The sequence below is a fragment of the Xenopus laevis genome, chromosome 2S, assembly GCF_017654675.1.
Source record: "Xenopus laevis strain J_2021 chromosome 2S, Xenopus_laevis_v10.1, whole genome shotgun sequence".
Classification (NCBI taxonomy): Eukaryota; Metazoa; Chordata; class Amphibia; order Anura; family Pipidae; genus Xenopus; species Xenopus laevis.
The window spans coordinates 134,642,054-134,786,232 of NC_054374.1; the positions used below are offsets into that span (position 1 = coordinate 134,642,054).

The following is a 144,179-nucleotide window of genomic DNA, read 5'->3' on the forward strand; positions in this document are numbered from 1 at the left end:
CTAATGGAAGAATTATTTGGAACTTAGGAGAAAGGAGAGTCACGTGTCTTAAAAGTGACATAATACTGACCAGTTATGAGATGTGAGAGTCCATAAAAACTCATAGATACCTAACATACACCATACATACAGTAGATCATGTTAGCATCCCCTGTTGGTCCTATTAAGGGCCAGGCTCAATCACACACCTGCCCTCACAGTAGTTTTTCCACTGAAACTGCCGGTATGTTTTAGGAGCGTGGAAAGAAACCAGAGTACCCAGAGGAAACCAACACAGAAATAGAGAGAATATAGAGTATTTATGATAGTGTCCAGGTAGGAATCAGACCACACAGATGCAGCAAAGCAGAACTTCTAACCTATCAACAACCAGCATTCTTATGCATCAAGGGCACGGTTGGGTTCATAGTTCATTGTCCAGAGAGACAACCCCAAATTTGACAATCTACCTTCATAATTTAAGTCTTCCAGTCTAACCAGTTTAGTTGCTCTCAGTCTCTGCACTCTCTCCAGCTCATTTATATCCCTCTTAAAGGTGTGGTGCACCTTTCAGATAACTTTTAGTATGATGTAGAGAGTGATATTCTGAGACAATTTGCAATTGGTTTTCATTTTTTTTTTTTATTTAAGGTTTTTGAGTTATTTAGCTTTTTATTCAGCTGCTCTTCAATTTGCATTTTAAGCAATCTGGTAGCTAGGGTTCCAATTAACCTAGCAACCATGCACTGATTTAATTAAGAGACTGGAATATTCATAGGAGAGGCCTGAATAATAAAAAAATAATGAATAATGAAAATAAAAAAAGTAATAATAAGTAGCAAAAACAATTAATGTGAAGCCTTACAGAGCATTTGTTTTTTTAGAAGGGGACAGCGACGCCCATTTGAAAGCTGCAAAGAGTCAGAAGAAAAAGGCAAATAACTATGAAACTATAAAAAAAAAAACAATTGAAAAGTTGCTTAGAACTGGCCATTCTATAACATACTCAAAGTTACCTTAAAGGTGAACTACCCCATTTAAGGACTGGAGCCCAAAACTGCACTGTATACTCTAGTTGAGGCCTTACCAGGGACCTATAAAGAGGCAAAATTATGTTTATATCCCTTGAGTTAAAGAGATACTGACACCAGAAATTAAACTCTTTTTTTACATCTATCATAACATTGGATTTGAAAGCAACTTATAACTTTGCCATAAAGTATTTGCTTTCACATTACCTGTCTGATGCCCCATGTTCCTCTATGAGGGGGCTGCCATATTTGTGCAGTAAGAGTCCGTTAGCATTAGAAACTTTAACTGACAGGCTGAGGTGGGACAATCAGGTTGGCAAAACAGTCAGGTTTACTTCAACTAACAATTAATTACATGAACAAACAAATCAGCAACAAAATGATCAACATGACCTATAGGTAACTTTTAATGTACATTCATATTTTAAAAAGTAGTTTTTTAGTGTCAGTATCACTTTAATGCCCTTTTTTATGCAAGACAGAACTTTATTTGCTTTAGTAGCCACAGAATGACACTGCCCAGAATTCAACAACTTGTTATTTACAAAAAACCCCTAGATCCTTCTTAAATGAAGAAACCTTCAACACACTGCTATTTAGAGTAATTGCTGCATGTTGTGCATGATTTAACAATGCAGAGACAAACAAGTACAAATGATGAAAAATAAATATTAAAATTTTAGTGGTTGCGAGTAATTATTCCAATACATACATTTTAAAGCTAAAAAGGTAGATTTTGAATGTTAATAATAATCAACCCCTTAGTGTGCGAAGTGCAAAACCGCCATTTTTTTTTGTACTTGCCCCTTGGATCAAGAGAGCCGATAGGAATCTCCCCACTGTGTCATCTGATGCTGCTCTCTGCAATGAGGACTGGATTTTTGATCCAGTGCTTGTGCAGCCCTCCCTGGGGTGCAAGTACTCAGCAAGTTAGCACAAAGGGGCTCTTGCACTCCAGGGAAAAATAAATGACTTCATGGTGTCTCTTCTGGCATACCAACATGCACCACTTCAATAATAGTATGGGATTCACAAGACACAATTCAGTTGCACATGTAAGTGCAACAAAAGCAAGTAATTAGAAGGCGCACGCCCAAAACATAAATGTGAGGTGCAATACTTACTGGACTCCCCAGGAGAGTCACCAAGGTATCCCGAATACAGTGAAAAAAGCGAAGATTGCACACTTGAGATGTATAAGAAAATAATTTATTGCATCAAAAAACAAAATTACAAAAATGGCCCCAAAGCATAGACCCCTTGCGCGTTTCGACCTGCTTTTTTTTTTATTTATTTTGTTTTTCTTTGCCCCTTGAGTGTGCAATCTTAGCTTTTTCATTGCACATGTGCAACAGCCATAGGGAACCCGAGAAGTAACATCTGTTACATTTGATTTTTAGCCTCTGAATCCCTGCTTTTTTATAGAAACCACTGCAAAAATTCATCTAGAAAAAACCCATTTTAGCATTTGATTAAAGTTAACTGTTTTCAGAAGCGTTTTTTTTTAGTATAAAATAAACAGGCATGTGAGGAGGCTGGAGTGGTTCTGCAGAGTGAAAAAAGAGAATATAGAATTAAACACAATCAGCCAGTGCCACAGCTGTAGTTAGTGTTTTATTTGCATCTCTAAAATCAAATTGAAGGTGTAAACATACTGTACATTACCCATAGCAAAACCAACATCTTTTTGAATTGCTTGTGTGGGAAGGCATGAATGAATGCAAACTGCACTGTAATGCATCACTGCCATCTGCTGTCCATGATAGGCATTGCATGCTACATTGTGTTAGAATGCTAGGCAAAGTCAAGCTGTACATAGGGTAAAAAGTAATTTGTTTATAAATTGTAAAATATGGCAAAATGCATTACAGGTAAAAAAAAAAAAAAGCATATTAGTAGACACATATTTTAAGATCCTTTAAGATTATCTTATGGTGGGGAAGACAAAGATTAGAGGTATGGAAAGATGTACAGCACTGCGAAATATGTTGGCACTATATAAATACATTAACAAATAATAATGTTCCGCCACCCTTCTTATATGTCTAAAAGGTAACCTAGAACTTCCATATAAGGGTCAAGACTTACATTGAGTTATGATTAGTGATGAGCAATTTTTTTTTTTGCCATGTATGGTTTCCCAGCGAATTTCAGAGCTTTGTTGCTGGCAAAAAGTTTTGTGGAACGGAACAAACAAAAATAAGCCTTGTAGTAAGTTTGACATTTGACAAAACTTTTATGTGTTTTGCAAATTTTTCAATGTTTCATGAATTTTTTCATAGTTTTGAGAATTTTTCAGAAAAACTGGACAGATTCACTCATCACTAGTTATGATCTGTTGATATATAAAAAGCACTTTTATATTACAATTATAGTAAGTACTGAAGTGTAGCAGCATATGCAGTAGCATATTAATGACATGTGGGCCCCCTAGGTTACATAAACACAGACCCCCCTTTTAGACTTCTGCTGGGCCCAGATGTATGCAGATCCAGGCACATGTGCAATATAAAGGGCAACTATCACAGCCAAAATCAAACATATATTAACAATCTGACCAGTACAACATAAACACGTTTAATCAAACTACGTATACAGTTTTAAAAAAATCCCTTACTTTGTCAAATGGGTTCTTTCACTGAGGGAGGCCATACTGAGACTATAACAGAGACTATAATATGCAAATTTCAGGAGCATGCTCAGATTGTAACACTGCTTTGAGTATTCTACCCAGAATGCCTTGTTTTAGTAAACCCCTCCACTAGAAGTATCAGGAGATTTGCCTATCATGTCCCCTGCTGGTGATGTTATTATGCAAATGAAGGGCACACACTAACATCCAGCAGGTGGCAGCACTACTGAACAGCAGCTAACACACAGGTTTGGCTGATTTGAAAATAGCTTAGAAGGGTTGATAAGGAACAAGGAATTTAAACTGAGCATGTGGGAGATTTCAGAGCTGCAGTTGGCTGGAAAGATATAGGTATTGGCCAAATTATGTTGTTTGGGTATTCAATAATACTATATACGCCAGTACAGGTTGTTCTCAAACTTTCTGTTGTTTGGGCACAATGGAAGGTGTCCTGTGGAGATGATATTGCCTGAGTAACCTAGAGGGAGGCTGGAGCCTATGCAAAAAAGGAATGCTCACAGAAGCTCACATGTCGATGCAGTCAAAATGCAGCAGTACACACACACACACACACACACACACACACACACACACACACTGCAAAAAACAGAGAAGCGGTCACCTGCTATTGAGGTGGGTAACCATATGTTAATTGAAAGAGAAAACAACAGGCAGCTGAGGGCAGACATTCCTGTACACAAAGTAAAGCCTAGGTGTTGCAAAAAATGTGTCAAAACCTTACACAAGAATATGTGTAGGACCTGTGTTTCTCCTTCACAATCTCCTGCACAATTACAACCTGCTCCAGCAGCTAAGGAGACGTATTGGGTTGGCTTTCCATATAAACCAGTAATGGAGACAATTCAGAGTCAGAGCCAGCACCTCCAGAATCAGATGCTGAAAGTACTAGTGCAACTTCCACAAGAGAGACCCAGAATCACCAGAAATCACTCATCCAAAGGGACATCGCTAATTCACTAAAAGGCATATGTGTTCTTCGCACTCTATAGCCAGGCGACTTTTTGCTCTAAGATGCAAATTTTACTGAACGTTACCTCTTTCGCCAGAATTTACTTCGCCACCTCAGACCAGGCAAACTGATAAAATGAAGCTACATCTTCCTCAATTTTATGTCAGTGACATCATATCCTGTATGCCAGAAATGTATTAAAGTTGTAAAAAAAAACGCTGAAGACATTTTTTTTTCAAGTGGGATTGCCTTCAAAAGTTGAAGCTATTAAAGACTCCATTTGACTTGTAGGTACCCACCCAAATTAATCTAAGCGTGAGCGTGCAAAAACTTTCGCCAGGCAGAAATTAATGCTATCGAAAATTCGCTAGCAAATGCTTGCCCAGCTGAAAGTAACGCAAGCGAAAATTCACCAGCATTCGGCTGCTGAGAAGCAACGTTGTATATTAGTGAATTAGCGTAGTGTTAATGAATTTGCGCCTGGCGAAGTGGCGTGGATTGTGGCCAAGCGGTTGCTGACGAAAATTCACCCTTTAGTGAATTTGCCCCATTGTTAGTAAAGATCTTAGTAGTGCATAAAATCTTTTAAATTAAAATGAAGCGGATAATTTAAGACAGCTTTTCTTGGATTCTTGACTGTGATTTAGTTCTTCATAGTTCACACAAGGACTAAGGGGTATATTTATCAAAAAGTGAAGTTAGAGATCGGCATGGTCCTCTTAAGTGAAATTCCGCCACTCTCCATTCATTTCTATGGGATTTTGAAAGGCATATATATCAAAGGATGAACTTTCACTTTCACCCATTCATAAATATTCTTTTAAAAATCCCATAGAAATGAATGGAAAGTGACAGAATTTCACTCTAGAGGACTGTGATGATCTCTAACTTCACTTTTTGATAAATACTGTATACCCCATAGAGATCCAACTTTTTTCCAGAACAGAAAATGAAGTGCCAACAGGAGATTGTGCGGTGCAAATGAAGAAGTAGCCAAGTATTTTCTTCCAAGGAATGCTGTGCAGTCTGTATGTATATTACATTTTTAATATGGATTGTTTTTTTATTAAAATTGGTATCTTAGTATGGAATCATTTTTATTATGGGACACTCTCTTTTTAAAAAAAAAAAAAAAAAAAATGGCAGTAGACAGCAGAAACCAAAGATTCTTGTGCTGTTTCAGAACGAAAATTATTAGTATCAGCAATTATAATCTGATAAACAAGGCGAGCCTAGAATAACAGTAATTCATGGAGAAGAGATTAGAAAATATGAAAGACTTTCTCATGTTCAGATTCACTAAAAAACATGAAAAATTGTGTCTTGAGTCAGAGGTCCAAACAAAAGAAATATAAGAAATCGTGTAGCAGTCAAAACTAGAGAGGCTTAAAAAAGTAATCAAACATGTAGGTTTAAGATTATACAAAACCAAAGTAATAAGTAAATAGTTTGAACTTAAATAGGTTTTCAACACAGCGGTTTCTTTCTTACAGTGCTCTTATTGTCAAAAAGCAAGAAACTGCAAATTATGCTTCTTTATTACAAATTATGGCTAGGTTTCCTTTTTTTACATGGTTTGATTCACTCTTAAGAGAAGGGTGTTTCAGAAGAACAAACTAGAAGCATAAGTCTGTGGCAAAGGGTTGCAGAGTGGTTGTTTAAAATCCTTGATGCTCTGAGTTTCTTTTGAAAAAGGTCAATAGTCAATTTGAAGTTAACCTTGATAAAGTCCTTGATACACTCAATTTGAGTGCCCATTTGTGATACTTTGCAAGTGCCTAACAAAAGTGCAAGCACTGAGCACTTACCCACTTCCATAATTCAGCTATGATATCGGTAGATGTTTCCTTGCCCTGCTAGAAATGAATGAGGACTGTTTCAGCGGTGACACTACAATTCTATTAATTAAATAAGAGTCTTGTAGTGTCGAAAAATTCATGGAGGTTTTTAAAGGAGAACTAAATCTTAAAAAGCTTAAGAAGTAGCATAGAAATGTTGTACATTATGTTTTGGGCTTCTGTACCAGCCCAAGGCAACCACATCCCTTTAGAAGTGCAGATCTGTGTCTCCAAAGATGCCGCAGTAGCTCCCCATCTTCTTTTCTGCTGATTCACTGCACATGTTCTGTGCTGCTGTCACTTACTGAGCTTTGGGATCCACTCACAATATACAGTACAAATAGAATATAAATGTCACAATATAAGGCTGATTAGTAATTAATACAGATAATTACTACATGGCAGCACAGAAACTAGTGCAGTCAGCATCAGGATTTAATAATCAGCCCTGTAGCATCAGCTTATATTACAGGACAACCTCATTTTCTGCTTGATAATTTGCAACAACCCCTAGGCTAAGCTTCTCAACAGCTGCTCAGAGCTGCTCAGAGTGCCGCAGACACTTTCCAAGATGGCGACCCCCTGTGACAAGTTTGAAGTCCTGAATCATTGCTGCTATTGAGAAGCTGAAACTTTAGGCTGGTGCCAGAAGTTCAGTATATAAAATATGGCATTTTTAGCCACATTCATTTTTAGGGTTTAGTTCTCATTTAAGCATAAGGCTTTTCTGTTCTAAATAAGGGCAAGACTCAATATAATGCCTCCTCAATTAATAATTTAAATATAAATGGATTTTAAAGCTGAACATTGCTGGGAGTGAACGCAAAAATTCTCAGACAGTAATAATTGTAGTTGTGCCACTTGTTGGGTTAAAGCAGAATCACCTTAAGCTGGATTCATGATAGGGATGTGAGTGAACTGGTGGTCAGGCCAGTAAGGCTGGCTAGAAGCTGCTGAGAGCTGCAGTTCAGAAAATTCCCAAGTAACAGAGACCCAAGTTGCTAAGTAGGATGCAGGGAATTACAAGCTTCTAAAACTCAAAGGCTATGGAAGTCAGAATCGGGTTCAGTAAGAATTCAGGTTAGTGTACTACTGAGCAACCACAAGCTAGGCCAGAAAATACTAGGTACGGAACTGCACAGAGAAGTTTGAGCATGCAGTAAGGTAAGATACAGTATAAACTGAGCCAAGAAAGATTAAACAACGCTAGAAGTTTACATTTGAGCTAGATTCTATGTTTTGGCACAAAACAATAATTGAGGGTCGGATGATGGGAAAAGGTTGTGTAAAATAGGTTTTCCCAGGAGGTTATATATAGTGCAGGGGTTAATTTCTGTAGTACTATGTATATCAAGCCTGACCCATGTGCACCCAATAAAAAGGGATGAGCGGCATTTCATTTTGTTGTTTGGAAAAGGGACCACTACAGTATACAGGCTTAATAAGAATAACAAAACCTGTTCTTGGATCTAAAAAATAATGTACACTAATACTGTTTTTTAATATGCACAAAAGATACATTTGCACACTCCTAATATAGAAAATAGAGGGACACTGCTTACCATTGAGCAGGAATATAAAATAAACATATTAACATTACAATATTCTTTGGTAATAGCAAATTAAAAAGACATAATACAAACTCTGATTCCTTCCATCCTTGAAGAAAAGTAAACGAATGATGGAAAAATATTAGCAACACAAAAAACATCCTTGAATGGTAAATTTCAAAAGACTGATGTAAACGTACGTAAATTTAACATTCACAGAATATTTTACCAGGTAATATTAATGCGCTCTATTGTTGCCGATGAAAACCTGTGTTAAACAGACTTGTGTTATGAAAAAGAGACAAAGAATAGTGAACACAAACGACAACCTTTTCTTGTACAGTAAAAAGGCTAACTTTTATTTTTAATTTTGGCCTAATAGTAGTAATGTCAGTTATTTTTCCAGTTTGGGTACGATCAGCATGAATCACCATGCATTATTTTAACACATTATTTATTACTAGAGTTCTGTTACATGATTTAACACAGACACAAAATTTGAAAATGGCTAAAATATAAAAAATGCATGATAAACAAAGAGGAAGAGATGTCACCAAAGTAAAATACAAAGAGGAAAATTAAGAAAAGGATTTGGAAACAGAATAGTTGCCAATGAGAAAGTGTGGGAAAGAAAAGATAGATATGAGAGGAAGAATGAAAAACAATGAAAGAAAAACGTAATACATTATCGTTTCTTTCCATTAGTAAAAGATAAATCTCTCCCATACATGATTGAAAAAGCAAAACAACTTCCAATCTTGTGCACAACCTCATCATTCCATTCACTGATTGGCTCCTTTGGGAGTAACACAAACAATCAATCGACCAAAAAACTCTTGAGAAGAAGCTTTTCGGATCCGCAACTAGTGGACTTTGTATAAACATTGCATCAAAGACTACAAAATGCATTGGTACTTTTTATTTAGTGAAGCTTGATTTTTTCCATCATCCCTTCCCTTGCCCAAATGAAGGTAATACAAAAACACGTAGACATTGATTTCTCAGTACCTGTTACCTGCCATTGTACTGCTGGTGATGAGGTCACTCTGCTACCTATACTTCAAAAGGAATCACGCTATTATGTGGCTGAATGTTAAAAAAAAAAAGAAAAACAAAATTTGAGATTATTCAATTTGAGATAAATCCTTGTACAGTAGAAAAAACAAAAAACAAAACTGGAAAATGAAATTGGTTCGGAAATGCTGCAAAAAGTAGCATTGTGATATCACCAGCCTCAGAAATAAATTGTACCTAACAGTGATTATGAATTAACAATTTGTTCCCCATGTAGATGAAGGTCAGCCAAATTTTTGCATAGAAGTGGTCAGAATTTATTGCACATTGGAACAATAGACCATCGTAATATGGTTGGAGTTTATCTCCAAGGATATACATTTCTTCTAAATTCTTAAAAAATAAAAGATAAAGAGGACGATGGCATATGTCAGAAGCCATTCTATTTAATTTGTGTTCGTTTTCTTTGTATTTACAAAAAAAAAAAAGTCAATAAAATAAAATGGTATATTACAGCATTTATAATATCCTCTTAAAAAGTAGAACCACACTTTTTCAGCTTTTTTTTTTGTGCTGTTTACAACATAGCCTGTACATACATATGGAAGTTAATATAATACATTCTGTCGTAGCAGCAAATGAAAAAAAAAAACTATTCTATCGAGTTAGAAATCGTTCAACGGCCGCGAATCATTTTCCAATTTTCTCAGCTTCACTGATGCCACTGCAATAGTCTAGTAATCGAGCTAAGGAGTCTCACTTGGCACAGCGATATGGTTCTAAGGGATGTACAGTAAAACTGAAAAACTTGGACCTGAAGGTCTGCTAATGACAATGTACAGTAAAATGCCTCTTAATGCAAATTGTATTGATTTAATACGAAACCATGGTTTGGTCCACACACTCAGCATGTTGAATCCTCTTACACCATATATCCCTTTAGCATTTGCAAACATTTCATCACTTGGAACACAGAAGAAGGCATGCTTTTTTGTTTTTTTGTTTTTTTTGCATAAAATTTCCGCAGCACCAACAAGGTGTTCTCATCAGACCTTTTGAAATGAGCATGCTTCCAGATGTAGAAGACGGTTGCAAAAGATTGGACAGTAGTTTAAAGCTTTCTGAATTTCCAGGGTTCTCAAAAGCTACAGGCTAAATTATTACAAATATGTTTCATCCAAAACATTATAACGATGCAAGATACAGGGATTGTAATGCTGTTTGTTTAAAAATGTAAATAACCACATGTAAAGGAATACATATCCCATGACAGATAATGTCTAATACGAGGGCTGGTTTTAGGATAGGGCAGAGAGGGCATTAGCCCTGGGGTGGGTTGGTAAAAGTAGAAAGGATATATTATATTGTATAACTAATGTTACTAATGTGTATTATATAAATAAGGGAGGTCCAATCTACGGTTGTTCAAACACTGCTGGAGAACTGCAGGTTGCACATCCCTGATTTATGTATTCCCCACATTCATATGAGGTCCCCAGCATTTCCAGAGCCCCCCACCCTTCCTCTTTCGTCATCCCTGCCACTATAGAACAACTGGCATCAGGCAACATGGTTATAGATGATTAGGTGAAGTACACAGATATTTTTGCTTTGCACCATGTTGTCCTTTTTATAGTGAATCTGTGAAAATAACAGTTTTTTTTATGGCTAGAAAAGAGAAAACATGCAGTATTAAAGTGCCAAGATACAAATTACCCCGGTAGGGGACCGAATGAGCATATTTCCAATTATTATTTTCCATTATCCAAACATTGTTTATACAAAGAACAGTGATTTGCATAAACATTTGCAACAAAACATAATGGCATTTCCCAATATCCACCACAGAAAAAAAAAAAGTCTTTTTCCGAATAGCGTGGTTCTTCTGCCCTCTGTGCAATGGAGACTAATAAGATTGCAAATACAAAAGCAGAATTCAATAAGCCCTAAGTTTTGGTTTACAGTGACATAGTAGTAGAAGCTAGTCTTATTTTTAGTATCCCATACAACAACAAAAAAAATTCTTGAGCAGCAACTAGTTATCTCATTTGTTGGTATTGTGTGCAGCGGTGATGGTATTTAAAGAACCTTTTAATAAACATACACAAATCTTTCTGTTTGCTTTAATTACTAATCATGACGTGTAAAAGGCTTTGGTAAATATTGGTGACGGGTATATATTAAATTACCTCCAAATACAGTGTTCAGTATTCAGTGGAGTGCCTCAGACTTACAGCCTTCCCACTGCAGTGGACAGAGTACTGGTGTCCTGTGTTTTATGAGTCTTCATGCATGATTCCTGATCACAGCATGCCATCATGCAAGTCATTTCTATGCATTGAACGAGCACAAAATTTATTTATTTGGAATCGGCCTGAGCAAAATGCCCCTCAGCCAAAGTTTAACCTGATTTCCTATCTCCCGTACCACATGAAGCCCATGTAGAAAAAATATGCAGATATATCAAATAAACTGTGACAATTATATGGCATGGGCTTAATGTTTTTTGATTTTTTTTTGCCAGATTTTTGTTTCATTTTTTTTTTATTATGCTGCTTAACTAATGTAACAATTGCAAATACAGTTTTGCATGAACAAACCCCCTAAGTGGTGCTTTTTTTCATTTTCACAATAATATGAGAAAATAAACTCCATTTGGCCTCTCTGGGACTATACTGATCCCTGTGGCTCTGGTATCCCCTAAGTTGCATTGACTGATGTGGAACATGCAGTATTCACCTGTCCAAAAATATAAAATCCTTATTGAAGGCTCTTGTTACAGTCTTTTAAACAGGTGTGCCACTGCTGTTGATGCAACAAAGTCACAATAAGCAGACTGTTTGGTATTGATCTTTAGGTAAGTGTCTAAATAGCCGATCTGCATTGATAAATTTATTAAATTTGTAAACAATCTTTTGCTTGCAAATATGAAATGTTTACATGATACACTTTCATTCCCTGACAGATTTTTGTTTTTTAGCTCTCTCTCTAATTGCAACTTCTATTCTTTCTTGTTTCACTTTGTCAGGTTTAGTTACACTGTCATATGATGGAAGTGACGCAGTAGATGGTGTTCCCTCTTTTTTATCCATGTTGGTTCCACCATTCTCCATTCTGCCAGTTGACCGCTTTCTAGAAATAAATCCTCGTTTTACTAAATGGCGCCTGTAAGCTAACTGGATCACAACCGCAGATACATCCTCTTGCTTTCGCCTGAGTGTGGTGGTAATGGGCTCATAAGACACTTTTGAAGGATTGGAAGCCACAAATCTCTCTTCCATCTGCTGGCGCAATATATCCAGCTCTCCGCTCTCTCCAAGTACCCGTTTGGTAAAGGCAAAGAGAATATCCAGACAATGAATTCTGTCACCACTCACCATCGGCAAATCCATTGCAATTAGTTCAATGGTGTTTGGCTTGGGGACTCGCAGAGGATGCTCCAAGGCATCTGCGAAATCAGGCAGTTTGCTAAACTGGATAAACTGTGTTGCATCAGCATCAAATTTCTCCCAAATTTCATAAAAGGTTTCAAAGTCATCCTCACTTAAAGGATCAGCACTCTCTTCAGTTGCCACGCTGAAATTTTCCAGAATTATAGCAATGTACATGTTTATCACAATCAGGAAAGAGATAATAATGTAGCTGACAAAGAAAAAGATTCCAACAGAAGGATTTCCACAGTCACCTTTTACTTGAGTACCTGGATTTTCTTTGTGGGCATCACAATCTGGAGGGCGATTTAGGATAGGCAGCAACAAGCCATCCCAGCCAGCAGATGTGGTGACCTGAAATAAGCAGATCATACTATTGCCAAAGGTTTCAAAGTTGAACATGTCATCTATCCCTGCTTCCTTCTTCACATAAGCAAAGTTGGACATTCCAAATATTGAAAATATAAACATCACTAAAAACAGAAGAAGGCCGATGTTGAACAAAGCCGGCAATGACATCATTAAGGCAAATAACAGGGTCCGTATCCCTTTGGCTCCCTTGATTAAGCGAAGAATGCGGCCAATACGAGCCAGACGAATGACTCTGAACAGAGTGGGTGATACAAAGTATTTTGTGATCAAATCAGCCAGGAACATTCCTAGTGGAAGTAAGTGATAGTGTTAAATTATAGAATATCCATAACGAGATCATCAAGTGGAAAAAGTTATTTTTTTATACAAAGTTTCATATAATGTAATTTGTGACATCAGAAAAGCATTGCTGCTGTAGTGTTGTAATTTTTATTAGTATTATTCTATGGCACACATTATGAATTTAAAGTAATAAGACTCTGAGAGGGATACTAAAGATACCAGGTCAGATATTAATTAGGCCAGACAGATATATTTATCAGTTGAGGACCATACTGGCCTGTTGGAGTCGGCAGGTGACAGCTCTGCGCTGGCCTTGGATGGTGAAATCAGTAAAAAATAACAATTTTTGGTCAAATCTTTCATGTATGTCGAGATTTAGGCAACATAAATCTTCAACAATTAAGTATAAATAAAGCAAAGTATTCAAACTATTACACTGAGAAGTAGTAGTTAATTTTAGCAAAAATCCCTACCCACCTAGGGACATTACAGGCAAGTAGTAGGACCATTAATAAGCCTATGGTCAAGGCCACAAAACATGAATTAATTCAAAATAATTAATTCAGTATAGTAAAAGACAGATTATAGTTGATGATCAACACAATGTTTTCACTGCAGAATTTTCACTGTATAAAGTACACAAACCAAATTAAAAGTCTAGATATTATTTCATGCTACTAATGTCTATTAATAAAAGCGTTTGTTTTTTTCAATAAAAAACACTTCTGGTGTGTCAGATGCTGTACTTTGTGGAACTCTTTATTTCATATATAATATTATAATAATATAAATGTAATAATAATATAAATATACAATATTAAAATTATAATATACAATAAAAACATGTAAGTATAGAGAAAAAAACTTTGCCATTTCACTTACCAACAACTGAAAGGATTACAACAACAAAGTCAAAAATATTCCATCCGATGGTAAAGTAATAATGTCGCAGGGCACACAGCTTTAGCACACACTCGGTGGTAAAAAATATAATGAAAACCACATTGATCCAGTAGAGAACATTTTCTGCGTATTCAGTCTGGTCATCTGTTTCTACCATCATAGTCACCATGTTAAGACAAATCAGAATCATAATCACGATATCAAATGCTTGTTGCGTGATGAAATCAAAAATGGCTCCTTGGAATCTATTCTGTTTTAAAACAAAATTAAACACATATATGAAATTTGTGTGTCTTTTTTTAACATTATCCATAATTAAAGATTTGGAAAGGTGAGTTATGTATAGGAAATGTTCAATCTGCAATGTATAAGCTCATGTTAAACTAACAAACACACTTGAGTTCTTTCTAAATTATGCCACATAGCAAGTTTAAAAGGAAAATATTGTTAAGTAATCTGCACGAATAAGGATAAATATGACCCTAAACTAAGTGCTCTCAAATGTATGAATGAATTTATGACACATAGACTATAGAAAGCTAAAATCAGAGCAAAATTTTAGCGTTTAGAGTAGACAAACAAGAGTATCCGGAAACCCGTTATCAAGAAAGCTCAGAATTACGGAAAGGCTGTCTCCCATAGATTGCACTTTATCCAAATAATCCAAAATTTTAAAAATAATTTTCTTTTTTCTCTGCAATAATAATAAAACAGTACCAACTAAGATATAATTAATCCTTATTGGAGACAGAACCAGCCTATTGTGTTTATTTAATGTTTATATGATTTTCTAGTAGACTTAAGGTATGAAGATTCAAATTAAAGAAACATCCATTATCCAGAAAGCCCCATGTCCTGAGCATTCTGGGTAACAGGTCCCATACCAGTTCTTCGCAACCTTTCACTTGGTATTTTTTTTATAGTTTTGAATTATTTGCCATTTTCTTCTTCCTCTTTCCAGCTTTCAAATGGGGGTGATAATACATTTTTTTTAAAGGTAAAACTTTGATCTAGGGAAATAATGTGATTCCTAAATTAGGGGGCCAGCAATTATATTTTTTCTCTTCTTCGACAACACTTTAAGGCTCATTGGGAACTAATATTTTCAAACTTGCAATCATCGTTTTGCCATTATTATCCCTAGCCATTATTATCCCTAGCCTATCCTAATTTATAGACGTATTAAATCCTAATATAGAATGATTGTTTAAATAAAGGCGGTCTAAAGCAATGGTATTTTCAAAAGTCAATGTTATCACTTACTAGCGGCCTGGGTATAGGTTTTTGTGGTTTCTTAGATCCCAATTTCTTCATAGCATTATAATACTTTTTTTGTTCTTCTGTCATGAAGATGTCTTGACCTCCAAAGTAAATGGAAAAACACAAAACTGGTTACAATTCATCTTCAAGTGTATGTTCATCCATATATATTGTATATAATTTTTAAGAACTTCTTGAAATGTGCAAGGTATAGGTAAATTCTCCTCCTATATTAAACCATGGGAGAATGTGTTCTTAAATAAACCACACTTGTGAACACTACACAGACAGCGAAACCTTAATTGAAATTCCAGCTGGTGCAAGCTGTCTAAAATAACCTGATAAAAGGTGGCCACGCACACCCTCCTGAAATGTTGAGTGCTCTACTACAAAGCAATAAACACAGGTTTGTATGCCCCTTTGGTTTTGTCAGGATCAGCCCGGGACTTGAACTCTGGTAGTGCTGTTTTGCTTATTTGCAGCACTTACCTGATGAGCCACTGGGGGCTCTCAGGGCTGATTCTGAACTCTGGTGTGTATTGTTTTCTGTTATCTGCCATTCACAGTCCGTTTTCCACCCACCTCGTTTACCCTCATGTGTTTCCCATTTCCTAATCACCTTCCCTTTATAAACCCCGCCCTGAGCTTTGCTCAGGGCTGAGTCATTGATTGTATTATGTTTGTTCCTGACCTGCAAATCTGAATCTGAATCTGAATCTGAATCTGAATCTGAATCTGAATCTGAATCTGAATCTGAATCTGAACCTTGAATACCTTGTATGTCTTGTTCCTGAAAACCTTGTTACCTTGTTTCCTGAGTGAGTACCTTTGTTCCTGTGTTCCCCATTTTTCCCTCACCATGTGGATTCCTCGATCTGCCATTTTGCTTGTTCCTGCCTTTTGTGTTTCTGTGTTCCGACTGCAATAAAACTACTATAACTTCATCACCATCATGACTTTGCCTACAATTACCTATGGCTACACCCCTGGGCGTCCACCATATCCACTCCCCTTGGAGTGGCTATCCTTGGTCACAACGGTTCCCCGTTGTGAACGTTACAGAATGACTCAGCCAAACTACAGGAAGCCTTTGGGAAAGCCCTCCATGCCTTCTGACTCCGTTGTTAAACTGCAACTCACTTGGGATGGAGAGGATAGGGCAGAAGACGCCATCCATTTCACTGATGATGTCTGGCAGGATTTTGTCTCTGATGATGACTGGGAGGATTCAGTCTTCGATGAGGACTGGGAGGATCTAGACTCTGATGAAGGTGAACTACAAACTGCTATTTGGCCTGTGTCAGATCGGCCACTTCCAGTTTTTGGGCCCTTGTCTCCTTCACAACCTTCTGCTCCTGTGGCAGCTGCCAAACCCAGGTCACCCTCTTTTTCTCTCAGACCTGAACCCCAGTTTATTAGTTTTTCTACGATTTCCCAGTATCCTCTCCAGTTACCTGCTCCCGTGCCGGCTCTCCAGTCACCTGCTCCCGTGCCGGCTCTCCAGTCATCTGCTCCGGTGCCGGCTCTCCAGTCACCTGTTCCGGTGCCGGCTCTCCAGTCACCTGTTCCGGTGCCGGCTCTCCAGTCACCTGCTCCGGTGCCGGCTCTCCAGTCACCTGCTCCGGTGCCGGCTCTCCAGTCACCTGCTCCGGTGCCGGCTCTCCAGTCACCTGCTCCGGTGCCGGCTCTCCAGTCACCTGCTCCGGTGCCGGCTCTCCAGTCACCTGCTCCGGTGCCGGCTCTCCAGTCACCTGCTCCGGTGCCGGCTCTCCAGTCACCTGCTCCGGTGCCGGCTCTCCAGTCACCTGCTCCGGTGCCGGCTCTCCAGTCTCCAGCTTTGGTGCCGGCTCTCCAGTCTCCAGCTTTGGTGCCGGCTCTCCAGTCTCCAGCTTTGGTGCCGGCTCTCCAGTCTCCAGCTTTGGTGCCGCTCTCCAGTCTCCCAGCTTTGGTGCCGGCTCTCCAGTCTCCAGCTTTGGTGCCGGCTCTCCCAGTCCTCCAGCTTTGGTGCCGGCTCTCCAGTCTCCAGCTTTGGTGCCGGCTCTCCAGTCTCCAGCTTTGGTGCCGGCTTCCCAGCCAGTCCTTGCTCCTGTGCCGGCTTCCCAGCCAGTCCTTGCTCCTGTGCCGGCTTCCCAGCCAGTCCTTGCTCCTGTGCCGGCTCCCCGAAAGCTGCCTGTGCCGGCTCCCCGAAAGCTGCCTGTGCCGGCTCCCCGAAAGCTGCCTGTGCCGGTTCCAGCCTCCGTATCTGCAGCCCAGCCGGTCCCAGTCTCCGTGCCCGCAGCCCAGCCGGTCCAGTCTCCGTGCCCGCAGCCCAGCCGGTCCCCATATCTCCGTGCCCGCACCAGCCCGGTCCAGTCTCCGTGCCCGCAGCCCAGCCGTTCCAGTCTCCGTGCCCGCAGCCCAGCCGGTTCCAGTCTCCGTGCCCGCAGCCCAGCCGGTTCCAGTCTCCGTGCCCGCAGCCCAGCCGGTTCCAGTCTCCGTGCCCGCAGCCCAGCCGGTTCCAGTCTCCGTGCCCGCAGCCCAGCCGGTTCCAGTCTCCGTGCCCGGCAGCCCAGCCGGTTCCAGTCTCCGTGCCCGCAGCCCAGCCGGTTCCAGTCTCCGTGCCCGCAGCCCAGCCGGTTCCAGTCTCCGTGCCCGCAGCCCAGCCGGTTCCAGTCTCCGTGCCCGCAGCCCAGCCGGTTCCAGTCTCCGTGCCCGCAGCCCAGCCGGTTCCAGTCTCCGTGCCCCCGCAGCCCCAGCCGGTTCCAGTCTCCGTGCCCGCAGCCCAGCCGGTTCCAGTCTCCGTGCCCGCAGCCCAGCCGGTTCCAGTCTCCGTGCCCGCAGCCCAGCCGTTCCAGTCTCCGTGCCCGCAGCCCAGCCGGTTCCAGTCTCCGTGCCCGCAGCCCAGCCGGTTCCAGTCTCCGTGCCCGCAGCCCAGCCGGTTCCAGTCTCCGTGCCCGCAGCCCAGCCGGTTCCAGTCTCCGTGCCCGCAGCCCAGCCGGTTCCCAGTCTCCGTGCCCGCAGCCCAGCCGGTTCCAGTCTCCGTGCCCGCAGCTCAGCCGGTTCCAGTCTCCGTGCCCGCAGCTCAGCCGGTTCCAGTCTCCGTGCCCGCAGCTCAGCCGGTTCCAGTCTCCGTGCCCGCAGCTCAGCCGGTTCCAGTCTCCGTGCCCGCAGCTCAGCCGGTTCCAGTCTCCGTGCCCGCAGCCCAGCCGGTTCCAGTCTCCGTGCCCGCAGCCCAGCCGGTTCCAGTCTCCGTGCCCCGCAGCCCAGCCGGTTCCAGTCTCCGTGCCCGCAGCCCAGCCGGTTCCAGTCCCCAGCCGGTTCCAGTCTCCGTGCCCGCAGCCCAGCCGGTTCCAGTCTCCGTGCCCGCAGCTCAGCCGGTTCCAGTCTCCGTGCCCGCAGCTCAGCCGGTTCCAGTCTCCGTGCCCGCAGCCCAGCCGGTTCCAGTCTCCGTGCCCGCAGCCCAGCCGGTTCCAGTCTCCGTGCCCGCAGCCCAGCCGGTTCCAGTCTCCGTGCCCGCAGCCCAGCCGGTTCCAGTCTCCGTGCCCGCAGCTCAGCCGGTTCCAGTCTCCGTGCCCGCAGCTCAGCCGGTTCCAGTCTCCGTGCCCGCAGCTCAGCCGGTTCCAGTCTCCGTGCCCGCAGCTCAGCCGGTTCCAGTCTCCGTGCCCGCAGCTCAGCCGGTTCCAGTCTCCGTGCCCGCAGCTCAGCCGGTTCCAGTCTCCGTGCCCGCAGCTCAGCCGGTTCCAGTCTCCGTGCCTGCAGCTCAGCCAGACTCCGTTCCCATGCCAGCTCCCAGACGATTGTTTCTTCCTAAACCAGTTCCTGTACTGGTTGCCCTGGCCTCCGGGCCTGAGGACCTGTTTGCCCTGGCCTCCGGGCCTGAGGACCTGTTTGCCCTGGCCTCCGGGCCTGAGGACCTGTTTGCCCTGGCCTCCGGGCCTGAGGACCTGTTTGCCCTGGCCTCCGGGCCTGAGGACCTGTTTGCCCTGGCCTCCGGGCCTGAGGACCTGTTTGCCCTGGCCTCCGGGCCTGAGGACCTGTTTGCCCTGGCCTCCGGGCCTGAGGACCTGTTTGCCTGCCCCCTGAGGACCTGCCTGCCTGGCCTCCGGGCCTGAGGACCTGCCTGCCCTGGCCTCCGGGCCTGAGGACCTGCCTGCCCTGGCCTCCGGGCCTGAGGACCTGCCTGCCCTGGCCTCCGGGCCTGAGGACCTGCCTGGCCTCCGGGCCTGAGGACCTGCCTGCCCTGGCCTCCGGGCCTGAGGACCTGCCTGCCCTGGCCTCCGGGCCTGAGGACCTGCCTGCCCTGGCCTCCGGGCCTGAGGACCTGCCTGCCCTGGCCTCCGGGCCTGAGGACCTGCCTGCCCTGGCCTCCGGGCCTGAGGACCTGCCTGCCCTGGCCTCCGGGCCTGAGGACCTGCCTGCCCTGGCCTCCGGGCCTGAGGACCTACCTGCCCTGGCCTCCGGGCCTGAGGACCTGCCTGCCCTGGATAGTTCCACTTTCCCTGCTACTGGACCTGGTAGGGCGGTTAACCCTGTCTCTATCAGGCCTATTGCTGTAAGTGGTGGTATTGCTGTCCTGGCTTGCCTCTTCCTGTTTCTGATGGGTGCCTGTGCTCCTGGTCCGCCACCTGTGATGGGTGCCTGTGCTCTTGGTCCGCCACCTGTGATGGGTGCCTGTGCTCTTGGTCCGCCACCTGTGATGGGTGCCTGTGCTCCTGGTCCGCCACCTGTGATGGGTGCCTGTGCTCCTGGTCCGCCACCTGTGATGGGTGCTCGTGCTCTTGGTCCGCCACCTGTGATGGGTGCCCGTGCTCCTGGTCCGACACCCGTGATGGGTGCTCCTGGTCCGACACCCGTGATGGGTGTCCAAACTCCTGATCCGCCACCCGTGATGGGTGCCTGTATTCCTGGTCTGCCACCCGTGATGGGTGTCCAAACTCCTGATCCGCCACCCGTGATGGGTGTCCAAACTCCTGGTCTGCCACCCGTGATGGGTGTCCAAGCTCCTGGTCCGCCACCTGTAATGGGTGCCTGTTTTGATCTTGTCTATCTTCATGTCCTGGCTTCCGACTCTGGCTGTGATGTCTTGGCTCCTAATTCTGATGTTCCTGATCTGGCTCCTGACCCCAGCGACTTCTTTGTTTTGTTTTCCCATCCTGGTGAAGCTCCTGTTCACGCTTCTGTTTCGGGTGAGGCTTTTGTCCATTTCCCCAGTGTTTGGACTAAGAAGGCTGGGGGACCATTTGATCCTGGAATCTCCCAGAGGTCGATCCTCAAGAAGCTCCTGTTCTCGTTTCTGGCGAGGCTTCTGTCCATTTCCCCAGTGTTTGGACTAAAAAGGATGGGGGACCATTTGATCCTGGGATCGCCCAGAGGTCGATCCTCAAGGGGGGGTAATGTCAGGATCAGCCCGGGACTTGAACTCTGGTAGTGCTGTTTTGCTTATTTGCAGCACTTACCTGATGAGCCACTGGGGGCTCTCAGGGCTGATTCTGAACTCTGGTGTGTATTGTTTTCTGTTATCTGCCAGTCACAGTCCGTTTTCCACCCACCTCGTTTACCCTCATGTGTTTCCCATTTCCTAATCACCTTCCCTTTATAAACCCCGCCCTGAGCTTTGCTCAGGGCTGAGTCATTGATTGTATTATGTTTGTTCCTGACATGCAAATCTGAATCTGAATCTGAACCTGAACCTGAACCTTGAATACCTTGTATGTCTTGTTCCTGAAAACCTTGTTACCTTGTTTCCTGAGTGAGTACCTTTGTTCCTGTGTTCCCCATTTTTCCCTCACCATGTGGATTCCTCGATCTGCCATTTTGCTTGTTCCTGCCTTTTGTGTTTCTGTGTTCCGACTGCAATAAAACTACTATAACTTCATCACCATCATGTCTTTGCCTACAATTACCTATGGCTACACCCCTGGGCGTCCACCATATCCACTCCCCTTGGAGTGGCTATCCTTGGTCACAACGGTTCCCTGTTGTGAACGTTACAGGTTTGCAGTCTGTGTGTGGTATAGTCTTTCCATACCATACGGCACCTGCTCAATGTCAACATTACAAATATGAATGCACCTTAAACAGAAAATATCTATATAGGTATGTACTTGCATCCTTTCTGATAGCAGTCTAAAAGGCAGATTCTACATCTTGTACAATATGCAGCACCAAAGGGCAAAACCCCTTTCTGGCTCATGTATTGGCAAAACTCAAATTTTTCTGCTCCTTGTCAAACTGTAATTGGGGCTTTATGGAGGCAGCAAAAGTTGCCAAATGACACTACATTTTTACAATACTAGACAGATAGATATATTTATATATAGATAAAACTTATCTTTTTCTTTTGTTGATTGAAGTTGTCAATAATAACACCAATAAATAGATTTAGAGTGAAGAATGAGCCAAAAATTATGAAGATTACAAAATAAATGTACATATAAATGTTGTCCTCATATTTTGGTTGCTGGTGAACCTATAATTAAACACAGTAGTCAATTTGAAAAAAACCTTATATATGTACACATATAAAGGCAAGCATATTCTGCAGAGAACAATAGGTGACCCTTTTGTTTGGTAAACACTATGAACCCTAGAACATTGTCAAGGGGTAAATTAAAATTAGTATTGGTTATAAAGTATAAATTATAATGCTCACCTTCCTGGAATCTACTGCTGCATACATTATGTCCATCCAGCCTTTAAAGGTAGCCTGAAATAATAAAAAAAAACAGCATTACAAATGTTTATTTACCAATAAACGTATGACAGTGTGGCAAATTTGCCACAGGGGTAGCCATGGGGGATTTGGGAAGCTATTTTAATAAAGGGAGTTATGCTTAAACATAATAAGGGTTATTATAACTGGATGCCAAATAAGCCTTTCTTTGAGCCCAGGAAAAGATGGAAATCACTGTTTTAATAAAGACCTTTTATCCTGAGAGGTATCAGAATATATAATATAATGTTACACATAAGTAAGGATTGCAGGTACAAATTTCACTCTGATCTCGGATCCTCAAAATGTATTGTTATAAAGAGAGCAAAGTGTCACGAACGCCGCCCGGAGCAGTTCCAGGAGCTCCGGGCGGCGCGTCTATTCCTTCCGGCGTCGCTCCCAAAATGGCGGCACCCATGGCCGCCACGTGGGTAGCGGCGCCGGCGCAAACACGCCAGCGCATCGATGCCGGCGTCAGGACGTCGGTGACGTCACTTTGGCGCAAATTCAAACATAAAAACGCTACCAAGACACCAGAATGGCGCCCAAGTATAGGAAACATTTCCTGTGTGTATCCTGGGTTCCCTGACATTTTGCTTTTGCTGTAATCTTGTTCCTGATTATTATCCTGACCCTTTGCCTGGACTTTGGACTTTGCTGTTATCTGCCTGCCCGTGAAACTCTTGCCTGGATTCTGACTACTCCTTTGATAATCCCTTTGGACACCGCGACCTTGCTCCCTCAAGAGGGCTTCCTCCTCGATCCTGACTACCTCCCTGGAGGGAGCTCCCAGCTCCCTGACATTATACTTGGGCCATGGATCCTACTGAGGAAGCTACGCCTGATGTTGGACGAGCGCTCCGCGGACTGGCAGTAATTTAACCTTTATGTAACATTATTAATTATGATGTTCACAACACGGTGTCCTCTCCATTAAAATGTCCTTTATTGATTTACACAACTATTAAGATCTAAACTTAACAAAATTTTAAAAAGCATCTCTAAAGATAGTAGTGATGTATTTATAGTAACAAAAACAAACTTTACTAAACTTTAAGGGGCAAGTCGATCTATATCTTACAGAGCCAAGAAATTCATTTATATTTATGGTACTGTGGGAAAGGGCCTAAACGACAGCATATTGTCTAGATTTTCAGCTGATTTTATGGCTCTAGGTAATGTTTCAAAAGTACTGAAAGCTTCTGCCTAACCACTGGTGCAATGTTGTTAAAGCCATGTCCTGCCAACTGTAAGGAGATATGACTGAAATATCATATGACTAGATCACACCTATCTTTAGGGGCCTTCAAAAAAATTCATTATTCAAAAGTATTTTAAAAAGCCTGGCTTTAATATTATTTTTAAATTCAAGGACTTACTTCAGACATCAATGTAACAGAAATGAAAACTTAGGCTGGAGAACATTTCTAAAAATAATAGTAGGGTCCCATCACAAACACTGGACACATTTGCACATGAACATCCAGTGGAGTAACTAGATATTGCTGGGCCCCACAGCAGATTATATTTCAGGCCCCCAGGTTGACCAGTTTTACCAATATTTATTGAAATTGTATATGAATTGGGACCTCATGGGGCCGCTGTACCTCCTGGGCCCCCCTGTAGCCACAGGGTCTGCTTCCTCTATAGTTACGCCCCTGTGGACATTAAACCAATAAGAGATCTGCTTTTATTATTTCTCCTGCAGTAGCTATGGATTACTGTTGGCAAGCAACAAATGGTCCTCCAAGTAATTATTATGAGCCTCAACCTGTTTAAAGGCCCCACAGATGTATCTGCATGATAAGTAATGATTACAGATGTCATAGTAAACACAAATGACAAGAAAGCAGACTTACTATTTGAAGCAATGCAAGATATCCAGCTCCAACATTGTCAAAGTTGATCTTTACATTTTTCCATCTAACTTCGGTAAAATTATTTGCAATAAGGTCAAAACATGTTGTTTCATTTTCCACATCTTCAATTTCAAACATGGCTTCTTCTGTTTCATTATAGCAGTAGTAGTACTTGCCCGCAAACAGGTTCACACCCATGATACTAAAAATCAGCCAAAATATAAGGCAGACCAGCAAGACATTCATAATGGAAGGGATGGCACCAACCAAGGCATTAACTACCACCTGTATTGGGAGCAGAACAAATGTAGTAAAACTGTGAGACAAAAATCCAAAAAAAGTGCTAGATGACAAAGAAATAGTTAAAGTTAAAGGCCACTAACAGGTATGTACAGGTCAAAAATAAAACCAGGGGTTTCTAAACTATGGCACATATATAATGTATGGTGCCCATGCTACAATAATATGGTACAATGCAAGTATATTCCGTTTATTTTGTATATAATTAAGTGTACCTGGCTTCTGCTATGCATATGTTGTCATTGTACTTCTATACCAATAAAGGTAACCTTGTTTTCAAAATATTATGCTATGTTATATGTGGGAAAAATACTGAAATCAATCGTTGAATAAAATTTTTGCATCATTGAAGCCTTATGTGACGAAAAGCAGTAGTCATATCGGCAAGTGGCCTTTAAGTCAACTTTTGCCATGATATTTGGTAAAATGTCGAAGATTATTTAACATGATATTTAACAATGGGTTAGTGTCCATATAGACTGTATTGGTGACTATGTATAACATGCGCCTCAGGCAAGGCGCTGAGCATGCAAATTATGCAAGCTCAAGTTGAAAAAAAGCCATATTCCCTCCTCTGAGCCACAGTGGGAAGATGAAAATTGCAGGTTGGCTCATGAATTTAGAAAACTGTACAGCTAGATATTTGAAAGCTTTTAAAAATCTTTCTCCTAATGTTATTTCAGTTGATTTTACCCGTTCTCTGGAAAGTTATATTCAGTGTAAATCCGTGCATAAATAGTATATTTTCAAATCGGTAATACTTAAAAGCAGAGTGGAATAAATGTTATCAATTTTACATGTTTGCAATATCCTGAATTTTAAAGCTGTGGTGGTTGGTTAAGATGTACCTTAAGCGCCTAGAGAAATGCATGGACATTTTAAAAATTAATTTGGAAAATATGTCCCATATTACCTATGCTTTAATAAATCACAGAACATGCACCAATGTAAAGGGATACTGTTGAAACATGTTTCTTTCAAAATGCATCAGATGTCAGATTTCAAAATTAAATATAAAAAAATCTGTTTGCTCTTTTGAGAAATAGATTTCAGTGCAGAATTCTGCTGCAGCAGCACTATTAACTGAGGTGTTTTGGAAAAAACATGTTTTCCCATGACAGTATCCCTTTAAGATAACTGAATAAATAAAATATATAGGTCAGGAATTAGGACAATTTGAAATGACACAAAGGGGGGCGGGGCCAAAATGGTTAGAGAGAAAGAGTGAAACATGAATAAAAATTTTTTTTAGCCAGGCTCTGACACTGTTTGTGAGTTAATAATAACTGCAATTTTATGTTAAGGTTGATTAAATTAATCTGCTGCTATTCTTGGGACTACAAGCTTTTATTGCAGAAAACTGTTGGTTAATTAGACATTAGTCGTCTTTATATATAGAGCCTATTTATTAAAGGAAAGCTTTACATACCGAACAATGTAGGTCTCTATAAATATATATTGCATTAAACAGATATGTAAAACCCTGCTTCATGTAAATTAACCATTTTAATAATTATATACTTTTTTTTGGGTAATCATTAATAGAAAATTGACATTAAAAAAAAAAAAAGGGCCGCCCCCCTGGGATCCTACAATTCACAGTGCACACAAACAAACTATACATGTTAGGTCTATTAGGTCATATGAACCTATTAACAGACAGAGTTCTGTCTTCCACGCTTCTTCCTGTTACAGTTAGAGCTGCAGTATTTCTGGTCAGGTGATCTCTGAGTCAGCACACAGACCATCACAAAATGGGCTCTCAAGGGAAAAGATGTAAAAGGGCAATATTTTCTTAAATATATATACAGTATACCAGTTTGGTAAGATTCTTTAATATGCCAATTCATTTTCTACATATATAAATCTGTTGCTTAAGTATTAATTTGGGGAGTATAGTTTTATTTTAAGCTTCAAATTTTCTGGTTGAGTTTTTAAGGGGAAAATTTTTTAAAGTGAAAGAACTCAATTTATTATGCTTCAAAGCTGTTAAAAATCAGAATCTGAAAATACTCTAGCTAAAACCTGTCGAAGTCATAAAAAAGTCAATTGCAGACATTCCATTTTAGATTTGGAAGATGTTTTTTGCCTTCATGATGTTTGAGGGTTTCAAGCTGTTTGATGCTGATTTTCGTTCGAAAACTCCAAAAAGTTTTTTCTGGTGTCAATTCGTAAAAGCCGGATGATTCAAATTGTCGCACAATTTAGTCGAGACATTTCCCATATGTACAATTTTTTGTTCAGATTTTTTAGTAAAATTACACACATTGTGATTGGGAGTTGCATCAATCTTTTATTTTTTATATAATGAGAAAAATTTTAGTTTTAAAAAATACCCCCCTTACTATTTGTTCCAAATCTCTAGGACAATTGCTTTCACAGCAAGGAAGGTCCTTCCACTAAAGATCATTTCTAGTGATGGGCGAATTTGCGGCGAATTTGCGCGTTTCGCCGCCAGCGAATAAATTAGCGAAACGCCCGCGAATATTCACGGCAAAAATTCGCCGGCGTCAAAAAAATATTCCGAAAAAACGGACGCCGGCGCCAAAAACGGGCGCCGGCATCGGAAAAACGGGCGCCGGCGTCAAAAACGGGCGCCGGCGTCAAAAACGAGACGCCGGCGCCGTTTCGCAAATTTTTCACCGTTTTGCGAATTTCTCGGCGAAGCGAAACGGCGCAAATTCGCCCATCACTAATCATTTCCCTGCAAAACGTCTAGACAAAATGCCACGTGTGCAGGGAAGTATTGAGAAAGGCTTCGGGAAGATAACTAGTACTACTCCAAGGTGCTCTAATCTTTTACCTTAAAGGGATAATGTCATGGGAAAAAAAATTTTTCAAAATGAATCAGTTAATAGTGCTGCTCCAGCAGAATTCTGCACTGAAATCCATTTCTCAAAAGAGCAAACAGATTTTTTATATTTAATTTTGAAATCTGACATGGGGCTAGACATTTTTCCCAGCTGCCCCAGTCATGTGACTTGTGTCTGCACTTTAGGATGGAATTACTTTCTGGCAGGTTGTTATTTCTCCTGCTCAATGTAACTTTTAATGAAAAAGAAACCTATCGCCAATATACTCTAATTAAAAAATGTGTACCGTTTTTATAAGAAACCTGACTGAATGCAGTGACATTCTCCATTCATTTACTGCTGTGGATAGGAATTGTCAGATGGTCTCTAACTGCTGAGCAGGGAAACAATCATACTTATGAACAGCAGGGGGAGCCCCCGCCTTACTTCCCAGCCATGCAGAACTCAAGCAGCTTTGTTTATGACGATCTCTAAGCAGCCCAGACCACACTGAGCATGTGCACAGTCTTAGTCTTGCAAAGATGTTTAACAAACTTACAAGATCGTGACCCCCGGTAGCCATCTTTGAAAGCCTAAATTATTTTTTTGATTAGGCAGTAAGTTAACGTTTATATTTAGTATACAAAATACAGCATTTCTAGCCATATTCTATTTTAGACTTTACATGCCCTTTAAGCTAAAGGCAGGAGGGTCTGATACAGCAGCCCGTGTATACACAATAGAAGGACAGAAATGCAGTGTTTCTTTTGACAGAGGAATCAGAGCAACATTACTTTGAGGGTTTACTTGTATATTTAGGTGGACCTTTCTGATAAGGCTTACTTAATTTTAACCTTTCCTTCTCCTTTAAACTTAAAATACCCTTTTAAATTAAAAAGGGCCTCCAGAAATTTTTACTGCTTTCCCTAAGTAATGATGCGCACACTTTGTTATGCTGTCCTTGGTAATTTATTGTATTCACTAGCTTGAAAGAAATATATTTAAAAAAAACATTATTAGTATGCACACAGAATGCTGTGGTCTGTGCTAAATGTCATCTTATTCCACTCAGCGTTTAAATGTTAACAAAGGCCTGCTCACGTTAGCATATAATGCAAACTTAATATTACTTGATATTCAGTCTGATGCAAAGTAATGACAACTGCTTCTGATAAAGGAAGACCCTAAAGCAGGGGTCCCCAACCTTTTTCACCTGTGAGCAACATTCAGATTTAAAAAGAGTTGGGGAGCAACACAAGCAGGGAAAATGTTCCTAGGTGGCACTTAATAAGGGCTGTGATTGACTAGTGGTAGCCCCTATGTGGACTGGCAGTCTACAGGAGACTCTGTTTGGCAGTACAACTGGTTTTTAAGAAAACAAAACTTGCCTCCAAGCCTGGAATTAAAAAAAAAGCACCTGCTTTGAGGCCACTGAGAGCAACATCCAAGGGGTTGTAGAGCAATATGTTGCTCACAAGCTACTGGTTGGAGATCACTGCCCTAAAGAGTAAGAGATCGCGACCGTCCTGTCTTCCTATGGCATTAGATATTCTGCTGATTGTTTACCTACTTCGCTAAAAAGATCCACCATATGAAACAATTTTCAATTATCATTCATTCTTCACTTTTAAATCATGATTCCCCCAAACTAACTGAGGGAACATGGCTTTTATGTGATTTGTGCAGTTAATATGTTGCATGCAAGTTCAACAGCAGTACTGTCGGTTCCCATATTGATTGGAAACTGTATTTCTATTGTATTTGTGTCTGCATAAATAACTGCATGTAATAAACTTTCCAGAACCTATAGAAAGGCATCAATTCAAGTTACTTTGTAGGCAGACCCATTCCAAATAAATATTATTTTTTTACCTACTATGAGACAATGTCATCATAATTTGTCCCTGAAAACATGTCACATTAATTTAATTGCAGCTGTACAGTATATGGAAATGTAATCAGATATTCAAGTAATGGTTCTCATTAAAGTTAACTTTTAGTATAATGCAGGCAGCAATTTTCTAAGACAATTGCAATTGGTCTTTTGTTTTTGTGTGATGCCGAATGGTTAAAATAGAGCCCTCTCTTATTCATCTTCCATGCTGTTTTAAGGACTGTCTGGTTCCTAGGGTTAGTGGGACACAGTTTACATTCCAAATGGAGTGCTACCAAGCAAACTGTTATTCTGGAACTGGTCTTTTTCTTCATGGGTATTCAATAAATATTCAATAAAGATGTTTACATCATACTAAGGGGCCGATTCACTAAGGGTCGAATATCGAGGGTTAATTAACCCTCGATATTCGACTAGGAATTAAAATCCTTAGACTTCGAATATCGAAGTCGAAGGATTTAGCGCAGATAGTTTGATCGAACGATCGAAGGATAATTCCTTCGATCGAACGATTAAATCCTTCGATTCGAAGGATTTAAATCCAATGATCGAAGGAATATCCTTCGATCAAAAAAAGTTAGCCAAGCCTATGGGGACCTTCCCCATAGGCTAACATTGACTTCGGTAGCTTTAGATGGCGAACTAGGGGATTGAAGTTTTTTTTAAAAGAGACAGTACTTCGACTATCGAATGGTCGAACAATTTATACTTCGAATCCTTCGATTCGAAGTCGTAGTCGAAGTAGTCCATTCGATGTTCGAAGTAGCCCAAAAAAAACTTTGAAATTCGACGTTTTTTACCTTCGAATCCTTCACTCGAAGTTAGTGAATCGGCCCCTAAAAGTTAGTTTAAGGTGAACTGTCGATCATAAAGCAGCCAAAAACTGACTTGCTTATATCACTACATGATTTTGAGCCTTTAACAGGATTAATTTGACGTGTGAATAATACAATTTAAGATATGCTTTCATTTTAAAATAGTGTTTGATTCATCACCGGTAAACTAACCTGAAATAATTAGAAGTACATCAAAACAAAACAAATAAACATATAAATATCCGTGAAAAGGGGACATTCTAGGTTTATTCTATCCCTTAACCGTTTTAAACAGATAACATACAATCTATTAACAATTAAAAACTTTTATGATTATGTAATATCTAAGGGCCCTCTTATGTCCTCTCAACAGTAGAGGGTTCATTGACAATATACTGAAATACAGTGTATTAAACCAGTAACATTTAATACTTAATGGAGAACCAAACCCTTTTTATTAAAATCCCCTACCCTACATAGATCCCTCCCTGCTCCCCCCCAGCCTAGGTGTTACCCCAGGATCCTGCCCAGTTTAAGATTGCTCAGTGTGCACTTGAAAAATGCCATCAAAAAAGCCAAAGAGGAATACTCTAACAAGCTAGACAAGAGCTTTGCAGGTAACCCGCATCAACTTTGGCAAGTGTTTCAAAACATCACTAACTACAAAGGCAACAAAAGTAGCTGTACACACATGGATACCAACCTACCAGAGGACCTCAACAATTTATATGCACACTTTGAAACAAAAAAAAGGTTCCAGCTGGCAAATCTCACTACAGTCACTAATCTGCTGGCAGATCATCAGTCAACATAATCTGACCCTATTATACATGTCTCCAAGCAAGATCCTTCAAAATTGTCAATCCTCGAAAAGCAGATGGTTCTGATGGAGTCTCTCCTAAAGTACTTCAAATATGTGCAAATCTCCTGGCTGAAACCTACACTGACATTTTCAATGCTTCCCTCAAACAGGCTTTAATACCCCGCTTTTTTAAAACCTCCATGATTTTACCAGTACTAAAGAAGTCTAAAATCGAAGGCCTAAACGACTACAGACCGATTGCATTAGTTGCATCAGTTGCTATGAAGTGCCTTGAAAAAATGGTTCTTAATTATATCAACTCTATTATTCCAAACTCTCTGGATCTATTTGCATATAACCCAAACAGATCTACAGAAGATGCAGTTGCCCTAGCACTGCACTCTGCTTTATTACGCCTAGAAAAACCTAACACCTAGGTACGCATGCTGTTCCTAGATTACAGTTCTGCTTTCAATACCATAAACCCTCAAAAACTCATCAACAAACTTGTAACTATTACTCTGCCTCAGCACCTCTGTAACTGGATCTCTGATTTTCTCATTAATCAATATGTGTCTTACTGCACTGTGCTGCAAAAGGAACTCCTATGTACTCCTGGTAAAAATGGCAATAAATAACTACTTGACTTGACTTGAACTCTTAACTTACCCCTCGGTGCAGATTCAGGGCATGAGAGTTCATGGGCGCCATCTTATTTTCTTTGGTAATCTTCGGGAAGAGAGCAGCGTGTCGGAGTATGTGCAGTTGGCGCAATCTGCCAGTCCCGAACAACTGCGCATGCACCGAAAGCCACGGAAATTGCTGAAGCCCCGGAAGAAGACCCGAAGAACACCAAAGAGAAGAAGATGGCACCTGTGAACTCTGATGCCCTGAATCTGCAACGAGTGGTAAGTAAAGAGTTAGGGGCATTTACCCAGGATAACACCTAGACTGGGGGGGAGCAGGGAGGGGGTCTATGACATAGACTCTATGTAGGGTAGGGGGGTAGGGGATTTTATTAAACAAAGATTTGGATCTCCTTTAAAGTTCTTTAACAACATTAAAGGTGTTTCATTATCAGAGCTACATATAAAATATTTATATTATTTGGGCTGCCATAATGGTTGTCTATTTAAACATAGCACATCCGGGTGAGTCTTATGACTACCTCAATATTAAATGTGCAAAGACATTTATCACACTAAGAAATTGTGTCTACTCATACACTGTATATAATTAGTATTTTAATGTCATTTTTACGTGAGTAGAGAATTAGTGGCCAGATTTGCTAAAGGTTGTAATCTAGCACTAAGCACTAAAAATTTCTCTCAACTCAAAAAGTTGGCAGATTAGGAATGGTGAGAATCAATCAAACTAAAGGGCAACGGTCTTACAAATTTGAAAGCAATTGTACTAGTGGACTCAGCAAAAAGACAACCATTTTTTAACTTGAATGTGATAAATGTTCCGTTAGAAGCCTATAAAAACAAGTGCACAGAGAAAGTTGAGAAATTCTCTTAAAGGGATGGTTCACCTTTAAGGTAACTTTTAGTATGTTATAGAATGGCCAATGCTAAACAACTTTTTAATTGGTCTTTATTTTCTATTTTTTATACTTTTATAGTTATTTGCCTTTTTCTTCTAACTCTTTGCAGCTTTCAAATGGGCGTCGCTGACCCCATCTAAAAAAACAAATGCTCTGTAAGGCTACAAATGTATTGTTATTGCTACTTTTTATTCCTCATCTTTCTATTCAGGCCTCTCCTATTCATATTCCAGTCTCTTATTCACATCAGTGCATGGTTGCTAGGGTAATTTGCTCCCTAGCTTCCAGAATGCTTAAAATGCAAATTGAAGAGCTGCTGAATAAAAAGCTAAATAACTAAAAAAAAAAAATTAAAACCAATTGCAAATTCTCTGAGAATATTACGCTCTACATCATACTAAAAGTTATCTCAAAGGCGAACAACCCCTTTAAAAATAAAAGTCAAAAGTAAAAAATAAAATCTAAACTTAGTAAATGTGCCCATTGAAATACACGGACAGGTTTTAACTGACAAGCTTAAAAGCTCCCTGCTTTTTCACCAGAGCCTCTGAGTTAAGGGTAAGTGCACTTTTGGTCTTACTACTCAGTCACACTGTTTTCGGGGACTTGATTTAAAACGCACTACATACTTAGGGGGAAATTTACTTAAGGGCGAAGTGGCTAACGCTGGCGAAAATTCTCGAGTGTGAGTCATTTTGGCACTTCGCCGATTTACTTACGGTACCTGGTGTAATTTCGCCAAGGAGATAGACTCTGGCGCAACTCCGCACTCTAATGCCAGGCAAATTTTTGGTCTGGCGAAAGAGCGTTACTACGCAATTTCACTACGTTTCTATTTTTCATTTCGCTGGGGTAATTTCGTCAGCGTTCGGTACCCTGTGCGCAACTTCGGATCTTTGTGAATTAGCATTGTCCAGGCGAATTTATGCCTGGCGAAGTGTTGTGATGTGCGCAAAGCCAGCACTAGTGAATTTTCACCGGTTCATTTTTATTAGGACTCGCATACAATAAGGGGCCTTGCCGTGGCACGTGAGCTTACATATTTTGGCCAAAGTGTGGTACTAACATCTGATTTTTTGTAATAATTATATTTAAAAGCAAACTGCGTGCCAGCACTTTGTCTCTTTCTCTTTAGGTATTTACTTTTGATTGAAAGAAATAAGGAAAAATAGAATCTTGTGATTTAGAAAATGTGCCTCAACATTTCAACAACTACATTGAGATTTTTTTATTACCTTTGATATAAACCATGTAAAAAGAAATACCTTACTATTCAAAGCATTACAGTTACTCTAGTCTCTACTATAACTTGCTCTTAATTTATCTATCAAACACAAATACAGTAGAACAAGCAACATAGCTAAAGCAAATGTCATATTTGTGCAGTGTTTCTTCTCAACTTATGGTACAAAGGAGCTTTCAATTGTTTACAAATGTGTTCATAAAGGAAACCTAGACAGAAATATATTCTCAAATGCCATGCAAGAATTCTGGAATCTTATATAAAAAATGCATTCTGGAAAATAACAAGAAAGCAAAGCCTGTCCTGAAATATTTTCATAAGAAAAATGACAGCTAACTATTTTGAGGGTTAATTGAAAAAAAATTAATTGGTTTTCATGCAAAACTGTGCTTCCAAATTTTTCTTCAATTTCTATGAACATGAGCAAAGTTTGTGCCATGTGTTTACTATAGTCTACTTGGAAGCATCAGAGAGTATCGTTTGATGGTTTGTGTTTAGAGATGGGCGAATTTGACCCATTTTGTTTCGCCAAAAATTTGCCGCCGGCGTAATGTCACGACGCCCATTAAAGTCTATGGGCATCAAAAAAACTTTGTCGCGCGGCAAATTTTTTTTTGACACACAGCTCCATACAAGTCTTTGGTCGTCATTTCCACAGCGAAACAAGCCGAAAAAATTCGCCCATCCCTATTTGTGTTCATTTAGTTACAGTGATAGGTACCATAAAGCAAACAAATAAATAGGAGAGAGTAAAGCAGAATTGCTGTCAGACAAGCCTTCCAGTCTACAAAGGACTGGACTGAGAACAACAAGGTGCAACAAGATGAATTAAACCAAAGGGAGAAAGCATCAATTACTGTTTAGATTAATTCTTTCTTTAAACTACATTATCAAGATCATGCACTACAGTTTGCTTTGCATTCCCAGTTACCCACTCATATACAATGTTATTTTGTTGAATTAAAAAAGGGGGGGGTTCAAATTCCTCTTCTTTGCACCTGGTGATTCTCCCTACAGAGATATAGCAGGGGTACCCTCTGGGTGCTGGGGAGAAGCCAGGCCAGATGAGAACAGCCAATGTTACGATGTACTACAAACGGTATGTAGTTTTGGGCCAGTATTAATGTGATGAGGCAGCTGAATGCATCTCCCTTGTTTGTAGGAAAGGGTGCAGGGATAAGGAAGTCAGCAGCTGCATCATGAATTTTGAATTTTGATCCAGTTTGATCAGTTCTAGCATGCTTAAAACTGCTCCGTACGCATGCAGAAGGATCAGCTGCTTTCAGCATCTTACCCTCATCCCTTCAAATCGTGACAAGGCTCTTAGGGGTCTCAATGCTCTTAAGGTCTTAAGGGACTTAATGGCACCTAGTTCCGAGTAGCCCAGGGCATTAGCTACAAGGCTTACTAAAGAGACCTACACAGAAACAGAAAAGCAAAGAGAGGTTCCAGACTGTTAGAATCAAAGCCTATCACTGAATGTACAGACTGGATTCAAGGCTGGGACCCCAGCTGCCTAAATCACTGGACAGTATTGACCTGGAAGGAAACCTGGGAGAAAGGGATTAGAAAAGGAGGGAAAAAATATATGAGAGCAAAGCAGGACCACATACACAGATAGTGGGGTCTGTTCAAGGCAGATCTGACAAAGTTCTTACCCTGGCCCTTCACTGTCTCTCGGTAACAGCTGCTCCCATTAAATTAAGCCAGACAAAATAAACGTACCTGTGAGAAAGAATACAGATAAACATATACAGGACATGCCTCCTGTCACCATTTTAACTGGAATTCAATGATGCTGGGTTTTAACGCTGGTGCTATAGTTTGCTTTTCCTGTGTTGCTCCATTATTTTTAGAAATTTGCCCAAGTTCTTGCCCTCTGAAATGAAGATAAATACTATACTGCTATAATACTATTATGTCTTTTCCATAAAATTATATTGCGCATACAGTAGTTACATCTTACTGTAAGGGCACATTTATCAAGGGTTGAATTGAAAATATGAATTAGAATTTTCGATTTTTTTTATGGTCAAAACTGTTAAATTCGAATAGGAAGCTATCCAAATTCCGATTTTCAAGATTTATCATACTCTGGCTCTTTAAAGGAGAAACAAACCCTTAATAAATTTATAAATATAACATTTATTAGCAATGCAAGTGTGTGTTAAAAACAAAGTATGTGGTAATTAAACCTAGTTGCATTAGCGCTTATCTCTATTAAACACTACCCACTAAATTTTAAGCTCGGAATCAACTAGGAAATGCGAAAACAAGGGCAACTAGCTGGTTGCTATAGAGAAACAGTGGGGCCACATTTTACAAAGTTAAATCAAAAGAGTACCTAGACCTTCTAAAGTTCTAGACTATTGACGTGAGCAATGCTACCCTCCCTGCCTATATAAAAACAGGAGGGGGTGGATTAGCCCTGTGAACTCTTGTTGCTACTTAACGTTAGGATGTTGTTTTTTTTACTTGTCATGAATGAAGGAGGCATCATAGTATTGTGTTCTTGCAAGTATAAGTAATTTGTGAACCTCTATGTTAAAGCTATGGATTAGGACTGAAGAGATTTACAGTATATGTCAGGAAATGCAGATATCTTCCCTCACAAGATGGCTGCCTGTAAAAGAACAAAGAATTGGGATCACTGCACCATTAAATACTATCACAGTGTTAAATGTATGTAAGTACATGGCACGTGGTTTACGTGGCTTAGCAGGTCATATTTGCTTAATATAAGTCAAGTTATTTTTTCTATAAACCTTATGGTTATTCATTTAAGAGGCTTATAAGGCCTGTAGCATCAGTGACTGAGCTGTGTCATTAGATAACTCCATACTGAAACACTGGCACTTAAGTAAAGCCCCCATGCTTGCTAAGAGTCACCAGCAAACGAATGGACAGAGTTCTGTCTTTTCCCTCACACACTTCCTGTTACATGAAGGCTTGCATTTGTTTCCTGTCAGGCAATCTCTGAGGGAGCACACAGACTGACCCAAAATGGTGGCCCAAGGTAAAAGATGAAAGAGAGCAATATTTACTGATACTTTTTTACAAGATTCTTGACAGGGTCATTTATTAGGATATACATTATCTGGTGGTTATATTTTTTTCCAGAATATATAGTTCTCTCTTAAAGGAGAAACCCTTAATTAAAAAAAACCTTACCCCTCCTACCCTACATAGATCCCCCTCCCTCCTCCCTCCTCCCACCCAGCCTAGCTGCCACCCGGGCAAATGCCCCTAACGTTTTACTTACCCCTCCATGCAGATTCTGTCCAGCAGAGTACACAGGCGCCATCTTCAGGCACTTCGGTAATCTTCAGAATGAGACCAGCGCTTTGGCAGTTTTCATGATTTTCGGCGCATGTGCCAAAGAGAAGAAGATGGCACCCATGAACTCCGCTGGACAGAATCTGCATGGAGGGGTAAGTAATGAGTTAGGGCCATTTGCCCAGGGGGCAGCTAGGCTGGGGGGAGGAGGTAGGGGGTCTATGTAGGGTAGGGGGGTAGGGTTTTTTTTTATTAAGGGTTTATTTCTCCTTTAACCATTGACTGTTATAAAGCAGGTTGGTTGGATCCAGTCATAGCAGCATGCTGTTACACAGCAGACTAAGCATACTTGTACAAAACATGTAGGGGTTTACTTGCTAAACTCTGGTCTGGCTTTTTGGGGCAAAACTTTTTTAAACTTGAATCTTTCAGGATTTATTAAAGCCCAATGCTGCCAAAGTTTCTGTGGTCGGCGCTGGAATTACCCCGAAAATCTGACTATTTCAGGCAAAAATCTCAAAATTCGGCTTTTCCCAGAATAGCCAGAATTTTCAGATTTTAGCCAGTAAAACAATAGAGCGATTCAGGGAAAAAACTCACACAATTCGGGTTTTTCCCCAATCAGATCAAATCGAGCTTTTTTAATAATAAATAAGGTTAAATTGTGGATTCTAGTTTGGTCTGATTTTGATAAATAACTCCCCTAGTGTTAACTGTGCTAATGATTCCTATTCAAAATACAAATCATTGAAATGATCCCACTATAGGAAAGAACCAACTACCCTGATTTTAACTGACAGGATTGACCCAATCCTTTTTTTTTTTAAGTTTTTTGACAAGTTTTGCCAATAAATATTATACAAATAATATTATACAAATGTACTGATAAAGACTCATTTATATACTGTGCCAGGTTAATTAGCTTGTTAATGGCTGAAAATACTGCTGTATACTATTCTATTAAATTATTAGAACGTGACTAACCAGGGTAAGATTTTGCCTTATAGGCATAATATCCAAATTAACGTGGAGGTAACAAATTCCATATCATTTACATATATATCAACATTTAAAATTTATTATAGAAACTTTAACTACTCCTATTATTAAATCTATGTTCTGTCCACTGAAATCCATTTTACTACAATGACAAAACATTGTATTCCACACAATTGAATTCAGTTATGTCACCTTTACATTCATATGAACTCAACACGGGTTAGCACATTTCCTGAGGAATAAGACCTGAAGAAGAGTAATAAATAACATTTGCAGTCCTCTGAAACTGAAAATTTGGTGGTTATTGCATTAGATTATACAGTGTTAGGGCATTATCATGTACAATTTCTGTGTTATATAAAAATATGGCATGCTTGAGCGAATTAGCAGCTTTATTTGCAGTGCAATTTAATAACAGTTTTTAATCACAGAAGCAGGTGTGCTACCTTTGTTAGCCAGTTTTTTCTGACACTCTAATGGGGGAACATAATAAAAATGGAGATAATGGGGATCATTTATAAACACTGGGCAAATTTGCACCTGGGCAGTAACCCATAGCAACCAATCATTGATTAGCTTTTTTTTCAGTCAGCTGTAGGTTGAAAACTGAAATCAATTCTCTGATTGGTTGCCATGGGTAGCTGCCCAGGAGCAAATTTGCCCAGTGTTTATAAATGAGTCCCAATGAAAATAATTGTCTTTTCTTTTGTTATACTTAAATTTTCTTTTATTAATTTTCAATTTACAAATTAGAAAAGGGGAAAAACAAGAATTCCTGTACACAATAATGTAAAAAATAGAAACCATTAAAGATAAAACAATTAAACAAAAAAACAAAACTAGTAAGTGTATAGGTGTATAGAAGGGCTAAATTCCATCGTCTTATGCAAATTCCCTTTCCCTGGTGTAGTGATATTAAGGGACGGTGTGAGTGTTGTTATAGAACCCCAGTACCAATAATATTATGAGAAACAAATACCTTTGAAAATATATGGGGCAGTGCCTGTGCTATTGTAAGGGACAGGTGCTGGTGTTATTATAGGAAACAAGTGTCCGTGTTGTGATAAGGGATTTGTGTTAGTGTTATTCTTATTCTGGGGGTCTCATGCCAGTGCCCTTATTAGGGGCATGTGCCAACATTACTATATTGAGCAAGCTTCAGTGCTATTATAGGGGACCAGGCCAGTGTTATGTAAAAATATTATTAAAAAATATTATTACAATTTTTGTAAAAATAATTTTGTCTTTGTGCAAATTTAGCAAAGCAGTGAACTGTGTGTGATAAACCTTTTAAAGAACAAGTAAACTTTTGAAATAAGTGAATGTAAAATGAATGAGGGTGCTATTCTAAGTACTTTTGTAATTTACATTTATTATGACTATGGTTTTCATAGTCATAATGAATGTAGATTTACCTTTAGATTTACCTATACTAGATTTACATTCATTATGTATTATTTTTTGTTCCAATATCCAATATTAGGGGATACATGTACCGTTAAATGTGAATGAATTATTTTCCAACAGCGCCACCTACTGGTCAGTTTCTGACCACCAGGTAGTCAAGGAAATAGTCAGCAGTGAGAAAGAGGCTGCTCTGATGTTCTTCTGCTTAGGAAAGATTTGAGAGGTTTCTATTTTTTTCCTAAGCAAAAGAACATTAGAGCAGCCTCTTTCTCTCTCCTGACAACTTCCTTGACTGCTTGGTGGTCAGAATGGTGGGAAAATGACCAGCAGGTGGCGCTGTTAATACAAAATTCATTCATATTAACAGTACATGTATTCCTTAATATCTTGGAATTAAAAATATATAAATAATGAATGTAAATTACAATACTGCTTAGAATAGCACCCTCACTAATTTTACAATTACTTATACGGAACATAATTCTAACAATGCTTTCATGGATGTAGATCATCATAATCATATGTAATCATACAAGACATTTTTTTCTTATTTATATTGTTGTACAGTTATTCAGGTCCCATGCTGTCTTTCTGTAACTTGTAAATTTCCATAAATTAAGTCTGCTAAAAAAAACATTTAAACATGAAATAAATCCTATAAGATTGTTTTGCTACCATTATGGTAGTTGGATAACGTACAAGATACTGTTTTATTTCTACAGAAATAAATTAAATCATATTTAAAAATGTTAATTATTTGAGATGGCCTTCCCATAATTTGGAGGATTCCGGATAATGGGTTTCCAGATAATGGATCCCATACCTGTGCCAAATTAATTTCCTTAAACAAATATATTAACGAAAACAATGAAAGGTTAGTAGAAAAACCAAGAACACATACATAATCTCAGTCAGCTAATTAAAATTGTTATTGTGCATTATCATACGATTAAAAAAAACTGTACTTTTTTTAAAAAAACAAATACCACTTTTCATTTTGGACAAAGATGATTTGCTGGAAAAAAGTTGTTTTCGTTACCAAATTGACATTTAAAACAAAGATAAAGAGATACATACATCAACAATGAGGAAGTCTAGCCAACACCAGGCATTGGTGAAGAACTTCACAAATCCGTACGCCAACCATTTCAGTAACATTTCCAATATGAAAATGTAAGTGAAAATTTTATCTGCATAGTCGAGAACCGTTCGAATGGTTTTCCGCTGTTCTATGTAAACATCCTCAAAGGCCTGTCAAAAGGGAAATTACATTTAAAATATACTACCAATTAAATGTGTAATATTTTAATGAATAATAAATGTATAGGGGGATTAATTGAGAAATATCTCAAAAGAAATTCAAAGCTCTGCATATGATTGTACATAGGAAAGCTACTTCTTAGCTGTCCTTAATGTTTTCATTCTGCTGTTGTATTTGCTTGACTAATGTATTCACTTATTTACCCAAAGTAACTTGCTGTAGAGTGCTACATACACTGACAATACAGTTTATATAGTACAAATTGATTAAAGACAATACATTGGAAGTTTGTGTTAACTATCAAGCATACTGTAGTTTTACTCATAATAGGCATAGGTTATTAATCAGTTCCTAACAGTTTATCATACGTGAATTTTCTAACTGTGGCCCTGGGATGCAATATTCTCAGTTAAAACTTAGGCCTTTTATTTGTTTACATTCTCAGGAGACATTTCTGTGCCTAAGCTTGTGGATACCACCATGATAATAACCCAGTCAGAAGAGATATGGGCTGTTGGCTAAGTAGCATCCCTGTCTTATGTTCCTGCAGGTCTACATAGGATCTCAGCTCATCATTACCTAATCACTCATTTAAATGATCTCCTAACCTCGTGAGACTTTATTCCTCAAGTTATGGAACTACATCTGCCTTTTATTCATAAAGGGTATCCAGGGGAAAGATAATGACTCTCCCTTTCCTTTTTTTTTTTTATTCATGGGGTGGCTGATGATAAAGCCTAATAAAAGGGCTGTCCTAATTCTCCTATTCTTCTATCCTAAGGAAACACTCGTGGCACATTAGATCTATAGTCTATATAAGGATATATATAAACATGTGGGTATTCCTGTAGAGATGACTATGTCTAAATTCCTACAAGCTGACATTTTTATGCCTACACATAAACAGAGGCATCATTAACAATATTCATCAACAGCAACAACCCTTTATTATTCACCAAAGGCACCCTCCATCTTTCTTGCAATACATAATTTATTTACTGGTTGACACAGGAGAAATAAAATAACTTATGCCAGCGAAAGACTATTATTTGGTTGCATAGAAATTATCATACAGTAAATCTTGGTCAAATGGTGGCTTACTGTTTAAATAAAGGCCTATAATGCCAAAGAATGAATATATGTAAAACTGCAGATTATGCTTATCTGCTGACAAAAAATCAGGCAGCATCATTTCTGTTTTGCTAAGGAAAGTTTACATTGTGTAAGATGATATTTGAGCCCTGTTTATGCCCTGTACTAAACTGATCATCTGTAAGGTCACTGCTGCTACAAAGGATATGCTTTACAACCAAGTTTAAAAATTATAATATTTCTAATATATAAACAAAAATAAGATATAAAAAGTGTGTGCACCCTAATATTGAGACTATGCCTATTTACATTTTTTTAACCACAGAAACAGAAACAGTCTGTAATCAAACATATATATATATTTATATATATTTAAAACAAAACTTACCAATGCTCCACTGCTTAACAATATCATAAAAATTATGAAGGTTTCAAACCAGTTGTGCTCCACGATAAGGAAACAGGTTTTCCTCAGTGTCCACCACTTTTTACCCAATCCATCTTCTACGCTAACTTGCAAAATCTTAAAACGCGCCACACAGCCTTAAGGAAAACAGACAGATCAGGCTATTTAAACAACCAAAGATTGTTGAACATAGAATGTCCTACTAACAAGCTAATTTAGTTAATAGAATAAAAATGTATACAAAGCTAAACATTTCCAGTTTGCAGATCATAATTAAAATGTCAGCTTTTCGCACAGCCTATGCTCTGCTTCTGAACTTCGCTTCTTTTCTCCTCTCTCTGGAACTCCCTACCAACTACCAAAACCTATTACACTCTACCTTTCTGTCTAAAGCCTCCCTAAAGACCCACGTAAGAAATCAACTTTCACAAATAAATCACATTTCACAAATAAATCACATTTTCTTCACTATATCAGAGTGCTGCTGAAATATATTTCTTGGAGTGTACATTGAACCTGAGTAGACTGAGTTACAGTCGGAACCCTACGCCACAAAATGCAGTAAGAGTGTTTGTCTAGCACTACTTCATATACTTTTACTATTTTTGTTTATTTAGACTAGATGTATGACTTATAAGAAATCAGAGTACCAATACCTTCAGTAAAGCAGTTATCCGGATCTAAATACTCTTCTGGCAATTCTACAGGAACCTCCTCAGCTTCTGGCTTTATATCAATTGTACTTCCTTCTGAAGAACTGGTGTCATCTAGTTTCTGAAACCACATGAATACAAGTACAGCTATAACATGTATTTACTGTATATATATATATATATATATATATATATATATATATATATATATATATATATATATAGTGAATAAAGTACCCCCTCTTGTAAATTAAAAGGATATTATAAGTTACCGAGGAGTTTCATGACAATATAAAAACACGAGGCCGAAGGCAACTGGGGGTACTTTATTTATTATAATACAAAAGTTTAGGTGAGTCATGTGACAGAAATCACATTAGAACTCACTGTTTATAACTGATGACATCAGAACTCACCATTTATAAGGATATCATTTACAAGATATTCATGGCTTTTGTGTATTATATATATATATATATATATATATATATATATATATATATATATATATATATATATATATATATATATATATATATATATATATATATATATATATATATATATATATATATATATATATATATATATATCTGTATTGCCAGATGAGATGACAATTCTAAGAAGTTGGTTTCTTATCACTTTGTTTTTGCCAGGATTACATAAGTGTTGCAATGGAGTTTTTTTTTAATAAAATATAAAAATATTATATAAATAAATCCTGTCTTAATGCATTCGTTGAATAAGGACAAAAGCACACTATTACCATTTTTAAATGCAATCAATATTTTAACATAATTTTTTTCTAACTATAGTATCACTTTAAAAATGTAATATTACCCACCCCCTTTCCCCCTTTAATACAATTGGAACAGGCTAGGTTTTATTAAATGTGATTAGCAATAAAAAAACATCCCTTGGAGGGCAATATGCAGTCTACTACACCAGTAAACAGACCTGTTTTAAACCTTTACACAATTTCCCTTCATTTTAAACATCTAAAATTGAAAGTGAGCATTGTTTCAATGTGAGCATTCATTCTTACATCTGTGTTGCCTTCTTCATCAGACGCATTGCTTAAATCCTCCGTGTTAAGATTTTCAAAATCTGATTCTCCAACCGCAATGGGCACTTTGACGGTGAGGTTAGGGTTATTTATGAAAGACATGTGATCCTCATCTATAATATATTTTTCTACGCTACTTCCAATACCACTTGTAGTTCCATTCCCATTCTTTGGGTAATCCATATCTCTGTGGATATCGGCACCTGCGTGCTTTGCCAAACAGTTCATCTTCTTCTCATACATTTCATCCAGAGGTTTAACCTCATTAGCATCGGTCTTTTTAAAATGCTTTTGCATAAAATCATGGGCTTTGGCCTTAAACCAAGCAATCCCTTTTTTGATTCGAATGGCAGATATCTGCAGGTTGTTCATTTCTCCATCATCATCTGTGGCTGCCAGGTTGTCTGCGCTAAATGAGCTCAGCAGTAAAGCCAGGAAAAGGTTCAGCACCTAATGACCGGTAAATGACAAATAAATAAATATATATATTTATATTATTATATATTTTATGACAACTGTTATGAACAGTGCATGTTTATATAAATTAAATGTATTATGGATTCCGGAGATAAAACACCACTTCAAATATATAATTTAAGTCAAAAATAGATTTCACTTAAACATTGTTACTTAAAAATGTTATTTAAAAAAAAGATTAACATAAAAATTGTAATTTTAACAGCCCTGTAATAAATGTCATTCTTAGACTACTCAGTAGTCCTAGAAACGTGTAGGCGGTGGTTATGAGCAAATAATCAAAATAATATAACTTTTTTAAAATATGTTTTGCTAACAAGTGTTAAAGAGAAATACTATGAGCGAAATAAAAAGCAGTGGTTTTATCCTAAACCTTCAGGGCTGATTTATAAAGAAATGTAGATTGGGTTCAGGCAATAAAAAGCAAAAACAAAAGGAGAGAGCTATATATATATATATATATATAATATATATATATATATATATATATATATATATATATATATATATATATATATATCTATATATATATATATATATATATATATATATATATATATATATATATATATATATATACACACTGCATATATTTTTCAGTGGCGTAACTACCGGGGGAGCAGGGGGTGCAATTGGGCCAGGGCCCGCACCCCCGCAGGGCCCCCCGGCAGTCACGCGCCCACTGGAGTCTGCTGCAGCCACACGGACTAGGGTGGGGGGCAGGCCCGGCTGCATGGCCCACACCAGGGCCCACCCCCACCTAGTTCCGTCACTGATATTTTTATGATCACAGATTACTATTCTTTCTCTTGCTTTTCCTTATTTGAATTACCTGAAACTCCCATTTGTTGGTGAGAATTTTAGCACAAAAACTGAACCTGGTACATTCTTAGAGACAATGGGGGCCATTTATCCACAAGTGCAGTTGCACCACCTGCACATTTCATCACAGTGAGTTGCACATAAAACCCCTTTCATTAAAGGTACTTTCGTCAAAATGAGCCCTTTGAAATTTCAAATAGTTGCACTCTTCTCCGTTCAGGCCTTCCTGCCTTCTGTGCCAAATCAGGTGCTACTAAACCTATTGACACAGGGGAACCCTGGAGATACCGTCTTTTCCTGATCAGCATCTATGCAAATGGGGTAGACATCAATCATGCAGCTGACAGATGGACTTCTATGCAATTGCATTCGATTTACAGCAAAATGTGTGCGCATTTGCCTTCATTTTGTTGAATCAGAAGCAACTGTGTCAGGTGAATTGCTCTTTTGCAAGCATAAAGTACTGCACTGCACAGCACTAGAACTTGCACGTTGCTCTCTTCACATAAATGAGCCCTACTAACTGCCTTACATGTTGGGAATAAGGTGAATATTTTACATGCGTTTCAAGCCGGCATTACTTTGCACATATTCTACAGTATAGCACAGTTGCTCCTAGCAAATAACCAGTAATAAGTTTAGATTAGGTTAGTAGTCAGTGAAAGCTAGATGTTACTTTGTTTTTGTGGGTTACTGCAATTATGCACCTTTGCAAGTAAATGAGCTTTTATCTTTTACAAATGCCAAAATATTAGAAGAAAATACTGACCACCAGGTTACCAATGACCATCACCATCATGAAGACAATAATACACATGCCTTGTCCAGCAACCTCCATACAGTCCCACATGGTTTCAATCCACTCTCCACATAATACCCGGAAAACGATAAGAAAGGAGTGAAAAAAATCATTCATGTGCCACCGTGGCAATACACACTCTGGATTTATTTTGCAGACACAGTCCTTATAGCTTTTTCCAAATAGCTGCATGCCCACCACAGCAAAAATGAAGACAATAATGGCAAGCACTAAGGTCAAGTTCCCCAAAGCACCAACAGAATTCCCAATGATTTTTATCAGCATGTTTAATGTCGGCCATGATTTAGCTAGTTTGAAGACTCTCAGCTGTGGAAGGACAAAAAAGATATATTATTTTCACTGCTTTATGAGCAAAACACACTCAACTAAAAAGTCAAATTCAAGTATGGGATCTACTATCCACAAATTCATTATCAGGAAATCTCAAATATAGGAATGATTTTATCCATGACCTTTAGCAAACAATTCCCTTTTTCTTTTTTTTTTTAAATAGCAAAACAGTACCTTGTGCTTGATGGTAACCAAGCTCATTGGCAGCAAAACAATCCTACTAGGTTTCTGTGAGGTTTAAAATTTTTGTAGGTAAAAAAAATGGGGTTATGGTGACCCAAATTATATGAAGGTTCCTTTTGCACACAGGCCCCAAGCATTCTGGATAACAGATCCCATAAAGTTTCTTTACATTAAAAGTAGTTATATTATTATTATTATTATTATATTATCCAGTGCTTAATAGCTATTGGTCTCTATCACAAATAACTTGACTTATTTAAGTCAAATTTAAAATATTCTATAACATTTCTTGCAGCATGTTAACATATTTCCTTTTAAAAACAATTATCTCAAAAAGCTTATGGAACTTTGTTATACCAAGCGGAAGGAGCGAAGTACAGAAAGCCCCTCAACATCTTGAAGTCCCAATTCCATTAAACTGAGGGAAACAATAAAGCTATCAAATATGTTCCAGCCCTCCTGAAAATAGTAAAATGGATCCATTGCAATCAGCTTCAAGAACATTTCTGCTGTAAAAATGCCAGTAAATACCTGGGGAGAAAAATGAAATAACCATGTATTACATTCACAACTAATAGTATTTTCACATAACCCATGAATAGAAGAGGAAAGGTATTTTGATACAGACAGAATCCCAAGTAAATACAACTAAAATGCTACAGAAGAACACGCATGCCATAAATACACAGATATGTACATATTTATTTGATCTTTCTGTTAGGAATTATAAAATTGTGACCTGTCCTTATAGAAAAGATTCTGAAATAAGGGCTATTTCTACAATGGGAGTATAGAATGATTTTTAAAGAGCCAATGATTAAGCCATATTCCTAACACATAAAAAAGAAAATCCCCTCTTTTTTACTTAATATTTTTATTAAAGCGTGTTGTGAAGATGTGCAGTTAAGCACAGACCTGAAGTACACGTTTCTTTGCATACTGACAGATATACGAAGGTTATGCTAATAGCATTATATCAGCCTTGCCCCTCAAATGGTTGGGGAAAAAATGTTTACACAAAAGTTTTCAATAGTTAGTACTATTGAAGGCAATCCCACTTTAAAAAATGAAAAAACGCCCGCGTTTTTTAGAACTTTTATGATTTTTCAACAGACAGGATATGATGTCACTGACATAAGATTGAGGAGGATGTAGCTTCATCTTATCAGTTCACGTTGTCTAAGGTGGCGAAGGAAACTCTGGCGAAAGAGGTAACGTTCTGTAAAATTCGCACTTAAGTGAATTTGCGGAGTAACGATTGTTCATCTGAGCAAAAATTCTCCTAGCCATAGGGCGTGAAACTGCCCTAGTGACGTTCTCTTACGCTAGTGAATCGTCGTCTATGCCTGCTAGTGACGGCCACTTAGCCCTTTAGTAAATCTGCGGTGCATATTCCATGTAATACCTGCAGGGCCGGTTCTTTGATGGCCACACAAAATCCATTGAGTTTTATACACTATAGGGAATGTAGTAGTCAAGTGGTTCTGTGCTAGCTGCAGCAATTACCACAGAATTTACTAAACTTTTCTTCCAAACAACAAGCTTTATAACTGGAATGCCAAAAATTAATGCGGAACAGTCATGAAGCAGACTGGCCTGCTGCTTTCTTTGGAAAAGGTGTTGAAATTTTAAGTATTTTTTTTTATTTATTTATTTAATTTGGTGGTTGTTGTATGCTTATTATCAAGGCAAAAATAATTGATAGGGTTTACTGGCAGGGTCAAGTCCTTCTGGTATCAACAAGACGGCAGTGTAAAATGAAGCACACCCAGTCTGTTGAGTGCACCACACTCAACAAGGAGAAACAAAAGAAGATTCAAGGCCTATCTGAGGAGGTGAAATAGAAAACTGTAAAAAAAAGCATTGACAATGTCAAGGTGTCAGGATATACTTCAATCTTGGCACTTTAGACAATGTCTCTGGACACGGGCACAAAAAGAATGATCAAAGATTATACAAGATTGTTTAAATTGTGGTGAAAGAACCTTCAAGAAATGTCAAGCACATTCAATCTGACATTCAGACACAAGGCACCATATGACACACTCAATGAAAGGAGGCTCTATGGTGAGAGTCCCAGGAAGCCACCACTGCTGACAACCAAAAATTAAAGGAACAGTAACCCCAAAAATGTATATAATGTGTTTGCTTCAGAAAGTCTGCTAAAGTTTATAAAAACAAGCTGCAGTGTAGCCATGGGGGCAGCCATTGAAAGTTGAAAAAGGAGAAAAGGCACAGGTTTATATAGCAGATAACACAGGCATAATACAATAAAAATGTTTCTGTTATCTACTATGCAGCCTGTGTCTTTTCTTCTTTTTTTCCAGCTTGTTTATATACATTACTGTAGTGTTTCTAAAGCAAACACACCCATTTTACCAGTGCAGGACAACATTATATTATATTTCAATTACTTTAAAGCATTTTTTTGGTGTTACTTTTCCTTTTAGAAAGAAGGACTGACGTCCAACATAACATACTGAACAATCCTGGAAGGATGGGCCATGAACAGATGAAAAATGTAAAGCACCAGTATTCTTTGTTTACAAGAAAAAATCGATGTCTTCAAAAAAGTGTACATGGCATAACGAAATCACTATATTGGAACTTAAAATGCAACATTGTTTGCTATGACCATGTCTAACAACCTACAAAGTTTAGACTAACAACCTAATTTACCCTCACAAAATTCAGTAGCTCTGTCATTCTTAACATTCTGACAAAGCACAGATCAGCTTGAAAACAATACAGCAAGCCAAACTCAATCAGAATATGTCAGTCTATGTATATGTCAACACAATTATGTCAAATACACTTGGATGTGCTTTGATTAGATTTTATTTGGGTTGTTATTATCATGCAGCTTTATCAAGCAACAAAAAAACAACAGTTAAAATAATTTCTTACCAGATTTCCCACAATCAAAACATTTTCAAAGTGTGGGGTCATTGGATAGTGCTCCATAGCCATAAATAATGTGTTAAGAATAATACAAATGGTGATGGCCAAGTCCACAAAAGGATCCATTACAATCATGTTCACAATGGTTTTAATACGAATCCACAAAGGACAGCAAGTCCATATTAAATAGGTGTCTGCAAATTTGTACCAACAAGGGGGGCACGCTCTTTGTGATTCTTCCAGCTCTTTGGATAGAAAAAAAAGAAAATTTATTACAAACATCTGTACTGCTTAATATCTTAAGAAACCTGACGTTATCGGAATATCTTCGAAACCTGATATTATATAAAAAAAATATGAATTGTAATAAAAATTATAATAACATTATTTAGTAACACTAACATTACACCCAGTCAAATCAATTTTTTTCAAAACTTAATTAACTAATTTTTTTTAGAAATCCTCTTGTAGCTAAAAACAAGACAACCGTTGTTTTTTAAAAGGGTTTGAAAAAATAAAACCCATTGGTTGCAGGAAATATGAGTGAACTCAGGAATTCCCCAGCCTTTTCTGCAACCACTTTGCCTGATCAGGGTCATTGATCGAAGATAAGCCCCCAAAAGTGTTGTATCCACAAAAACCTGTGGCACGGAAATTATAGTTTAAATATGTTACCTTCCACTAAAGTATGAGTTACAACACTCATAATACTATTGGCTCTCTTTCTTCCAAAAGCAGCAGTCAATTGTTCCATGGATACACGAAGAGATGCTGAAGGCTTCCTTTTTACTTCTACTTCAGTTGTAGGCTGCAGGACAGATACATTAACTTATACAAAGAACATACATTTTAAAGTCAATTTGTGTGTTATTGGGATTAGAATTCTAAGAAACCAAGTTGCTTTGTACATTTAAAAGTGGATCTGTAAGAGACAGTTGGAGCCTGGAACCATTCTACCATTCTTTAGTGATTTGATCAGCATACTGATCATACCTTTAAGAATTTCCATTCTTTCACTTGAATTAACCAAAGAACAACTGTACAATACTTGTCATACTGCTATAAAAAAAAAGCAACAAGGGTTTATGACATAACTATTAAAATCTTCAACATTTTCTGAAGATTATTAATTAAATGCCACAAAACAAAATCAAAATAAACAGGCACTAATAGTTTCTATAATTTCCAGATGTTTTACATAAAAAGTACACTATCACAGACTGTTATGATCTAAAATCTAAAAATATACAAAAATAATTTGTGATACTATATCAAGTGGTCTATGATTTGTCATAAACATCCACACTTTCCTTTAGACCTGAACTTTGCTCTTACAAACATAAGAAATCATATATTAATGGGCCAATATACACCCTTTTCAACTTTGGTTTAAAGAAAAGGGCTTTGGCTGAACACACTTTTTTCCTACCCTTTATGATTTATAAACCAATATTTATGGTTTTTGTTGCTCTAAACAGGGAAAATTTGAAACTAAACTAAAGGCACCAATGAGCAATGTCTAACCAGACTCTGCTGAGGGCCTGAGGTCTGCTTGTTTTTTTCCTACCACCCTTGAAAGCCTTCTGTCTGGATGGAGGGTTGTAGATAAAGAGACACCCCCATACTGGTCTGAAGACCCTTACTCCGTGCAGCCTTATCGCTGAGGGTCAGGGATAAAGGGAACCATCTTTGTCAGATTAAGATGAGCCAGATGATTGACTGTGGAGCTTTTGGCTGGGTGACATGGAGTATTGGCATTCTATATTTTACAAGAAATGCCGACCTGCACTCTTTCAGACTCTGTGTGTTTTAATGCACTTTTTGCACATTGTGTTACTAAAGCACTATTTTAAAAAGCATTGCTTTAATTAAAGAAAGAAAAATGTGTCTACTTTTGCTCTGGTGCAAGAGTAAGTAGCGCCAAAGTGCCAATTGCACCTGTGTTGCAGTTTTCAGTGCAAGAGGCAGCATGCTAGGGTGCATAGCAATACAGCACTTAACAGATGCCTTAGGGACAAGTGTATTACCACACATAGCACCCTTAAGTATTTTTTGGCTTAGGGAACTATGCACAAATATGGAGTGTACATGCCAATGGCCATATCCTTTCCCTTAAAACTAATGCTAGTATTCTGGTAAAGAATTCTGCATTGTGTACAAAATAGTTTTCACCCCAATCTCATCCTAACTGACCTTCAGGCTGAAAGATTTTATAGTTTTACAACACACTGCTCTAAAATTGCCTACCCATAGCTAAAATCTTCGTTCTAGAAGAAACCAGGATGCATGTTTGGACACTCTTGGTGTAATACAAAGAGCAATGTTTTGGGGGAGGGGGTTGAGTTGTGTAGTTTAACCTTTTAGTATATTGGTTAAAAATAGATAAATTACGCACATTTTGGTCCTCCAGCTGTTTTAAAACTTAATGGGCTTGATTTACAACAATAAAATATCAACTATCTTTATTCAGTTGGTATCTGAACATGCATCATGCCAAATATATAATCACCCATGCTAGGTTAGAAAGGGAAAACTGATTAATATAGAAAACTAACATGCTATCTAAACCAGGGTGTAACATGTAACTTAACTAACACAAAGCAGAAAATATAAGAAAAGAGAAAGTTAAAAACTTTTGTCCATGAGCCAAAAGCAAACTGGAATTTACTGTTAATGGAAAAATATTTAGTAGCTTGGCATCCCGATTTCATTATTCCAAAACGACTTACTATATAAAATACTCAATAAATGTAAAAATTTAGTTTACTCAATGAGCAACTGTATTTGAATCTTGTTCACGTACACACACTTATTGCAAATGAAAACATATTGTGTACCAAATGTAACATTTCAGACTGCTTTTGTCTCCAGGTTAATTAAAATTTGAGAAAACAAAAAGAACAATCAATCTCTTTACAAGTTTCCAGAAAGGTTAGCATCGGAGGTTAGGATAAACCAATACTCATTCCATCAGGGAGGGATCCATTTCAGACTTTGAGGGTGGCATACAGGAAAGCAGAAGGGTAGACCACGATGCCTATACTAAACTACTTATTGACTTCCTTACGCTGTCATCAGTAGCTGCCTTATCTATTTTCACCTCAGGCAGAAGACGTCCACCAGGACCACCAGTCAGAGAGACCACGCCGTTACAATCCACCGTGCTATTCCTTTTCGGATTTCTCTGCAGGTTCTGGAGGATGCGAGATGATCGACTGCCCTCACTGTAGCCGCTATTGTAGCTACTCCTTCTGTCATGCCCCCGGACTGGGATGAAAAGGGAATCACGTCTGCCTTCGCTCTCCTCTACTGTGCTATGTTCATCATCGGCAAATTCATTTTCAGAGACTGGATCCCTGAAACGTCCTCTAAAACTGAATATACTGCTCTTGCTGTTGTGTCTTGATAGGTATGGAGACCCTGGTATGCTCAGAAGAGACTGCAACAAACAATATGTATAGTCATTTATAAATGGAAAACATATTTAAAAGAGGAGCTGAGAAATGAATTAAGGAGCCATTGTGGTCCCTGCAATAGCACAAAGCCATAGGTCCCTATACATTTTACTAACTATAAAAAAGTTCAGTAAAAAAAACCTTAAAGGCGTATTTATCAACATGTATCTCATTATAGTGGTTTAAGAGGTTTTTGAAACCATGACAAAATTCAGGTTCTCAAAAACCATGAAAGTCGTGGAATCTATTAAAAAATTATGAACAAAAAAAGTGCTGAACAATGCACAAATAAATAAGAATACATTGAAAACCTCTAAAAATCAAGTATTTCAGACAATTCCTAGCAAAACTGTGAAAACCTCTAAAGTCCAAATTGATTAAAATCGGCCCAATAATATCAGCGCAGTTACAGCCGACATCTTTAGAATCTCAACAACATTTACTTGGCAAAGTTTTGCATAAGAGGTTTTCAAGGGTTTAATAAATCTCAAATGTTTAGAGCTTTTAAGAACACAGCAATTTGATTCTTAGTAAGTGGGCCCCTTAGAAAATTGCACTTCCCACCAATCAATCCTATCGTTACAGGATTATCACACAAATATATTGACAAGCCATTTTATAGAGAACATTTAGAGGATTATGGGACCAAAAAACATCCATGTACCTTGAGATGAATTCAGAATCAACATAATCCAAAACACCTTTATAGATTAAAGGGACCTTGCAATAGTAATATCTTTACAGTAATCCATAATTTCCTGTTATATTTGCTTTAGACGTGTACATAAATCTAAACAGTATACAAAAATAGATTTTATCTTTAAGGGTTTTCTGAAGCCTGGACTAATTTATATTTGCATAAAAAAAACATAATTCCTTTGTTAAGCAATGCATAATAAAATTAAAATCCTAACATAACACTGGTTATTTAAAAGTCTATTAATGGAATAGTAAACATCTTAAAAAAAAAATAAAGACATATACAGGTATTAGACATGTTATCCAGAATGCTCGGAACCTGGGGTTTTCCGGATAACTGATCTTTCCATAATTTGGATCTTCATACGTTAAGTCTACTATAATATCATGTAAACATTAAATTACCCAAATAGACCGGTGTTGTTTCCAATAAGCATTAATTATATCTTAGTTTGGCTCAAGTACAAGGTACTATTATTATTATTATTATTATTACAGAGAAAAAGGAAATCACTTTTCAAAAATTTGTATTATTTGGATAAAATTGAGTCTATGGGATAAAAATTAAATCTGTTTATTCTTTTAAAATGTTGATTTCAATGCAAAATTCTGCTGAGCAGCGCTATTAACTGATGCGTTTTGAAAAAAACATGTTTTCCTGGCAGTATCCCTAGAAAAGTTTACTAGAAAATTAACATAGATAAACATGAAATAAACCCAATAGGCTGGCTCTGCTTCCAATATGGTTTAATTATATATTAGTCAAGATAATGTACAAGTACAGTTTTCTTATTACAGAGAAAAGGGAAATCATTTTTTTAAAGATTGAAGTATTTGGATAAAATGGAGTCTATGGAAAGAGGCCTTTCCGTAATTTAAAAATTTCTAGATAACGGGTTTCTGGATAATGGGTCCCATACCAGTAATGTTATTTTTATATCTTAACTTAAAAACGGTCTCATTTTTAATACCTGGTTCATGATCGAAAACCTTCTTCCCAGTCTATTGTCAGGGTACCAGAAGCCCCTTCTTTTTACCCCATCTTCAGACTCAGACTTGTACACCTTTTCACTATCTCCTTTCTCTTCACCCTCAGATATTTCTTTTTGTTTCCGCTTCTTTCTGCGATTTCTCCTTTCCTTAGCACTCTTTGAGCTTGGTTTGGAGAACTCAGAAGAAGTGTGAGACATCCGAGCCTCACCATCTTCATCTTCCACAGCATCCTCAGTCACTGTGCCAGCAGATGTAGCATTTGCTTGAGCCTAATACAAACACAAAGCACATAGAGAAGTTCTGCACTCTAAAACAAATCCATTTTCTCGAAAGCTTCCATATTAAAAATATCAAGTGACTAAATACACTGCTTAGCATACAGTAAAAACTGTGAACATTTTAGGCCACAGTGTGCGCTTTTCGGACATGCAGTCATTACTGTATCCAGTTAACCAATATATAAATACCTTTTACCCATTTTAGGTATGTTGCACACAAAGAATTAAGTTTAAACTCTGAATAAACTTTTCACAACATAGATCTCTATGGTCCAAATTAAAGGGAATCTGCAGTCAAGAAAATAAATGAAAGTAAGCTTGTTCAGAACCCTTTTCTATTTTTGAATTTGATGTTAACTTGCTATTTTTCATTGGTTCAAAAATAGTAGTTTTGTACTGCTAATAGTCTGCTTTAACCCAGTAGCTCCCTGTAACAGTTTATGTGAAGGCAAGACAAAATGAATATGCTGGCAGCGCCTTGAAATAAACCCTTAACTCAGGATAAAAGTATTTGATAAACAGGAATTTGGAAAGCGGAGTTAAGTTAAAGGTAAGCAGGCCCTTCCAAGAAGACAGAAAGAATGTAAAGAAGAGAGCAGGATCCTACTGGAAATTCACTTGCATATTGAATTAATCCTAGGTCCAACTACATAGCAACTGTAAAAGCTAGAGTGGAATTTGATATTAGCAGTATGAAGCAGTTGACACCAATATAAAGAAAATTACTAATTTTATTTTAAATGTATTACTCCTGCTGTGCAGGACCCTTCCAGCTATCAGATTGTCCCTCCTGCTCCAGGAATGGTAAGTGGCCTTAATTTACACTTACACACACTTACATACATGTATACACTCTTACACACACATTTTAGTAAAGATTCTGTTTTTTTCCCATTTTTTTATTTTGCACACTTAAATAAACGTATATACACTTAGGGGCAGATGTATTAAGGGTCGAATATCGAGGGTTAATTAACCCTCGATATTCGACTAGGAACTAAAATCCTTCGACTTCGAATATCGAAGTCGAAGGATTTAGCGCAAATCCTACGATCGAACGATCGAAGGAATATTCCTTCGATCGAACGATTAAATCCTTCGAATCGAACGATTCGAAGGATTTTAATCCAACGATCGAAGGAATATCCTTCGATCAAAAAAAGTTAGGCAAGCCTATGGGGACCTTCCCCATAGGCTAACATTGACTTCGGTAGCTTTTAGCTGCCGAAGTAGGGGGTCGAAGTTTTTTTTAAAGAGGCAGTACTTCGACTATCGAATGGTCGAATAGTCGAACGATTTTTAGTTCGAATCGTTCGATTTGTAGTCGTAGTCGTAGTCAAAAGTCGAAGTAGCCCATTCGATGGTCGAAGTAGCCCAAAAAACACTTCGAAATTCGAAGTTTTTTTAATTCGAATCCTTCACTCGAGCGTCATGAATCGGCCCCTTAGGGTTTTTTTTTATCAAAGTCCGAATTTATCTCAATATTTTCTGCTACAAACTCCGATCAAATCCGATCGGGGTTTTTGTGGATGTTTTTTGAGCATGAAACCCTGCACACATCAAAAAATCATTGAAACTTCTCCCATTGACTTATATGCAACCTAAACAAGTTTGAGATGCCGGAATTTCTGATTCAGACTTTTCCATCCCTGGGGTTTAATCAATTCAGATAAATTCATGATTTTTTAAAAGCCCAATTTTATATAAAAAAAAATTCACAAATTTTTCGTTATTTTTGCATTCAGAGTTTAGTAAATAACCCCCCTATATACACACTTACACACTGTCACACAACTTTTAGAAGTGTACACACATGTATACACAAAAAACTGACAAAGAGGGGTTTTTTTACCCCTAAAAACTGTGTGACTATTGATTAATCTATTTTGGCCACTAATTACGTGGTCTGATCAGTTATTTTGTTATTTCATTGATTTACACAATTTCTGTGGTTATATTGCAATTTTATCCCTGCATTATTGTTCCTAATGTGTCTTTAGATAAGTTTTGCTGTTTGGTGCTTTGGTATAGATATATTTTACCTTGTTTGATCTGTCAGAATATGTACTTTTCAGAAATATATGTTTCTCTGGTGGTCTTTTTACTGTTAAAAAACAAACTATTCAGTAGACCTCTGACGTCCATATTTATGTTCATTTTTCTTTGTACGTAAAACATTGTGTGAGATAAATGAGGCAAACTGCAGCATTTTTAGGCAATTTTCAGAAATGTAGTAAAAAATTGTTTAGAAAAGCTTTGCAGTTTGGTAGTTTTGTGTAGAAAGACGTCTTTATCTTTGTTAGATTCATCAGCATGTGTTCTTTGCAAAAATATATGGTTTTGGGGGTCTATGTGCTGATATGTGATATGATATGTGTCATAATACGCAGTCTGGGGCTTTGTTCACAGAAGGCGAATCGGCAGCCGAGAAAATTCCTATTTACTATTTTAATTTGGGGTCAGTATATGCTACCTGCTTTGATATATTTATGCATGTTGGGCATCAAACTGTTCAGTAGACACTTGGCCTCAATATTTAGGGTGTTTTACAATTGTATGTAAGAAATTGGGTGAGATAAATGTGGCCAATTGCAATATTTTTAGGCTATTTTCATAAATGTCATAAAAACCACTGCCTATAGCATAGCTCTGCGTATGGTAGTTTTGAGTAGAAACTTATTTAGATACCTATTTTGGATTTGTCAGAATGTGTACTTTACAAAAATATATGGTTTTGGGGGGTCTTTATACTGTTAGAGGGTCTTATGGCACATAATACACAATTGGGGGCTTTGTTTACAGAAGGCGAATCGGCAGCGGAGAAAATTCATATGCACTATTTTTATTTGGGGTCCGCACGTCAGCAGCTTTGGTTTATATATACATATTGGCCATAAAACTGTTCCGCAGACCCTTTTATGTCAATATTTAAGGTGTTTTCCAATTGTATGTAAGAAATAGGGTGAGATAAATGCAATATTTTGCAATATTTTTAGACGATTTTCAGAAATGTCGTAAAAAATCGCTGCCTTTAGTACAGCTTTGCAGTCGTTTGAAGTGAAAAACATAATTACTTATTTCAGATTCTTTAAAAATATATGGTTCTGGGGGGTCTTTGTACTGTTAGGAGGGTCTTGTGGCACATAATAGGCAGTCAGGGTCTTTGTTCACAGAAGGTGATTTGGCAGCGGAGAAAATGAATATGCACTATTTTTATTTGGGGACGCACACGCCAGCTGCTTTGGTTTATATATACATATTGGACATCAAACTGTTCCGTAGACCCTTGGCATTGATATTTAGGGTGTTTTCTAATTGTATGCAAGAAATGGCATTGATATTTAGGGTGTTTTCTAATTGTATGCAAGAAATTGGGTGAGATAAATGTGGCCAATTGCAGTATTTTTAGGCGATTTTCATAATTATCATCAAAAACCACTGACTTTAGTGTAGCTTTGCAGCTGAGTAGCTTGGAGAAGAAAGACATAAGTAACCATTTTGGATTCGTCAGAATCTGTACCTTCCAAAGATATTTGGTTTTCAGGGGTCACCATCTTTTTTTGTACCTTTTATCCCACATAAAACTGGCAGTGTTTTTAAATTAGTGTAAATGTAAGCCATCAAATAAGAATGCACAAGGTAGATTCTGGGGTCTTTACATGCCATGTACTTCGATAAACCTATGTACATTGGGTACCAAACTGTTTAGTGGACCCCAGGCTTTCATATTTAGGGTGATTTATCTTGATACCTAATAGTATATGGAGATAAGATGCTGCACGCTGGAAGTATTGAGTTGATTTTTGGAAACCACCAAATTTAGGAAAGGTTTGTGGCTTGGTGCTTTGGAGTATAAAAAAACATGCATACCCAATTTGGATTGGGGGGGAATGTGTATTTTCCAAAAATATATGGTTTACTGGGGTGGACATACTTTTTTCTACCTTGCCCCCCCCCAAATGATGTAAATGTGTCGATTTGAAATGACAGACCATACGGGGTCTTCATTTTTGGGGCCCTATATGCCACATGTTTAAAACTGTTCAGCGAAGCCCAGGATTTCATATTTAGAGTGATTTATCTTGATACATAATAGAATGTGGGAGATAAAATGCTGCAGGCTGAAGGTTTTGAGGTGATTTTTGGAAATGTCACCAAATTTGCCAAATTTAGGAAAGGTTTGCGGCTTGGTGCTTTAGAGTAAAAAGACATGCATACCCAATTTGGATTCAGGGGAATATGTGCTTTCCAAAAATATATGGTTTTCTTGGGTAAACTTACTTTTTTTTACCTTTGCCCCCCAACAATGATGTAAATGTGTTGATTTTGCAGTATCTGGAATTACAGAACTGATAGCTCAAATTAGGTAAAACTATACATATTGGGCATCAAACTGTTCAGTGGACTCCTTGCATTCATATTTAGGGTATTCTACATTGGTACCTAATGATGTGTGGGAGATATGATGCTGTAGATTTGAAGCTTTGAGGTAATTTTCAAAAAATTCACCAATTTCTATAAAAAATATAACTTTAAGAAAGAATTGCAACTTGGTAGTTTGGAGCACAAAGATTTATTTACCCATTTTTGATTTACCAGAATCTGCCCTTTCTAATAAGGCATCGTTTTCTAGGGTAAACCTACTGTTAGTGGAATGTTTGGCCTTGAAATCAGAAGTATGCAGTTTTGTGGAGCAGTGCTTTGGAAATTTGGTAGTGTACTGCTTGGAGATTTTGATCTATACAAGTGAGAAATCTCCATAAAACTATATATATTTGGTATTGGTGTGTTCAGAAGACATAGACCTTACTAAATAGGCTGTGTTCTCATACATAAAATAAACTAAGTTTCTCATATATGTGATTGTACTATGTGAAACATGATTTTTTTATTTTATTGGGCACTTAGAAGCCTATATTTTTTTACACAAGTGGAATTACAACAAAATGCTAGCATATTTTGAAAGATCAGGTTGTCCTGACAAAAACAATATATTGTTTGCCTGGGTAAACAAAAAGGCCTTCCCGGGAAATGCCCTTAAAGTGAAAGAGTACAAAATGTTCAAAAATGGTCTGGCAATAAAAGTACTAAATCAGCTGGCAGTGTAGGGTTAATACGTTTTTGTAAATTGTATAAATAAGTGGCATACAGGTGCAAGCCACATTTTACTAAAACAACATCAGACCTGAGCTTCTTCTTGCATCCTTTTCATCTGTTCCAGCATTGCCTTAAATTCAATTTCCTTCTGCTCTGCTTCCTCCAAGGTGGCTTGGTTTTGTTCTTCATAAGCCATGGCCACTACAGCCAGAATTAAATTTACCAGGTAAAATGACCCCACAAAGATCACCAAGATAAAGAAGATCAAATAAGTTTTTCCAGAAGCACGCAATGTCTGAAATAAAAAAGTATAAAAAACTGGTGACCATTGGACTAAATGACCATTAGAGCAAAATATTTTGTACAAGGAAGTCTGGTTAACAAATCATCACATTTTTAGAGATCGTTACTTTAATACATATTTCTAGTAGTACTAAGCTGATTTAAAAAAAATATTGCAATGTCCCACACTCTTTGGCTTAATTATTTTGAATGTACTATATGCATTTTGTTTTCATAAACTTGTTAATGCTAGTCATAAATATCAGTTTTAAACATACATATTTCATTATTATATATATATATATATATATATATATATATATATATATACATACATTAAAACATAATTGTATATGGGACCTGTTATCCAGAATGCTTGGGGCCTGGGTTTTTTTTGCTAAGGGTCTTCCTGTCTGTAATTTGGATCACCATACCTTAATTCTACTAAAAATAATTTAAACATGAATTAAACCTAGTAGGATTGGTTTGCCTCTAATCTGGATAACAGACCCTATATACATATATTTATATAAAGAGAGAGAGAGAGAGAGAGAGAGAGAGAGAGAGAGAGAGAGAGAGAGAGAGAGAGAGAGAGAGAGAGAGAGAGAGAGAGAGAGAGAGAGAGAGAGAGAGAGAGAGAGAGAGAGAGAGAGAGAGAGAGATTTAGCAGCTGTACGCCAATTACTTTGTGGCCTAGGTATTCAGGTACTATCTAATACTGCTCACTCCACAAAACCACAAGGATTGGTGCACACCAGGAAGCTTTTTAGAAATGTTAAAAATCCTATACCGGTATACATTATTTCATTTATAATAAAATGACATTCATTTCAATCTCATTCTTATAATTCTTCATAACAAAACTAGATCATATACAAATATACAGAAGACGAACGTTACAAATTAAGTAAAATTTAAGAAAAGAATTTAATAGAAAAATGGGAAAAGAAGAACTAACTGAGGAGCACCGAAGCACCTTCAGATATTTATACTGCGCAGAAGAAAGGGAGGAACTGACAAAGCAAGAATGGGCCAAGATCAATTTTAGAAGGGTAGACTACCAACCAAAATGGAATTTAGAATAATAGCAAAAATATAAGCTTAGCCAAGTTCATTTTTCCTAAAATTAATAACTGGAATGTTTTCCCAGGTCAGTCTCAGACATGCTCTCTGCTCTGTCAGTCACCTGTCATTGTTGACGTGGACCTTGGTGACCCAGCATGCAATGCAGGAACATTGGTCACAATAGAGCATTTAAAGTGGCTGAATTCTGCAGCATCAATAGCTATGCTGCAACATTTCTCTAAACCTTGTCTGATTGACACCTTGGGTCTAACCTCTGCCTGTAGATTTCCACCAGTCACCTGCTCTGACCTTGGAACTCCTTTAGCTTGTCAATGGTTTGTGTTGCTAGCGACCTTACCCCTTGATCTGACTCTCAGCTACTCTCTAGCCCACATACATGCTGTGCCACAGGTTTGGCAAGTGTGCTTCCTGCATGAGACCATGGAGAAAGATCAAGCGCCCAAAAGGGTTGTTGGCTAATTCCAGTATCTGCATGCCATTCCAGTTTCACACCTGTTTACTCAAACAATGTGCCTAAGAAACCAGGACTACCTCCCCATGATTGGCCAGCAGTGGACTCCAGTGCTACTGGTACAAGAGGGGTTAACAATTTTTCACTTTAATAGGCAAAGTACTGTGGACAGTATGACATACCGCAAAGGAATAAAGACAGGCATGCATGCATGCATATATAAAGGCAAGCATGCAAACTTACTAACTGGTACAAGTTTTCCCAAAAATCCTGAGTCATAAGGCGAAATAAAGCCAAGAAGGCCCAGCTAAAAGTATCAAAGCTAGTATAGCCATAATTTGGATTCCTCCCTGCTTTCATACATGTATATCCCTCTGGACATTGCCTGAAATACAAAAATGTCACTCCCCATTAGAACATTGCACTACTACTACTACAATTGCTTTATTTGTATAAACATGTTTCACAGTATTTTAGTAGGCCCTGCCACATGTAGCGGGGTATTTATATTATACATAGCTTTTCACAAAAGCACTAAACAATTAAATATGAAAGCATAATTAAAGGATATGTAAACCTTTAAAATAAGTGAATATAAAATTGATACAGAGAGTGCTATTCTTAGAACTTTTGTAATTTACATTCATTTTTTTTTTCTTTTTATTCCAAGATATTAAGGCATACATGTACTGTTAATATGAAGAAGAATATCAGAGCAGCCTCTGTCTTTCTCATGACAACTTCCTTGACTACTTGGTGGTCAGACTAGTCGGAAACTGACCAGCAGGTGGCGATGTTGTGACAGAATTAATTCATATTAACAGTACATCTACCCCTTAATATCTTGGAATAAAAAGAAAATAAATTATGAATTCAAATTACAAAAGTGCTTAGAATAGCACTCTCTTCAATTTTACATTCACTTATTTTAAAGGTTTACTTATCCTTTAATAACAGGACTGAAATCATCATGTTATAACCTCCACAGTAAAAAACAAAGTGTGTGGAGAGAGTGCATGAAATCTCATTATTCCATTAGAAATGGGGGTTCAGACGGTTCTGCAGAATCACTTGTTCAGATCTAGTGAGTGGGACTTGTGGCGGTTTTGATGCTTTTTTGCTTTCTCAACCTCCATACACCTTGTGAGTTTTAAACTCAGAAATCAAGTTTTATTCCCTTCAGCTATTTACATCTCCTCTCCCAGTACTATTTTTCATTCTCAGCTATTCTCAATTATCTTTTTTTTCTATAGTTTTCTGGTTTTGCATGTCCAAGTTTTCCAATTTAACTGTCCAAATGTCCCCTCCAAAAAAATTCTTCATTTGTTCTTATATGAGCCAAGGAGATGTGTTAAATAGTCTTCCTTTACAGTTTTTAAATACGTTTTGGCAGTTGTGAGACATATTGCTGGTAAAAAAAAAAGGTAGGTACTTTAAGCCCCAATATGTCTATTTATCCCTAGGGAAAGAAGAACATATCTGACAAGGAAACTGTAAGAATTTTAGTTTGTATGTCCAAAAAGACCAATAAGTTCTCTCTTGTCGGACCAGATACAAATTATGTCAGTATTTTATAAACCAATAAACATTTTATATAGTAACTGCAATTTTCATTATATACTGTATAAACATTTCTATATCAATATAAAAGAGTATTTACAATTAGGGGCATATATCCAAAAGGCAATTCTCCACAAAATTCTCCAAAAAACACACCAACATCCAACAGCTAGTGTGAGCTGGCAGAATATTTTTATGCTTTGAGAAATATTCCTCATGATATATATGCATTTTTTTTCTCTGTTGAAAAATCTGGTCAATAAATAAATAAAATAAATGTTTTTTCTCTACAAACATATTCCATAGTTATGTGTGCGTCATATAATAATTAAGGCCATTCTGTATGTTTAATACAGGAAAATAAAACCAACAGATGGGTCATATCCGGTATCAAAATACAAAAAAGGGGGGTTGTGGGTGCACTCCAAAGCTAATTTAAAATGTTTTAAATACAATGAAGTGCTACGGATTTGGCCAATTAATCAATGCACATTCCCATGTCCCCTGTCTCATAAGTAATTCAGCATATATGCAAGCGCATGTGTTTACAAAAGCAGGGGTTTTTAGTTACAAAGTTATGATCATAAATTTGATAAGCCACCATACCACGTCAAGGTAAACCCCATACGGTGGTCCCTAACTTGTTTACCTCCAGTCATAGTATAAAAAAAAGGCTTGTACCTCTCTGCATAGTAGCATTACTTGGAATAAAAACTTTGGTTTGAATCTGAGGGCTAAATCCTCTCCTGCCACTAGCTTTTGCAGCTTTTAAGAGAAAGAGACTACCAAAACCAATGGCCATTTTTTAAAAGCATAGGACCACCATTTGTTTAATGGGGTGGTACCATATGAAGCTTAGCCGTAGCTTCTGGCTACTTTCCAAAATACAAAAAAGGGGGGTTGTGGGTGCTTTGCAAGGCTAAGTTAAAATGTGTTTAAATACCGGTCTCACCCTGTTGTGGCCTGCTATATCCCTTTCTCCCTTATTACCCTATGATGTGATTGCTGCAGTCCCACAGACATCAATCAGCATTCAGCATTTCTTTCATTGCAAATCCAAAATCTATTTTTGCATAGTGCAAGACCATGCAATGCTAAGCAACTTACCAATGCACGTTAATTACAATTTTTGTTTCTTTTCATTTTCCATGAAACCCACAAAATAAAATAAAAACATTCAACAAAAAAGCAGATGGTACAAATAAGGGAGCAATTCCAACAGAGTATACATAAACAGAGATCTGCGTATTTAATTTGACAAACCAGTTTTAGAGGGTATTCCAGTTAATATTCTCCAGCAGATAGCCAGACATCAATTAGGACTAGCTTTCCAGACCCATTTCCTACCAGGAAGACTATACCCAATTACATTTTTCCTGCAAGTAGCTTACATCAATTTTCCTTTCCCTTGTCTCAAGAGGCAGTGAGCGGCCAGTTACCACACACCTCTGGTAATTTTAAGAAGCGAACTGTTGCTTTTTAAAATGGAAATTCAGCTCTTCTATTCCAGAGAGTGCAATTGTGGCAGCAGCCCAGAAATGCCACTGGTAATTGCTGTTGAATGTAGTATCAGCCATATGATTAAAGCTGGCCAAAGGACTTACAAGAGACCTGGCTCTGATTTGTTTCAAGAGCCACACCCAGAAGAAAAGGGGATGAACAAATACTGATTTACTGCAAATACATTACCAAATAACTTCAAATTCCATGGGATGTATGTATTCCGAAGTGTATATGGGAACATTGATATTTTCTTTCATCATGCAAAAATCAGTTTTTGGTACATGACCCATTAAATACAAGGAAACACGTGGTTCAAAAGATACACACTGGTGTGTTGAAAATAGATAAAGAAAGAAAGAAAACAAGATATCTTACCCAGCGTCTGAGCCATTACCACAGAGTAAGGGATCCAATGCTCCATGGACTTTAAAAAAGTTTGCTGAAAAGGTTTTAAGAGAATAAAACAGCATTTTAAGGACATACATGAATGAACATCATTAAGAAAACAAAACAAAGACTAAGACAATAAGACAAAGCCTTCTTCATATTTAAGAAGAGTGCTGTGGTGTATTTCCAAAAAACAAAATGACATGGCTTTGTCAAATAGAATTACAGAGAAATAGTTACTGATGTATGCTAAAAAGTGTTGGTTGGGATCTTCTGCAGATGACATATTTTCAACTTCTAAAAAATTTTCTTTATCCTCATATGGCTGATTATATGTACATTAGTCTAATTTTTATAATACTTTTTTTTTTGCCTTAATCAAAACATGTAAGCACAGATACAATTAGGTTAAAGGGAGGCTGTGTAACATACTGTCATTCATGATGTACTCATCAAAATCAAATCCTTTGCTGCCATTGGCCAAGTACATCTGGTCCATGTCCACAGGCCAAGCAACACATTTGCGCCTTAGATGGCCCATGAAAAGCTGTAGACCGATTAAAGCAAAGACACTCAGGCAAAACACTGTCAAAATCATTACATCGGACAGCTTCTTCACAGACTGAATTAGGGCACCCACAATGGTCTTCAGGCCTGTGGTAGGAAAAAGGTAGCAAATTATTTATCAGAAAAACTCTTTAATAAATCCTCTTTGCACTGCCAAAATTACATAAGGGATAACTAGAAGTAATGTAGTTATAATTATTTTGCTTCTACATAAATGTGAGTAAACAAATAACTCTTATTTTATTTATTTATAATTAACTGCATAAATCAAAAGAAAAGCACCGTACAGGATAAGAGGCACTGTCTAATCTGTATAAAGGCACTATTTAATTTGTAATGTTAAGAAGAGTCTTTGGTGAAACTGCATCACACTGCAGTTAAGTTCTGCTGTACTTGTCCAATCAGAGGCTCAATGGGAAGAAATCCTAGCATTCTAGATGTCTCCTCTACAGATCTAACTTCATAAATTAATTTTCAGATAAGGTACAAAGGTGGAAAGTCTTGTCTCATAATCGTAAAGTATTTAAAGCATCTGCCACCCAAATTGGAACCAGTAATAGCAGACTATAGGTCCCCATAGACGCAAAGATTTCTATTGCTGAACTACCGATTTTAGTGAAGTCCGACCAATCCTTAGAAATTATCGTGCGTTTAGTGGGATTCGAACAATCAAACATCTTACAATTTTTCGTCCGACATCTGTCAGGAAATTGATCGGCCAGGTTAAAAAATCTTTGTCGGTCCCAGTGCAATCTATCTATGTTTGCAGGGCCAAGCAGGCAGCTACCCTTTGTATTCCTAGCAAACTGGTCTTTTTAGTTGATGGACAATTCGTACGATCTTTCCGAGATAATTGTGGTCTCACAATGACGATTGGATCTTTTAAAAATCTCAACATCTATGGCCAGCTTTAGTTAACACAGATTTATCATATCTCCCTGTGTGGAGCACGAGCAAACAAACTAGGAGAATTATGTTATTCTAGGAGAATTCCAGCTTATTCTAATTAAGACTGGATAAGGTTCTATTACATTATACTGCACCCAGTGGCTATTCGTCTACACCCCCACACGCTTCTTGTAATGGGATTGCCACACTCAAATTTCCTTTAGCTATATAAGAAGTGTACAGAAACACTAAAAGAGATGAAAAATTAAAAATCAGTAGAATTAATTTGAACTGATTTATTATATAAATGTATTATACGAATTATTATAGCCTAAGACATATAAACTTTTCTCCCATTGATGCTTTTTGTTCCGTTGTTGCAAAAACACTGGCCTGTTCTAGGCTGTGCTAGACTGAATACAAGTTAAATCAGGAAGGTTAATACCACAATTTCTAGAAACTTTGGAAAATGAACAAAGTAATGTTCATTAATTTTTACCTGGTAATGGTAATGATGTTTCATTCCAGCGAAGAGGAAACGGTTAGCCCCAGTCATTTTTTGCATGGGGCACTACCAATTCAGAGGGGTGATAGAGCTAAGGGGCCAATTCATTAACTTCGAGTGAAGGATTCGAAGTAAAAAAACTTAGAATTTCGAAGTGTTTTTTTGGCTACTTCGACCATCGAATGTGCTACTTCGACCTTCGACTACGACTTTGAATCGAATGATTCAAACTAAAAATCGTTCAACTATTCGACCATTCGATAGTCGAAGTACTGTCTCTTTAAGAAAAAACTTCGACCCCCTAGTTCGCCACCTAAAAGCTACCGAACCCAATGTTAGCCTATGGGGAAGGTCCCCATAGGCTTGGCTAAGTTTTTTTTGGTCGAAGGATAATCCTTCGATCGTTGAATAGAAATCCTTCGAATCGTTTGATTCGAAGGATTTAATCGATCGAACGATTATTCCTTCGATCGTACGATCGCAGTATTTGCGCAAAATCCTTCGACTTCGATAGTCGAAGGATTTTCATTCCCATTTGAATATCGAGGGTTAATTAACCCTCGATATTCGACCCTTGATGAATTTGCCCCTGAATGTTGTTCGACTGCTTAAAACAGTCAAACACTTTCAGACAAATAGGCAAATGTACTAAACACTAATTTAGTATATTATCTAAAATTCAAACTGGTGGGAATCCTAAAGGAAATTTGCCCCCAGTGTCAATCGTTTATAAATGCATATGTATGAATGTGCCTTAATTAAAATAATAAAAAATGAAAATAAGCAAGTAGGAAATGTAGTTATATAAAACTAGCAACAAAAGTTTATCTAGTTTGCTCCAACTGAACCCCTACATTAGTTTTTCAAAGCCCGACTTATCAAGTACACCAAATAACCTTCTGTGGACAGACGCTGTTACATATAATCTAAATCTAAAATACTGTATACAAAGACACAGTATGACAAATCCTGTACAAAAACAGTGGAAGAAAATGTAGAAGCAGAATAATTGAATGGTCTAAACTTTAGTTGGGGGATGTAATAAAACCTTCCAATGAAATTATAGCAATGGAAAGAATTTGTGCAAAGATTTTATAAAATTTTACTAAATAGTTTTGCAAATGCGCAAAAGTAGAAAAAAACGATGCAATTTTTTTGTGTGTGTGGGGGGGGGTGCCACTGCACAGTGTTTGTAATAAACAGAATTACTGAAAAATCATAATATTGGTGGCATACAAACTGCCACTTCAAAGTCTTTACAAAACTTTACAACATTGTTCGTATTTATCTTATATTTTTAGTTTGCAACTTATTACATTCCCCAATAAATGCTTTGAATATACTGAGATTGCCATTTTTTTTCTTTATTACACACATTATTTCAAGGCAAAGATGCAGATATTCTTTAAAGAGTTAATGTCAGGTTAATGGTCTCCCTAAAATATAGTGATATTGTTATCAGACAATAAGAGAATATTTTTGTTTAAAAGAGTCATCAAAGCAAATTTCATGCAAAGAATCCATTAACACAAAATAAACAAATTCATTTATGGATGGAAATCAGGCAGGGTTCAGAACATTTCCATGCAAATCATTTAAACTCCAAGGCTGAGCAGTTTTTCAAATTTTCAAATTTATGCATTCCAAAAAAATTGCTTCAGACTGAGACATGAAGATGCTTCATTGATTGGTTAAGAGGAGGGGAAATGCTTTCAGGTGCTGATTCTGCCATGCAATAGAACATCTGGAAATAAAATTGTAATGCTGACATATTAGAATTCAAATTTTAGCTTTTAGTAATCACATTTCTCTTTTGTTCCAGCACACGCTACTATTTGCCATGAAGCCAATTGACATTTTCTATTATAGTGAATGATAAATAATATAAATATAAATTAATACAGTTCAGTGCCCTATACTCTCCCATTTAAAGATTAATATAAGCTCCCTTTGATAAAAAATGCAAATATATATATATATATATATATATATATATAGATAGATAGATAGATAGATAGATAGATAGATAGACATACTGTATATTTTATACTTATTTTAATTGGTTGCATATTATACAATTGAGATCAAATTAACGGTTAACTTTGTGTAACAGTGCACCTAAATATCATCCCTACGCATGACTGTGACATTAGGTTATCATTTTATAAGGCATCCAAAATAATCAGTGATATAAACCACAATTCAGTCACTTATCTGAAGATTCACACTCCCAAAATGGCCTTTACACTGCTGGAGTGAAATCAACCTTTATAAATTATATATAATATATTCATTTTTGTGGTTCCCTGACATTGTAAAAGCAGACGGTATTGTGGTTTTCAAAACTTGGCCTTGGGGAAGACAACTAACATGTGGTCTTGGCATCCCACATCAGATCCCATTCTCATGGTATCTCAGACACAAATGGTAGAATGTAATATAGATTGCTTATGGAAAAATTGTCCGCAATACGAATAAACATTTTCATTGCGAACAATTTTGCCTTTGCCAACCTTTTTCCCCAACCTTAACAGTAGGATAGCGATTGTGAATTTTATAGTTAGTGGGATATCACACAGTGTATGTAATAAAGTTTCTTCATGAAAAAGTTGTTCGGTTTGCTCCAAAAGTTTACACTGCCTTCAAGCAGGTCTTAAAAGTTTGCAATGCACAATTAACATTTGCAATGGAAGAAAAGCCTTAAAAGGAATATTACTCTGCCACACGCAAATTTTTATTCTTATTCGTGCACAAATTTATTCTCTTTGTAAATTTTATTACATTTCCCCCAAAGTGCACAAAAGTCTGGTTTAAAGGTTTTGTGCCATATGTTAAAGGAACATTAACACCGAAAATTTAAAGCATTTTAAAATATAAGGGGTTATTTACTAAACTCCAAATGCAAAAATCACAAAAAATGTGTGATTTTTTTTTTTATAAAATCTGACTTTTGAAAAATCACAATTTTTTCGGAATTTATTAAACAATGTAAAGTCTGAAAATCCGGCATCTCAGACCTGTCGAGGTTGCATATAAGTCAATGGGAGAAGTCCCAATGATTTTTTGATGAGTGCTGGGTTTCGTGCAATACCCCAAAGTTTTTGGGTGAAAATTCCCGAAAAAATCATGAAATTCGTGAAAATCGGATCGGTTTTTGGGTGAAAACTCTGAAAAAATCATTAAAATCTGATTTTCGGGAAAATGTAATAATAAATAAGCGTAAAAACCCTGAGCGGATTTGATCGGAGTTTGTAGCAGAAATTATTGAGATAAATTCGGACCCCCATAGTGTATTGATGCCCTGCATTGCTAAAAGTAATGTGTTTGCCTTAGAAACACTACTATATTTTATATAAATAGGCTGCTGTGTAGCCAAGGGGACTGCCATTCAAGTTAAAAAAAGCACAGGTTACTTAGCAGATAACAGATAAGCTCTTTAACAGAATACAATGGCATTCTACAGAGTGTATATGTTACCTACTATATAACTTATGCCTCAAATGGCTTCCCCCCATAGCTACACAGTGACTTGTTTATATATATATAGTAGCGTTTCTAAAGCAAACACACCAGTTATACCAGTGCAGGGAAACAGAACGTTGTATTTTAATTACTTTATAACACTTTCATTTTTTGGTGTTACTGTTCCTTTAAGAAAACACATGTAGGACTTGCCAGAATGAGGTTGCCAAATCTCATGCTGCAATTTATGTAGTGTAGTAGTCACAAAGTATATTAATCATTATTTGTTTTCTATCATTGAGCAGGTAAATGCAAAAGCAGAATGTTCATTGTTCCACATGTAGCTTTGATGGAAACAGTCTGTCCTACTGGCAATAAAACTTGCTAGACTTCTACTACTACCTCTTAATCATGAATTTAATTAATTATTTGTAGAAAATATTTCAAAACAAATGGTGCCGTCTATCATAAAAAGATTCATGTTATCTTGAACCATATTAATTTAACACATTTGAATAAAGCTTTGGCTAAATAGTTGCAAGACCTTGATCGATCTAAGTTCTTTCAACATGGTCTCAAATGGAATGTTTTTGAGCGTCTAGTGTGCTAGTAACTAGAATTTTTGTAAGCAATGCAAGGTTTTTCAAGGCATCATCAGCATTTTGCAGCTCTTCTAAGTCTTAGAACAGGGATATGCAACTGGTGGCTCTCTTGCTGTTGCTAAATCATAACACACAGTTAGAGGGCCCACAGGTCAGAGATCTCTGTCTTAAGTAGAAGACAGTATTTATTTCATCAGAAGGTTTTATTTTGTCGTCATATTGTAAATGCACTGAGTATCATGCAAGACGTGTGTCTATAAATTAGGCTTGGCAGTCTTGGCAGGGAAAGAGATTTATAAGGCATTTTTTTTAACAAAGCTTGTATACACCTTTTTACCATTTGCAAAATAAATAGTCCTTGTGTTGAAAATTTGCTCTGCCAATTCCTTTAATCCATATTTTTTATGTTATACAGCACCAACAGATCGTTGTTTTACTTTTTACTCTTAGTACCACCCCATGTAATCAGGAGACTTTGTTTACATAGCAATAATGAGCACTGTATAAATAAGCCCCTCCCTTCCCCCAATTGCAGGCTTAAAGGTAAGGAGGAGTTTATTATACAGAGGGATTATGTGTGGGTTGGTAATTTAAATAACTACATTCTGCCTCCCCCCACAATTTCTCTGAAGAACCAATAATTACTTTCAGTGTAATTTTTTGACCTGTTTAGTGCACAAAACAACACAATACATAGATATTCCTTAATTAAAACAACAGGCAGAAATTATTTTCAGCACAAGCCTTTGTCATCGAACTCAGGTTGATCAAAGGGGAATACAACCCTTTTAATATTTTGAAGACTATTTTAATAATATTTCGGAAGACGTCATAAAGTGCTCTTAAAAAATGAATGCTGAAATCAAATCTTGGAAATGAATTTGAATCCACAAACGTTATGATCTTTGAAGAATTTCGTTTATGGTTTATGGTGCGGCGACAAAACCAATAACATAATTGGATTTTGATATAATAGTCTGTTGCTAAACATTAAATGTATGCATTTAAGTAGCACTTTTGACTTTTGCCTTTCACAGGATTCCAATGTATCTCACTAGCCTTTCAGCCTCATCCCATAGTAAAGCAGACCGCAAAGCCTGTCAAAAATGTGTTTTTACCATTTTTGAAAGAAATAAAAAAAAGAAGATTGAGGGGAGTGTTCAGCCTTAGTGTTTAAACTGTTTCTCACCTGGAATGACAGAGATAGTTTTCAAAGCTCGGAGAACTCTGAATGTTCTCAGCGCTGAGACATTCCCAAGGTCCACAAACTCTGTCACATATCTGTAATAAGGGAGGTCACTTACAAACACAATGACAAAACACAAAACAGCTACAACAGGAAGTACGTCACAGGGCCTACCCAACACCTAACATCGACTGCATACCACCTTACCTGGAATTACAGAAATAGTTTTCAAAGCTCTCAGAACTCTGAAAGTGCGCAGAGCTGAAACATTGCCTAGGTTTACAAACTCTGTTATATACCTGCAGAATCAAATCAGAGTTACTTGTAATGGCGTGGATGGTTTCAGAGGCAAAAGCAGCCCAACATTAACTACTTTTGTTACTGAAGGACTGTGGAAGTTGGTAGGGGACAGAGTAGTGAACAAGACTCCATGAAAAGAAGGACAGGAGAGAAGTACACTATGTGGGTCACTTGTGTTTTCAAAAAGTTATCTTTAGGGTTTGTGGTCCTACTCGGTGCATTAGGTTCCAAAAGGAAAACCCACTAGCATCTCTTACAAGCCCCCTGGAAGTTTCCTTAATATATTGTATTAGGCTCACTGGAAATGGAGATAAAGGGGTATATTTATCAAAGAGTGAAGTTAGAGATCGCCGCAGTCCGCTTAAAGGGATACTGTCATGGGAAAAAAAAATTTTTTCAAAATGAATCAGTTAATAGTGCTGCTCCAGCAGAATTCTGCACTGAAATCCATTTCTCAAAAGAGCAAGCAGATTTTTTTATATTCAATTTTGAAATCTGACATGGGGCTAGACATATTGTCAGTTTCCCAGCTGCCCCAAGTCATGTGACTTATGCTCTGATAAACTTCAATCTCTCTTTACTGCTGTACTGCAAGTTGGAGTGATATCACCCCCCTCCCTTTTCCCCCCAGCAGCCAAACAAAAGAATGGGAAGGTAACCAGATAGCAGCTCCCTAACACAAGATAACAGCTCCCTGGTATTCTAAGAACAACACTCAATAGTAAAAACCCATGTCTCACTGAGACACATTCAGTTACATTGAGAAGAAAAAACAGCAGCCTGCCAGAAAGCATTTCTCTAATAAAGTGCAGGCACAAGTCACATGACCAGGGGCAGCTGGAAAATTGACAAAATGTCTAGCCCCATGTCAGATTTCAAAATTAAATATAAAAAATCTGTTTGCTCTTTTGAGAAATGGATTTCAGTGCAGAATTCTGCTGGAGTAGCACTATTAACTGATTCATTTTGAAAAAAAACATGTTTTGCGATGACAGGATCCCTTTAAGTGAAATTCCGTCACTCTCCATTCATTTTGAAGGCACTTTTAAAGACGTATTTATTAAAGGGTGAACTTTCACCTTCATCCATTGATAAATACTCTTTTAAAACTCCCATAGAAATGAATGGAGAGTGGCGGAATTTCACTTTAGCGGACTGTGGCGATCTCTAACTTCACTCTTTGATAAGTATACCCCAATGACTTCTACCTAACACATGAGGGTTAAAACCCCAAACTCTAGATGAATTCTAGATTTTGCCTCAGCATTTCTAAAATCTCTAAAGTTATTCCTTCTTCGGCTGAGACAGGGTCTGCGCCAAGAAAAAGAATATATTCTGATGAGTATTTGTCACTATTTTAGTTAACAAAAGCTACCCCAGATCATGTACGGTTACCTAAGTTTTAATTGAACAACTACACAAAAAAAAGTAATTTTGTAGTCACAAGTAACCCTAATTTTAATTACAACACTAACATTTCAAAATGTTAAGAACAGGGTGTTGACTAAGGATAGTATATCTCTTTTGGCTACTGAGATACTGTGAAGCTCACTTATTAAAGGTAGCCAAGGGTTACTCACATATCTTTCACTAAAACAAAACTTAGTTAAAGATATTACCAAGTTGCATGTCATATATTTCTCTATGTAAGATTTGGTAGAGTGGAAACCTACATGTTCATAATTGACAAGCTTCACAAAGAAATCCACTTTATGCACATTATACATAACCATTTAAGATTTATGTGAGTATAGAGATAGTGGAGATTGGGGGAACAGCTCATCACACATGGCATATTTACTTTTTTGTTGATAGGGGCAAATTGCAATTTTCTTTATCATTTTTTTTAATCTCTTGTAATCTCTCTCAATACCACCTACCACCTTAATAACACCTACTAAATGTAATCACAAACAAATAGAGATTTTTGACCCAATTCACAGAAAAATAGCAACTCAATAGTCAATACATTTGACACAGTTGTTGAAGAAGTGACAATCACTGAGTTTATCTAATTGAAAAAGCCTTTATAGGTTAGTATCTGTCTCATTGATTTGTACATATCCTTTATTTAAAGTTTCCTTCTGCATTTTAAATCTCTGTGCTCCCCTTCACTTGTTTTACATTCTTTGTGCCTCCTGCTCTGCATATTCTAACCTTCCTACTCTTTAGCTGTGTTTCTTTTGCCAGCCATTGTATACACTCCAATTAAATTTTGCATTGTTATTCTCTTTTTTGACATTTTCCCTTTTTCATCTGCTCTCCTACATCACAGACTGCAATAAACATTTTAAAATATCCTAATGTGGCGTAGTTAAGACAAAGCATGGGTCACATATGTATAAGGTAAAATAAGCATTGCAGTTGCATAAAAAATGCTAGCCCAAGGGACAATGCAGTAGGTGAACACTTCCAGGAAGAAAGGTGCTAGAACAGGTAGCCATAGGTAGAAAGGCAACTCTACTGGAAAATAATCTATAATAAGATATTTCTTTACCTTACAGATGGAGAGGGTGTCTGAATAGATGAAGAAAGTTAGCGGTTATCCTTTCCCGTTTTGCAGTAACCTGAGTACTATCAATTTTGATATATACTGAGTAGAGTCTTGCATATGGCCTGGAAGTTATGTATTTTTTTTTTTTTAGTTAAGATTCTTTTTGTGTAATGAAATTTGAATTATATGACGACAATTAGTTAAGAACTTTTTGGATTGATATTTTATGGACTTGTATAGGACAATATAGTTATTGAGGATTCTTGTAATTGGACTATGCAATGAACTTGGATGGATTATACTGAACCCATGATTTCATTAATGCAATTGTTAGCCACTAGGGGGTGAGGATTTAGGCCTAAAATAGGAGGAGCTACGGTTAACTCACTAGCACTTAAATGGGACATTGTATTAAAAAAAACCAAAACACAAGAATACACTATTTGCATTATACTTTTTAAGTTGTGTTTCAGGCCGATATATTGAAAATCCCCCCACCCTACAACTCCCTACTATCTGTTCCATTTCCTGCTGGTTACATTTTCTGGATGTGTAACAATCCCAGCAGCACTCACCAGAATGCACTGTAGGAAAAGCAGCTATGCAGACCTAATAGGGAACTGAAGCCTGTACTGTAGTTGCCTGTTCAACTGAAGTGCTGTGATTGGCTATCCTTCTCCTACAATGCTTCTGGCAAGGGCAGTTAGGACACACCCATCTCTTTGGTCATGAACAGGGACCAAATAGGATCTATGGGGAGCTCTAATAAAGGGATCAGTTTTAAAGATAATGATAATGTTTAGCCCAAAGAGAAACCTGCACCATATATTATTCATTATTGCCTGCAAGATAAGGGGGGATTTCACTAATGCTTTAGGAAATGTAGGGTAAGTGAACAGAGCTGAACATTATGTCTTGTAATTCTGTCCAATATACTTCTGATGATTCATATATATCAGCTACTTGGCAGTAATGTGTGTGTGTATTTATCAAACATATAATAATACAGTAAGTGATCTGTAGACTCTTCTAGGATTCATTCAGTTTTCTCTAAAAATTATGAATGACCAAAATGTACTCAAGCATCTGAACTTTCCCAGTTTACTTTAGTACAAATATGGAACCGCTTATCCAGAATGCTCGGGACCTGGGGCTTTCTTGATAACCGATCTTTCCGTAATTTGGATCTTTGTACCTTAAGTTTAACATTAAATAAACCCAATAGGCTGGTTCTGCTTCCAATAAGGGTTCATTATATCTTAGTTTGGATTAAGTACAATGTCCTGTTTTATTATTACAGAGAAAAAGGAAACCATTTTTTAAAATTTGGATTATTTGGACAAAATGGAGTCTATGAGGACCTGGGGCAGATTTACAGCGTGACATCATTTCGTTAATTAGCCAATTTACTAACAGTCACTAGCTTAACTTTGCTAGCGAAAGAGATAGACTTTCTGTACTTCACTCCCTTACGCCTGGCGAAGTTGCGCTCTGGCGAATGGACGTAAATATGCAAATTCAAGATGCGGATTTTACTGAACTGAATTTTACCTCTTGCGCCAGACTTGCCTTCTCCACCTCAGACCAGGCGAAGTGCAATAGAGTAGATAGGACTTCCTCAAAAGTCCCAAAAAACGCTGGCGACCTTTAATTTTTCAGGGTGATAAAAGATTGTCATTTTTTTCTGGGTTACCCGGCTTCCCCCCTACATTTCCTAACATATGGCACATAAACTATACACTGGGCTCATGTGTAGGGCAATATAACAACTCTATTCTCTTTTATTAAGTTTCCTGGGCTTGTGTAGTTTAATATATTGGCTGCAACATATACGTCCATTGAACTTTAACTTCCCGCCATATGCAAATTGAGGCAACGCTATCGCAACTTAGCTTCGCTTGCTGCAGTAACACTAGCACTGCTTCGCCAGCGTTCGGCGCCCTGGACGCAACTCCGGATTTTAGTGAATTAGCGTTGTCCTGGCGAATCTACGGCTGGCAAAGTGTTGCTATGTGAGCAAAGCCGTTGCTGGCAAATTTCAGAGGATAGTAAATTTGCCCCATGGCCTTTCTGTAATTCGGATCTTTCTGGATAACGGATCCCATACCTGTATATAGATTCAAAGTCTTACACATATGGGAATATGGTTTTAGAAGTCAGTGCAAATCCTGCAGTTTTATCTTTCTTTATTTGTAATAATATATCTTTGCCATCATCCTTCGCTAAGATGAAAATATTTGGCAATATAATGACTGTAATCATTCAAAACAAATCTTTGTTAGATAAAATGTAGATAATGGGATGGCATTTCAATATAAACCATAACATAGTGACTGTGTAAATGTTATGAACTGTCATAACATCGGCCCCCAAACACACACACACTCAAACCAATGCAGTCTTATCCACTAACCCCCTGGTCCAAATGCCACACATACTTTGAGTGTTTTAATGTTTCAGTTTTCAAATGTTTATTCAGAACTGTGTTTTTATCCATCTATTCATTTTGTACTGAATTGTCCTTTTGTTTTTTTTTGACCTAATCAAGCATTTTTATTAATTACTGCTCCTATTACATTATACATTTTGTGGCTGGCAATGGTTAGCACCTGAGAAACAGGTGCCAAGGTCCCTCTAATTTGGGAGTTTTCAAGTGAAGAACTACACAGACGTTTTCGCGCTGCGACAAAATGCCAGCGTCCAATCGGATGTGACGGAGATAAGGTAAGTATTGGAAATGTCGGATGAAGTCGCAGCATTGATCCGGCACAACATGACTGTCGGATCGCCCGGAAGCCAAATTGGACCATTAGCACAGCTTTTTGGCTGCTGTAGTTTATCTGGCTTCAGTCTAAGGGGCAGATTCCCTAAAGGGCAAAGTGGCTAACGCTAGTGTCAATTCGCTAGCATTACCACCCGCAGGGACTTCTCTGGTTCGCTAACGGGCGCAGACGTCACTTCACTAGCAAAGGAGATCAATGCTAGTGTCGCTTCGCACTCTAACGCCAGGTGAATTTTTGCTGGTTAGGGAATTTGCCCCTAAGAGCTTTAAAGGCTACCATTTTAAAACTAAGCGGGATACATGACATTTATCATGATAGTCATCATATTGGCTATAAACCATGAGAGTAGAGCCAAATCCATGTCAATAAAAACCTCACATTATTTCAAAGATTAGCCCTTTCCACACCTGATGTCCACGATACCTGGTGTCTGGCCTCTAGCACTTATACTGTACAGAGCAGCATATCCTTCATTCCCACTGGCCTTGGGCAGGGGCAGGATTATATTTAGATAGGATGTTGTATAAACATAAACTGTATTCCAGCCTACTACTGAGCAACTCTGGCACCAAGATAAAGTAACGTATAACTCCCTAAGGTAGACAGACAAAATACCAGTCCCCAAAGAGCATCAAAGATTAATGTAAATTTTGCAAACTTACGCCATTGATATAACGCTGAAATCCAGCCAGTTCCATGGGTCCCGCAAAAATGTAAAGCCGTCTATGCAAAAACCTCTTGCAATAATTTTCACAAGTGATTCAAATGTATAAATGCCAGTGAATGTATATCTGTGGAAAAATGAAAGAATAACATAAAAGGTCTCTGGAATTTTCGCTTAAACTTTGGGGGCTGGTTTACTTCTTAGCTTCTGCATTGCTCTACTTCTTACTATACTAATAATAATCATTCTAATTGTACTATAAATGTTTGGTAGATACATTATACCTAATTACTTCACATAAAACCTCACCCAAACAACAACAAACCCATATGAGGTTAGAGGTTAAAGTGCATCAAGATATTGGGCAATAAGATAAAAACTGGTGGGGAAAGTTATGATCAATAGTTATATTTCTGAGTTAGACATTTTATTACTCTTTCTATTCCATTTTAGATCATAATCCTCTTCAGCCCAAACTTCATTCAGTTTCTGCATAGCTCCTGCCCTTTAAAGACTACAACAGGTGACTGTCCTGTGTAAATATGGACGATTAGAGGTATGATAATAGATCACCCATATGGAGCAGGGAAATTGTTCTACCAAAAACAGGATCATTAAATAACAAGGCAGTTCTTCAAACGATAAAAACACTGCAGTTAGTAAAACCTTAATGTGATTCAGTTACTCAGATTTCATACAATTCATATTAAAGGAAACAAGACTAATAGATGCGGTGGCAGTTAACGGAAAACTATACCCCCAAACAATACAGGCCTCAAAAAAAAAATATATTGCACAGCCCATATGTAAAACTGTGCTTCATCTAAATAAACCATTTTCATAAAATATACTTTTTCTAGCAGTATGTGCCACTGAGTAGTGATGGGCGAATTTGGCGCGTTTCGCTTTGCAGAAAAATTCTAGAAATTTGCAAAATGGAAAAAAAATCGCGAACCGGCGCTGATGTCTCGTTTTTGACACCGGCGTCCATTTTGTTTGACGCCGGTGAATTTATTCCCCCCAGCGGATTTGCGACTGACGAATAAATTCGCCGGTGAATAAATTTGCCCATCACTACCACTGAGTAATCCGAATAGAAAATTCCCGTTTGAAGTATAAATGGCCACGGGATCCTACCATTCACAGTGCACAAAAACAAACTGAGGGCATATGTACATGTTAGAAAGATAGAATTCCCCTTGATAAAAGCTTTATGCTGACACATTGGGGTAATTCTCATTCTCTGGCAACGGTGTCCGCTTCCCTGTATAGCTTGTATTTTCTGGTTACAAGGTCAGTTGGTAAAGTATTCATTCTGAGGATATAAGTTAACTTTAAGGCAAAAATTGCTGTATTATGGTTCTACCGGTATTTCCTTTATTTGTAACTTTAATTACATTTTTTGATTTAGAAGAAAAAAAAAAATGAAATGTACTTACTCTACTTGTTTGGACCATTCAGGAGGATTACTAAAAGTCATGAATACGCAGTTGGTCAAAATAGTGCACATAATGATCATGCTAAATACTGTACCAGGTGGTTAAGGAGAAACACATTGGTATAGATCACATGTCTACAAATTTCAAATAAAATATGTTAATACATTTTCATTTCCTCATCTTGTAATGTGTCAGCAGCAATATTCCCCATATTAGTTTCAGCAGCTCACGGGTTAGCCATTGGTAGCCGATTTATCAAGTCTAATCTTCTCTACTAATTTAATAATTTTCAATACAACAATAATTCTTCTATATCATTTTAATGCATTCCAAGGTTTGCCAGTGCCAATCTTGCAGTGTCTTGACTGGGTCATGGATCTGCTTGTTACTATTTTCAGGGGCAGATTTATTAAGGTTCGAATGGTAAATTAGAATTTTCACAAATTAGAATTTTAAATCACCAACTCAAATTTGAATTTGAATGTGAGATTTATCACACCTTGACCATGAAAACAGTTCTAATTTGAATATTCGCCACCTAAAACCTACCTACCGAGTTCATGTTCAAGCCAATCTCAGAGGTCCGTTGAAACATTTTAAGATGTTAATTGCCTTCCTGACATTCAGGTTTTTATCCAGAGGAAAACTCTGTTCGAATACGATTGAATTAGAATTTTCTGGTTGTTCGTATTTGATCGAATATTAGACGTTCAAGTTTTTTCCTAATTAACCTCCCATTCGAGTTGTGAGTATATTAGAATTTATTAGAGTTAGAAAAAATTCACATAACTTCGAAATTTGACCTTTGATAAATCTGCCCCTCAATGTCGTACTTGTAAAGAACATAAAAGTGATTATTGTGAATGGTGGTTATCAGTCTCTAACTGATTTATTAGACTGCTTCTAAATCAGTTACAATTTGTAGTGTAGCACTACAATTTTATTTAAATTTAAGTGACTGCTCAAACTGCTGCTAGAGACCTTTATAAATATACCCCTTTATGTAAGACATAGGTATTAGTATAGGTAAGGAGTCTATTATCTGGAAATGCATTATCCACAAGAAATAATGGTATTTTCCACAGAGTTCCATTTTGGTATCCAAACATTTTTTTTTTATTTAATGGTTTTGGGTAGCCATAAAGACTTTTTCTTATTCACAGTGTACAGATATGGGACTTGTTACGCACAATCCTCGGGACCTGGGGCGTTTCGGATTATGGATCTTTCCATAATTTGGATCTCCATACCTTAAGCCTACTAAAAATATTTTAAACACTGAACAAATTAGGGGTGCACTGAATCCACTATTTTAACTGAATTCCTAACCAAATCCAAACCCTCATTTGCATATGTAAATGAGGGAAAAGAGGGTGAAAAAAAACATTCATGCAGCACGTGGTTAAAATAGTTTTTGACATTCTTGCTTGAATGAAGAAAAGTCAAATCCAATTCCTGCTGAAAAAGGCCAAACCCTGAATGGAATCCTAGATTCGGCGCAAAATAAACCCAATAGGCTGGTTTTACTTCATACATTTGTTTGGATCAATACAATGTAATGTTTTATTATTACAGAGAAAACAATTGGATTATTTTGATAAAATGGAGTCTAGTAGAGACAGCCTCCCCATAATTCAGAGCTTTCTGGATAAAGGGTACAGATCCTATATATATGAAATAGAAAAATACCACACTTATTCAATGCTCAGCAGCTTTGTCCCTCTAAATGAACATGCAATTCTGCTATACAAAACGTATTCTTCAATCAAAAGGATATGAATGTATCAAAATTTTAATAGCAAATTTTCTTAGTGGGTTAAAAGGACTTAAAATATACATGGCAGGCGCGGCACTAAATCTGAAGATTGTTTTTCCTCTGTTTAGTACTATAAAGGTCTGTGGAAAAATAGAGAAATAAATTAGAGATTTAAGAAGACAGTTACAATGAAGAATAAAACAGTTGTAATTATATCTTTTACATTAAACTTTTATTGAAAACACCATTTTGAAATCTAGAGCCACAATGTACTCTTCTTTAACAGATTAATATATATATTATATATATATACATACACACACACACACAAAGAAGCGAAAAATGTTTTGTGCCAGTTATCTAATTTAGTTTAATTCCTCATGTGGTGCAAACTGGCAGCCAGTGTCCCACATGACAAAGAGGGATCAAGTATCCTTTATCAGAATGGTAAGGAAACACACAGGCACACCTTGGGATACTCTCTATTGAAAGTTTGGTGCACAGCAGTAAAAGGGAACAGCACCCCCATTAATTCACTGGTACAAAATAAACCAACACAGCATGCCCTCAATTGGGCACATCCCCAAAAAGTTCTGTTTATGTATCCGGTTGACAATAAATTACAGGTGATTTCCCCATGTTGAGCTGCATCCGTGTGCCAGATTGGTTTATATTGTGCCTGTATCTGAATGACCGATAACTATTTACTACACAGACTACCTGAAATGCCTGTAGGTGATTTAACAATGAAGTGAAATTGATCCTCTGTAAGAAAATAGGACAAGGTACTTACTTGCTCTCAGTGGCCTCAAAGCAGGTGCTTATTTTTAAATTACTGGCTTGGAGGCAAGTTTTGGTTGCATAAAAACCAGGTGCACTGCCAAACAGAGTCTCCTGAGGGCTACCAGTCCAGATAGGGGCTACCAAACAGCCAATATGCTTGTGTTGCTCTCCAACTCTTTTTTACATTTAAATGTGGCTCACGAGTAAAAAAGGTTGGGGATCCCTGGGTTAAAGGGAGCCAAATGACCCAAAGCCAATTACGCCAAAATTGCTCAGAGGATTCTTTTGAGAACTTTTGCAATTTACATAATTTTTTCCCTGTTTTCCCAGATATTACAATACTAATATAATGAATTTGAAACAGCAGTATCCCCTACTGTTCTGTCCAGCCAACTTACCGTCCATCAGAAAAATAAGATACTAAGCAGGAAGTCTTTACTCAGTTCTGTCGTTCAACTGACAATTTACTGAAAATTAACAATAAATGTGAGCTGTGTCACACCAGAAAACACCACTTTTGCTCAATATCTTAATTTTCTGATGGCTGGCCAACCAGTCAAACAGAGCCATGGGGCTGGAGGGCAGCCATTTCAAGTTTATTATATTAGAAGTAAAAGCCTAGGGCCAGACTATTGTAGACAATTGTGGATTTTGGCCTGTAGAAGGGTGAGATTTTGCTACTCCGCTGATCCTCCGCTACTGCTCTGTCTGCACCCAGAAATATTGTTTCCACTCCGGGGCAGGCAGACACAGTGGATAATATGCCACCAAAAAGTGGCATTTTGCATTTCATGCTAAAATCCACTCTGCCTGAAGAAACAAAGCAGTAATCGTCTGGCCCTAGCCTTTATGTTATTATCTTGTTAATGGGGGGGTTCGATTTCATATGTGCCCAGATGAGCACTTTTATCAGTTTAAATATTGAATTCAGGTGTTTAGCTCCACCTTAAAGAAATCCTGTGATCAAATATACAACGTTTATTACAAGTCATACTAGTCTTCCCCAGCAACCAGTTTCACAAGTACCAGGTATTAGATTTAGCATAAGACAGAAGCTCTAAACAGTGTCGGACTGGCCCACAGGGATACCAGGAAAACTCGCGGTAGGCCCAGGTGTTAGTGGGCCCTCCTGCTTCAAAACACTTGGCATATTTCATGGCCATTACCTATTTCTATGAGAACAAAGATACTAAATAGATTGAATAATAGATTATAGCATGTAAAGAATAGAGACTAGCAGAATAGAGGTTGCATGAGGAGAGTAGTGAGTGGGCCCCTGATCTAAGGTCTTTTGGTGGGCCCCTGGTCTAAGATTTTTGGGTGGGCCCCTGGTGTCACAGTCCGACACTGGCTCTAAAATAATTGATGCTTTGTTTTTCTTTGACTTTTAAATGTTTGCCACTGCCAGTGTATTATCTGCCTCTATTCAGATTGCCCAATACACACTTTAATCCAGAAGATAGATTGTTTATGGTTATTAACATTTTTTTTTTCTCGTGTATTTTTCTATTCAATGTGTCAGCAATCCAACTTCCAGTCTGTCCTTCACTGCCTGGTCCGACTTACAACAGCAACCACACAGATAAATGATAGTTTAAATGCTAAACTGCCCGACAAAAGTTTTAAACAATAAAAAAAAGTACAATTGTGATCTTAACATTACACTGTGTACAATATACCGAAGATGTTTTCAAGGTGAACTGTCCCTTTAAAGAAACAAGCCAGCAAAGCAGGAACTAAAAATCAATAACATTTTTGCTGACTGAATATCCAGTAAAGAAGCCTCTGTAATTCCCTTGAGCATAAATTTGACAAAAGGCTGTCTTTAATACTACTCTAGGCAGCATACATATCCTCAGAACAACACAAATGCTAAAACATTGAAAGCAAGCTACATGCGCAGACCATTCCAGACAACATTCATTTTCCAGTTTCAACGTAGTTACCTGATGAGACGCAATAATGCCTATTCTCCTGTTGAAAAGGAATTTATATTTGCTTTCTTTTGGGAAGCCAAGACTGGGGGAGCAGAGTTTGTCTAGCATAGTTACATAGTTAAAATGGGTTGGAAAAAAAACCTCCATCAAGTTCCAAATCAAATGAACCCCAGTCCACACATATTCACACTCATACATATCTATCTATACATTCAGATATATATATACACTATATACCATTATCTAAACTAACTTACTATACATCTTAAGATCTTGGATATTATGAAGAAATCATCCAAGCCACTCTTAAAGGCATTGATAGAATCAGCCATCATCAGGCAGGACATATCCTCACTACCATGAAATTCTTTACATGTAAATTAATTATAATAATGAATTTCATTTTAAGAACTCAAATCATTAAATTTAGCTTCCCCTTTCTCCTCTGACTCAACACAAAACTATTTTTCTGTATAATCAAGAAAATATAATTCTGCGCAACTTCCCAAATCCCATTGGTAATACACGTTAATGGTTTTGTAAATGTTGTTTCAATAGCAATTACATTTACAAATGGTTTTAAAACCATTAAATATTTTTTAGCAATGTATAGTGGAAAGTCGATTAGAATTACATTCTAATGCATGTAAAAATGTTTAATGTTACATATACATGTAGTGCTATATAAATATTAGAGATGCACTGAATCCATAAGTTTTGTTCTCGCCTGAACACCAAATCAACTCCAAAAGATTTGGCAGAATCAAAAACCAAAACGAAGCCCTAATTTGCATATTCAAATGTAAAAAAAAATATTTTGTTTTCCTCAATGAGAAAAAAAAGTCACTTATAGCTGTTGTATGTTTTTAGGTCACATGACATTCTGGCTGAACACTCGAGATTTGGCTGGATCTAAAAACTGCAAAAAATTCTAGAATGTGGCCATATCCCAAACCAAGTCCTAGATTTGATGCATGCACAGTGAATAAAGAAGTGGAAGTTGACAAAAAAAATCAAATTTTTAGGCACCAGATGGGAAGACCCTGAGAAAAAAATATATAGTAGCGGCAAATAAATTAGGAAAGTATTTGGAGTTTTCCCTTTATCACAAAGACTGTGTTTGGGGCGATGGGCAATGATGAGCTACTTATGTTATAGGACATTTAAATGGCTTCCAAAAAATAACACTCTTGATTTTCAACCACTCTAATTACACAAGAATTCTCCAGAGCTGTTTTAATATTTGAATTGCTTTACCATGGAAGTCTTTGGGAACCTTCCACAATGCAAAAATATTCTCAGGCATTTTTATCGTTGAGATAATTTAAGAGACAAATACCAGAAAAATAAAATAGTTTAACACCTCTTCAGCATGCCTTGCATCAGAGATTCTGCCAGAGAAATCAAGAAGATTTTTTTTAAAAAAAGATCTCCTACTTATGGGCAGATTTATTAAGGTTCAAATGGTAAATCCAAATTTTCAAAAAAAATTTTTGGTGAAAATTGCAAACAGTTCTAATTCAAACATTCGCCACCAAAAACTACCGAGTTCATTTACATGTCACTAGCAGAGTTCTGCTGAACCATTTGAAGATGTTAATTGCCTTCCTGACATTCAAGTTTTTTTTCTGAGCAAAACTCGATTCAAATCAATTAAAATTTTCAGGTCATTTGCATTCGATTGAATATTAGACATTTCGAGTTTAATCATAAATAACCTCCCATTCGAGATGTGAGTACATTCAAAAATTTTTAAAAAAAATTCACTTAACTTAGATATTCGACCTTTGATAAATCTGCCCCTTAGTTAGATATCGAAAATGGGGAAACCATAGTTGCATATACAACAAATAAAGAACAATACAAAATGCTAATTCTGTTTTTTATGCATGTGGCAGTGAATAGAATGGAGCTGTAACCAAAGTGGGTTATCTTTACAGAAAAGAAGATTAAACGAGCGTGTTCGCAGCCGTGCCAGTAAATACTAAAGCATTCTGAGAGGAGTATGAAAGAAATATGGCGCTAAAAAGGTAAAAAGAAATCTTAAAGGAAATTGTATGTTTTATATAAAAACGTGAAATATTTTCAGAACACGATTCCTTTCAAATCTGTATTTAAACACACTTATTTACCAAATATATTTTAACCAATGCCCAAAGTTAAGTTATGTGGCAGATTTATAAATTTTCACAACTGAGATTTTGCTGCGATACACTTCATACATTTTTTTCTCCCTAACTGAAACTTGTTTCTTGAGATTTATAACATTTGTAAAAATATAAAATGACCATCTTGTCACCTAAAAACAATTTGCCATAGAAGTCAAAGGGAAGCATTGTCCCCAGCATTTTAACAAGCTTTTTACTTTCTTTTTTCCTAAGTGCTTTTTTATTTTTCACTATAGAATTATTTACACAACTTATTGGAGTCAAGATTAAGGGGCAGATTTATCAAGGGTTGAATTTCTAGTTCATTTGAGTTATTTAAAACTCCCATGAACCCGAAATTCGACCAACTGCAATTTATTACAAATTCAAATTTTTAAACTCAGGTGAATGGGAATGACCCGTAAACTCGAATTGAATTCGTTTTTTCTCCAAAAAAAACTTGAATGTCAGGATGGTAGCAAACAACTCCAAATTGATCCTAGAACATCCCCCATAGGCTTAAACAGCAATTCGGCAGGTTTAAGGAGGCCAATAGTCAAATATGACTTGTTAAAGGACCAGTTTTTCAAAAATCTAATTCAATTTTTAAAAAAACTCAAATTTTAACAATTCCCTAGTCAAATTTGGCAGTTTTGGCCATAAAAAAACTAGAAAATTTGAATTTAAAATTCGAAAGTTCTAATTTTCACTTCGACCCTTGATAAATCTGCCCATAAGTCATTAGTACATTAGATATTTGTTAAAAAATAAAATGTGTTTACCAAAAAAATGCACAATTGCATGGAAAAAAAATCACTATGTTTACAGTGCACTGAATTCAAGGGGGAGGAACAGTTTTCTGTGCTCTATTTTTTATTTTATTTTTATTTTATTTTTTTTTTAAATCAAAGTAACTGCATGCTATAGCTTTCCATGTAACCAGGACCCTAAATTAACTTAGACCCTAATTAGATCATGGAAAACCCAGACCATCAATCATCCTCCAAACTGTACCATCAGGGTTATGTGCACAGGCAAGTAGTGGTCTTCTGGCATTTGCCAAATACGGGCATATTCGTCAGACTGTCAGATGTTGAGATGGCATTTATTATTACAAGCAATGTTTCCGTTGCTTTCAGATTCAATGATGTTGATTTTTTTGCTAATGCTTGACATTGCACACGTTCACTTTGGTTACCTGTGAACAACCACAAAAACCCCATGCTCCCTGTGTATAGTTCTTGTCCTGAACATGAATGTTCCAAAGGGTGGGGGAGTGTCATTTTAGACTGAGGGCAGTGGAGTAACTAGGCAAAGGCAGGCCCGGGTGTAGGATGCACACCCGGACCCCATGCCCCCCACATATGAACTACGCGTCGGCATGCTGCTGGTGCGTTTGGAAAAAATCTCTCTCCTGCCTGTGATAAAACTGTAGTTACGCCACTGACTGAGCATGTCCATATACTTTCATGATATAGTGTACCTCTAACTACTTCTCACTTGAACAACTGAAATCCAGCCTATCCCAATTCTTTATTTTCCATGGAAGAATACATTTTTTCAGCAAAATTAGATGGAACATTCCTACTTTGACTCTTATAGGGCCCAAAGCGTAACTGAAGGATACAGAAATGTACCTTGAAAGAAGCTAAGGAGTAGCAGTAAGGCTTGTGAGTTAATAAAACAGTTAACCACCTATCACTTACAATTGTTGTACAAGCTCACTTGACCAATATTTTGACTACCATGACAAGAGGGAGAATTGTTGACATTGAGACTATTATCTACTCTGGTGAAGAGTGCTCAGGTTGCTGAGGCTTATAAGTAACAGTGACTTACATGGGCCTCGACAAAGCTCAAGTGCATTCTAAGTTCAAGGCAACTGTCCAAGAATACTTCTCCAAATTGACTTTTGTCTACTTATTGGTTTGATGAGCCATACAAGGGGATGCTTTTGAGAGTATCATCATGGAAAGCTTGCTAGACAGTCATAGAGGGATACTAGAAGTGTGTTGAATATACCACTTAAAATACTTGAAGTGCATGCCTGTGATTAACGTGAATGAAACACAAGCAATCATCTGCTGTCACGATACCCAGAAAAATCTCTCTTCTGAAAGATCCCTTCATACTCACATTTGCTTTTCTTTATGACATGTGAGATGTTTGGCTGCTTTATTACACTGTTGAGTGCCTGCATTTGTATAATTCAGCTGCATCTACCCATTATCAGGAAGGAGTCACAGCCATGAATACTGCTCAGCTTGTTGATGCTTTGGAAGGGACAGTGAATGAGATGCTTTGTGTGGAAGCCTGAGGTTAAGGCTTTGTTTGCCTGGGGCAGTTAGAGTTGATGCTCCTTGATAATGTCAGTGGACAAGGTCTTATTTATATATGTATAAATGCTACCCATTGAGCCACCACAAATTTAGCATAGAGTATGGCCCCCTGAGAATGAGAACTCACACTCAACAACTAACACTTTTGAGAGGGACATATTCCACACATGACATAGCTCCAACATATTCTGCAGCACTTTACAGAGTATACATCAATCTGTGCCCCTCACATTGTCACTGCCCCAATGAAGCTTATATAATATTAGGGCACTATCACATTCACACACAATATGGCCAATTTTTATCATGAATTGATTAACCCATCTGTATTTTTGGAATGTTTTGTATGTGAGTGGGAACAAGAGTATCCTGACAAAACCCATGCAGATAGAGAGAACATATAAAATTGCATAAAGGGCACTAAGGGGGTTATTTATCAAAGGTCGAATTTCTAATTTATGTGAATTTTTTTTTTCACTCGAATGTACTCACAACTCAAATGGGAGGATATTTATGAAAAACAACTAATATTCGATCGAATAGTCCCGGCCTGAAAATTCAAATCAAATTTGAATCAAGTTATCCCCTGAAAAAAAACTTGAATGTCAGGAAGGCAATTAACATATTCAAATAGTTCAATGGACCTCTGCCACGGACTTGTAAATTAACTCAGAAGGTTTTTAGTGGCGAATGATCAAATTATAACAGTGTCCAGGGTCGAGGTGTGATGAATCTCACATTCAAATTTACATTTGAGTTGGTGCTTTTAAATTCAAATTTGTGAGTTTTGACACAAAAAATATTTGAAAATTTGAATTAGAATTTACCATTTGTACCTTAATAAATCTGCCTCCAACACACCAGCACTTCATTTCAATTCAATCAGTGGCTGTGAGCAATGACATTCCATGAATATTCTGATTCAATACTAAAGTAATTGATAAGGCAGTGCAGGCCAAAAGGGTTGGTAGTTAGGGCAGACCCTAACTGTGCTCTGCGTCTAGTGCTGGATTTCCAGTTCCATGCCAGGTGCAGAACACAGCCAGAGCCCAAACACAAGAGCTATAGTAGGAGCAGTAAGGGTCACACTTGTACCCTTACTGCTTTTGCACTTGAATTAGTGTTATTGTAAATGTTTCATGCAAAGCCCTGTAAACTACAATTCATGGAAAGGGTCAAATGTTTTCATGCAAACACCTGTAAACTACAATTCACACAAATGCCTAATGTTTTTCTTTATTTGATGAATAATGAATGATCATGAAAACGTGCAAACATCACTGATCCACACTGATCCACCAAACCGTAGACTATGCAAAACTCAATACTTCCCTGGGATTTTTTAACTATAAGGTTGCTGCCAGATGCGACGGTCATATGAGATATTTATTGTCTTAAACCTCATTAGGCCCACTTTGGGATATAGGATTATCAATATCTGAAAGTAAGGCCCAAACAGTCATAATGCTATAATTCCAGACATATTAAAAATATAATCTCAAATTATTCAGTATATGACTAGTCTTCAGATTGGACTGTCCCTTTCACTGCATTAGGCTCTCTAGGGGCAGTACCATATTTTGTAAACCACTGCTATATAGCATTTTAAGGACAAATCAGGTGGGTTTTACATGGGTTTTAGACTCCAAGTGATACTTGGGGATGCAACTTAGCTGGAGAATTCCTTCAGCTTCAATGGTGACATTAAGGGGTCGCCTAAAAAACACAACCCCTTCATACTATCAAAAACCAAACACTGAACTTTGTCTACCTTTGATGCGACTTATAGGGATGTAGCGAACGTCGGAAAAAAAGTTTGCGAACATATTCGCGAACTTGCGTCAAAAATGCGAACGGTTCGCGAACGTCGCGAACCCCATAGACTTCAATGGGAAGGCGAATTTTAAAAGCTAGAAAAGACATTTCTGGCCAGAAAAATGATTTTAAAGTTGTTTAAAGGGTGCAACGACCTGGACAGTGGCATGCCAGAGGGGGATCAAGGGCAAAAATGTATCTGAAAAATACATTGTTGACACAGCGCTGCGTTTTGTGCTGTAAAGGGCAGAAATCACACTACGTCACTCAGGTGATGTTTCTGGACACGGAATGTGTAAAAGCTCACACAGCTAGGTGGCACTTGGTTAAAGACTTGGCAAACAATGCCTGCAAGGGCAACGTATACAGTAGTGGATACGGAATATATTATTGCTGCTGTAAAAACATCACTCGGACACGGAATTATTATTGTTATTTAGACAGAATGTGAAAAAGCTCACACAGCTAGGTGGAACTTGCATACCTCCCAACTGTCCCTCTTTTGACCACTCAACCCCCTGTCCCTCTTTTGTACTGGAAAGTCCCTCTTTTCTCTGCACTGAACAGCCAGAAAAAAACCAGTTTCTAACTTAATTGGCTTTTGGCAGAGAGCTCAGAACAGCTAACAGGTGCAAATAAGATACTTTGTAACAATTTTTACTCTGGTTGGTGCTGGTGGTGGTGAACTACTAGGAGGAGCAGCACACCAGTCCCTCTTTTCTCTGCACTGAACAGCCAGAAAAAAAACAGTTTCTAACTTAATTAGCTTTTGGCAGAGAGCTCAGAACAGCTAACAGGTGCAAATAAGATACTTTGTAACAATTTTTACTCTGGTTGGTGCTGGTGGTGGTGAACTACTAGGAGGAGCAGCACACCAGTCCCTCTTTTCTCTGCACTGAACAGCCAGAAAAAAAACAGTTTCTAACTTAATTAGCTTTTGGCAGAGAGCTCAGAACAGCTAACAGGTGCAAATAAGATACTTTGTAACAATTTTGACTCTGGTTGGTGCTGGTAGTGGTGAACTACTAGGAGGAGCAGCACACCAGTCCCACTCCCCAACACAGCTAGACTAATAGCACTGGGCTCTTACAGTAGCAAAGTAAAAAAAACAAAAAAGAAAATAAAAGCAGTTCTTACAAGGACTATTGGGTTACAGGCAGCAGTCAGCAGATGAGAGATCAGCAGCAGGACAGCTGCCCACAGCAGCTACATACAGAGCACTGCAGTAGAAGGTAGATTACTAGTCAGCAAAGCTACCTAACCTAAAATGTCCCTCAAATCCCTGCAGAGTTCTGTCCCTACAATACAGAGCAGTATCAAGTAGATTACTAGCCAGCAAAGTTACTATCAACTGTCCCTCAAATCACTAACAGTTCTCTCCCTACACTAGCTCTTCCAAGCACACACAGGCAGAATGAAAAAACGCTGCAGGGCTTCAGTTTATATATGGAAGGGGAGTGGTCCAGGGGGTGTGGGGGTGGTCCAGGAGGGAGAGCTTCCTGATAGGCTGCCATGTATCTGCTGGTCTGGGGGAGAAATGGCAAAAAAAACGCCAGCTAAGGCGAACCCAAATTGGCCAACGTCGCGCGACGTTCGCGAACATTCGGCGAACGCGAACAGTCGATGTTCGCGCGAACAAGTTCGCAGGCGAACAGTCCGCGACATCCCTAGCGACTTATACTAAGTAACTCAAGTTACCTGCCCTAGTTTGCCAAACAAAAAGTGATCTAGACAGGTTTTTCAATTACCTTCAGTTGAATGTTCTGATCTGTGTATCATGGACACAGATGTTTAGACATTTCATTATCAAATCTTATTGGTTCACATTTCAGACATATAGGGGCATATTTATCAAGGGTTGAATTTGAAAAACTTCAAAATTCGAATTTAAAAAGACCAACCAAAATAAGTCAAAGTTTTTTAGCCGAATAGGTCCGTTTTCAATCTAATAAGTCCGTATTTGGCAGAATGCGAATCAAACAAATCGAAGTAATATCGAATTCGATTGATTTTCCCCAAAAACAACTTTGATTTTTCAAAGTCCACCAATTGACTCCAAATAGGTTCTAGGAGGTCCTCCATAGGCTAAAACAGCAATTTGGCAGGTTTTAGATGGTGAATGGTCAAAGTAGAACTTTTAAAGAGACAGTACATAATAATTTTCTTCAAAGTTTTTCAAATTCAAATCGAATTTGGACTATTCCCTAGTCGAAGTACACAAAAAATAGCTCGAAATCCAAATTTTTAAATTCAAAAATTCACCTTGACCTTCGATAAATCTGCCCCATAGCAAATCTGCCTCTAGCTTCCATTGTGAGTTGGTATGGTCATCAACTGAAGAATTAACGTGATAACAAAATCCCTCATTCAGCCCTTGGGGCAAAAGTTAGAATCCTGTACTCCATTTGATTTTTTTAAGCAATAAAAAAAAAATGGTTGTTGTGTGGTCACACTTAAGATGATTACTTAAATTATTTTGTTCCATGTATCCACCCTGTCCTCCAGCCACTATTTCTAACCAATATGTTGTTACTATATGTGAATATAATACGCAAGAACCACAAATATCATGTAAATTATATCCTTATGCTTAGTGATATGATTTGTGTCACGTGTTCCTGGAGTTCATGGAACTCCTCAGTGACTTTATTCTTACATCTTATAATGTGGGGTACATTACGCTTTTCAAGATGTTTCTGTTCTTTCTGTATAAGTTACTTGAATACCCATTTCCTTGCAGCCCCCAAACATACTCGTCTTAAGTTGTCTAAAAACAGGATTTTAGAAAGCATCCAAAGTGATTTTCTTGTAGATCTGTTGTCCAAGCTTAGAATTCCATGCACAGCACTTCTTAAATGTTGTCTTGGTAAAAGAGTTTAAGAGCAAGGTGGTTGTCTATGTTCACAGTGCACACTATAACTTGTGCCATGTTATACAATGTCACATGTTTAAAACATAAAAGGACTGGTGTCAAACTTTCTATTATTTGTTATTCACTTCCTTATGTAACACTTGGAGGCCGATTCACTAAGGGTCGAATTTCGAAGTTAAAAATACTTCGAAATTCGACCCTCGGATTGAAATCCTTCGACTTCGAATATCGAAGTCGAAGGATTTAGCGCTGATCCTGCGATCGATCGATCGAAGGATTTTCAGTTCGATCGAACGATTAAATCCTTCGAATCGAACGATTCGAAGGATTTTAATCCAACGATCGAAGGAAAATCCTTCGATCAAAAAATCACAGGCAAGCCTATGGGGACCTTCCCCATAGGCTAACATTGACTTCGGTAGCTTTTAGCTGCCGAAGTAGGGGGTCGAAGTTTTTTTTAAAGGGCAAGTACTTCGACTATCGAATGGTCGAATAGTCGAACGATTTTTCGTTCGATTCGTTCGATTTCGTTCGACTTCGAACGAATTTAACCAATTCGATGGTCGAAGTACCCAAAAAATACTTCGAAATTCGAAGTATTTTTCATTCGAATCCTTCACTCGAGCTTAGTGAATCAGCCCCTTAAAGGATTTTTTCAGTGTAAAAATAAAAATTAGGTAAATAGGCTGTGCAGAATATTGTATATATAATATAGTTAGTTAGCCAAAAATGTAATGTATAAAGGCTGGAGTGACTGTATGTCTAACATAATAGCCAGAACACTACTTCCTGCTTTACAGCTCTCTTGGTTTCATGAAACTGACAGTTATGTCCCATGTGCCCCCCCCCCCTTATAGTTGCTGACTAACTCAGAGTTAGAGCTGAAAAGCAGGAAGTAATGTTTTGTTATGTTAGACATCCAGTCAGTCCAGCCTTTATACATTACATTTTTGTAATGTATAAACTAACTATATTAGAAACATGTTTTATTTTGCACAGCCTATCTAATAAACCAGTTTTTATTTTTATAATGAACTGTTCCATTAATGATAAGGTGGTGCCCTGGTTTTGCATGAGTGTGTAATATATGAGATTGGGAGGGAGTAAAGCAATAATAGCCTGATATGATGTACCACTCTATGGCATCAAGGTGCGATGACATACAAAAAAAGTGTTAGAAAAAGCAAAATGTCTGCTTGATTCTTCTTATGGCATCATCATATATTTAGGGCAAATTATAACAATCTGTGGCTCCTCATTGCAGTCATACAACTAGATCAACTTACACAAAGCATTCTATTTAAAAAAAGTAACATAACAGAATTCATATCAAACTTATCAACAAACTGAGGGTTCCAATATCTTGAGGAATTCTCTCTTTCTCTGTAAGAATCCCCGACACTGCGGCAGTGCTCTGGTGCAAGATGCAAGCCTAAAACCATTCCCATTCACTTTATTTGTAAAATGAATTCCCAAGCAAAACCTTCAACCAAGGGCATCAACCTGTAATCCCACTGAAATATTTCTGTGAGACATAGACTCACTTTTGTGTTTAAATAAAAAGGGTCTAAGTCTTCGATTGGCTCGGCAACCAATTGTGAAGGACAATCGCCATAAATAAATGGCACGCTTTTCCCCGCTTCCAGATCACTGTTTGGACGGGGTTTATTTTCATCATCATCGTCTCTGTGGCTACTGTCTTGCTTTTGTGGCTTTTTATTCTTCTCCTCGGTTATGCGCTTTTCAATGGCAGCCAATGATTCACGAGTAAAAGCTTTGAAGCTATCAGGGCCAGGTGGTGCCATAAGCGGAGCTGCCATCTTTTCATCCTGCAGCAACTTCTCCTGTTAAGTAGCGCCTACGACAGGGTCAACTCTGTAAACAATAAGAAAAAGCTACATTAAAATTAATTGCTTGTTCAGTATATAATATAAAACCTTGCTAAGTAAATCTATACATTTAAAACACTGCATGAATCCATACTGGTGGAAAAACAACCCTACTGGGCTTCACTACATTATCTTTATTTTTAGTAGGTTTGAGGCAAATTACAGAAAGATCCCTTATTTGGAAAACCCCTAATCCCTAGCATTAGTTTTATAACGTCTTAGCTGTGGGTATCTTTGAATCCAGCATACTCCAAGCTTCATTTGGTTACGATTTAAGAAATATAAAGGTTTCCTACTGTATAGGTTTTGACCAATATAGAGGAGTTTGCTGTTGCTATGACTAGCCTGCCCCTTCCCTTGCTTGCTTATTGTAAGGAAGGATGCTATAAAGAGCTATAAAAACAACACAGGAACCAAAGACTGCTCCATCACTAATTAAAGTTCCCATTTGACAAAATCTGGCTTGTGAAAGCATGTGAAATAGTTACAAAAAGAACACTTATAAAAAGTAATAACAGTAATGCCATGGAAGGGACTCTTTAGCATAATATGGTAAAAACAAAGACCACAGTTGTAAGCCTCAACACAGTGTCCATGGGGCTCTCAAGAAGTATGTAGGAAGATAATGAAACATGCAAATTTTCTAGAACAACCTGCAGTTGAGCTACATGCTTGAATTGATTTTACGTATGAACTTATATGGGTTCAAGTATACCATAAGACACATGCACACTGTACCAGCCGGCTTGTCAACAAGTACTCTAAGCTAAGCACTATTCCTGTAGCTGGTTTAGTTTTTATACTAAAACATGCATACACCATTAGAGAGAGATGACAATTCTAAGGACTTCTGTTTGCAAGCTATAAGTATCTGATTGCCGTTTTACAAACCTCTACGTTTTTTAATTCTCTTGAATCGCTCGTGATTTTTAGCACTGACAATAGTAAATAGCAATAGCTCAGAAATATTATTTTGACTCAGTCTAGTGTGTATCTTCTTACAGCCCTGTACAGTAGCAAAATGTAATGCTTTAATATAAATAGTCAGAGCACTCCGATATGTAATTCATACAACTTCGGCAATTGGCAGAAACATACAGATTCTTTTTAAGCTTAAAGTAAATAAAAATTATTTAGCCACCAAGCTTTACAGGAAATAGTCTTAAACTGCAAAGCCAATTTACAAATAGCATCTCTGGTACGGACAACACCCTGCCAAGAATTCTTCCCATTATGACATCAGCTTCCTTGTGCTTTTACTTGGATACTATTTGCTACTCCACACTGCACCAATTCATTTGTGCCTAAACTGAAGCACTCTAAACTGTGCTATAATGATTTACAGGATATTCTGGATCGGCATCTTGTGAAAATGGTCAAAATGTAATTGATCAATCTGCTTTTGTACACACATATAAGATGCAGTGATTACCTATTTTTTATAATTCTTATCTGCTGTAGAACTGCCACTTAATTCTAGTTCAGTTGGACCCACATAAAAAAACATATAGTAAAAAAAAGGAAAGTCTTACATCAAGACTACAAGAACTGATGTAAGACAATTACAAAGCACAGTTACCTTTCTCAGCTCTCCTAATAATCATCTAACAAGTAGAAAGTCTAGCAGCCCAGAGGATGTGGCCTAACATCATTTGGGGCATGGTCTGTGACAGCATTTTGGTAGTTCTTAGTTCGAAGCACAACTTCAGATTATAAAATCCATCTCTTTATACAACAGTCTAACAATCCAAAATACATTCTGACCAGAGCTATCTAGGCAGAGACTGGCAAGAATATGTCATCATGACAATGAAGGTATACATAAATGCCACGTCATTAACAGAGGCGAAAATGAACCCATAACATAGCACTCAAATCAGAAATACAAAATACAGAAGAACCTAGTCTCCCCAAATTTCCTGAAAGTTTTAGGTCATCCAAGATGGCTCTTACAATGGACAATAAGTCTGTTCAGAGCAGGGCACCAATCATTTATCTTATCACAAATAGAGGATTTTAAGTTTGTATGATCACTACAAAGTTGATTATTCTGAATTTTTGGACAAGTTAAATCATTACAATATGATACGAGAACTGTGCCATTTCTTCAATAATCCACACAATCAATATGTATTTACAATAGGTTCTCATTCTGAATTTAAAAAAATAAATCAGGGACTGAGTTGGACCTAGTGGCATCAGTAGCACACAGGGCTGCCATCAGGGGGGTGACATAGTCCCTATGTCAGTATGGGTCCTCAACAGACACAGACAGTGAAACCTTGTAGAGGCCAGAAAAGGAGTGGTCTTCGGAATAATGTTTGGGTGATCGTGCATTTTATAAATTGGCGAGTATTTTTTTAAACTCAGACCCAGAATGCCCTGGTAGGCATTGGATAATAACTCAGGTCCCCTATGGGTTGATAGGCCTGCTAGATAAGTAGCATGGGAGCCCTGGTATATCATGAAAAGCAGTAGAATGCTTGCATGCCCTTTCCAAAAATAACTTTGAACTAAGAATCGGTCAGATGACAAAAGTAGTCAGCACTTAAAATCCATGCAAGTTGTTAGTTTTTAAATACATATATAAGCCACCTCTGGAGTCACTGGTTATCAGAAATCATTTTGGAGAACACAAAGCAATACTTGCTTCTTACAAAGAAGTTAACTTGTTAGAATGTAGAACACATGAGGGCACAAAAGCAAAATAGACTTTGAAGGTGTCTTACACTGTTTTCACAATTTGGTTGAAAGACTCCTGCTAGTGGCAAAACATAGCTCTACCAACAAATGGTGGGTATTTACATTAGTTTATGCAACATGTTAAGCATGAATAAGTGCTACATAGATTACATCCATTTTTCTTTTCTATTAACGCAATAGAAAGTCCAGCAACTGAACTAGCAGAACACACCAAGTGCTTAGTACAGCAACATTCAAAAACAGTGGAGACAGTCTTATTGGGCTATGGTAATAATCAATCATATCACAATGAGTAAATGATCTTCCTGAAAGCATCCTCGGTTGTTTCGGAAATACTTTACTGTCTAAGGCAATTCTATTTTAAGATACATTTTTTTGGGAATATGAGGTATACAGAGCAAATAATTATACTGAACTGAGCTCAGAAGGTTGAAGCACATATAGCAACATTATGTCCAGGCACTATGACACTGTACCCCTCAGTGGTTTAGACAAGTTGAAAACTCATTCCATAAAGACAAATTAGAAATTAGCTCTAAACAGTGTAGTGCAGTTAGAACAGCAGCCCAGCCTACAATAACCTTCTAAAATAAAATTAACATATTTTAAGAGTTATTGTGTAATCAAAAAAGGAGTAAATTAATGACGTCTTTTTAATCTCTAGAGGATACTTCACATTTTAAAGACATTTGGCCAAATAATTCTGAATAAAGAAGCTGTAATGCTTTTATATTGTTGCTAAGAAAAAATTATATAAAATAATTCTAAATAAAGAAGCTGTAATGCTTTTATATTGTTGCTAAGAAAAAATGATATCAAATAATTCTGAATAAAGAAGCTGAAATAATTTTATATTGTTGCTAAGAAAAAATGTTTTCAGATATGTCTGAACTTGTACCCAGTGTAGCATGCCAAACTGTGTTATATATGGGGAGCTAGACCTAAATGGGGTGTGTGGCAAAGACATTCCATGAGTGGGTTGGTTGCCGCCTTTGGATTCAATGTTTATACTGGTTTCCAAAACATATTTTGTCTAGATGCTGCTATTCAACAGATGTTGACATTTGTAATGAGGACACAGGTAGGGTTTCTGCCGATGACTTTTTGGTGCAGATCATATTTGTGCAAGTAATGCTGCACCATGGAACAGTACAACGGCCAAACCTTCCTCCTTTGCTCCTTTGCAGTCATATGTGTGCTGGCATTTGCCTTTCTGATCAGCATACAAGCTCTTCCAGATTTTGGTGTAAATAAATCCAGGTTTTCCAATTATTGTACTGGGCTAATTTTGTTGCTGCAACAGAAGTGTAGGCAGACTGAAATCTATTTAAGGCAAAGGCATGTATGCATCTAATCAATTTTGTGGTTAGTCTTCATTTTCACTTAATTGTTGCTTTTGAATTACAGGTATGGGACCTATTATCGAGAATGCTCTGGACCTGGGGATTTCAAGATAACGGATATTTCCATAATTTGGGTCTTCGTACCTTAAGGGGCAGATTTATCAAAGTTCGTAGTTAAAAAATGTAGAACTTCGAAATCAAAAAGACCAACCGAATGGTGGTCAAAGAAGGCCTACTTCGATCTACTTTGATTCAAAGTTTTTTTTTTAACTTCGAACTTCGATCGCCCAAACTCCCCCAATTGCCTCCATACAGGTTCTAGGAGGTCCTCCATAGGTTAAAACAGCAATTTGGCAGGTTTTAGATGGTGAATGGTCAAAGTAGAATTTTTAAAGAGACAGAACATAATAATTTTCTTCAAAGTTTTTCAAATTCAAATCGAATTTGGACTATTCCCTAGTTGAAGTACACAAAAAATAGCTCGAAGTCCAAATTTTTAAATTCAAAAATTCACCTTGACCTTCGATAAATCTGCCCCATAGCAAATCTGCCACTAGCTTCCATTGTGAGTTGGTACACTTTGACAGCTTTTAGGTGGTGAATGGTCGAAGTCTAAGCTTTACAGATGTTCGAATTTCGAAAAAAAAATTCAACTTCAAATCGAAGTTGGACTATTCGATGGTTGAAGTACTCAAAAATTACTTCGAAATTCGAAGTTTTTAACTTCGAACCTTCACTTTGACCTTTGATAAATCTGCCCCTAAATCTTCTAGAAAATCATGTAAATATTGTAAAGTTGTTGCACTACAGCTCTACTCTTCAGATCCCTGTTTATTGTATGTGTTTAATACACTCGCTGATCGTTGTGGCAGTGCACTCCAGTATCTTTTACAGAATCGCTTCTTCCCAAGCCATGGGTAAAAATAACAATCTTTATGAACACATCCGATTTATGGATAAAACAGCATCTGAGGTCTGATGCGTTTCGGGTTTACCCATGGCTTGGGAAGAAGCGAATCTGTAAAAAGATACCGGAGTGCAATGCCACAATGATCGGTATGTGCCTAATATGTTCCCCTTAGTGACGGACTCGGGGTGGCGCCACCTGGGTCACAGCTCTGACCACGTAAGATCCTTTTTCATCTGAACATACTTTGAACTTGTGGGGTGGCCGGATTAAGTGGAACCACTCCAGAGCTGTAGCATTGGGTCCAGGGCGGGATACACCCGGGCCATAAGATTTTAACAGTGAGCGGGGATTAAGGATCGGATTAGATTAGTGTCAATGTATAGGATACGGAATCAATAATGGAACCCCAGGTTTCCTGCTGGACATTTATGTTTTCATATACTTGTCCTACAATATGTGACATGTGTTTCACTTTAACCAGCAGAACTGGACACAATCCTTCACTTCACTAAAATCCGAAGTTGCGCTCAGGGAGGCGAGAGGTAGCGAAGTTGCGCTAGCATTAATTCGTCAAACAAATCGAAGTTACGCTAGCGATGCCTAATTAGCATACGGCGCCAAGTAAAGTACAATGGACGTATATGTAGCAGCAAATACATTACACTACACAAGCCTGGGAAAGCTTCATAAGATAAAATAGAGTTGTTATATTGCCCTATACATGTGCCCACTTTATAGTTTAGGTGCCATATGTTAGGAAATGTAGGGGGGAAGGAGGGTACCCCCAAAAAAATTTACGATCTTTTTCAGCCTCAAAAAAGTAAGACGCCAGCGTTTTTTTAAAAAAAAATAATAAAAAACTATTCTTGAAGCAAGCCCCATCTACTCTATTGCACTTTGCCTGGTCTGAGGTGGCGAAGGCAAGTCTGGCGCAAGAGGTAACGTTCATTTAAATGCACAAATTAGTGAATTAGCGTAGTCCCTTCTCCATATCGCAACTTCGTCTGGCGTAAGTGTGCGAAGTAGCGCTAGAGTAGGTCCACTTCGTTAGCGGATTTACACCAGCACCCATTAGTAAATCGGCGAACTAACGAAATTACGTCACCCTGGCGAATTTGAGCTAGCGTTAGCCGTTTCGCGCTTTAGTGAATTTGCCCCTATGTGAGACAATTATTGTTGTACTATCAGGGCAATACTTATGCATATAATACTGGAAAATACGGAATTTAAATCTTCTTGCTCCCACACAAATTATTGTTATTGAATATATTCAAACGCATTAAATAGTCCATTTAGGTAAAGATCATGAGCTGCCTAGTAGTGAGCTATGCTCATTTTAGGTTTTATACCCTAGAGACACAGTGTTTTATTTGCTTTCAATTGTGTCTACTGTAGTGTTGTATGAATGTCTATACTCAGGTCTTTTTTTACTAGCAAGTAAAACTGTTTGAATGAGATCTTCTTTGATGTAAACAGAATTAATTATTATTTTATTTTATAATCCAGCTTGCTACCACTAACCCACTTAGTCTTTTCTGTTTCGTTGTTTTGCTAAATATTTAAAAACATTTTTTTTGTGGTCTAGCTTTCTTGGCATTGAACCCTTTATTTTTTTGTTTTGCTCACTTGATTTGTGTTTTCTTTTCTTTCCGGGTAATCATTAAATGATACAACTTTGTTTTGTCATAAGCAATCAATATCTGCTTATTTCTACCAATTTTGTGGTTGGCTTTCTACTAGGCTGCAGTGGTTTTTATATGTTTCAGTGACTTTTTTGTATCTAGCTGTTCTGCTCTGCATTGTGTAGCACATATTTATGGTCATGTTCTCTATCCCATGTCCATTTTATCCCATTTTGTCTTTTTGAAGAGAGGATCTTGCTTTGATTTCTGTTCCCGTAGATATTGCAAGGTCTAAAAAAAAATCTTTTCACGAAAATTTTGTTCCCGTTCCTGTGGTTGTGTAATTCTTTAAATGAAACAAAATTCATTAATTTAAGATTTTAAACTTTGTATTATAGACTTATAGGTACTGCTCATCAAGAGACATATAGGCAAGAAAAAAATGTAATCATTTAGCTTCACTTAGTAAATATATTGGCCCATGTAAGAGGGCCCTCTGACAGGCTGGTATCTGGCTGAAAATCAGCCAAATTTGGATCGAGCAGGCTTAAAGATTCCATTGAGGTGAAAGCAGGTGTTTTTGTCAAATATTTAGCCAGCTTTAGTCATTATGTCCCTTGGCACTAAAGATATCTAAGCCTAATAACAACAAGAAGTTATGGTGGCAAAAGTCTATTTTGCACTAGTAATCTAGTTATCACAAAGACCAAATGTGGAGTAGCTATTATTTTCCAGTTTGTCTCAGGTTTAGCTCAAGAAATACCAAAAAAATGTAGATTTGTTTTGAGACTAAAATAGGCAAAACAAATATGTTCTGCACAAGCTGCCCTCCTATTTCTTTGTATTGACTTCTAACATCTTTGTACAGATTTATCATCTTGCTAAACAAGCACCTCCTTTCCAAAAATGGCAACCTCAACATGAATGGTCTTTCTATGCTTACTACCCTTGAAAAAATGTTCATTTTAAATATGATAATTTGCCTCTGGCTAGTGCACAATGCCATTAATGGTTGTGGAGTCTATTACCGCTAAATCAATTTCCATTAAAGGAAAACTATACCCCCCAAACAATGTAGGTCTCTATTAAAAGATACTGAGTAAAACAGCTCATGTGTAAAACCCTGCTTCATGTAAATGAACCATTATCATAATAATATACTTTTTTAGTAGTATGTGCCATTGGGTAATCTTAAATAGAAAATTGCCATTTTAAAAAATAAGGGCCGCCCCCTGAGATCGTAAGATTCACTGTGCTCACATACAAACCACATGTAAGGTCACATGAGCCAATTAACAGACAGAGTTCTGCCTTTTGCTTCCTCACTTCTTCCTGTTACAGTTAGTGTTGTAGTATTTCTGGTCAGGTGATCTCTGAGGCAGCACAGATAGAGTCATGAAATGGTGGTTCAAGGCAAGAGATGTAAAAGGGCAATATTTATGTAAATATATATTCCAGTTTGGTAAGATTCTTTAATATGTCATTCAATTTGATATAAACTATCTGTTGCTTAAGTATTCATTTTGGGGGTATAGTTTTCCTTTAAGGAATTCCTGATATATTCTAATTGTAATGCTTTCTTGGAATAAAAGTTGCCCACGTGCAGATCAGTGGATTTATCTACATGGAACCACATCTGGAATTCTGTTGTGCCATCTCTCAATTTTAACCTAGTCACTCTGAAAAATAGGCTACATTCTGTATAGCTGTCATCTTGCATCATCTAAAAAGACAGTGATGCTTCCTTCAATGTCATAGTCAAGGTCGTTCATGAATATATTATATGGAAGCGGCCCACTGGCTTATCCCCCAGGAACTCCACTTCCAGCAGTGTTCCAAGTAGGAAATGTCCAATTAATCACAACTCTGCATTCCATCATTCAGCCAGATTTCTGTCCAATTATAAATAGGTGGTCCCAGACCTACAGTCTTAATTTGCATTCTAATTCTAAAATGTTGTATCTAAATCAAATTATGCCATACTCAGCTCACAGATCAGAGTGTACACTTGTCTCTATGGTGTCTAAATGGTGTCTAAATGTGTAATGCATCAAATCAAGAATTCTGTTGTATCCCAGTACTTTCAGAGTTCTAATTTGGTTTAGCAGAACACCTTGGGGCCTATTTGTGAAACCGCATATTTTTCTGGTTGCGATTTAAAGGGGGAAAAAAATCTGAATTTTTCGAGGAAAAAAAACCTTGAATTTTTCAAGATTTATTATACTCCAAAGCTGCTAAAAATTCGAATTCAGAAATACTCCAGTTAAAACCCGTCAAAGTCATGTCAAAGTCAATGGCAGATGGTCCCTTTAACAATGGGAACATATTTATGTATTCTTGATTGTCAAAATTTCGGGCTGTTTGACACTGGTTTTCGTTCAATAATCTGATAAATTAGAGTTTTTCTGAATAATTCGAAAAAGTCACATGATTCTAATCATGCCATGTTTTTGTCGAGACTTTTCCAGCACTGACAATTTTGGATCTGAATTGCTAGTAAATAAAGCAAGATCGTGGATGGGAATTTGGTCGAATTTTTATTATTAAAATAATGGGAAAAAAACGGGTTTTAATAAACAGCCTTGTAAAACATCATCTAAACATATATATATATATATATATATATATATATATATATATATATATATATATATATATATATATATATATATATACAAATTAGGGTTTGCAATTTGTCATTCAGCTGAATGCAAAATGTTTTGATTCAGGGTATTCCTAATTTATATGCATCATTTTGCTCAAGTAGTTTTGCTTTTCAAAACTGTTCAAGGATATAATCTTGCAGATATAGATGTTATCATTACCATTTGGCATCCTTGATATTTTTAACATATTTTGAGCTACAAATATGTTAACTCCCTATGTATTAGGAGATCAGTTTGTTTCAGGTCCTTGTAGGTCCGGGTAAATGGCTTCATTTTTATTCTAATTCTATTTGGGAATAAAAGCTCATAATGGTGTAGCTATCCAATAGAACCCTTGCCTATCCCTGTATTCTATTAGAGCAAGCCTCCACACAGAGGTGATTATGACCTCAAAACCACCTACACTTTGTCTCACAGGGAATTCTTGCCTTGTACTGTATATGCAGGTATTTTTTCCTGGAAAAATATTTGCAGATTACAAAATGACAGAAAACGACTGCATTGCTCCTAGGAGACAATATTGGTCTGTGTATAGCAGAATAAGGTATTAATTAGAAACATTAATAGTGATATATAATAACAATAACATTGTAGACTCCCGTTTTTTCATTGGGAGTACAAACCTTGGTAACCAAATGGTATTTTGAATATGAAGATGGTCAAAAAAAGCAAATACAGGTTTGGAATCCGTTTTCCAAAAACTTTTTAACCAGAAACCTCTGTATTCAAATAATCCAAATTTTTAAAAACGATTTCCTTTTTCTCTGTAATAATAAAATGGTACCTTGATCCCAACTAAAATATAATTAATGCTTATTGGAAACAAACCCCGTTTTGGGTTTATTTAATATTTACATGATTTTCTCAATAGCAGCAACAATCCAAGACTTCAAACTTGTCACAGGGGGTCACCATCTTGGAAAGTGTCTGTGACACTCACATGCTCAGTGGGCTCTGAACAGCTGTTGAGAAGCTAAGCTTAGGGGTCGTCGCAAATTATCAAGCAGACAATGAGGTTGGCCTGTAATATAAACTGATGCTACAGGACTGATTATTAAATTCTGATGCTAATTGCACTGGTTTCTGTGCTGCCAAGTAGTAATTAATTACTAATCAGACTTACAGTATATAATGACATTTATATTTTCTGTGTACTGTATTTTGTGAGTGGGTCCCTATGCTCAGCAAGTGACAGCAGCACAGAACATGGGGAGCTACTGGAGCATAGGAGACACAGATCTTTACTGCTAAATAGATGTGGTTGCCTTGGGCTGGCACAGAAGCCAAAAATACAACATACAATGTACAACATTTCTAGCTGCTTCTTTAGTTAAACTTTACTTCTCCTTTAAAGACAGTCATAGTGCAAGGCTTTGTGGAAGTCATGGCTATTCAAATACAGTATTCTACTGCTTTTTTTTTAACTATACTTGAGTGCAGGACCTGATAGATACTGCTTTCAACAGCATTTCAATTTACAAATAACGTTAGAATGATTGAAATTGTCTAAATAGTGTGTTTCGGGAAGCTGTGGAGAATTATAGTTTTACAAAATGAAAGAAAAATGGGTTTTCAGAGAAGAACAGGAAGAGAATTTCGCCTACTTGGAAATCTTTGGCAAGAATTGACCTTGAATGATAAATGTTGCTTTGTGGATAAGATCTCAGAAAAGTATAATATTGAACTGGGCAAATTACAAACATATGCAACAAAAACAAAAGTTTTAATGAATGCATTCACCACCCCTTAAAAATGTCTATTTCTTGATAGGTTGGCTCTCTTTCTAGGCAGCTGTAAAAGGCTTTTCCAAATCTAAAATTTAATTCAAGGTCAATTCAAATAACACACTTAGGAATTCCTCTCCTCACATGGAAAAGCTAAGTACAAGGACTCATGTCTGATAATTAGAGGAGGAATGTTTCACCTTCAGCACAGGAATATTATTTCTGATATTGAGAGCAGTGGGATTATGGAATGCCTATAATAAATTCATAACCCGTTATTCAGAAAGCTCCTAATTATGATAGACTCCATTTTATCCAAATAATCCAAATTTTTAAAATTGATTTCCTTTTCCTCTGTAATAATAAAACAGTACTTGTTCCCAACTAAGATATAATTAATCTTTATTGGAAGCAAACCCAGCCTATTGGGTTAAAGTTTACATGATTGCCTAGTAGATTTAAGGTATAAAGATCCAAATTACGGAAATATCTGTTATACGGAAAACCCCAGGTCCCCAGCATTCTGGTCCTATGCATGTACTTCATTTTGAAAGCATTAGGATTCTTTTCTTGATATTCTTGGCTCTTGTGATTAAGAGCACGTTCACATGGATTCTTTCGTGCACATTTAAAAAGGTTTGAGCACACAAGAACATGAGCTGAGTATTTGTTTTCATCCTGGTTGCCCCTCTAACCTTCAGACCAAAATTGCTGCATTGAAGTAGAGGGCCATTGAATTTATTTATTTTTTTTTAGCAACATGCAACACTTTTATGCCTTTCGCATTAAAAGATGAAAGATATTTATGTGCAACTCAAAAAATGTACTTGAAAACCCTGTAAAACATGCACAATATGCATTGTGATGCTTTCATCATGTATTTCAATAGAGCAACATTCAAATGCCCTTAGGCTGGGGGGGGGGGGGTAGGCAGAAAAATACTTTATACGTCTTATATGAAATAGCCAAATTTTTGACTTTGTAAAAAAAATAATTTTTATTGCATCTTTGCTACAATAAACCACCTGCACAGCAACTGGCAGGTCTTGTGGTGTGATTAGCATCAGAACATGACACTCACTGTGTGGCTACATAGACATCCTTAGAAGAAGCTGCTGCTGCTGCAGTTTATAAGAGCGTGGAGTTTATAGTAGCAGCAGAATAAAATAAAAATGGCATGTTGACCACATTAATTTCTAGGGTTGTTTTTCAAGGGATTTGGAGAACCCTAAGCTACAGGAGGAATACTTATTTATTATCTGGTCGACTTAAAGAGGAGCTTCAACCAAAAAGTCTTTTTGCACAATATTAAAAAAAATGCAATTTCTATTACTAAAAATGTCACGTTTTTAAAGTTATTTGTTAATGGAACTGAAAGCAGTATGTGTTTATCCCATTTTGTTCTATGAGTCACTTGCCCTTTATTTAAATGGCCTTCCCCTTGGGCCTGTGCTGTTCCCTCATTGGCATAGGCGGAGGGTGATTTTATTTTTTTGTTTGGAGCGGCTAAAGATGGCCATTTACAATTTTGTACTTCTATAAAGAATGACCACCCCCCTACTGCCTCCTGTACCTCCTACTGACTTCAATAGGAATCACCAATAGTGCCCCACAATTTATAAAGTGGGAGACTGGACAAACACACCAGGCACATTATATGAAATAAGAGGCAGTAGAAAATTAGGGTTCGGATGTATCCAATTGAATTGCCAATTTCAATTATAATAACCCCTTTAAAAAGACAGGATAAATGCAGTACCAGTTTTATTAATACCATCAGAACAAACATTATGATAAATGAAGTGCTAATCTGACATACAATAGCCTCAGGGGAAATGGTAGGTCAAACACAAAACCAATGTCATGTATAAAACTCTCAGCACATATATCAGGATAATGCATTTTTATGAGGCTCCATCTGAATTGCCAGCAAATATTATCAAGTTAAAAAAATTCATTAATAAAAATCCTGAAATGAATGGGTTAAGTAATGTGCAGTGGTGACAAGGCTAAGACTAATGCTGCCTGGCAAAAAAACTATTTTTATTCCAGTAAGTTACCCTCAGCCCCCAGAATGTATGTAGTACCTATCCAGTGTGCATTGGATTTTGCTGCAAATACTCTCTGATAGCTTGGAGTAAATATTTCAGATACCTCTTACTAGCATCACTTCTGCGATTCCCAAGTCTGCAGTTTACCCAGCCCCGCCTGTTTCTGCCCCTGATTGGTACATTTTACTGTCTGTAAAGACAGCTGTGTTCTGATTGGATAAGATGCAGGCAGAACTATCCAATCAGAGGCTTTTCGGCAGAGAGCCCAGAACACTCAGCACATGCATTTAGATACATATGTAACAATTAAGATAATTTAAGATAAGCAAATATTCAACTGTTACTATTTAAGATAAGCAAGTCTCTTGGGAGAACTGAGTCTAGCAGCCTAAAGGGCAATTTCATCTTCATTAGCAAAACTGTTAACACATAAAATATTGGCCTAAAACGCTCCGAAATGGACTTTCGCAACCTGACAAATTTTGTAAAATGAACATGGCAATAGGGGATGTGGCCATAAAATGGGCCAGATCAAAAAATTCACCGCACTATGCGTGCCAGTACTTTTTGTCCCTCTCTCCATTTTTCAAATATTGGGAGAGATGCCCATACCCATGTTGTATAGTCCCTATGATTCCGTGAGACAATCTTACTGGCATGAAAACATAACAAAAAAATAGCTCCCCATACCGAAATGTTTTATAACAATGGGCACGTATTATGTTCATGTGATTTCATATTCTGAAATTTCTCCAAGAAATTTCTAGACCTTTGGAAACATGTTGATGAAACCTTTTTAAGGTGTGAGCGTTACAATTAAATGAATCCAAGACAGAAAATTAAGATTAACCACAGTATTTCTAATCTATGACAAATCTTTCTCTACCATATCCTGGAAACCTGTAATTAGGGATGCACTGAATCCACTATTTTGGATTCGGCCGAACCCCTGAATCTTTGCTAAAGATTCGGCTGAATACCAAACCGAATCCAAACCCTAATTTGCATATACAAATTAGGGGTGGGAAGTAGAAAACATTTTTGACTTCCTTGTTTTTTTTACAAAAAGTCCAGCAATATCCCTCCCCACACCTAATTTGAATATGCAAATTAGGATTCGGATTCGGCTCAGCTGGGCAGAAGAATTCGGCCGAATCCTGGCCGAATCCCGAACCGAATCCTGGATTCGGTGCATTCCTACCTGTAATTACTATCTGACCTCTTTGGTATCATCTTCAAGCAAAAAAACTTTGGAATTGTGAAAAAAAAAAATTATTATTTTCTTTTTTCAGTACACTAGTTTTCCATATAATTCTGACCTACTGTTTGGTTTATTAATCATGTGGCAAACTGCGGTGATTTGTGATATCAGTTTAGTGTTCTATGGTATTTTACTGCATCTATCCTTTTATTATAAGTTTCTTCTAAAATGATATATCTTTAGTGTGGATTTCATTGTCATTAACCATTGTTCCTCAACAATAAAGCAATTTTGAGGGTCAAGAACTTCCAAAACTATGTTTACTCATATGATCAACTGAATAAATTCTTTCCTTCATTTCCAAGTAATGCGGCTACTTTATCATTTACTGTGATCACTGGTCAACAATAGTGGAAACAAATAACAAGAAAAGTTACTTAACAGGTTATTTGCTTATTAAAGGACAAGACAACCCAGTATAAGATGGGTATAATAAGAAATGCCTACCTATACTCAGTTCAGATGCTCTAAAGCAGGGATACCCAACCTTTCGAACCTGTGAGCAACATTCAGAAGTAAAAGGAATTGGGGAGCAACACAAGCATGAAAAATGTTATTGGGGTGCCAAATAGTGCTGTGATTGGCCATTTGGGAGCCCCTATGTGGACTGTCAACCTACTTTGAGGACCTATTTGGCAGTGCACTTGGTTTTTATACAACCAAAACTTGCCTCCAAGCCTGGAATTCAAAAATAATCACCTGCTTTGAGGCCACTAAGAGCAACATCCAAGGGGTTGGAGAGCAACATGTTGCTCGCAAGCTACTGGTTGGGGATCACTGCTCTAAAGGCTCTCCTAAATAGGTTTACCTCTGGGATCCACTTTGATCTTTGAAAATGAAACTCATGCCACATGCTATATTCACTTTTGAGGCTATGCGTCAACCACTGTAAATTGCAACGCTTATTATTCTCCTATTTTTTTTTTACTGTAAGTAAGGGATCTTGCATCGGACATCAGAGCCTGAAAGCTCTAATATGATGTCATGTAAGATCTGTGTTAGGATTGGGGAAAGTTGGGAAAAAGTTTCCTTGACCTTTAACTCTGCAGGAAGTCATTCAGTGCAACAGTTTACCTACAAGAGTACACCCTATTTGTAACCAATTTTGCAACTATTGCAAAGAGCATGAATCCATGAAGCATCACTGGATCAGCCTGTATCAGAATGTATTCACAAATCTTAAGAAATGTTAAGATAATGTTTTACAATCCAACACTTTCAGAATAGTTTTAAGGGGTGGTTCACCTTTAAGTTAACTTTTAGTATTTTATAGAATGCCCAATTCTAAGCAACTTTTCAATTGGGGTCATTATTTATAATAATGCTATTTTATAGCTTTTTAATTATTTGCCTTTTTCTTCTTCCTCTTTCCAGCTTTCAAATCGGGGTCGCTGACCCAACAAATGGTCTATAAGACTACAAATGTTTTCATATTGCTAGTGTTTATTACTCGTCTTTCTAATTAGGCCCTGTACTATGTTCCAGTCTCTTATTCAAATCAATGCAGACTGCTGAAATTGCAAACTGGATTGCTGATGAATAAAAAGTTAAATAACTCAAAAAGCATGAAAAAAGACATTTGGCTGTGGTCATGTATATTTGCATCTGACATAAACTGTCAAATAAACTGACAGTTTATATAAGATCATAACTGCAGATGAAGAACATAGCAAGTAAATACATAAACAGCATGACAGCTGCCCAGTGAGTTTTTTATTCAATTCATTTTCCAAATAACATTGGTTAATTAATTATTCAGAAGTTGCCAATATATAAAAATTCATTTAGAAAAGGCTGAGGTTGGCAAGGAAAGTGTGGTAGTGGCATTATATACAAGAGGTCACAAGCGTAGCATTAAAAAAATCAAACTGGGTTACCTTATACAATTGAAATGCACCTAGTGGTTTGCATGACAACACCATAAACACAAGTTTATCTTTATATGCAAACCAAAGTTATATTTAGTCAAGTCAAGCTCTGCAGCCAAATTGCTACACCATCAATTTTAATTCAAAGGTAACTGTTTCACCTGCCATGAAACTAACTGCAGATCTACATACAATGGAACAGGTTATTGCTATTACATTCGGGTTCTCTCATTTAACGTGGTGGAATTCTTTAAGGGCTCTTACACGCGGTCGTTTACTTCTGCGTTTTTCAAACACACAATGAGCGTAAAACTGATATATTGCCTTTAAACGCTTTTTTTTTTTGCTGCAGCTAAGCACATTTTTTTCCATTTCCAAGCGCAACCCTCTATTTGTAGCTGAGCAAGCGTCAAGTGCAAGAAAATGCAACATGCTGCGTCTAAACAAATGCACTCAAACGCAAACAGAGTAAAATGCAACTCAGAATGCACATGAGGACAGCCTGGCAGAATATAATGGAATCAATTAGTGAATGTGTTTTTTTCCCACTCAAACCTGTATTTTAACATGCGTCAAATGCAAAAAAAAAAAAAAAAGCCTGCGTATAAAAGCCCTCACAGTAGTAAATGCAAAAGGTGCTGAAATCAACTATGGGCTTTACAAATGCATTAAAGATCTGTAAAGGAAGTTCACAGGTAGGCTAAAGGTGAAATCAAGGATAAAAATAATTTTGATGTTCATGGCATATAATATTTCAGGTAACCACAAGCCTATAAAATCTCTCCATCCTAGTTAAGACTTAACATCCTCACTTTACACCACATCTAAAGTAGATAATAACAAAAGTCCTTACCCCAATTCTGTGCACAACAATGCGCCTACACATATATTTGGATGGGTGTGAGTAATAGCTGAGAAAAGGGTAATTTTAGGTGGGAAATATATTTCCAAGTAGGAGGAACGGTCAATGTGACTATTTCTCTAATTATAATAGTTATAGGGATAGGTTCAGGATTGGAGGGTCAATGGCAACCACCCAGTTGTTCTTTCTAACCCACCACCAGAAGGTAACGGGGAAACAGATATGGCTCAGTGTGTCATGCTTCCATTAGCTCTGTTTCATCAGCGTATTAAAAAATACAAATGGCAGACTATTCTAGAATGGTATCTTTTATATCATGTTAAGTTACTGATTAGCGTACAGTTGCATTTCACCATTTTAATGCATTTTTCAGAACCCAATGGGGCAACATGACCTTGTGTTCTGTGCAGCAGTCCATCAACCTATATTAATAGACTTGGTCTTTAGATGCCCTTAAAAATATTTCAGACCCATTGGGTTTTCATGAATGGTTAAACAGAGATTGTCTTCTATTGCACAGATGTCTGTGTTATTTATCAGCTTAATGCCCTGCTGTTCTCTCTAATTACCTTACAACAGGAGCAACATTGTGTTCTGCAGAACAAGCCATAGGAGTAAATACAAAGGAAACTGTATTCCCAAAGATCATTGTTTTCTTCTAAGAAACACCAAACCCAATATAAAATATCTGATGTTCTTTTCATTTCTGGAAAAAAAGATATATGGGCAAAGAGAGGAACACGCTTTGACCATCTGAAAGTAGTCATCAGGCAGACACTTACTGCAATGAGGTTGTGTCAACTTGCTCTCATCTGTTCACCAAACACTGACATACAATAAGTATGTGCATGCTTATTTCCAACAAAAGTATTTTATGGATGGATGGATAGGTAGATATACACAAACACACAAAATATTGGGCATACACTTCTGCTGTGAAAAAGAATTATCTGTCTTAGCTGGTTTATATAGATCACAGATGGCTAAGGTGACTTTTAATATCTTAGATCTTATTAAATACGATAGGTATTCATTTTAAAATATATAAGACTTTCAGCTGTAACAATATACTGTGCAAAAGTGGTTAAAGAAACTGTTAGAACAGGAGACCATAGAGCTGCCTGTGTCCAACAGTTGTGCTCTAATGAATCAATGGCATGATCTGTGTTAGTGAGCATGTCACACTCATCAGTGATTGGCTGGTCTATGAAATGTGGATGACTTCTTAGCAATGACAATAAGGGAAATATGCAAAACTATAGGCCCATGGCATATAAACAGATCACAGATTATTTAACATGAGCCTAGTAGAGTATTGGGGTTAGTTCAGGCATGATTGTCTGTCTGGTCGGTGGGCAAGATACAAAAAAGCTTAAAATAACCAAGCCAGATACAAGTATAAAAAATAATACAAAAAGTCTATCCTGCATGCAAGACTAATATTTTGTTATAGTATCTTTACATAATACAAAATGCATTCTTATTGGAGCAACTTGTATCTATGCAAAGGAAAAATACAGACAAAAGCAACAGATTAGTGAATTCTGCTTACATAAAAGTAAAGAAATTTACACCTGCTTTTTTGCAAGGTAAGAAAACGAAACAAATCATAATATAGTATAAGGGAGGACAGAGCTGGGACAAACACTATGCAGTGACACACAGCTGCAGGGCAGTCAGCTGAGAGTTCCCCCACAACCTGCGACAATCTGGTGCTGGTGCCGGACTAAAATATGTTTAGCAAGAACGTCTGAAACTTACATTTTCAGCTTTGATACGAATAAGGGTAAGGCAACATGTGACCCTCCAAATGATGAGGATTGACTCCCAGCAAGGTCATCAATGGGATCCTGGGAGATGTAACACAACATATGGATGATCACAGGTGGGCCAAGACTAACACTTACATGACATCATATTAATCATTTAAATCTTTTGCTAACAAAATGGATGTACAATGCAAGATCCCGGTAACTTACAGTAAAAAAAAAAAGGAGAATAATATGCAATTTACAGTGGTTGACACATAGAATCAAAAGTGAATATAGCATGTGGCATGAGTTTAGTTTTCAAAGATCAAAGTGGATCCCAGAGGTAAATATCACACACAGGTATGAGCTCTATTACAGGCATGGGACCTGTTATCCAGAATGGTTGGGACCTAGGGTTTTCCAGTTGAGGGATCTTGCTTGGATCTCCATACCTCAAGTCTGTTAGAAAAATATTCTAAACATTAAATAAACCCAATAGGATTGTTATACCACCAATATGGATCCATGCAGCTATGGTACCAATAAGTACAAGGTACTGTTTTATAATTACAGAGAAAAAATAAATCATTTTAAAAATATACTGAAATTATCTCTATCGGCAATGCCATTCCAGTAATATGTATGGATAATTTGTATCCAGGTAAGGGATCTCAACCTGGCACTTTTATGTAATAAAAGGCACCAGGAACAGTAACTCATAATGTTTGCTTTTGAATGGTTACCGATTAGTTGCTATGGGGCAAATTCACAAAAATTCGCCAGCGACGGCTTCGCTCACAGCACAACACTTCGCCAGACGTAGATTTGCCAGGACAACGCTAATTCACTAATATCCGAAGCTGCGTCCAGGGCGTTGATCGCTGACGAAGTTGTGCTAGCATTACTGCACCATGCGAATCGAAGTTGCACTAGCGTTACCTAATTTGCATACGGCGGAAAGTTAAAGTCGAATGGACGTATATGTTGCAGCAAATACATAACACTACACAAGCCCGGGAAACCTTAATAAAAGAAATAAAGTTGTTATATTGTCCTACACATGAGCCCAGTGTATAGTTTATATGCCATATGTTAGGAAATGTAGGGGGGAAGCCAGTTACTCCAAAAAAAATATGCTCTTTTTCAGCCTATTATCCTGAAAAAGGCAAAGACGCTAGCGTTTTTTGGGACTTGGAAAATTTTTCAACAATTTTTTGAGGAACTCCTATCTACTTTATTGCACTTCGCCTGGTCTGAGGTGGCGAAGGCAAGTCAAGCGCAAAAGGTAATATTCAGTAAAATCTGCATCTTAGTGAATTTGCGTAGTTACGTCCATTCGCCAGAGTGCAAATTCGCCAGACGTTAGGGAGCAAAGTGCCGCTAGAGTCTATCTCCTTCGCTAGCGAAGTTACGCCAGCAACCGTTAGTAAACGCCAACGTTAGTCACTTCGCCCTTTAGTAGATTTGCCCATATGGGTTAGCAATTAGTGCCATTCATTACAAAACTGATTAAGAAGGATATCTCAACCTTGAAGATATGTCTCGTAAGGTTAGGATAGCACACTTAGTGCCAAGTTGTAGACCTCTCTGTGATATTTAAAATAAAGTGGTACTATAAGTCCAAATGTGATTTTTTTCAATAACATCACCTGAATTGTATTGATGGATGTGTTTCTGTACTACTGTATTTATATGAAACCATGCTAATATAAAGGCACAAGCTTGCAAAAAAGATATTAATGAGATCTATGAAACATCAATACTGCTCAATAACTACACACACCGTAAGTCAGTAATGCAAGTTAAAATGATTATTGTGCATCCTTTTATTGTCACTGGAATTTTTACGGAATCTCAACAATATTTAGGAGGCTGGAATATGCATGACCATGTCAGTACCATGGCAGGTGGCAAACAATAATGGTGATGATTTTATATATATATATATATATATATATATATATATATATATATATATATATATATATATATATATATATATAGAGTTCACCTTTAAATGCTATTCCGAGCCAGTAAGCATTTGGACTTTAGTATTTATTATTTGCGGGGGGTTTTTTTCCATTATTATTAATTAGCTTTTTGTTCAACAGCTCTCCAGTTTGGAATTTTGGAAGCTATCTGGTTGATCGGGTCCAATTTAACCTAGCAAACAAAAAAGTAGTGGTTTGAAAAAGAAATATGAATAGAGGAGGGCTGAAACAGAAAGATAAGTAATACTGTAGCAAAAATAGAATTGGAGTCTCACAGAGCAACAGTTTTTGGGTAAAGGGGTCAGTGACCCCCATTTGAAAGGTGGAAAGAGTCAAAAGAGGAAGGCAAATAATTGAAAAAAAACAAAAGACCAATTGAAACATTGCTAAGAATATGCAATTCTATAAAATACTAATATTGAATCCAAAGGTGAACCATCCTTTAAGGCCAGAAAACATCTGGAGCTCTACACCTCCATCTGAACCTGGCATTTCAAATAAACTGCACATTGTGTACCATATTGCAAGGCAGATAAGCAGAAATAATTTATTCACAACCATCTGAGGTCAGGCTAAACCATGTGTAAGCGCTGATCTATTCAGCACTTTGTAAGATGTTTACTCAGCAGTATCTAACTTATCAGAAATCACATCCATTATGTCCAGCTATGATCCTAGCCAGTATCGGACTGGTCTACTTAGCACCAAACATTTGAAGTCAGCAATAGAAAGGGGCCATATACTCAAAGCCATTCATCTGAGGCAAGGAATAGAATATTGCACACTACAGTATAAGTCAGGCAATCACAAGAAGCAGTCAGATTAGCAAAGTAGTCAAGAAAAGAAAAGGTAAAGATATTAAAAGCAATACAAAAATCTGTATATTTTGTTTACAGTTATCTGATATAAGAGAGATATATTGCTAGATACACATTGCCACAGTGTGAACACAGTATAAACCTCAGGAGATGCCCATTCAGCACTATGCTCTAAAGCCAGCATCTGGATTGATCTATAGCCATTCACTGTGATTAAGTCGAGCAGTCCTTATGAGCAGCCTTTTTTAGCACTACAAAAAAAGCAAGTTAACAGCAATTATCTATTCACTAATGCAATCTGGGGCAAGCAATATGCACAAGCTGCTTATTCAGTACTGTGACCTAAGGCCCAGTAAAGGACTAGCAATCATCAGGCGATCTACAAACAGAGCTGTAATCTGAAGCAGGTATTAGAAGATGTTGATTATTTTAACAGCTCAAGTCCTCCAGTAGCTCTTTCTCCCCTGCTAACAGCAAAACAAATAAACTCAAGGCCTATGGGCCAGGTATGTCCTCGCCATTTAACTTGCCGCCAACTTGGTGAAATTCTCTATCCTCATTCAGAATTTAAAACAAACCCACACTACCAAGGACTTGCCTATCAGTCAAGTGTAAAGACACAGCCAATTATGAAAATATTTTGAGGACCCCATTTCGAAAAATCTGTCCATTCTGCTCTGAAATAAATTGGTATTTTCAGAATTTAAAAAAAAAAAAACCACAGTCAACAATCCATGAGTGGTTAATGCAGTGTCTTGATCCAAAGCAGGAGTAAGGACAAATCTGCTGAGCCCACAACCTGCACCCAGCAAGCCTCATGAGCTGACAATTGAACACTGTACTCTACCAGGCATCAAGATTTTTTTTTTTTTTTATTAAAACAATATTATGAAGCCAATGATGCCCAGAGGTACTCCATGAATCAATAAATCAAAAATGTTGGATTAGTAACCCAAAGAATGCTATGGCACATATTTAGCACCTCCACGTGGGCCTAACCACCACCAAAAACTGTCAGTTCAGCACTTTAGCCCCAAGAAAGGCAGAATGACAGCATCCTAGCCCCATAATGCACGGTGGGTTTAAAGGGGTTGTTCACCTTTAAATTAACTTTTAGTATGATGTAGAGAGTGATACATGAATTCATTTTTGTTTATTTGTGATTTTTCAGCTACTTAAGTTTCTTATTCAGCAGCTCCCCAGTTTGCAATTTCAGCAACCTGGTTGTTAGGGTCCACATTAGCGTAGCAACATGCACTGATTTGAATATGAATAGGAGAGGCCTGAATAGAAAAAAAATGAGTAATAAAAAGCGGCAATAGCAATACATTTGTAGCCTTACAGTGCATTTTTTTAGATGTAGTCTCCATTTGAATTTCAAAAATGATGAAATAAAAATGAAGGCCAATTGAAAAGTTGCTTAGAATTAGCCACTGTTTAAAATACTAAAGGTTAACAAAAAGGTGAAGCTCTCCTTTAAGGACTAATCTCACTGCACAGCGCGAAGCGAAAAGCATAAAGCAACAGCGAGGAGCTGTCCATTCAGCACCACCTTCACTGGCAGCAAACCGCCGGAGCTGTCCATTCAGCACCATGAAAAGGAGGCCGACATGTGCGACAGTCGCTATCCATGCAGCACCTCTGCCAAGGGACCCGTGTAACAAACCTTACACCCTGCAAAATAAACCACTGCAACAGTATCAGCTGCAATGGTGCCTAGTGCTTGTGTCAGTGAGCTCTGTCCATGGAAACACTGCTCATCAAACTCTGCGCCAGGGATCATTTACTCTTTAATCGCCTATAGATGGACAGTCTAATAGGAGACTTCCCACATCAGGGGTGTCTGGGAGCAGCAAGATGAACCCTGGTCTGTGGCGGGGACACAACACTAGAAATAACCGGGGCTGTTGAACGTTACAAAGGAGGAATCTGCAGTGATATCAATGGTCCATGTGTGAATACTGCAAGATGAGCGGCCCTCCAGCACTACATGCCCCAAATAACAAGAGGGGGGTCGCCTGCACTCGTACCACTCACACACTGCACCCGGCAAGGCTCAGGGGCTTCCAATGTGTGTTTCATTGCAGGGCGTCAGGCCCATAGGCTTCACATGAAGAGGGGAAAAAATACTGCAGTGTAGCTTAGCCGGCTCCATCCAACATGCCGACTCAGATCGCAGCCCTACACTGCACAACTCGCCTCCCGGCACAATAATCCTTCCGTGTCATAAATAAATCCCCTTTGCAGAGGGATCCAGATTGCAGAGCATGCAGAAATAGCCACCTACCACACCCGCATTCCTCCAACACTCACCTACAGCTTTAAGAACATGACTTGGGAGGGGGGTCCCCGTTCCCTAAAGTGGAGCAAGCAAGGCAGGAGTGGGCTCCCCCTAGACAGGGCGGAATGTAGAGCTAATCCAAGCCCCAAAAAGCCTTATGCATAGGCTCCAGTGTAGAGCTGGCACCAGGCAAGGGAGGGGCTGGGACGGAAAGTGATGACACCTTGGGATTGTGTAGAGCCGCACTGTACTGCTACAGATATTGCTACTACTGATACTGCTACTACTGATACTGCTACTACTGATACTGCTACTACTGATACTGATACTACTGATACTGCTACTACTGATACTGATATTGCTACTACTGCTACAACTGCTACTACTAATGATACTGCTGCTACTACTACTGCTACTACTATTGATACTGCTACTACTACTGCTACTACTGCTACTACTACTTCTTCTACTGCTACTACTGATACTGTTACTACTGATACAACTGCAACTGCTGCTACTAATGATACTGCTACTGATACTACTACTGATACTGCTACTACTGATGCTACTAATACTACTGCTGCTGCTGCTGGGGGAAAACTGCATGGAGATTGGAGGGTGAGGGGGTCACTGTACAAACAGTAAAGGTCGGGGCCAGTGATGCACCATGGGCAGGTAAGGCAATGAATGGACGTGCGGCCCACCTGCATATCATGCCATTTGCCAGCTGTCGCAGGAGCCTGGGAGCTGTAGTTTAAGCATCAAGGAAAAGTGGGAAGTTGGTGTCCCTAAGCCTATGCCGGGCCCCTGCAGCACAGACATAAGTAGCAGAGAGTTGCCTGGAGAGAGGGCACTGCCTTTACCCCAGTGACATGTCGCTTTATGACCCCCAACTCCCCCTAACCCACTGCACAACTGAGGGATAAACGTGTCTCTGCGGCAAACACCCGTCGGATCTCCCCCTCCCCATCCCGGGCCCACAGCACCAGCACTCACTCTCATGCTCTCAATCTGTGCAATAATCATCCCGGCAACATATCCAATTCCCGACCCTCCACGTTCAGCGTCACACTGCGATTTTGTCGCCGCTTTATGTCCCCGCACACTTACTTGTCCGCAGCTTTAGCGCGAGTCCCCGCAGGCGCCGCCGGACTGCAGAGGTGGGGAGGCTGCAGCAGGAGGAACTGCGCTCGTCGCCATGCTGCCCGCTGCTGCTACTGCTACATTCTACTGGGGAGAAGGACCTCTGATGACATCACCTGGTCACGTGAAGGCGCTGCGAGTGGGAGGTGCCGGGGAGATGCGGGAAGGAAGCGAGTGGCGTGGGGCAGCCGCGCTGGGGGAGACAAGTTCGGAGTGCGGAGGGGAGGGCGAGCGTGGCTCCTAATTGCGCTGGGAACTCACGTTTCATTCACAGCTTCTCGTGAAAACAATGCAGTACAGACAGGTTGATTGGAAGGCGTAGGACTGGGAAGGGAAGTCCCCGACCCTGATTCCTGTGGAGAAACAATTCTCTTACTATCGTCTCAGGGGAATTTGATGTCTTTGGCAATGTCCCAGTTGCGCAAGAAACAGCGCTGTAATTGCGACTGATTGGATCCTGCAGTAACATTAGGCACATACTGGGGTTACATTATACACAGGCATGGGGTTACTTGTATACAAAAGCTTGGGGTTACATCTATACACTGGCATGGGGTTACATGTATACACACTGGCACTGGCATAGGGTTACTTGTATACACTGGCATGGGGTTACTTGTATACACTGGCATGGGGTTACTTGTATACACTGGCATGGGGTTACTTGTATACACTGGCATGGGGTTACTTGTATACACTGGCATGGGGTTACTTGTATACACTGGCATGGGGTTACTTGTATACACTGGCATGGGGTTACTTGTATACACTGGCATGGGGTTACTTGTATACACTGGCATGGGGTTACTTGTATACACTGGCATGGGGTTACTTGTATACACTGGCATGGGGTTACTTGTATACACTGGCATGGGGTTACATGCAGGCCCGGATTTGTGCCCAGGCCACATAGGCCCGGGCCTAGGGCGGCAAAAAATAGGGGCGGCATGCCGCCCAGCCGCATTACGTCCCCATTCAATTACACCAGCTGCACCGGCGCTTTTTCGCCGGCGCGCTGGGAAGGGGAAGTGTAGGCGGGCGCTAGGACGGGGCGGCCGGCGAACAAATCTGGCACTGGTTACATGTATATGCAGGTATGGGGTTACATGTATACACGGGTATGGGGTTACTTGTATACGCAGGTATGGGGTTACTTGTATACGCAGGTATGGGGTTACATGTATATACAAGCATGGGTTACATGTATACACAGGCATGGGGTTACTTGTATACACTGGCATGGGGTTACTTGTATACACAGGCATGGGGTTACTTGTATACACAGGCATGGGGTTACTTGTATACAATGGCATGGGGTTACTTGTATACACTGGCATGGGGTTACATGTATACACTGGCATGGGGTTACTTGTATACACAGGCATGGGGTTACATGTATACACTGGCATGGGGTTACTTGTATACACAGGCATGGGGTTACATGTATACACTGGCATTGGGTTACTTGTATACACAGGCATGGGGTTACTTGTATACACAGGCATGGGGTTACTTGTATACACAGGCATGGGGTTACATGTATACACTGGCATGGGGTTACTTGTATACACAGGCATGGGGTTACATGTATACACTGGCATGGGGTTACTTGTATACACAGGCATAGGGTTAAATGTATACACTGGCATGGGGTTACTTGTATACACTGGCATGCATGGGGTGCATTCACACCTACCTACCTGTGCAGATTCCTCCAGAGTTGCCTAGACTGGGGGTGGATTCTCTCTGCTAGCCTTGGCCACTAGTGTCCTGGTCTTGAGGCAGAGCCACCTGTTTGTCTTTTAGAGCAATTCTTTGTGTTTCTGTGCTGTGGAGTGATACATTTATGCTCTCCAACTGGTAACTCACTTTTTTTCTAGTTTATAAGAACTCTGTGATATTTGTTTAGGGTTCTGCCTCTTTGTGAGTTCAGAATCCACTGAGCTGGTGTCAAAAAAACTTTTCACTTCAAATGATCCCCAGTTCCTTAAAGGGGTTTTTCACCTTCCAAACACTTTTTTTCGGTTGAATTGTTTTCAGGTTGTTCACCAGAAATAAAGAAAAAAAAATTCAATTTCTTTCCATCTTTTATTTTTTACCATTTTCCCAACATGTAATTTTTACATTTGAATTTTCCTGTCTCTAGTGACTAAGTCTGGCAGCTCAGTCATCCAGGAGCAGATTCTGAACTGTTACAATTTGCTTCATTTATTGGATACAATTAGTTGATAGACTTCTCAGCAGCATCTGTGGAATATTAGCGACTATTGTATCAATTCTAACAGCTGCCTGTAATGAAACTCAGAGATTCTGCTCAGCAGGGACAAACATAACAAATGTATCAACTAAATGTATCAATTTAGAACAGAGCAAATTAAAAATAGAAACTAATTGGGAAAAGTCTTTATTTCTGGTGAACAATCTGAAACCATCTGAACGGGAAAGAGTGTATGAAAGTGAACACAACCGTCGCTACATCGGTAGCAAAATACTGATCAACTATGAAATGATATATGTGCCCTTTTAGCTTGTTATTGGGCTTTTGTTTTGCCTCTTGAGTGACAAACCGGCCAAATGTTTCAAGATATTATAAATTCTATATCACTGAACTACAAATCCACATACAGACCATGTAAATGGTTCTCCCTGTGAACTGTTATAGTTAGCAACCCTGGACAACGAGTAAATCCAGCTGATATAAACATTTCAGAGATTACCAAAACATTGATATTTAGGAATAGACATTTCTCTGCATGTTTGGTATATCACAAGGTTTATAGTGAAGGAAGATAGAAAGTCTCGCAGCTCTCTTCTTATTTATGTCGTACAACATGCGACTGGATCTGTATGCGTTACGTTTATTTTATAGGGGTTTAATGATTCCTTACCAATATCATTGAGAGGCCTTCGTGTATATATAATGACTAGTCCTGGGATTGAATGTTAGAGTTGAAAGTGATTCACTTTAGAATGCAAAAGAAGAGATTAATCAATGCACATTCCCAAATCCCCCGTTTAATTGGTAATTTAGTATATTGCAAGTGCATACGCTTTCAAAAAGAGGGTATTTTTAAAGGGGAACTATTGCGAAAATTTAAATTTAATAGCTTCATCATACTGAAATGAGAAACGTTCTAAATACAATCAATTAAAAATCGTTTCTGAAATAATCAAGTTTATCTTCATTATTCCTCTCTCAGCATCTGTTTCTCTTCATTCTGTCTTCATGCAGCAGTTGGGTGACAGATAGATCCAATATATCTTATAGGGGAGCTCCTTTCCTAGCAGATGTATTAGAGCTCACTCAAATAACTGATTCCAGTGGAAACAAAATCTTGCAAAATAACTGCCTTTTGAACAAATCCTGCATGTAGAGAGACATGATGTCTGGTGATTTTGTGTGTTTGTAGTAAAATTTACCAGATCAGTACATGTCCACTGTACTTAAAGGAATTGTTCAGTGTAAAAATAAAAACTGGTTAATAGATAGGCTGTGCAAAATAAAAAATGTTTCTAATATAGTTAGTTAGCCAAAAATGTAATGTATAAAGGCTGGAGTGATTTGATGTATAACATGTTAGTCAGAACACTACTTCCTGCTTTTCAGCTCTCTTGGTTTACACTGACTGGTTACCCTGGCTACCAGGCAGTAACCAATCAGAGACTTGAGGGGAGGGGCACATGGGTCATATCTGTTGCTTTTGAATCTGAGCTGAATGCTGAGGATCAATTACAAACTCACTGAATAGAAATGTACCATGTGGCCCCCCTTCAAGTCGCTGACTAACTCAGAGTTATAGAGCTGAAAAGCAGGAAGTTGGATTCTGGCTGTTTTATTAGACATCTGTTCACTCCAGTCTTTATATATTACATTTTTGGCTAACTAACTATATTAGAAACATTTTTTATTTTGTACAGCCTATCTATTTACACAGTTTTTATTTTCACACTGAACTATTCCTTTAACTTGTATTTTACTAAGCAGTGGAATGCTGCCACAACCCCCCTTTGGGTCACAGTAGCATGCTCCAGACTGAACTATATTACCAATAATATTTTAGATCCTGTAATAGGACAAGAGTGCCCATACTTTACTAATGCGAGGTCTACTTTTAGTGATGTTGTCCCATTATGATCTACATCCATAAAAGCATTGTTAGCATTCTGTTCCATGGAAATATTACTTAAATATTGCTTTATGAGAAAATTATATTGTTATATTTAAACATCTATTTCTTATTTTACCTTAACATATTAAATATCTGAATGAAAAGCATGAAACAGGAGGATGATATAGACAAGCTGTTGAGATCTACTGATCACCAGCTAAAGGTCTACTGGTAGATCCTGATCTAGGACAATGAGGCCTAACTGTTTCCATATAGCTGGATGATACAATACTATATGTATATAAATATTTTGGGCTACATCTGGTCTGGGCCCCCAGTTACATATACCCACTCTAGGATTAAGGTTAGTAAGGCACTAGTATTAGCAGGTAGGTAGTTTAGATAAGAAGCAAAAGGCCTGATCGCTGGAAATTGCCTCATAGCAGTAAGAATGGTTGATTAATAGATAAAAGAGGACATGCTTGGCCTTAACGATGCAAAGTGAAAAAAGCTGTACAAGTGTTTCCTTTAAATATGTTTATTTATTTAAAGTAATAAGCAGAAAAGAGAGGCAGTGAGAAAGAAAAGTAAATTGGTGGAACGCTAAACTAGCAGTGGACACAATAACAATACAGGACTTAAGCTAATGAAGTTTACAACACAATAACAATGTGGCATTTAGTTTGGAGTGACCATATCTTTCTTTACAAGCCTGGCCCCTTAGATTTTGTAGCGCCTACCTGAACAGCTTCTGTTTTTTTTTGTCAGACAATTATGGGAGTTTAGAAAATCCTGCTCCCTGTCACATGTAATAACACTTTACCCACTCACCCTGATGAAAATATGAAAGTAGCTGCACTATGTATTAATATAGCACCCCTCCTCAGTCTAGCATACCCATGAATTTAGGGAAGGTAGAATCAGGGATTGCAATACAAAGTCATCTATCTTCTTATTAAAGGGCAATTGTCGTTTGTCTAATGGAAATATTAAGTAGCAACTATACAGTTGTTTCCATTAGGTTTGGTTTGAGCTACTGACCCAGTTTGGCTTCATCATCTAAGTTGCCGTTATCCCTCTCACTATATCTTCATCAATACATAAGGCAGTGATCCTCAGCCAGTTGTTCACTGCTTATTTTTGAATTCCTGACTTTAGTATAAAACCATGTATACTGGCAAACACAGCCTCTTGTAGGCTGCCACTCCACATAGGGACTGCCAATATCAAATCACAGTGCATATTTGACACCCTAAAGAACATATTGCATGTTTATTTTGCACTCCAACTTCTTGTCATTACCCCCCTCCCTTCTCTCCCACTTCACACAGTGCCTAAGGGTAGGACTACATGGACGTTTTCGGCATGATCCAACGTGCTGCAACAAAACGCCGGCATCAAATCGCATGTAACGGAAATAAGGTAAGTGAATGCATTGTCGGATGGTGTCGCAGCGTTGATCCGACGCAACACAACTGTTGGATGAAGACGCTGCATGCTCATCTGCATCCGACAGTTGTGTCACTTTGGATCAATGATGCGACTTCATCAGACATTTCCGTTACTTACCTTATTTCCATCTCATGCGATTTGACGCCGGCGTTTTGTTGCAGGTTCGGCAGGTTTTAGATGGTGAATTGTCGAAGTCAAATTTTTAAAGAAACAGTACATTTTTTTTCAAATTCGAATTGAATTTGGACTATTCCCTAGTCGAAGTACACAAAAAATAGCTCGAAATTCTAATTTTTTTCATTCGAAAATTTCACCTCCAGATTTGATAAATCTGCCCCTCAATGTTGATAAATGTAAAGCCATGCACCTGGGATGTAAAAATATCCAAGCCACTTATACCCTTAAAGGGGTTGTTTATCTTTGATTAGAGAGTGATATTCTGAGACAAGTTGCAATTAGTTTTCATTTTTTATAATTTAAAGTTTTTGAGTTATTTAGCTTTTTATTCAGCTCTTCAATTTGCATTTTAAGCAATCTGGTAGCTAGGGTCCAAATTCCCCTAGCAACCATGCATTGATTTGAATAAGAGACGGGAATATGAATAGGAGAGGCCTGACTAGAAAGATGAGTAATAAAAAGTAACAATAACAATACATTTGTAGCTTTACAAAGCATTTGTTTTTTAGAAGGGGTCAGCGACGCCCATTTGAAAGCTGCAAAGAGTCAGAAGAAAAAGGCAAATAATTAAAAAGCTATAAAAACTAAATAATGAAAAACAATTGAATAGTTGCTTTGAATTGACCATTCTATAATGTGGTTCACATTGACCATTCTATAACATACTAAAAGTTACCTTAAAGGTGAACCACCCCCTTTGAGACTGCACTAGGTAAATCCATAATGGAAAAGGAGTTTGGAGTCCTTGTAGATAATAAACTTGGCTGTAGCATTAAATGCCAGTCAGCAGCATCAAGGTCTTGAGCTGTATTAAAAGGGGCATAGAGTCAAGGGAGGAGGGGGTCATTCTTCCACTGTATAGAGCACTGGTAAGGCCCCATCTAGAATATGCCGTACAGTTTTGGTCTCCATCACTCAAACAGGACATTATGGAATAAGAGAGGGTACAGAGAAGGGCAACTAAGCTGGTAAAAAGTTTGAAAAATATTAGCTATGGGGAAAGACTGGCCAAATTGGGGATGTTCACGCTGGAGAAGAGGTGTTTAAGGGGTGATATGAAAACTATGTATAAATATATAAGGGGATCATATAATAATCTGCTTTATTTACCAGTAGGTCTTACAAGGTCACCCATTAAAATCAGAAGAAAAGAAGTTCTGCCTAAATATTTGGAAGGGGTTTTTTTTACAGTGAGAGCTGTGAAGATGTGGAATTCTCTCCCTGAATCAGTTGTACAGGCTGATACATTAGATAGCTTTAATGGAACAGTAACACAAAAACATTAAAATGTTTTAAAGTAATGAAAATCTCATGTAGTGTTGAGAGTTCACAGGAGCAGTTACAAGCCGGCGGAGTGAGCCCATTAGCAGGGAATCTGCATGCCGGTGTGTCCTAAGGAACCGCTCTGGCCGTGGCAAACAGCAACTTGCAAAATTCAAAGACGGACTCCACCAGATCAGTAGACACTCGGAAACCAACGTTTAAAACTGTAAATGCTTTATTGGACATAGATTAAAATCACCAGCGGGCAGGGGATGTGCGCTCGACGCGTTTCGTGACCATTGTGTCACTTCATCAGAAGCATTCAGAAACACTACTATAGTTCATATAAACATGCTGCTGTGTCACAATGGCAGAAATTGAAAAAAGGTTATATGGCACAGGTTAAATAGTGGATAACAGATAACACCATTATGTTCTACAGAGCTTATCTGCAATCTGCTGTGTAACCTACTCCTATTCTCCTTTGAATGGCTCCCCCTATTGCTAAACAGCAGCTTAATGATATAAACAATAGTAGTGTTTCTGAAGCAAACACACCAGTTTTACCAGTGCAGGGCAACACTGCATTATATTTCTATTACTTTAAAAGGTTGAACTTGATGGGCGTGTGTCTTTTTTCAACCTAACTTATTGTGTAAATTCGCTCCAGCACATGACAACTAATTTTTCTAGAACCATTTCTGCGGAACTCAGGACTTGCAGTCCATGCAATTTGCATTACATGCAGCTTTCCAAAAACCTGAAGGCTGGGAACCTGGAGATATTCTGTGCAGCTCAGTAGCTTAACTGAAAATCTGTTCTGATACTTTTGTTTAAATAGTAAATACTGTATTGGAACAGAGATGGCCAACGTATTAAGGTCATAGGTTGTACTGTATATAAGTCAATGAGAGAGTTCCCCATCCTATTTGGGCATTTCTGTGGTCTTTGCAGGAATTAGCCCTAAAATTCTAACTATTTTGGGCTTTTCTGGCAAAAATCCGAAAAATTCAGGCTTTTTGGGGACAAAACAATTTGGGGAAAAAATCCAAGAAAATTGAACGATTAGAGTTTTTGCTTGATTTTATCAAGTTTTTGCCCAATCTTATTGAATCAAGCTTTTTTATTAATAAATAAGGTCAAATAGTGGATCCTAGTTTGGTCAAATTTTTTAAATTAAATAATCATAAATATTTGGATTTTGATAAATAACCCTAAGGAACAGGTGTATCAAGGGTCAAATTTCGAGTTTTATGGGAGTTTCTAAAAACTCCCATGAACTCAAAATTCTGAAAAAAAATAACAATAGAAATTTATTTAAAAAATTTTTACATTCGGGTGAATAGGATAGACCTGCAAACTCGAATCAAATTCTATCGAATTTGATTTGAGTTTTTTCAAAAGAGTCACCTTTTTTCAAAACTCCACCAAATTACTCCAAATTGATTGTAGGAGGTCCCCCAAATGCTAAAACACCAATTTGGCAGGTTTTAGATGGCAAATAGTCGAATTCTAATTCTTAAAGGGACAGTACATGAAAAATGTCAAAATTCAAATTTAGATTTTTTTTTTAAAACTCAAATCGAATTTGGACTATTCCCTAGTCAAATTACACTAAAATAAACTCAAAATTAGAATTTGAAAATTCTAATTTTCAATTCGATCCTTGATAAATCTGCCCCAGATTCATCAAGGGTTGAATTTCGAATTTGAAAAACTTCAAAATTTGAATTCAAAATGACCAACTGAAATTAAGTCAAAGTTTTTTTTGGTCAAATAGGTCCGTTTACAATAGAATAGGTTCATGTTCGGCCAAATTCGAATCGTACGAATCAAATTCGATTCAAAGTTTTCCCAAAAATACTTAGATTTTTCAAAGTCCACCAATTGACTCCAAATAGGTGGACCCCCCCCCCCCCACGACCGCGGGGTCTGCTTCCTCTATAGTTGCGCCACTGGGTCAGGGAAAAGGTAAGTAAAAGTGATAACATTAGAATTGCTGGGAAAATGTCAGGATATTTCCAGGAATCCCAGTTCGACCTTTGTTAACTACCCCCATAGCCTTTATAGGAAGGGGCTTTATAACAATATTTTCAAGAAATTTGAAATAATTGCACTCAAGCACAGTGAAAGGTTAATAATGTTTTTAAAGTAAAACCTACTGTATATAAGCAACTGATTTTATTGAGCTTTGATTTAATAAGACACTTTGGGGCAGATTTACTAAAGGGAGAAGTGGCCGTTGCTAGCGAAATTTTGCCAGAAATCCAATCAGCAGGGACATTGCCAATTTACTAATAGGCGTAGATGATAATTCGCTAGAGAAAGAGAACTATTTTTTCTCCGCTCAAGCGAATTTTACAGAATATTACCTTTTTGCCAGAGTTTTCTTCGCCACCTTAGACCTGGCGAACTGATAAGATGAAGCTGCATCCTCCTCAATCTTATGTCAGTGACATCATATCCTGTATGCCGGGAAAGTAATAAAAAAAATTATTATTTTTTTCATTTTTTAAAGTGGGATTGCCTTCAAAAGTCCAAACTTTTCATGTTTCCAGTCATGTGTGGGACATGCCACATTTGTTTTAGGGTGAGCTCATGTCTAGGGCATTAGAGAATCTCTTTTGTCTTTATTTTGCTTCCTTGGACATGTGTAATAATGAATGGCCACTTCAAGAACTTGCACCAACATTTCTAATAAAGATCTATACGACCTATATGTACCCGCCCTATTCAAATTGACCTAAGCATAAGAGTATTAACGAAGTTTTGCTAAGCAGAATTGAACGCTAGCGAAAGTTCACTATGAAATGCTTGTGCTGACAAATTAACACTAGCAAAACCTCCCCAGCATTCGGCTACAGAGACACAACTTTGCATTTTAGTGAATAAGCACAGTGTGGACGAGCGTTCGATGGCGAAAAATTTGCCCTTTAGTGAATTTGCCTCTGGGCTAACATTAAAAAAAGCAAATATGTTGGTGAATCTATATCAAACGGAAAAGCAATTGTCTGCATTTTTTCTAAAATGAATTCAAACCTCAATTCACTTGTGCCAATCTATTTTGGGAATATAAAAAAAGAGTCTAATCTCCCCACTCTTTGAGAAATATGCCCTTGCGTGAAATGATTTTAAGGTACAGTAAGAGAACACAACAGCCCTACAGCTGGCTTCCTGGGGATCGTAGTCTGCCGTCAGAAGACAAAGTGCAACTGATTCAGCAGAAATCCAACTGGAAGAATCTGAAAGGTTGGAGTGGTAATCCCAACAGGCACTTTGGTGATAATTAATGGTCTCAAATTCACACCCCCTGTCATAAAAAGATAAATGGAAGAATGGATAACCTGGATAAAAGAAATGATTTCACTCTCCACAGTTTCTCTACACCCATATAGGTAACACTTTTCCTCCACTTGGTGTCATTTTTCATTCTCATAAATTGTTGTAAGGTCTTTAAAAGGCTCTTTTTTTATTCTTTTAACTCTCTAGCACCCATTACCCTATATAACATATATAAAATACTCTACATAAGGCATATCAAAGGGGGGTGCATGCAGTGCTCCCCATTATACTGACTGTGTAACAGCATTAAAATTAAGTTGGCACTGCATTTAAACAACTAAACTGTATGCGCATTAATTGGACTAGCATATTTTTCTGTGGTTACCATGAAACATACCTTAGACATATTGCTAGTTGTATTACTGTTTTGCATTACTATCATAACTGCAGCCCCTGTGGGGAAATATACAGATAAATAAGAAATGTCCCATATTTGTCCCCAGATTTTACTTGCTATCAGGACTATTAAAAGGCAAATATACATCTGATCCTAACCAAAACACAAAAAAAAAAGCATACACACATTTTTGGAACCTCAAATAGTCAAGATTTAGGGGCCTATTTCCTAATTTTCAAAAAAACTAATGCTAGGAGCAAAACAAACTGTAACAAAGTTTTGCCTGGTCATGTGCTTTCAAAAAGAGCCAGCACTTCAGGATGGAACTGCTTTCAGGCAGGCTATTGTTTCTCCTATTTAGGGCAGAGACACACGGTCAGATTCGGGGAGATTAGTCACCCGGCGACAAATCTCCTCTTCTTTGGGGCGACTAATCTACCAGCCAGAATGAAAATTGCCAGTAAGATGGCACTCAGAACTGTTCGTTTTCCCAAGTCGCCCGAAGTTTCCTCGTGAGTCACCCCGAAAGAAGAGGATATTTGTCATTGGGCAACTAATCTAAATCTTCCCGAATCTGACCATGTGTCTCTGCCCTTAATGTAACTGAAGGTGTCTCAGTGGGACAAGGATTTTTACTATTGAGTGCTGTTTTTAGATCTACCAGGGAGCTGTTATCTGGTTTCCATCCCATTGTTCTGCTGATGGGCTGCTGGGGGAAGGGAGGGGGTGATATTACTCCAACTTGCAGTACAGCAGTAAAGAGTCTGAAGCACAAGTCACATGACTGGGGGCAGCTGGGAAACTGACAATATGTCAGATTTCAAAATTAAATATAAAAAATCTGTTTGCTCTTTTGAAAAATGGATTTCAGTGCAGAAGTCTGCTGGAGCAGCACTATTAACTTATACATTTTGAAAAAAACATGAAGCTTTAAGAAAAACCACAACAGTATATCCACATTATCCAGCTCATTTTTTTCTCAGAAAAAAGTCACATACCAGCAATTATCACATTGTTCCATTCATTTTCAATGAAGCCAAAAAAAAACTTGAATGTTTAAATGAACTGGGGAAATACTTGTATAATTAAAGCTGAGATAATTCAGTTGATTCCTAATGAACCTCATCATCTTTTACTTTTTATGGGGTGACTTTTTGTGGTTTTATTCTTTATTAAATCCTGACTATTCGAGGTTCCAAAGAATATATATAATATTAAGATTTAAAATATAAAGATTTTGAGTATATTCATTTCCTTTTGTACATTTGTACATTTTGTTTCTATTGAAGTCAACAGGGATTTTCTCAAGCAGCCTCATTGAAAATAAATGAAATGCAATTTTCACTGGCATGTCACTTTGTCTTTGATGCGTTTTTTGTCAAATAAGCTTGTGTAAAAAAAAGGTTTTTTTTTTTCGTAATCACATTTTTTTTCTCAACTTCGAAAATTAGTAACTAGGCCACTAAGTGACAATATATCATGTGAAGGCCTGCGTTTTTCAGACAATTACTAGCAAAAAAAAATCTGGAAACCTCTAAAGGGATTTATTTAAACTCTTTTTTTTTCTTATTTTATTTTTATTTTATTTGAGTTTTAATTCAAATTGCACGACTTTATAGAATTACCACTTAAAAAGCTAAACCAATTTAGAGAGGAAACACTCCAAAACGCCCCAAAATTCGTGAAGGTTAAAAACATTTTCAAACGTTTAATTTAACAGGTTTTACATAGAGTATTTTCGTATTCAGACTTTTAGCAGCTTTGGGGGATAATAAATCTTGAAAAATTTTAGTTTTTACTTGCCTACAAATTCAAGTTTTTTTCACTAAAAACTAGAAGAAATTGAGTTTTAATAATGAACCCCTAAAGGTCAGAATTGATTAAAAATGGTCAGCGCAACTCCTGTTGATTTCTATAGGATCTCGGTTTTTACAAAGAATAAATCTCAATTTTTTTGAAAAAAATATGATTCGTGCAAAAAATAGAAACCCAAAAATAGACGGTTTTTTTTTTTTTTTTTGTAGTTTCTGTTTCCGAATATTCACCAAATAGCATTGAAGTCTATGGGCCACAAGCTTTTTTTTGACTCACAACAAATTTTTTCACCATTAGAATCTGTGGTCTTCAGTTACACAATTTTTTTTACACAAAAAAAAAAACGCTCATCGCTACGTCTCTAACTCTTGTTAAATACAAAACCAAAGGAATTTTTCTAATACCAAATAATCCTGATAGGTACAGCAATGGGATTATTTAAAGTGTAAAGTGTCATGTAATAGAATTGGATTTGAGCTATGTAACAATAAGTGCAAAGCTCTAAATATTCCTCAAATGGGGAGTCCTTGCAGAGGTGCCAAATAGCCATCTGTATCAGAGTGAGGTTCTACAGGCTGACCAGTTGGGTCTGATTAGCCTCAGGTGGCTAATTAGTAGCCCTTAAAACCTAGACTGGTCAGTCTCTCAAGGAGCTTTACCTTAAAGAGACACAGGGCAAATTCACTAAGCGCCGAAGCGCCGAACGCTAGCGTTACTTCACTAGCGTTTGGCATTTTCGTTATTGCGCAAATTCACTAACGAACGCTGGCGTAGATTCGCTAGTGTTACTTCGCACCCTTACGCCTGGCGAATTTTCGCTACGGATGTAACTACGCAAATTCACTAACGCGCGCAGTGTACTGAACGCTACCTTTTACGCTAGACTTTCTTCGCCACCTCAGACCAGGCGAAGCGCAATAGAGTAGATAGGGATTGCTTCAAAAAAAGTCAAATTTTTTTCTAAGTCCCAAAAAACGCTGGCGTGTTTTCTACATTATGGGTGATAGGCTGAAAAAGATCGAAAAAATTTTTGGGGCTCCCCTCCTTCCCCCCTACATTTCCTGACTCATGGCAACTTACCTAGACAGTGGGCACATGTGTAGGGCAAAATAAAAAATTTATTTGATGTTTTGAAGGTTTCCCAGGCATTTGTAGTGATTCTACGTATTCCTCCATTGAAATTTGAATTTGGCGCCGTATGCAAATTAACCATTGCTAGCGTAACTTTGCTTCGCTTAGCGAATCAACGCTAGCGCAACTTCGCAACCTTACGCTACCCCTGAGTGCAACTTCGGATTTTAGTGAATTTGCGAAGCGCTGGCGAAACTACGCCTGGCGAAGTGTTGCGAAGTTACGCCTGGCGCAACTACGAATCTTAGTGAATTTGCCCCACAGAGAGAGGTCTGGCAACCAAACGTAGAGAAGTCTATGTATATATGCACACACACAGTTACCTGCTCAGAAGTCTGTAATTTTGCTGCCTTGTGTTTTTGCTGTATTTGTATTGCTGCTGGGATCTAGTGTTGTTTTTGTAAGAAAATGCATTATTTTGCAACCGGCTGCTGCCAGCTAAAAGAAAAGTCATTTTTATGAGACCTTTGCTATCCTGACACTTACTCTGTGGGAGTCTGCCATATGTGGTGTCAGAAGTGGGATATCAGTATCAGTAGCCCTTCCTTGTTAGAGGGGCCACAAAGCAAAAATTGCAGATTTTTTTCAAAGCCTGGTGCAGCAACAGGGTAAGCAGATCCAGTTGATCAGGCAGTTGCAGGAGCAGCTCTCCAACCTGCAGCAGCACTAACTCCAGGCCGCACAGTTCAGTCCGGAGACAGCACTGACAGCAGTGGCGGAACTACCGGGGGTGCAGTTGCACCAGGGCCTGTGCAGGAGAGTAGTCAGAACAGGGGTGAGGAGAAAATGTATTGCTGGGTTCTCCGAGGCCATGGTGAACTCTGCGGTGCACTCAATGGCATGCTGCGTCTGACGGCACTGGTGGTGTGTGCTTGTCGTGCAAACAGTTCTCTTTTGGGGCCAGTCTTCAACATACACACATACTCCCAATGAGTCCTAACCTTCCCAGCAATTCACAGTTGACATTTGCAGCCTCCTGGCTCAGACTGAGGCACAGGTCTCCAGCAACTTTCTCAACTTCCCGCCTACTAGGTAGGTAGGTAGGTTCCTTCCATTCCAAAAATATAGACCAATCAGAACGCAGGAGTTGGAGACTAACAGTGAAGCCACGCCTTATTAGGTTATGTGGGCGTAATTAGAGCAGGGAGCACCTTCTCCTAAAAGGGGCCGCTGAGATGCTGTATGTAGCAAACAGCCAGTTTGAGTCTGTGAGAAGCTCTAATGGTCTTGGCTTGAGTTTGTTTAAGTCAGTAATGCTGTGTTCCATTCCAATGTGAGGGTGACAGGGGTTAGGGGGGCCCAGTTGTAAATCTCTGTACCAGGGCCCTAAGGAGTCTAGTTACACCCCTTACTGACAGTCCGGTGATCCAGAGACATTTCTCATGACTTTTGAAAGGGTAGTCAGTGCAACTGGAATGAGGACCAGTTGGCGATTTTACTGGGACCACTTCTAACTGGTGAAGCGCAGTCCATTCCAGTCTGAGCCATATTCCACACAGGTCCAGCCCGGAGTTTTAGCCCAGCAGCTGATGGACTTTTGCACAAAGTGGATCCAGCTTGTACCAAAGACCATGGATCAGGTGATAGAGTCTGTGTTACTAGAAAACGTTCTGCTTGTCCTGCCTGTTGAGGTAAGTCGCTGAGTCCTAAAGCATCAAGATACTACCCTCCTGCTAGCTGTACAACTAGTGGAAAATTATCAGAAGAAGAGTGTGGTCCAGGCAAAGTTCTGTCCACAGAGCTAGCGTCCTCCCTCCAGTGACAGCTGTCTCCTTAAACAGCTGCAAAGTTTCACTTACGGAAAGGGGATTCACGCTTGTTAAATGGACAAGGCCATGGACAGGGGACAACGCAATCAGGTAACCCTCCATCCAACTTTATCAACTTTACATTCTACCCTAGGGGGATCAGCATCCTACAAAATCTCTTGGTGTTACATGGAGGATCAGATAAAATCTGACTCACAAAATCTGATGAAAAGCGCTCCAGATTATAAATCCTATACCTGAACTGGAAATGTCATTCTAAAAATACCCTCTGTAAAACTGACATGCTGTAGGTCTGTTCTGAAATGATTCCAGAAATCCCTGCAGTTTTAATATTATGAACCTGAAGTGACTGCTCATCAAGCTTCCTACTTGGTAAACAATTACAAAGTTTTCATATTAAGACCTACCCATAGGAAAGGTATAGTATGGCACACCCAAGGAGATTAGGGCAGACAGAGTACAGCACACACAGGTAGAATATGGCAGGGAAAGTAATGCAGGGGATTACAGTCTGAATTTGAAGTTTAAACAATGCAGGGGCCAGTTAATCTCTGTAGTGATACCTTTTAAAGCTTATAGTAGAACAGTCCTGGAAGTATTCGCACACCCTGGCCTTCCCGAAAGGCAGAGACCCCTGGTGCACAGCAAAATGGAGGAAACAGCAACCTCACTATCCAATGGCGACAAGAATTCACCGGCACACAGGTAATGCAAGCAGGTTATACCTTGCTAAGTATTTATTGCTGCATGCAACGTATCGGGGTTACTTGATAATAAAGGGGGTAACCCCGATACGTTGCATACTGCAATAAATACTTAGCAAGGTATAACCTGCTTGCATTACCTGTGTGCCGGTGAATTCTTGTCACCTTTTAAAGCTTACACATGGTAAGAATACACAACAGGGAGACTTTCATGTGGGGGGCCACACAAGGGGGGATCCGCTGGTCGCTAGCTGGACATCCCTGACTATATAGTATGGCGGAATAATGATATGTGAGCCATCTTATTTGCCAATCCCATAAAACTATTTTCTGTTGCAGAATGGTCCAAATGGAAGCCATGGAGCAATTCCGAGGATCCCCCCTTATGCCACCAAATTTTAATATGATTTTGACTAAACTAGGTATTTCTGCATTCATTCATTGTTTCTGCTTGGTCTGTAGGGTCTTCTTTAAATTATTCTAGAATGTTACAGGAGGAAGAGTCATGAAGGAGAAGTGATGAAATGAAAATATGTTATTCTTTGCTACAATTCTAATTTAAAGGGTTGTTCACCTATGAGTTAACTTTTGGTATGATGTAAAGAGTGAAATTCTGAGACAATTCGTAATTGTTTTTTGATTTGTGATTAATTTAGAGTTTTATCCAACAGTTCTCCAGTTTTAGCAATCTAGTTGCTAATCTCAGTAATAAAAAGTCACAAATAAGAATACATTTGTAGCCTTACAGAGCATTTGTTTTTCAGATGGGGTCAATAACCACCTTTTGAAAGCTGGAGAGAGTCAAAAAAAGAAGGCAAATAATTAAATACATAATAATAATAATAATAATAATAATAATAATAATAATAATAATAATAATAATAATAATAATAATTATAATAATAAATAATGAAGACCAATTAAAAATATGCTCAGAATTGGCCATTGTATGACATATTAAAAGGTAGAATAAACCACCCCTTTAAGTATGCCAAACATGACTTATTGCTGTGACTCACTCCTTCTGGTTATTATTTGTCAATTCCCCATTGACAAAGTTGAACACACTTAAATCAGATCTTAGACAGATCTGGACAATATTTGCATTTTGTTTACAATCTGTCAATTTTATGGCCATTAACATGTTTATAATGAACAACATATATATAATATAGGTTTGGGATCCCTTATCCGGCAACCTGTTATTCAGAAAATTCCAAATTTTGGTAAGGCCATCTCCCATAGAGTCCAATTCAAGCAAATAATTAAAATTTTTCTCTGCATTAGTAAAACAGTAACTTGTCATTAATTGTAACTGAGCTGCAGTAATCCACTTTGGTGACAAAACAATGTTACTGGATTTATTTAGGGGCAGATTTATCAAGGGTCAAAGTGAATTGGAGGGAATTTTCGAAGTAAAAAAATTCATAATTCAAAGTAATTTTTTGGATACTTCGACCATCGAATAGGATACTACGGCTTCGAATTTACTTCCAATTCGATTCAAAGTAAAATAGTTTGAATATTCGAATAATCGATAATCGATAATCGAAGTACTGTCTCTTTAAAAAAACTTCGACTCCAATAGTTCGCCAAATTAAACCTGCCGAAGTGCTATGTTAGCCTATGGGGACCTTCTAATGCAGTTTTCTAAGTCTTTACACGTCAAAGTAAAATCATTCAATCGTACGCTAAAATCTTTCGAATCTTTCGATTTTACTTCGATAGTTCGATTGCCAAATTCTCTGAAAAATCCTTCGACTTCGATATTCGAAGTCAAAGTATTTTAATTCGATGGCCGAATTTTGAAGTATTTTTTACTTCGAAATTCGACCCTTGATAAATTTGCCCATTAATGTTCAGATGATTTTTAGCAGAGGTAAGGTATGGAGCTCTAAATTACAGAAATATACCTTATCTGGACCCTCCAATTCCCAAGCATTCTGGATAGTAGTTCCTATACCTAAACTGGCAATGCCATCCCTACAGTGCACTGTTGTATTGATCCTTCATTCTTGCTTGATCTTGCAGTTTCATGTTAAAATGTGTGTTTTATTATCTCTCTATCCAATTTGAGCATTTCATTTATTAAAATAGACCTTAGCACGAGGAGCACCTTAAACATGACTGTGGAGTCCATAATGTAACTAATATCATCTAGTCATCAGTATAGCAATAGGGTGGCATTATTAACCTGTATCCCCAGAGGCAGGGTAGTGGGAGCAGACCTGATTATCACCTGATCAAGTGTTTGTGATAATGTAAATATCATTAAGTGGAAAGCATGTGGCCATTGTATTAATCATTTGCACTGGTGTTTATGGAGGACTTGGAATAGTACTGAAACCCGTATATTCCTAAACGGGGTCATTTCTGTTCTGTGTCACAACCATCGGTTCTCCCATTCATACTCCTTTTTTATTGGACTAGATTCCATATTCTCAAAGGATCTTTTAGCCCATGAGGATGTTGCCATTTTTTGAGCGCTCAGCAGTACTGTGCATAACTGATGAATCTCAGCTCAGTGCCTTGGAATGTGATGAAAAGGCAAACACGTTGTTTTCTGCTTGTACACAGGGGAGAGAGACTGGGATCTGGGAAGCATCTAACAAACACTGCTCTTTAGAGTCAGAGTAAGGAAAGTGGTTTTTAATGCTATTTTACTGTCCTTACTTTCTTAATATCAGGAAGGATAGAAAAGAACCCCCACTTGATCAGTTAGACTAAGGCAGTCACAATGTAATTTTAACACACTTATTAAATGTCAGTTAAGTTGTAAGCACTTCGATAAACACCACTAATTAGTGCATAAAGTTGAATATATCACTTAGTAATAAGTTATAAAGTGTTGTGCAATAAGTTATAAAGTGCAGTGCAATAAATTAATTATAAAGAGCTCTGAAATCCAAAGGATCTATATTACCATAAACCATAAATTGGGACGGAACCCCTTCACACAGATTTATACCCTACCAATATAATCAATAGTATTGTGCCAATTGATTAAGTGCTACCCCAATTGATCACTGATTTCTACATGAATTGTTTATAATCTTATAAATTAAATTGATTTGTATAAAAAATTTACTAAGTTAAGTCACATTGTGACTGCCTTAGTCTAACTGATCAAGTGGGGGTTCTTTTCTATCCTTCCTGATATTGTGAAATTTTGAATACTGACTGCAGTCAGACCTCTGCTTGAATCAGAAGGATAAAAACAAAGGGACAGTGGGGTGATTTGTGTTTTTCTGTCCTTACTTTCTTGTTAATATGGCTAACCTACTTGGTGCTAATTCAAGATCTTTTGGGTAATTTTTTTTTGTTACATTTCTGGGAAATTGCTTTACACAATGATAAACTTACTATTCTCAGCATACCAAAGAGGCCCATCCATACTCACCCCTAACATCTGGTTAGAGGCTTCACTGGCCAGCCTTCTGCCACAACCTTAAACCATAACATATAATGACCCAGTGTGTATAACTGCCATTGGGAAATACTTCTGTAAATGCACCTATAGGGTAGTAAGTTGTTCAGGCAGTAGTTTAATCTAAGTGCTACGTCCTTAGCCCAGTCAATATTCAATAAAAATATCCTAATTGTGGCATTCACTCATGCGTCTGATTACATGTATTCCTGTGCCTCGTTACAGATCATCTTAAAAAATCAAGGACATTTCTAATAAATGCAACCTATCTGCTTTTTAGAAGTGTCCCTGATTTTTTAAGATGATCTGGTAGCCTTAGATCAAGATTATCTTGAAATATATTGTAAATTTACAGTATCGGTGGCGTAACTACTGCCGTCCAGGTCCAGGTGTAGGATCTGCACCCGGACCCTCCCCCTTTCAGACATGTGTCCCCTGCCCACCAGACAGGCGCAATTAAAAAAATCTCCTCCTCTCCCTGCAGAGATATTTCTCTATTTCAGCTCCGGAGGCACCACTGGGGTACAGTCCTGTGTGCAATCACACCTCCTTCACCTCCAGTAGTTACTAGTATGAATCGTATGACTTTGCAGTAATTAATATGAATAGAATGACTTTGCAGTAATTAATATGAATAGTATGACTTTGCAGTAATTAATAAACATAATTGTTCTCCTAGTAAAGATACCCATCCCTCTGCACTCTGTAGGGAGAGGTAGTACTGACCTCTCATTGATCTTCAACTGTCCCTTTCTTCAGCAGATTACTACAATATTTTATGTAAGGATTGTATTTTTAGACTTTTGTTCCATATGACCTACGTTTAATCCATTCTTGGGGGCTCATTTACAAATAAAGGTCCTTAATAGCAAGGGATGCACCGAATCCACTATTTTGGATTTGGCCAAACCCCTGAATCCTTTGCGAAAGATTCTGCTGAATACCGAACCGAATCCAAATCCTAATTTGCATTTTTTTACTTCCTTGTTATGCAACAAAAATTCATGCAATTTCCATTTTTTACATATGCAAATTAGGATTCGGTTCGGCTGGGCAGAAGGATTTGGCCGAATCCGAATCCTTCTGAATCCTGCTGAAAAAGGCTGAATCCTGGTTTCGGTGCATCACTATTAATAGCACAAGTGCAGTTGCCAGTGGCAGTCAGCAGTTTATTTTATGACAAGGCCTCTCCACTGGCAACTGCACATGGGCAAGTTAGCTCCTATGTTACTAAATTAGCTCTCTGGTGGTTTCCATTGCACCTTTGCAGCACATTATAAATCTATTATTATAAACTAGACATTAAGCCCGTTAAATTAACGGGCGTTAGAACATATGTCGTCAGAGACGGTCCGTGGGGCACATGCGCAGAAGCGCAATCCCACGGACACAGGGACTGGACACAGAGACACTTCAACTTTATTATATAGGATGTTGTCATCCTTGTAGTGTATATTGCCCTCTCTACTTCTAGAATTCTTCTCTCAAAAGGTGGGAATGATCCCCTAAGGAAGCACAGCCCGAAGGCAAAGTAGGGTGAGATCTGGGGAGACGAGTTTTTACTTTCATTGATACTCCTGGGTAGAGATGTCGCGAACTGTTCGCCGGCGAACTTGTTCGCGCGAACATCGGGTGTTCGCGCTCGCCGGAAGTTCGCGAACGTCGCGCGACGTTCGCCATTTTGGGTTCGCCATTGTTGGCGCTTTTTTTTGCCCTCTCACCCCAGACCAGCAGGTACATGGCAGCCAATCAGGAAGCTCTCCCCTGGACCACTCCCCTTCCCTATAAAAACCGAAGCCCTGCAGCGTTTTTTCACTCTGCCTGTGTGTGCTGAAGAGATAGTGTAGGGAGAGAGCTGCTGCCTGTTAGTGATTTCAGGGACAGTTGAAAGTTTGCTGGCTAGTAATCGTTTTGATACTGCTCTGTTATTGGAGGGACAGAAGTCTGCAGGGGTTTGAGGGACATTTTAGCTTAGGTAGCTTTGCTGGCTAGTAATCTACCTTCTACTGCAGTGCTCTGTATGTAGCTGCAGTGGGCAGCTGTCCTGCTTCTGATCTCATCTGCTGACTGCTGCAATAACAGTAGTCCTTGTAAGGACTGCTTTTATTTATTTTTTTGTTGTTTTACTACTACTACTACTACTACTACTACTATAAGAGCCCAGTGCTATTAGTCTAGCAGTGTTGGGAGTGGGACTGGTGTGCTAATCTGCTGCTCCTAGTAGTTCAGCAGCACCAACTTTAATTTTTTTTTTTTAATATTCATTTTTTTTTTATTTTACTTTTTTTTATTTTACTACCGCTGTAGTAGTGTATAAGTTGACCTTTTAGGCATTATTTGCCCTGTAGGCATTATTTGCACACTGTTTTCTTCAACCCGCCATCGAGCTGTGTGACCTTGTTCCCATTCTGTCTAAATATCCATAATATTACCGTCTCCAGAAAAAACACCGGAGTCACTTTTTTCAAGCAGCATTCATATATTTTACGTAATCCGTATCCACCGCTGTAGTAGTGTATACGTTGGCCTTGTAGGCATTATTTGCACACTGTTTTCTTCAACCCGCCATCGAGCTGTGTGACCTTGTTCCCATTCTGTCTAAATATCCATAATATTACCGTCTCCAGAAAAAACACCGGAGTCACTTTTTTCAAGCAGCATTCATATATTTTACGTAATCCGTATCCACCGCTGTAGTAGTGTATACGTTGGCCTTGTAGGCATTATTTGCACACTGTTTTCTTCAACCCGCCATCGAGCTGTGTGACCTTGTTCCCATTCTGTCTAAATATCCATAATATTACCGTCTCCAGAAAAAACACCGGAGTCACTTTTTTCAAGCAGCCATAATATATTTTACGTAATCCGTATCCACCGCTGTAGTAGTGTATACGTTGGCCTTGTAGGCATTATTTGCACACTGTTTTCTTCAACCGCCATCGAGCTGTGTGACCTTGTTCCCATTCTGTCTAAATATCCATAATATTACCGTCTCCAGAAAAAACACCGGAGTCACTTTTTTCAAGCAGCCATAATATATTTTACGTAATCCGTATCCACCGCTGTAGTAGTGTATACGTTGGCCTTGTAGGCATTATTTGCACACTGTTTTCTTCAACCCGCCATCGAGCTGTGTGACCTTGTTCCCATTCTGTCTAAATATCCATAATATTACCGTCTCCAGAAAAAACACCGGAGTCACTTTTTTCAAGCAGCCATAATATATTTTACGTAATCCGTATCCACCGCTGTAGTAGTGTATACGTTGGCCTTGTAGGCATTATTTGCACACTGTTTTCTTCAACCCGCCATCGAGCTGTGTGACCTTGTTCCCATTCTGTCTAAATATCCATAATATTACCGTCTCCAGAAAAAACACCGGAGTCACTTTTTTCAAGCAGCCATAATATATTTTACGTAATCCGTATCCACCGCTGTAGTAGTGTATACGTTGGCCTTGTAGGCATTATTTGCACACTGTTTTCTTCAACCCGCCATCGAGCTGTGTGACCTTGTTCCCATTCTGTCTAAATATCCATAATATTACCGTCTCCAGAAAAAACACCGGAGTCACTTTTTTCAAGCAGCCATAATATATTTTACGTAATCCGTATCCACCGCTGTAGTAGTGTATACGTTGGCCTTGTAGGCATTATTTGCACACTGTTTTCTTCAACCCGCCATCGAGCTGTGTGACCTTGTTCCCATTCTGTCTAAATATCCATAATATTACCGTCTCCAGAAAAAACACCGGAGTCACTTTTTTCAAGCAGCCATAATATATTTTACGTAATCCGTATCCACCGCTGTAGTAGTGTATACGTTGGCCTTGTAGGCATTATTTGCACACTGTTTTCTTCAACCCGCCATCGAGCTGTGGACCTTGTTCCCATTCTGTCTAAATATCCATAATATTACCGTCTCCAGAAAAAACACCGGAGTCACTTTTTTCAAGCAGCCATAATATATTTTACGTAATCCGTATCCACCGCTGTAGTAGTGTATACGTTGGCCTTGTAGGCATTATTTGCACACTGTTTTCTTCAACCCGCCATCGAGCTGTGTGACCTTGTTCCCATTCTGTCTAAATATCCATAATATTACCGTCTCCAGAAAAAACACCGGAGTCACTTTTTTCAAGCAGCCATAATATATTTTACGTAATCCGTATCCACCGCTGTAGTAGTGTATACGTTGGCCTTGTAGGCATTATTTGCACACTGTTTTCTTCAACCCGCCATCGAGCTGTGTGACCTTGTTCACATTTTGTCTAAATATTGATAATATTATCGTCTCTAGAAAAACCACTTGAGTTACTTTTTTCAAGCAGCATTCATATATTTTACGTAATCCGTATCCACCGCTGTAGTAGTGTATACGTTGACTTTGTAGGCATTATTTGCACAGTGTTTTCTTCAACCCGCCATCTAGCTGTGTGTATTATCGTTTCCAGAAAAACCAACTGAGTTTTTGTTGTTGTTGTTTTTTTAAAAATAATGCCAGGCAAAGGCAGGCCGCCACGCAGAGGCCGTGCTAGGGGCCG

At 38.0% G+C, this 144,179-nt stretch overlaps 1 protein-coding gene across 7 annotated transcripts; it reads right to left on the reverse strand.

The window, feature by feature from the left end:
* Positions 1 to 8,330: 8,330 nt before the first annotated feature.
* Positions 8,331 to 120,238, reverse strand: LOC108708999 (sodium channel protein type 8 subunit alpha). 7 transcript variants are annotated; one of them, XM_041584450.1, is made up of 28 exons: positions 120,078 to 120,238; positions 113,888 to 113,976; positions 94,772 to 95,102; positions 81,356 to 81,474; positions 79,579 to 79,668; positions 78,138 to 78,266; positions 71,902 to 71,993; positions 65,121 to 65,342; positions 64,677 to 64,740; positions 61,482 to 61,623; positions 59,508 to 59,714; positions 54,023 to 54,313; positions 51,965 to 52,336; positions 49,573 to 49,705; positions 48,904 to 49,142; positions 46,354 to 46,527; positions 45,433 to 45,789; positions 43,344 to 43,814; positions 42,302 to 42,419; positions 41,628 to 41,782; positions 39,964 to 40,137; positions 34,499 to 34,621; positions 23,813 to 24,097; positions 21,894 to 21,947; positions 21,573 to 21,710; positions 15,266 to 15,370; positions 13,982 to 14,252; positions 8,331 to 13,104 (listed from the first exon to the last, which is right to left on the reverse strand). In XM_041584450.1, exons 3-28 carry the CDS (start codon positions 95,045 to 95,047, stop codon positions 11,966 to 11,968), a joined length of 5,940 nt encoding a protein of 1,979 aa, XP_041440384.1. In that variant the 5' UTR covers positions 95,048 to 95,102; positions 113,888 to 113,976; positions 120,078 to 120,238; the 3' UTR covers positions 8,331 to 11,965. The 7 variants fall into 7 exon arrangements, with proteins under 7 accessions (XP_041440384.1, XP_018104121.2, XP_041440382.1 ...); XM_018248632.2 differs by lacking the exon at positions 113,888 to 113,976 and having other exon boundaries at positions 51,998 to 52,336; XM_041584448.1 differs by lacking the exon at positions 113,888 to 113,976.
* Between the last annotated feature and the right edge of the window lie 23,941 nt (positions 120,239 to 144,179).

Coding starts and splice junctions, on each gene's coding strand:
- LOC108708999 (XM_041584448.1), bottom strand. CDS start 95,047: ATGGCAGCTCCGCTTATGGCACCACCTGGCCCTGATAGCTTCAAAGCT. Junction 79,669..81,355: donor ATTAAAATTTTGATACATTC/ATATCCTTTTGA, acceptor ACCACCTGGTAC/AGTATTTAGCATGATCATTA. Junction 61,624..64,676: donor GGTAATGGCTCAGACGCTGG/GTAAGATATCTT, acceptor TTTGTATTTCAG/GCAATGTCCAGAGGGATATA.